The sequence below is a fragment of the Metarhizium acridum genome, assembly GCF_019434415.1.
Source record: "Metarhizium acridum strain ARSEF 324 chromosome Unknown scaffold_141, whole genome shotgun sequence".
Taxonomy (NCBI): Eukaryota; Fungi; Ascomycota; class Sordariomycetes; order Hypocreales; family Clavicipitaceae; genus Metarhizium; species Metarhizium acridum.
In genome coordinates, this window is record NW_027094020.1 from 33758 (window position 1) to 160915 (window position 127158).

Below are 127158 nucleotides of genomic sequence, written 5' to 3' on the forward strand. Positions count from 1 at the left end.
GAAAGAGAGCTACTATTAAATGCTAGCCTTATTAAATAAAATTTACTATAAGCTTTAAATCCTTACCTTTAAGGTTATTATAATTAGAGCATTAACAAAAAAACTACACTACATATAGTTTTTAGTGTAATTTATAGTATAGTGTAGTTTTTATAGTTTTAATATAGTTTAATTACACTATAACTACATTTATAGTGTAATATATAATTATAAAGGGAAATTTTAATTATACATATAACGTTAATTATAAGACTTATAAGGTTATAACTAATATCTTTAAATAGAGCTAATTTAGCTCTTAATAATGCACTAGCTTTATATATATAGCTTATAAATTAAGTGAGTTATAATAGGTTAAATCTTAGCTAAAAATAAAGATTTACTTTTTTAAAATAAGAGATTTAAAGCTTAATAACTTACTTATTAATAGCGCTATAAAGCTAATTTTATAAGATTTAAAATCACGTGATTTTTAGCTTTATTTTAATATATAATATACTTATATAAGCTTTTTTTTAGTAAAACTTTTTTTCATAATAAAGTTTAAAAATAAAAAAGTTAAGTAAGAAATATAAAATCTATTATAATATAAGAAATAATATATATAAAAAGAAAGTATAAAATATTATTCTATATGAAAAATTTTAAGGTATTTAAATATATTATTTATAACTTTAATATATTTCTTATAACTTAAATATTTAATATTTTATACTTAAGTTATAGGGAAATATTATAAATATTATTATTTTATAAGATATTTATATGTAAATAATAGAAATTTTTAATTTTATTATATTTCATATATTTTACTTATAATAATAATATAAAAATAATATTAATTTACTTAATATAATTCCCTTATAATTCCCTTTTATTTTATTTTTATTAGTTTTTTAATCCCTATTTTTAGCTTATTTAAGCTAGCTAATCCCTGCTTACTAATATTAATATTAGTAAGCAAATTTAGCTCTATTTTAGCTTACTAATTATATTAGCTAATAATAGCTTATAAATTAATTAATATTATATATTACATTAATTTTTAAAATGTAATATAGTGTAATAAAACTATACTATACTACACTATATTAAAATTCACTAAAAACTATAAAACTACACTACTTTCAATGCTCTAATTATAATAGACTTTAAAAAAGCATTAAAAAACGCTTTTAAGGTTATTTAACCGGAAATATAATAGTAGCTTTATACGTAGTATATTCGTTAAAATATTAAGGCTAACTTCTTAGAGAAGTGAGTTAAAGCTATTAATAATAATAATAATAATAATAATAATAACGAAGTTAAGGCCTTTAATAATAGCTTACTAGGCGCTTTCCTAGCTTTTATAAAGCTTTTTAATCTAAATATAAGAGATGATTTTAAGAATAATTAGATTTAAATTATTAATACATATAATTTATAGTAACTTACGATCTCAGAATACCTTTATAATATATACCTTAATATTAAATAATAATAGGCTTATTATTTTATAAAGAAATATTATAATTTTAGTAAGATTATAAATAGTTTTATAAAGGTAGTATATTAAACCTTAAAACTCTACTTATTTATAAGAACTAGTAATTTTTTATCGCTTATAAACGTAATTAATAAAATACTTAAAACCTAAGAGCGTAATTATCGCGCTTATATAGCTGAAAATAAAGTTAAGTAATAATATTTAATTAATTATAAGAAATAGCTTAATAAGCTACTTATATAAATTTCCTATAAAGCTATTAACCTTTTAATTAAGTAATATAAGCTTATTTAAGCTTATAAATTTAAAAAGTAAGCTCTTAAATATTATATAAGCTATTTTATTAAGTAATTTAATCTACCTTATACTTATTATATTTTAAGAAAGAAAACTATAAAGAAGCTATTAAAAAAGCATGAAATTAAGCGCTATTAATAGCTATAAAAGCCTGTAATATATCTCTAATATAATTCTTTACTTATTATAATAGAAATTATAATTAACTTTAACCTTTAGAATTTATAATGCTAATATCTTTATATTTATAATTTTACCTCTATTTTAACTCGCTAATAGCAAGCTATAATAAATAGTAAAGATACTTAATACTAATCTTTAAGCTAAAATAGTAGTTAATAGCTAATTAAAAGACCTTAATTAAGCTAATAAGGTTAAAGGCTACTTATCTTAAGTATTTAAAGAGACTATATATAAGTGGAAATTAATATTATTACTAGAAATTAACGTTACGTAAGATAAGTAGCTTAATTATTATAATAATTAAATAATAATAGAAATAATAGGTAAGAAGAATTAATTAAAGAATAAAGCCCTTTTAAGATTAAGGAAATTATTCCTTAAACGCAGCTATTATTATAGCTAACCTTATAGCTTTAATAAATAACCTCTTAAAAGCTTAAGTAGCACTTAAAGAGAGCTTAAAAAAATTAATAGCCTAGAAATATATATATATTTATTAAAAATACTAGAAATCGCGTTTTTAAGCGATTTAAAGCTCGCTTAATATAACGTTATTAAGAAATTCGTGTATTTAATTAATTACTTTAGCATTTAATTAAGAGCTATTATAACTATATATTTATACTATAAATATATTATAGGGTATAATAGCGGGTTAGCTAGCTAAATTTAGTTGGTAGTGGGGTAAAACGCACCCCAAGCAAAATTTAAACGCACCCCGAGCAATTCACATTAAAACAATTCGTTACCTCTAGTAGTTAGACAGTAATCTGCCATCAACTGTCGGCCCCATATTAATGCTGAGTGTGATTGGATAAGAGCACGTGATAGTTACTACTTGTTTCTCTGCACATCCACGTTTACGATTTGTTATTTTAAAGTTAGACAAACACCATTCTCCTTCATCCCGCACTTATCCCTAAAGATGAGGGACTTAATTGTTGAGGCAAAAATCCAAGCGGTAATGCAACGCTTTATTACTTCAATAGACGAGCGCGAGATTCTCAAGCTTGCTTCATCGTATCATAATAATGAACCCTGCCAAATATTCCAACCTGTCAAACATGGAAGCTTCAATGTCTGCTTCTTTGTGCAATTCTCGACGCCGGCTTCTGATGGAGTGCCTGAACGATGGGTTGTGAGACTTCCTATTCCTGAATCGATTCCTTGGATAGATGAGAAGATTGACGTGGAGGTCGCCACGATGAAGTGAGTTTTTTGACGGTGGTATGGAAAGGATCTCTCTGACGACAGTGTAGATACGTGGCCGCTAATACCACGATACCTGTCCCTATAATACGGGCGCATTCTTCCGCCAAAAACAGTCCTATTAAAATGGCGTTTATCATTATGGACTATATAGAAGGGAAAAATCTCAGAGAACTCGGCTTTGTGAAGGACTTTGATGTCTGGTGCTCAGTGACCCCACGGCCTACCAGAGCCAGAGAGATAATGTACGAGAAGTTGGCCCAGGTCTATATACAACTGCGACAGCTGGAATTCCCTGAGATCGGCGCTCTTGGCCTTCCAAAAGGGGATGACCAAAGCATGCGGGTTCGCCATCGGCCACTGTGTATCGAAATTCTTCTCCAGGAACACGAGGGTTTAGCGCCTGCTCTAAATTTCCCCGAGCATACAACATTCAAGACCTCGAAGGAGTATGTGGATGCACTTCTATGGCTGGGAGATAATCTGCTCCACAAGGGCAAGAATACCATGATTGACATCCGTGGTGAGCGAGTTTTATATGCCTCGCACCACTTTAGAAGATTCGTAATGGAGTCATGGCTCGATCCAGCTCAAGATTGCGGTCCATTTGTCTTAGTTCATGGTGACCTAGGCATTCAGAACCTTTTATGGGACGATGACCTCAATCTAGTGGCGGTACTCGACTGGGAATGGAGCAGCGTTATGCCACTGCAGTTCCTCGTCCCCCCTCCCTGGTTGAACGGTCAAACCATCGGTGCTCTGTGCCACGGCCAGCTACTCTATAACAGCCAAGTTGGCATCTTCTGTGATATAGTGCGGCATCAGGAGAAAGTTTTAGGATGTTCTCCTTTACTTTCTGACGAGTGGGATAGACGGAAAGACTGGTGTCATACATTAGTAGTATGTGCCCTACTCCGCCCGGAGTATGTATTTGATGTCTACTGGTCCTTTATTAGCTACACTGTCGTTGGATTCCAACCGCTTACATCGGAACAAATAAAGAAGTACAAGAAAATCACTTCACAACAACTCGCGCTATTCATGGAGAATGATGATAGAAAAGCATTCTTTTTGAGGAAGAAGGAGGAGCAGAAGGTATATTACGAGGAAGAAGAGTGTCATTTTGGGCCTTTGCTCGACTGTTAAGATACGAGGCCCCGTCATTTGTCGAAATACATTCATATCGGGGATCCTTTCTCCCAAACTCTGCAATGTGATGCCGCGTCTCTTAGCGGTCGCTTTCCCATGCGTAACAACCGGGTCGAACGGGTGAGAACAAGCATCTATAGCGCCCTGCTTCCCTAATCCACTTAATGGCCTCAACCACAAACTCTCAAACCACATCTTGTTCGTTTCAAACATACTAGCCAGCGCTGGTAGACCTCCGTACTCTATACGGTATGTCTGACAGCATATCCATGTGCTTCTGAGCACCAGGCAAATGAGGAGGTTCTTGTCCACCTGCAGCGTTGTATACTTCATTTTTATATGCACTTAGGGGTTGCCGTACTGAGACTGAGACCTCCGACGTCGCAAGTACTGGCAGAGTCGGTTTCGTTGCCATGCCCGTGAGCGCTGTGGCTCCCATCGTCACTAGCATCGCCAACACTGCCACCTAGTGTCTTCCCTTGTTCTTCTGCTGCATGATGTTCCAATGTTGCCTTACACCGTTCTCTGTGCGATTCAATGTCCTTGCGATCTCCAAGTCCAATGGGCTGCCGATCCTCTTCTGTAATCTCTTGAATTGCTGAAGGCGCTCCTCTTCTACTTTTATCCACCTGCGACGTTGCGTACTTTTGTGCTGGAGATCTCGCGACTGTGAGTTGGTAAGCTCGGCTTTGCTCTCAGTATCGTCAGTGCTGGAACGGGTGCTTGAGCTATTAATCGCTACTGTCATCACCTACACCGTCCACGGCCACCTCACTAGTTTCAGACCCAGATTAGACGCCGATGTCTGGTATCAGGCCCATGTAATTGGCTAAGCGTGTCTACCGTGCTTGACATTGACTTCAGGGCGTTGCGTAGTGAGGAAATAGTTTCTTCACATGCATTTCAATGCAAGTTTGGGTCGCTTCACTGACTGGTAGGCTTCTAACTGAGATGGCTTTGAGGGCGTCTCTTTCAGAAAACGATCGTTTAGTCGATGAGGATATGAGCGCGTGCGAGCTAGGCTCCGTCGTGATGCTAGGCTGTAGGGCCTACACAGTCACGTCTGAGGCACCATATCACTATTGCTACGCTAGCACCTTCTAGCTAGCTCTTTTCTTTACACACATGACCAAGCTTTCAACTTCTTTTAGCTATGCCTCTTGCAATACAACTTATCAGTTGCATCACGAGCTCTTGTGACCTCGCTGTAGCTCTCTTTCACGGTCCCTCACATAGGCTCTGTCGTGCTAGGTTAGAGCTCTTATAAATATAGTAAATACAATTGTATTTTGTATTGTATTTTATATTATATTACATTTAAATATATTATATTATGAGATTAAAATACTTGTAAATGTATTATTAATAAATAAACCCCTTAATTTTTTTACTTATAATTATAAGGCTAATTATAAGGCTTATAATAGATATTTATTTTAATTTAGTAAAGTTAATTTAAACTTAATAAAAACTTTTAGCTTAATCCCCTAAAAAATTAATTAACTTATAATTTTAATTACGTGATTTTAAGGGTAAAATTAAGCTAAATTTACTTAATAAATTAGCTAATAACTTTAAAGCTTAAAAAAAAGAAAAATAAAGTTAATACGTATTATAATTATAGTATAATATAAGCTAATTTTATAAGATAATTAATAGTTAATTATAAAATAATATTAATATAAATAAAGGTTAAAAGATATTAATTAAAACAATTTATATATTATAAAAGAAAATTTAAGAAAAATTTAAGAAAATATATTTAGGCTTTTTATTTTATTAGGTGATTAATTAATTATTTAAAGGTAACTAGTAATTTAATAATATTTTTTCCTTTAATAATAAGTGTAAAATTACTAATTATTAGCATAAAATACTATTAAGTATAATATAAATAAGTAAGATATTATTTTTAAAATTAAAAAAAAATTTAATACTAGTACTTATAAAGCCTCTAATTTATAATATAACAGGAACTTTTATATGCCATGTGACTTGTCCCTTAGTCTGTGTTCAGAGCTAACATTATTCACTTTGAACAGGCCCGCTGACTTAGCGGTGCTTGGTGTCTACCATTTAGCGTCACCCAGCAACAACGGTATCATACCTGCACACAACAGAATCCTGTGGTAACAACATCACCGAATATGGCTCAACCAAAGAGTCAGGTAACGGTCCGTAGCCGTTACGCCGAGCCGGCGCATCCCGAATCTCTACCTGGTAGCCAGACCGACGATATACCCAAGATTCGCTTTCGCCACCCCGCATATGCGGATAGTGAAAACATCCTCATTTCGCTGGCGGCGCTGGATGGGGGTGGTGTTCATTACGCAACGGCACATCTCGCCTGCGCTGTTCTGGCAGATTTCCGATATGAGGGTTTCTTTTCTTTGTCATCTACCGGCACTGCGATCGAATTCGGGCCGGACGAAATCTTGACAGAGCAAAACTACTACTTCCACGTACCACAAGTTCAAAAATATGACGTTGTCGCCGATTTTGCTAGTTGCATCTTCCCCCATGGAAGAATGCCGCCAACGTGGTCATCTGAAGGCCTTAAAATCCCCAAGGCCATCGGCCTGCCTCGAGAAACAACCTGCAATAGCATAGTTTTGACCCGAGATGTTTCTTGTCGAGTTACCAACAGTACTCTAGGTACAGAGGGAGCCCATCTACTTCCCAAGTCGGAGGAATTGTGGTATACAAAAAATTCCATGTTTCAGTACTCGGCATGGGAAGAGAGGGGGACAACAGATGACCCGAGAAACGCGATTCTTTTGCGATTGGACGCTCATACAATCTTTGATGCGAAACGGTTTATGATCGTGCCAAAGAAGGGCAGGTGGGTAACTCACGTCTTGTACGGAGCAGCACAGGACGAACTTGCTCGAAGCTTTCATAATGTACATATGCAACCCCTTACCGACATTGCGGTAGAATATATTTTTGCGCGGTTTGCGTACACAATCCACGCCCTCAGCACCTTTACCCTCTCCGGCGGCAAACGTGCACTCCTTATCCTGAAAGCAGGGGAAACGAGTCGGCACCGCGTCGAGGTAACCGGCTTGCAGTATAAAACACAACTCGCCCCACGATCAAGGGTTGCCAGCAGGACTCCAAGCCCCAGCAAGCGCCGACGCGACGATACACCCGCAGCCGATGCAGACACATCGAATTTTGACGGGATGGACGATGGCGATCATGAGTTCAGGGGTCGTCCACGAAGAAGACTATCTTACGAGACTACCTGTTCACCCTCATTGTGCCACGAGTTTTGCACGTCAATGTCCAGCTCAATACCAACACTCACCAGGGGCCCCAGCGATTCGGGTAGCGAACTTGCAGAAACCGTCAAGAAGCCACTGCCCAGTGACAGTGCGCTACCGCTGAGCAAAGCCTCACATGATGAGTGCGTCGGCGTAGCTGAAGCTATGCACTCTATGTGCAAGTCCGAAGCTTACGACTGATTTAGTTGGTGAACAAGGTTCGTTCCCACGCGAGTGTCTGAGTTCACTTGGGAGCTATGTCAACCGACCTGGCATAAACCGGAAACTGCTTCTTGCTGCTTGAGATCAGCACAACTAAGGACTCCCATATTGGCGCAAATGGGTCTCCTTATATCGACGACCTCGAACTGTGGTATTTTGTTTTTGTACGTGAACGCTGTTGTTTGCGCGTATCGATGGCGCTGCCTCTTCCACACAGCGACACGCGAAGGCGGCTCGTAAAGTGCATAGGCTTAGCAGATTTGAAGCCTCGCTATCTTCAATTCCGTGTCTGGTGAGATATTTCTTCACAAGTCGTGACAGAGTCCTCCAGAAGCGAGAGCTTAACACAACCGGGCAGAAAAACGCCACGTCAAATCCAACCGGGCGTTTGGTTTATCATCTGCTAGGAGGAAGGGGCGAATGATAAAGGAAAACTTTGCCTATGGTTAAAGTGACCTGGATATAATGTAGTTAGTCTAGAGCATAGCGTTCCTCTTAAAACCAAATACCCATGACATTTTGTGAGACAACTAAGCATGGAGTAACTGCTCATCTAGATTTTAGAACTCAGAGCAGGTAAACGCGACCGGTATCCAAATAGATGCCGCGTATAGGTGACGCCAGAATCTCTGCGGGCTTGAGGGCGGCCGGGCTAGTGGATGTGTCCACGGGATAGTTACCCGGATATCCGGGATTCATCGCCCTGGCCCAATTTGGTGTCAATTGCTCGGGGCGCTCATCCAATTTACTCGGGGCGCTGACGCCCCAATTTTTCTGCGGTCAACCCCGCTGCCAGACCTCATAGTACATTCTCAGTAAAAATGCATGGCAGCTTTACTTAACACTAAAAAGCTCTATTAAAAATTAACGGATTTTTTAATAAAGCTGCAGCCGTATGAATTTTTCAGCGGGCAGCAGCGTTTTTCCTTCTTTAACACCACCTCGGCCTAAAAGTGTACAGCGGCTTAAAAAAATCATGTAAATTACACAAGCACCTTATTATTTAATTAAGGGCATTTACTGCCATGCATTTGAACTAAAAATGTACTATAGGGTCTGGAATCGGGGCCGCTAGACCAAAATTGGGGCGTGGTGGGGTATTGAGCGCCCCGAGTAAAATGGATGAGCGCCCCGAGCAATTGACAATTTGGTGGGAGGCTAATACTTGTAACTTGGAAAAACTTCGTAAAATATAGCCATGGGTACTGTATATATATCATTGTTTTGCATAATAAATTTTTGCAATATTTCGACCAATATAAGATAAGAAGTATTAATACATATAGGGCTAAAGCTTCGTTATAAGATTTAAAGATACGACTAAGCTAGAGCTTTAAAAGTATTATATTTTTATATTTTTTACTATAAAGTATTATGTTATATTATATTATAATATATTATAAATAATAAGATAAAAATACCTAAAAATATAAGATAAAGCTATAAAGTATTTAATATTATAAATAAATACTTATATAAGTATATTATATATTAAAAAAAAGCTTAAAATCACGTGATTTTAAAATTTTAAAAAACGCTTTAAAACGTTAATATTAAGTAAAATATAAAGTTTTAAAGTTATATCTTAAAATAAAAAGTAAGTAAATTAAAGTAAACTTTTTATTACTTATAACCTTTTAATATAATAACTTATAATAATAAAAAGTAGTATATTTTAAAGAGCTAATTTAGCTCTTTTTAACCATGTAAAATATCTCTTATAAGCCTTATAATTAGGCTTATAATTATAAGTTTAAAAATAAGAGTCTTTTTTACTAGAAATATATTTATACGTATTTAAGTTATATATTATAATATATTTATTTATTTATTTATTTGAGTACCCTAAAGCTATTATAAGCTATTTTAGTACTTTTATATATAATTTAAGTAAAAAAACCCTTTATATAAAAAGAAAACCCCTTTTACTTTTATTTTAAGTTAACTTTAATATATTAATTAAGTATTTATTTTAATATTTAAGTATTTAAGGCTATTACGTAATTTTCTTTAAGTATTATATTATATTATATTATTTTAAGCCTAATATTAAGCTATATCTTAAATATTTTTAATATAATTAATATATTATAATGAACTTTACTTTTTCTTTACTTTTAAAGCTACTTAACTAAGCTTAGCTAGTTATTATTAGAGTATTAATTATAATATAATTTTATAGTTTTATAGTTTTTATAGTTTTAAATATAAAAAATTATATTAAATCTAATAAAATACTTATAGAATTATAAGTCTTACGAATAACTAGTATAAATTCTATATTATAAGCTAATATTAAAAAAGTGGGTTCTTATATACTATTATAAGCTTAAAACTTTAAAAACTATATATTATAGTTTTTATAGTATAGTATAATATAATATATTTTTAAAAAATTATATAACCTAATTTTTAAGCTTATAATAAGCTAAAAGAACCCACTTTTTTAAATAAGTTAATTAGTTATAATATTTACCATTTTATGTATTTATTATTATAATTTAAGTATTTTATTAGATTTATTATTAATTATTTAAGCTTTTTAAAAAAATAAAAATATAGTTTTCTTATTAATACTCTAGCTATTACTAGCTATTTAAGGCCTATTATAGCTTTTATAAGAGCTTTAAATTAAGCTATTAATTTTTCTTTCTTTCTTTCTTCTTTAAACCCTTAATTTTCGTACGTATAACCTCTTTTTATAGCCTTTAATATTAGGCTAGCCTCGCAGTAGCTTTTAGCTCTCTCTATAAGCTCGTTAAAGCCGTGCCTATATTAGCTCGTTTTCCAGGCGTTTTTCGGGCGGATATAGCTGACGCGCGTCGTTTTCTAGGCTCTGTTCCCGTTCCCAATATAATGTATTTAAATATAATACACGAAAATATAATACAATATAAAATACAATACACAATACACTTGTATTTACTATATTCGTAAGAGCTCTAGGTATACTAGCTAGAGTAATTAGTAAGTAACTATTAAAGGTAAATTAAAGCTATACTCCTCAAAGATAACGGATGTTAGAGCTACCGTATCTCGCGAATCGAGTAAATTATATTAGATATATCATATAACTCAGGTATTAGAAATCTTAGTAAAGGTTAGGTCTCGTTTTAACGGTTAAGCTCCCTTAAGGCACGCGACGTAAGCTAGACTTTTAATAGGTTATCTTGAAATTCTAGCGAGAAGTTACTTGTAACGGTGGCTTAGGTTCTAAGGCATAGTAGGTCTATTTCTTAGAAAGTAAGTTAGGTTAAATACTACAGAGTAGCTTTTAAGTAGTATTATAATAAGGCCGTTAAGAGTATAACTCTTAATAGTAAAACTATTACTTAAATTAATTAATAAAGAACTAGATTATTTAGCTATAAGAGATACCTTCTTTTTAAGTACCCGTTTACTTCTTTATTATAGATTTAAATTAATTAGCTTAACTATTAATCCTTTTAACTTCTTAGTTAACTAGCTTAACCTTTAATCCTATTAAGTCTTATCTTAAATTATTAACTTAACACTTTAAGTTTTTAATCGCCTTTTAGGTTACGTAGCTAGTTACGTGCCCTTACCTTCCTCTCGTGCCTACAGGTTATGCCTGTCCTAGCCGGTGCGGTCCCGTCTCGTCTCTCATATAGTGTCGTTCGTAATATTATACCCCTCCTTTATTAGTCTTATTCTTAAGGCTATTAAAATAGGCTAGCTTAAGTATTATGCGTTTTCTTCCTTCTATTATTATATACTATTATATTAACTAATCGTGTCTTAAAATAGCGGTTTAAAGCTTTATTTACTTCTTCCCTTCACTAGAATAACCTTCTTTCTACGATAATTAATAATCCGTCTTTATCCTTTATAAAGGCTTACGCTTATTATACCCGTATAGAACTTCCCTAATATAAAGCCTTCGTTTCTAATTTAAGTTATTATATAAAGTGTATAGTAGACAAGTAAGGGAATTATAATATTATAAGGGTAACCCCTTAATAGCTTTATAGTATTATAAATTAATATTATAAGCTTAAAAGGGAGCTTAAAGAAGCTAAGAAGCGTGCCTTAGCTGAGAATTAAAAGGTCTTATATTTACGAAAATAAAAGAAATTATAGTTTAAGAAAATAATACGTGCGGTTACGCGTAATATTAATAACGTTAAAGAGTTAAAACGTGTGAAACGTAAGAAAGCAAAATAGCTTTAAAAGATTATAAAGGTTCTTTTTACTTCTTTTAAGGATTTAAATCCTATTTTAGTTCATTTCTTAAATACTAAATTTAATATTAAGTTATTAAATAATACTTAAAAGATTAATTAAAATACGTTTCTTAGAAATAAAACTATTTAAGTAACGTTAAGTAATTCGTGAGATTTTTAGCTAGTTTCTAGGTGTTTTTAGAGTTTAAATATCCTTTTTATTTAATAAGATAATAATAATTCTTTATATCTCCCTATACTTTAAGTATTCGCTTAACTTTATATTTATTAGTATCTTCTATTATAATATTTATAGCGATTATAGATTTATCTAGTGCTTTCTTTAGTAGTAATATATAAAATATAAAATAGATTCTTATTTTATTTAATAATAATAGTTCGTAGTTAATATTTAAGATTTTTCGTTTAATAAGAAATAGTTTAATCTTCTTTTAGTTAAGTTTATTACTAGGTCGCTTAGTTTTAATGTTTTTATAAATAAGGTATACTTTATATCTCTTCTCTAGGATTAGCGCTAATAATCTCTTTCTATTCGCGTAATATTTTATTTGGTTCTATAAAAATATCTATTTCTATTATAAGTATTTTTATATTTCTATTATAATTACTATATACGTTATAGCTACTAGCGCGTTTATATTCTATATTATATGTGTTTTAATAATAGGGTTAAATCCGTAATTTACCCTAAATAGTAATATCTTTATATTATTAATCTTAGAGCTATTATAAGCCTATTATACTAGTAGTAGCTATTCTACCTAATTATTCTATTAGTAGTTAACATAGCTTCGCAGATATTATTTAAGTATTTAGTTTAAGATTTTTGTTTATCCATTTAATTATAGGTAAAATGCTATTAATAAGCTTTATTTAATCTTTATAGTTTCTATAAGGCATTTCTAAAAGTTTAAGGTAAATAATTTATTATAATTTAATATAAGCTTTATTAGTAATCTATATTATATAATAACTATTTTAAAGAATATATACGTTAAGTCCTTAGTATTACTTGATTTCTTATATGGAATATAGTAGGCGTATTTTATAAGTTTATCTATAATAACTAGAATGCTATTATAAGCTACTCCTATTATAGGTTCTTTTAACTTTAATAGTTTAACGATAAAGTTTATTATAATAGTTTACTATACTCTTTTAAGTGGTAATATCGGTTATAATTCTCCGTATAGTGCGTGTTACGCTAATTTTACTTTATTACACGTGTTATATTTCTTAATAACTTCTTATACTATTTTTCTGCTTTTTAGAAAGTCGTATAATCTTCTTAGCCTACTAATCGTTTTCCCTACACCCTAATATTCGTATAATAGGTGCTTATGTATTTTCTTAATAAGCTATTCTTAAAGTATACTAGGAATATACTACCGTTTATTATATAAGAAGGTCTTACCTTCCTTAAATAAATGCGTTTTCGTTTTTTAATTATCCAGGTAACTATTATTCTTAATATATAATACGATCTATTATATCTATGTTTTATCTAGCTTAACTTACTATATTATATTAATTTCTCGGGTGCCTAACATAAGGTTTTTATCCTTAATAGCGCGTAATAGGGGTGTATTACTCACTTACTTATTCGATTTTAAGTTCTCTCTTTAATTAAGCGCGTTTACTCTTTTATTTTTAGATCCTTTATAGTATATAATCTTAAAGTTATAATTCGTAAGGGTTTTATACTATTTAATCTATCGTTTATTTAAATTCTTTATAGTTAAGAACAATATGAGATTCTTATAGTTAGTATAAACTTTAATTTAATGCTTTACTTTTATAAGATAATATCTTTATTCTTTAAAGCACTTAATAATAGCTATAAGTTCTTTATTATAAATCCTATAATTAAGTTTAGGTTTATAGAGTTTCTTTAAGAAGAATATAATTAGATATAATCTTCCTTAATTATCTCGTTATTTAAGCTATTCGCCTAATATAAAGTCTAAGGCGTTTATTTTAAGCTTATAAGGTTTATCTTAATTAAGTACTTTTAATATAGGTTCTAACGTAATTAAATCTTTTATCTTCTAGAATACTATAGCTTTTAATTCGTTCTATTAAAAGCTAACTTCTTTCTTTATTAGGTTTATAAGAGATTATAAAATATCTTTATATTCGCTTAAAAACTTATAGTAAAAGTTTACGAATATTATAAATTCTTTAACTTCTTTTAAATTCTTTAATATAAGCTATTTCTTAATAGTTTTAATCTTATTTAAGCTTATTTATATTTCTTTATATGTAAGTATATACCCTAAAAAGTGTATAGTATTCTAGTAGAACTAGTATTTTAAGGCTTTAATTAAGAGTTTATTATTCTATAAAGTTTATAATACCTTATATATATATCGTTTATATTCCTTAAGGGTATTTAAGTAAATAAGAATATTATTAAGGTATATAACTATAAATACTTCTAGTTATTTTTATAAGATTATATTAATTATTCTTTAAAAGGTTACTAATACGTTAGTAAGCTTAAAAGGTATTACTAAATATTCGTAGTATTCTCTATTAGTTTAAAATACTATTATCCACTTATAGCCTTCTTTTATTCGTATAAGGTTATAAGCTCCTTTTAAGTCAAGTATAATAAACTATTTAGCTTTTTTAACTTTATCTCTAATTTCCGTTATAAGCGGTAATAGGTATTAATTCTTAATTATAATCTTATTTAAGTGTTAGTAATTAATATATAATTATAGTTTCCCGTTCTTCTTTAATACCTATAAAATTAGGTATTCTATTAGGGACTCTAATAGTTATATATATCCCTTTTATAGTATATCCTTTAAATACTTCTTAAGCGCCTTATCTTACTTAAGGTTCTAAGAATAAATTTTATTAAACGTTAATTTAATATTAAGCTAAAGTTTAATCTTATAATTCTAGCGTAAATACTTTAATAGTCCTATTTCTAGCTCTTTATTAAATAGCTTACTATACTTTAAGTATTTCTTAGGAATCTCCGTTATCTTAGCTTTAAGCTCTCTAGTAATTACGTATATTCCTAGAGGCCTATTATAGTTTAAATAAGGTGCCCTTTATAGGCCGCTCTTTACTTTATAATCGTATTCTAGTAAATTCTATTAAAGTTAATTAGTTCTTTAATTAACTCGTAGATTACTCGCTTATAACTAGGGTATCCCTAATATAATATTATATTTTAAGATTACTATAATATCTAGTATAACTTAGTGTTTTATACCTTATATATTAACTAAAAGCTACGTAACTTTTATATTAATTACTTCTTAGCTATACTTTACCGTAGTTCCTTTTATAATTATAAGTTAATAGGGCTTATCTTTAAGTGTTTAAGGTAATTATAATCTATTAATAAGATTTAATAAGATAAAATTTCCTTATACTTTACTATTAATTATTACCTAGATCTTTCGTTCTATTATAGTTATATTAATTATAAGGTGTGTTATACTATTAATATTTATAGTATATAAAGACCTATTAGATCTCCGTTAAGAAATTAGTTTTAATTATAATAATAGCTATTATTTCCTAATTTATTAATTCTATTCTTATATTATTCTTTAACGCGTTATTCTAGGCGCTATTATTAGTAATTATCCTCTAACGTATTATTAGAGCTTTCTTAGTAATCGCTTAATCTACTATTTATATTAATTAAACTTAAGCTAAGCGAGTTACTCATAGTTATATAGTTCCCTTTCTTCTTATATTATAAGGTTATAGCTTAGGTAGTATATACGTTATTCTTAATATAGTATAACTTCCCGTTTAATATCTTTAAATTAATTTATTATAATTTTAATTATATTATAAGGGTTATTCTTCTTCCCTTTTATTCTTATAGAAACTATTTGCTACCTTACTTACTATTAAGGTGCGTGTAGTAATTATTATTATAATAAAAGGTTTAATTAAGAAGTTTATATTTAATTTTAGGTTTATCTTTCTTAATTAAATAATTCTCTTCTTCTTAGATTTATTCTAGTAAAGGTTCACTTTTTAATAAGGGTATTTAGTATTCCTAAAAGTTATTAGGTACTAGTTAGGTTTTAAATTCCTAATCTTTATCTAAACTAATATTATTTATTAACGTAAGGCTTTCTTTATTACTTATTATACTAAGATTTCGCGTAGGTAAGTCTTCTTAGTTTATAGTATAAAGCTTCTTACCTTTAGGAATTAGCTTTTATAGCTTTTTTAGGGCTTTATATTTATTTATAAAGTGTCTAATCTTACTATAATTATAATAAGTCTTCCCCCTTTTCTTATTTATAACGTTAAGTTTTATAGGTCTAGCGTGGTACCTATATACTATTAATATTTAACGTAGCTTACTACTATTAGATTTATTAAACCTAGCATATAATTTAAATTTCCTATAACTTTTTTCATAACGTTACTTATATAAACGGTTATTTACCTTAATAATTATTTTAATAAAGTCGTTAAATAACTTAGAATAATCTTCTTAATAAATGTTATTCTTTACTTCTTCTTTAAGTCCTTAATAAAAAACTTCTATTTTAGGTTTAATATTCCAATTAAGTTTTACTATAATACGTTTAAACTCCTTAACGTAATAAGCTATAAATTTAGTTTACTTAAGTTAAGTAAGTTATTATATAGCTTCTTTATACTTATTAGGGTTTTTAAATATAATAAGAAGTTATTCTTTAAAGGTTTTATAATTAAAGAAGATATAAATAACTTTTACTTTAACTTTAACGCTATACTTAAGATATACGTAAAGGGTTAGCTCCTATTATTCTATTACTTTTTTAGTTAAGAGGTTACTAATATAAAGAATCTATAACTTAAGTATTATATAGATTTTTTTATTAACTTATAGGTAAGCTTAGGCTTATATAAGAAAGTTTCTTATATTACCCTTATAACTATTATATAATTTAAGCTTAAGGAATTTTAGTATATTATTATTATTAATAAAGAATATAAGTGTAAGATTTTAAACTACTATAAGTTTCTCTTCTTATACCTTAAGTTTTTTATAGAGATTATTCTATTAGTTAAAAAGCTATTAATTCTACTTTTTAAGCTTAGTAATCTTATTATAAAGGTACTTTATTATCTCCTTAGAGTTAATAGTCTTTCCGCTTAAAGTAAATATCTTAAAAGTTATTATTACTTAAAGTTTTAAGGTAACTTATTAAATAGGATTAATTAAAATGTAATAATAGCTTAAATTTTAAGGCATAATAGGTTTATTTCTTAAAAAGTAAGTTAGGTTAAATACTATAAAGTAGCTTTTAAGTAGTATTATAATAAGGCTATTAAGAGTATAACTCTTAATAATAAAACTATTACTTAGATTAATTAATAGAGAACTAGACTATTTAGCTATAAAAGATACCTTCTTCTTAAGTACCCGTTTACTTCTCTATTATAAATTTAAATCAATTAGCTTAACTATTAATTCTTTTAACTTCTTAGTTAACTAGCTTAACCTTTAATCCTATTAAGTCTTGTCCTAGATTATTAACTTAACACTTTAAGTCTTTAATCGCCTTTTAGGTCACATAGCTAGTCACGTGCCCTTACCTTCCTCTCGTGCCTACGGGTCGTGCCTGTCCTAGCCGGTGCGGTCCCGTCCCGTCTCTCGTGCAGTGTCGTTCGTAACATTACTCTCTTTAGAAAGCTTAGCCTTTTTTAAGGGAGGTTTACTCTACGAAGACTCGTTTACGCGCGGTCGCTTTTAATTCTGTGGCCTCGCTATAAGCGGCCTATCGTTATAGCTTAAGAGAATGAAGGAGGGAAATGTTTAAAGGGGAGGCGGGAGGTCACAGTGCAAGGTCAGAATATGCTATTGGCCGTGTTTAAGCCGGAGGGAGCAGGTCCCAGGATGCAGTCGCACATGCATTGTTTGGCGATGCAACGCGTGGTGACAATATACATCCCTAATGGCGTGTGAGTGGTCCCCTTATGCCGGGGCTTATAGCACAAGCAGGACAGCTGTCCCGTTAGGCTGACCAACAAAGAATACTGTATTCGGCGAGAAGAGAGGCAACATAACCATGACCCTAGGCTTTAAACCCCGGGAAAAGCGGTTGCATTGATGCTTCTGCAGTGGCCACCTCCAATACTAAGGCTGAGATTGGCTGCCTTTTTTCCAGTGTCCACCGTCTTCGAAGTAGGGTTTCGTTGAGGTAACTTACCGAACGGTACGGAGGCATCCTGTCCATTTATCAGCGAACCAGGTGTAAGTGTTACTGGGCCGAATCAGTGACTTCACCCCTCTGTTCCACGCCGTGGCGAAGGCCCGAAGAACTTTTACGTGGTTGTCTAGATCTGCGCATAGCTCGTCTACATCTCGTTGTTTGTCAAGAAGAAACAGCAGCAAGAGTGGTGCGCCATCGTAGTCGGTTGTGTCGACGTGACCTTGACAAGACATGATGTTGCAGTTGAGATGCTGGTCGGATACAGCCCACAATAAAAAACAAAGATAAAACAAGGAAAAAGGTTACTAAGGTTGACGGAGGATTGAGATATATTCTTCGCTCCAACTGAAAACTGTGTGTGTCTGTTTATCTGGCCATGGTGGTGTCTGAATCTCATGTCTTATATAGCTCTCTGGGATTCGATAGAGCCCTACGCAAATGCATGTACGACAACCATGTTGGCTCAGAATAAGATGATTTCGTTACCCGTCGACAACTAAGTGGGTCGTTGTGTGGATCAAGTGGGAGAAGAAGCGCCCCTCCACATCCACAGACGTAAGCGCTTGCCTCGAGTTTCATCTGTTACTGCATGTATCAAGTATTGCACCGCAAGATGATGTTGTCAAATTTGTGGGTTGGTAAGCCCAAATATGCTTAAGCGCCGGCCACGTCTTGTTACACACCTAGGCCGTCTACATGTCGAAAACATGGCAGCGATGAACAATGAGGAACAAAAATTGTCCGTTGCAACCGCCGGGTCCCTGCTCATGGTTGCCAGCATTCAATGGCCCGGCCAACAGCAACTTGACCGTCTGCCGCCTACTGGTAGGCATGCCTGGGCTCTTACCGGCAAATCAGTGGCTGTAATAGCATGGCTACTGATACATATGGGTGCGGTACCTTTTTGTTATTGGTAACTGTGGTTTACTTCAATCCAACAAGGCCGCATTGCATGCGAGCGGCTGCTGGTAACGGCCTAGAAAAAGGTTCAATGTTGTTTAGGCGCCAGCACTTGGCGACACCATTTGTAGCCAAAGCCTTCTCAGTCGTGTCGTCGCAGTCCCTGAATAACCACTCTCACAGCCAAGTACGGTGATCCTGAATGTCTTAGTCTGGCCCCTGCGTTACGTTACTTCAAGACAAATAAGGATGGTCAAGGAGTCGAGCTATCTGACTTCTTCTCGAAGGCTCCGTCCTGACCATCTTCCGTATGAAGTCGACAAAGACCACACCATCAGCATTACTTTTGGGTCTGCGACCCTCCCAGATCTCATCCGTATCAAGTACCGGTAACATTGGCACTCTCCAATCCTTTGTACTCTCGCAGAACTTCTCCAAGTTCCAATACTCGGACCAGTCCTCCAATGGCGCCCCACCTATCCGCAATCGTTGGTAAAGCTGATACCGAAGGTCGCCATATACCGACACAAGTTCGCCTTCGACTTTCATCTCGTATGCCTGTCAATCTGTTTACATATATGCACCATGCAGGCTTCAATCAAGTGACTTACTGTACACCCAATTGCCCATATGTCCGCTTCTACGCTCCAGACGGATCCGATCCTTCCGCCGGATAAGTCATGCATGTAGACCTCGGGCGGCCGAACTGTGGGAGGAGCAGCGCCTGGTAGTTTGTCAATTTTATCCGTCCAGCATGCTAATATACACTCGACTTGTTAGTAATTGAGCAGTAAATGGGAATGGGTCAACGGCTTGCCTCTTCCAAAATCGAAAACCTTTAAACAGACCTCCTCGCTTGAGGGAAGGCACTTTTTATCCAGTACAAAAGATCCCAAGGGGACCGTTTCGGCAATATAGCTCGGTACTGAATCTCTTGGAAACGATGCATCACGCGGCACCACTGGGATCAGGGGAGGATCTGCAAAGTAGTCTGCAATAGCCCCTTCATCAAACTGCTGTAACCGTGGTATTGCGATACCAAAGTTGGCATAATGAGGATCTAAAAACCACGCCCGTTGTTAGCCGTAAAAAGCAATTTGCTATTACAATTTCGTCGTTGGATTTTTAGCCCTACCGCCATGTACCACCCCCTCCCCATGCAGAAAATCAAACGCCCTCAGTAATTGTTTGGTCACTTGCGGAGGCGAGTAGTTCTGTAGGACAGACACGCTATGTAGGGGAAGTACAACTTCCGTTACTAGACACTCGTGAAACCCATTCGGGCCACGGATTGTAAAGACATCATGGATCTCAATAATGTTAGTATAACCGGGCTTTCCCAGCCCGTTGCGGTGGATTTGGCGGAGAATTGTCACTTCATTGCTCTGAACGGCATGGTCAGATCCGCGACAGACTTTCACAGCAACATATCTTCTGCAACATCATTTTCTCTTAGCAAACATGCTATGGTATCAATGCCGAAGCTAAACTTACTCCTCATCGAGATCACGTGCTAGCCAGACCGTTGAGAATCCTCCATACCCAAGCTTCTGTGCTATTCGGTATCTTGGCTTTTTTGCCTCATCGTTCACACAAGTACCGGGCTTCGGGAGGACGTCGCCGAGAATGACAGGATGGAGCCCGCATGGCCTGTAATTTGCGAGGTTCTCGCACCCTACGCCGTCCCCATTATAAAAGAAGAGCTCCTGCTCGGTAGTGGGCATAGTAACAGAGAGATGATCAACTTTGTCAATGATGTGGGCATGGGCCTAAAGGGTGAGTCGATGGATTATTCACGTGCTTCTTTCACGGGGAGCGGCATCGGCTGCCAGGAACACGGGCACCAAAAGGTTTGCTCAATTTTGAGGCGGAGAAGTTGCGAATGACACCTGAATTCAAGGCCAACGGGCTGTCCGGGGCTTCGTATTTTTCCGACCCGTCATCACTCGCACGGGACATATTGTGCTCGACTTCGTACCGTTGGCTCATCGTAAATTGCCGAACCACTCTAAGAAAAGGACATAGAGCCGTGGATAAAACATGTATATCTATCACTACAACTACCATCATAATATGGCACAGTATGTAACAGCATTCTACCAGCCTGATGCCGCTTGGATCTACTATTGCCAATCTGCCAGCACAGGAGATCCGACAACTGTAATACATTAGAATGTTGCACGGACGTGTCAACCTGGGCGCGTTCGGCGCAAAGGTTTATCGAAAAAAAGATGAGATTCGATGGCAACAATTCCAGGAAAATGTCTGGCCTTTTCGTATTCATAAGTCCTAGGATAAATGATACTATGGAACCGAGTCTTGAGCATATATAAACAAACAAGCCGTTTCAGACAAAGCCTCCTCGCATTCAATATTCAACATTAGGAACCTCGCAGGTAAAATGTCATGACGTCTTAACAAATCGAAACCATGCCATGTCAACTTTGTCAGACCGGGAGTGGGGGTATCAGAGCTCAAGAACTCGACAATCGGGCATAAAATCTGGCCTGACAACTCGGCATCGCACACACACACACACCTACAACCGACGTCAATGGTGGCGCTCATCGTCAGAGCTAGGTACCATGGCCTGATTAGCAAACGAATCCTTTCCAGCAGTCGTGGCAACCTTCTCAAAATGATACAGGGGCTCCTTGGTGGCATTGCGCCGGAAGAGGATATATCTCTTGAACCACCAGGGCAAGGCGACGGTAAGCTGGTACTTGGCGAATTTGCCAGTGGGAACGGCAAACACCCAGTCCAGCTCCTCGAGCGTACGTTGCATGGTCTCAGGCACCCAGAAGAAAATCATGATAAATGCAAGCACGTTGAAACCTGCGTACAACGAGAATGCACCAATCGTCTGAAGGCGGTTGAGAATAAAGGGAAACGTGATTCCTAATACAGAGGCCTACACAAAGTTAGCGGTGCAACTCTATTCATGCCAAGGGGACTTCCACATACCCAGAAAAGGCAGGTGGCAACGGCAAAACCCATACCGGTCTCACGATGAGACAGAGGGTAAACTTCAGCACTGTATGTGAATGGAACAGGACCTTCACCGGGGGAGTAGAAAGCGCCGAATAGGAAGACGAACAAGCACACCAGTCCAGTGCGAGCTTCCGCCATGGATCCTTCAGCGTCAATAAGGGTGCAAAGACCAGCAGCTAGGAGAGTCCAGAACATTTGGGGGAATGTAAAGAGAAGCAAACTGCGGCGACCGAATGTATCAATGGTAAAAAAGGCAGGGAAAGCAAATAGCCAGTTGACCAAACCGAAGCCAAAAGATCCAATCATGGCCTTGAACTGCGGGTTAGGGTCGTTGTGGAAGGCCTGCTCAAAAATAGAGGTGGAATAAAAGGCGACGATGTTGATTCCACACATTTGTTGAGCAATCATGACGGTAAATGCGGCCAAGTTGGCCCTGCGGACACGAGGGACGGTAAAAAGCTGGGTGAAACGAGTGACATAGGTGGTGTTGCCGATGACCTCCTTCTCAATCTCGAGCTGGGCGCTGATATAGTAGATATCACGAGCGACCTGAATAGGGTTTCGGCGGAGCTTGGACATGGACTCCCAGGCTTCCTGAAATCGACCCTTCTTCATGTACCACCTGGGAGATTCTGGGCAAAGATAAATCAGGGCCATAAGAGGCACGGCGGGAAGAAAGGGAGCACCGAGCATGAGACGCCAGTTCAAAGGACCTGCGACCTTGTAGACGGCCAGGTTGACAGCGGTTCCCAACATGATGCCAAAAGCGGTCCACATTTGCCAAGACATGACCAAAGCACCTCTAATGGAAGCGGGAGAATTTTCGGCGGCGTAGATGGGAACCGTGGATGCTTTTGCGCCCATTCCAATTCCCATGAGAATACGGCACGCTAGCTGTTGCTCCCATGTATGGCACAGAGCAGATCCAATGACGGGCCAGATACAGAAGTTGGCGGAGAAGAAAATAGTGCCTCTTCGTCCAAACCAGTTGTTCAATGGGTCAGACAACCAGCAGCCAATGAGGCTAGATAATTCGTTAGCCAACGAGTCGCATGTGTCAAATAGAGCTTCAGTTGGCATGACTACTTACGCAGAGCCAATATATGGGCCGGCATTAATCAAGCCCACGATGATTGTGTCTCGATCACTGGTCCCCCCAATGCCGTAGTACTTGGGAAAGAAAATGGTTGCGCCATTACTACCTGTCTGATCCCATCCCTGGACAGCAGCACCAATGGAGCAAGTGAAGATGGTTAGGAAGAGTCTCATGGGCATACGCCACTTGTGAGTGACTTCATCACCGAGGATCTCGAGCTCTTCGGAAGAGAGCTTCTCAGGACCATCGATATTGTGAACGTTGGCAGCATCCTGGGCAACCAATGCACCTTTTTTCAAAAGCGCAACGTGCTCTTGTAGGCCTTTTCTTTGCGCAAAATCCTCCACATCCTGCATCAGCTGAGATCGAGGAATGCCCTGCAATGGATTGCGGATTCTTAAATGCGATATTTGGTCAGCCCATCGTGCAATTCTGTGTGCGGTGGTTGCCAGAGTGCTGTTCATTTACCTAGCTTCAAGGTTTTGTTGCATGTCCACTTGCTCAGTGTGGGTGGTACCCTTCTCCTCAAGGTGTTCATTGCGAGCAGCCTTCGAATCTTGGCTAACGACGTGTTAGTGTCTCACACCGAGACAATGAATTAGGAGCTCTGGCTCCCAGCGGGTCTTGAACTGACTATATGTTCGACATGGCGATTGAATGTGCTTCTGCCTGCCGACCTTGAGTGACGCTTTGTCTCCAAAGTTTCCGGATCTTGCAAAGCTCAGTCCGACTACAGCCTCCACACAGTGACGACTTTCAATGCTGGGCCGTTTTCTCCGTTTCTCAAACCCGGAGGCAATGAAGAGGAGATTGGTTAAAGTAGGACCAAGGCAATTGGACGTCGAAGGAACTCAAGGCGGGAGGCGATGGCTATTTGAGTTCTTTGGAATAAGAGCTGTCAAACCTCTGTCCTGTCGTTTGGTCCGGAAACTGAATGGGGCCAAATTATTTTACATTAAGTTGGACAATAACTAACGGTGAAAGGTGAAGACAGATCCTTGGCCTGGGCCCACCCATTCATCGCTTGTGGGCACAAGGAGCTGGACACGACCATCACAACTGGAGGGAGCTGAGGCCCAAGAGTGTCCCAGATGATTGTTAGCTAGATAGACCCTGACATACAATGTAGGATTGTAAACCCGGGGGGGTATTGAAGTCCGGGGCCGTTTGGCTTTCTCCCCACATCCCCGCACCCCGGACCATTCCTCCAAAACGTGACTGTGGATAGTAAGTAAGTGAATTGGAGGTAACAGACCCAAAGCAGGAGAAAATGACCGATAGGAGGACCGTGGTGGCGCATACAGACGCCACCTGACGTCTGTCTGCAGCCAACTCCCGCCAGTTCACACTTTCAAGGGAGATGCATTGGCCAAGGCCCCTGGTTGTCCGTTAAATTAACCCTTATTCCGGTTCATGTCGTCCTCCCCGATGAGAACCTGGCGTTGAAGATATCCGACGCGATCCAGCTTAAGGTGGTGGAACATGCAACGAGTTTCTCTCTCTGAATTAAGAGAACCATCGTGATCCCGGACAAAAGTAGTAGGGTCGATAGTCACTGTCCTCGTAAAAAGTAAGTCACATTGTTCATGGGGCGACTTCACACCCATGGCCAGGTTCGGCCACACCGCACTCTGTTTGCACACAACACACCCCGTCACCATGTCTCAGGCGGTTCTGCACAATCGGTTGCAATTTGCAGGAGCACGGGCAGACAAGGCTGGCAACCCAATAATCTTCAGAACGAAAGCCTTGACAGGGAGGGGCATCAAGGCGCCGTTGCCGGCTTGCGCGCCTCGCAGAATCACACCGCCCTGCGAAAAATCTAGAATGCGTCCGTGCTCTTGACTCCGAAAATGCCAAGCAATTGGTTCTTGTCACGATGATTGCTCTGACTGCGAGCGGCGGCGCCACTGTCGTCTGGACAAGGGCTTGATTCTCCTGCCCAAAATGGAGCCCGGATGCAGCCAGGCAACAGAATTGTCTCACTGATGAGTGGACGCTTTTGTATAACGATGCACCGCCAGATGGGGCTATTCGGCCTCATGTTGTTTTGTATTCTGTGTCACGAATGATAGCGGCGGGCCTGCGGTTGCTTGTTGCGCCCATAGCGTGAGTGATGCTCTTGGGCCTTGGCAAAAGAGGGCAGCGGTTTGCAACACGGCTCGCTGCTTCAATCTGCTTAGGTCACTTTCCTTTTGCTCTTTCCAGGATCCCCTTGACTCACCTTCTTCACCTTCTCAACCACCACAATAGAGATGTGTGCAACTGGACAAAGTTCGAAGGGTAAATTTCTTCTTCGATGCCGAATGTGCAGCGGATGATTCACGGAGATGGAGGCATGGCGCCAGCCTCTTGGAGCTCAAGATCCCTCGAACCGGCTAAGAACCGTCCCTAGCTCCTCCCTTCCGACGTCGTCCAACGACCATGCAGCGATCTTGCGCCCCAATTTTTATTCTGTTGCCTGATCGCCAGGCGCGAGTTAATAGCCACCAGATTAACTCAGCCAGTGAGACGACCCTGCCAGCGTGAGAATCCGGTGGAACAAGCGGCAGCAGTAGCGCCTCTCGGCGATGGCACGGCCGTTTTCGACCAGGGTGGGGTTCATCCAAAAGGCGGCTGAGAGGCTTGGGAAGAATTCGACCTCAAGGCGGATTGGATATTCTGTTGTGCCACAGAGTTGCCGAAGCCAGGCGAGCCGTCATCCTACAGAAGCAAAAATAAATCTTTGTCGTGATACTCTCTGATTCTTCTCGCACCATCTAGGGGACACAGCTGGCGTAAGAGGAGTGAACATGTTTGAGAAAGACGCCAGCCGTAGAAATCGACATGTGAAGTTTTTTGTGGACAATTGAAGGTCAATGGTCATCGATGAGCCAGTGCCGCTTCCGGGTCGCCACGTGACGGTCAGACTGGCCATGGTCGTTTGTTTTGACCGGATATAGATAAGACAGAACACAGCGGTTGACTTCAGCCACGGACTCGCGGCCAGCGAGACATGGACACGCAATAGTGTCTTGCGTCTCGAATACTGCATAAACATCAGCAGCATTGCACTGGCGACGGTGGCAGGAGAGCTGAGGGCGAAATCTGCTCCAAACGTTTCAGACGGACGCCAGTCCACGTTGTGATTTGCTACATTTTACACGATACAAGGTCAGTCTCCCCATCTGCTCCTCCCGGTTCATGTCGACTGTTGCAGATCCGGGGTTTGGTAAGGTTCAGGACAGTTGAGACAGACAGACATGCCTTTGTCCAGTTAGACACCTAACTCTTGTTTTGAGAGATCTCTAGGATCAACTGGTCGCGTTGCCACGGTCCAAGTGCCACACCACCATGACGAAACAAACTCAATTGGAGCCGCCATTTACTTTCACTGCCATCGAATTGACAAGCTTCTCCGGTCCTCGAGCCTGAGCTGAGGGGAGCACCGCATTGCAAGACAAAAATTGTCTTGCCTCGTTGTCTGCTTCCCCGCGCTAGCTGTTCAGACAACTGCATTCATCTTCTCCTGCTGCATTCGGGGGTGTATTACCGGTCACCTGCCAGCGGTCAGCATCATACAAATCAAGCCCAGAAATATCCCAGGCCATACTAACTAAGGTTGTGGTGGCCATGAATGGAATCAGCCGCGTCTCTGCATGGATCCGCAGGCTGTCTGTCTAACAACAATTTGTTATGACAACGGCATTATACTTCATCTCTCCAGGGGATTGACAGGAATGCGCCGTTCCGCTCTCTCCATCAATCGATGTGTCACCAAGAAAAACAATGGGTAGGCGCATACGTTGTGCCCGTATCTCGATCCAAAACCGGCAACAGGACAGCGTTCAATCGCCATATTTTCCCAAGCCATAAATTAGTTTTGGCGTGCCCGAGACGCCACGTCATCCATCGTCGATAAATGCATATCGTCTAAAAAATCCCCGTGGCTTGCCCGCCCTCGGCTTGCAACTCTGTCCAAGAGACTATTCGAGCCACACATTTGGCCAAAGCTTCGGGACGGTCAGCGCCTTCTCATCCAGCCTGATCCATGGTTACCCTTGTTGACTATGGGGCAGGCAATGTCCCCTGAGAAACATCTTGAGCCGTCGTCCCCAATGGAGCTTTCGACAACGAACCGGCTGGCAGAAAATACTGGTGCCTAGCGAGATTACGCTGATGCCTACGACTATGGGCTCATTGCGTGGTTTTATGACACAAAATTCTGCAGCAAGTAGGCATGAAGCCAATTTTCTGCAGCAGACTATGTGAGTACTAATGTACAGCAACACGGAGGGAGTTGGATCACGATAGCAAACATGCCACAATTCTGACCAGTGCATGAGGCTGAGGGAAATTTCCCTGTTTTCCCAACATATCGTATCATGTGAAGACACGCTGGGGTAATCACGGATATCACGATTCAAGATTGCAACGTTAGGGACTGGGCTGGACCAACAAGCATGGCATTCGGATATGATATTGTGTGTAATGCGTCTGCCCAGGTGAGCGAATACCATCCCAGAGGGTTGGCTCATGCAAATAAAGGCCCCTTTTTTCTGACGTGTTGCAGATGAGTTGTTCTTGCTGCGTAATTGCTGTGCTTGTATGATAGCAATACAATACAGCACATGCAGACGGGAATGTACGGAATTGCGCGTCTGGTCCCGTTAGCTCGAAGCCTTCGCATCCCGAAACTGTTCTCTAAGATTCCATCCAACTTCGAAAATACCTTCTTGGGGAGTTTCGTACTAGTCTATCTATTCATCATCAATCTAGGCGTTGTGGCATTTCACAAAGCCCATGGAGTTGTGTTGACTTTGCTGACTTGCAACTTGGAGTATACTTGAGTGCAAGGACTCTTTGACGATACCTCGCGATCCAACCGTCCTTGGTAGCCGTCGTATGATTCGTAACAGCCCTGCTTCTCCATCATTCAGTGCTATATGGAATACCGTCACCGTCATATATATATCGCAATGCAGTCTTATTCAGTAGGAGGCCTCCACTTTTAGCAGATTCGTTCAACATCTAGGAAGCCTGCGTGATACTTGGGCAAGCGCTGTTATTATTGCCGACTATACCAAATTACCTGGGACTGTCAGTGAGATTTTTTTTAGATTGCGTTCCAAGTAGGTGTCTATCGAGGATTGAAGCCAACAGGCCATTTTTGCAGATCAATGCAACTACCAGGATTGCAGAACACTGCAATGAAGGTATCGATAATCCGAGTAATGGCAGCATCTCGGGAATCCTTTCATGGCTCTATGCGGAGAAGAGAACCTGGGACATCACACTGGAAGCGAGCAGCACGAAATGGCCATGCGTTTACGAGTGTAAATAGATACATGGAAGTAATTCTTCCCTTTAGACGTTCCCCCCGCAAAAGTTGCTCCCAAACTAAAATAGGTTCAACTGTGTGGAGATCATTACCATCACACGTAAGTAGGGCACTTTAGCATCAGATTATACAAATGTCTGTGGTATATGCTCCGTACAAAGCATTAATTGACCTGCAAAAGGAGAGAATTGTGTGCGCTCCTGATAAGATGGCCACTCGGCTCCACACACCGCTGCGCGTATTATCTAATGCCCGCCCGTTGTGGGGTAGATACCCAACACATCCCGTGGAATATGTGACCTCGCACGCTGTGAACCCTTAGGCATGCCGTCATTGGTAGCCTCATCTCGCCGCCTGTTCTCGTTTTCGTGGGAGCTCAGGATGGCACCGTGTCCAGTTGTCCGCAGGGACAGCTAGCTCAAACGCTCGTTCGTTCTTACGAAAACTCTCCCGCCGACTCGCCCAATCCCGCAACGGACATGCCGAAGTGGTAGACGTAAGGACCACGGATAATTCCAGCCCCTCATAGAGGAACACCACTCTCCTACTCAACAGAGAGCCGGTACTTGATTGTCTTGACCTTCGTCATCCTTTTACTTGTCACTACGGAAAGAAAAGGGTGTTTCTCATCAGCAGCCATGGGAGACGCATGCCAGTTCAGAAAAGTTGTCCTCTCAAGGACAAGGTCAGAAGACGACTTGGCAATCGTCACACGGGTGCTGAATGCCTCCAAAGGCTCGGATTACTTTGCATACGAGCGCGAAAACAAGTGGCATCTCGGCATTGGCAGTCGAGCTTCGCTTTTCGTCGACGCCACAGGGACTTCAGTGACGACAATTACAAATGAATCCATTTCCAACCCCGTTATAGAGAGCATTGCTACCATCGCAAGGGATTTCGTTGCCAGATATTCGTCGAATGCAAGCCGAGTATTTGGTCAGGTGGGCTTCAACTACGCCGCATTCACACGCGGATTGGCCTTTACGCCGGGAAATTGGCCGCTCCTTAGTCTCATGGTTCCCAGCGTGGAAGTCACTGTTTCGACCGACTGTGTCACCATCTCTGGAGACGATGCTGAGCGAATCGAAAACGTGGTGAAGCTCATTGCGGGGGGACCGGGTACGCCGCAGGCACAGAGGCAGATCGAGGTTGATCTCGACTCTGCTAGAGACGAGTACATTGACCGTGTTGGGCAGGGAATCTCCGAGATCAAGGCCGGCAAGTACAAAAAGGTCATTCTGTCCCGCGCCATCGATCTCGGCGAGGAGGTCGACATGGTTGGAACCCTCCTCAAGGGCCGGCGGCGCAACACCCCCAAGCGCAGCTTCTCGGTCAACCACGGCGGGTTCCAAGCCACTGGGTTCAGCCCCGAGCTCGTCATGGCACTGCAAAACGGCAAAGTCGTCACCGAGCCGCTGGCCGGCACCCGGGCGCACGCGGGCTCCGCCGCTGAACTCAAGGAGCTTAAGAGGGACCTCGAGAGCGACGCCAAGGAAATTGTCGAGCATGTCCTCTCCGTCAAGGAAGCGGTAGAGGAAGTCGGCCGCTTCAGCACCGGGGGTTCGACCGTGGTGGAAGACTTTATGACGACACGTGTGCGCGGGAATGTGCAACACCTGGGCTCACGGGTCGCGGGACGTTTGGAACAGGGCAAAGACGGCTGGGACGCGTTCAATGTGCTCTTCCCGTCCATCACGGCTTCGGGCATTCCCAAGCAGGACTCTCTTGACGCCATTGAGCGGCTGGAAACCCGGCCCAGGGAGCTGTACTCGGGGGCCGTCTTGATGATTGAGGAAACGGGCTTATTTGAGGCGAGCTTGGTCTTGCGGACGGTGTTTCAGAGTGGCGATCGGCGATGGGTGCAGGCCGGCGCGGGTGTGATTGACATGTCGACGCCGGAAAGGGAACTTTTGGAGACGTGCGAGAAACTCTCGACGATCGCGCCGTTTGTGGTTGCGGCCGAGACTGCAACACCCGAGGGTCATTGCAATGGAAAAGAGTGAGCGAGCATTGCTAGTTTTACTCGTACACTGCCCCTTTTCCAGGTTGGATTTTACAGACTCAGATGTCACGTTTGGATGGTTTTCTATGTACTTACTTGTCTTGGCGAATTGCAGAGGAAAGACGCGATACGTGGTCATTTATTGCATCCAGAATAGAATGTTTGTCGTGTTGATGACCTCGGAGTAGAGAATAAATCTCCCCAGGAGACATTGGCCCCAATGGCCCAAGGACTGCGGGACAGAGTGACTGGAAGGCGCACAAGCGGGCGGGGGCAGACATGCACCGACCAACTTTGGCGTGCTGCCAAGTGCACACACCTGAAGGGTGGCGGTACATAAAATGATAGTAGGTCGCACTACTCATCCGCTAATAGCTCCACTTTAGTTCATATCCCATAGGCTAACCCTGACTCCTAACCCTAACCCTAACATTAACCATTAACCCTAACCGCTAAACTCCTGGGGGGGTAGTATCGGGTGAGAAGGGGCTAGTATCGGGTGAGCACCGTCCCTCACCTGAAGGTCACGTAATCCATCCAGCCCCGCCAACTTTGTAGACGGTTTCATTCAACGTTGAATTAATAATCAATCCCCTCAAAAAAAACGGACAGCATACTGTAACCCAAACCATCTTGGTGCCCGCTTGAGAAACCGTCGCGCTCCAGGAGGCTGAGGGAAAAAAACCGTCCTGCACCTCAATTCCAAAATAATCTGCAAAAATGCCGGCCACAGATGCTCTCCGTGAGTGAAGCATCCTCATGTTCCCAATTCCTTCCCCCCTCCACACGACAACAAGGACACCACATAGCTAATGTTGATGCTCAAGAGCCCCCGCTAACCAAGACGGAGCGTGAGATTTGCAAAGCATACGGCGGCTGGGGCAGTTTTATGCAGTCCATGGGCCTCAAGCCGTGGGAGTCCGATGACGCGGAAGAGGGCAAGGCTATCATAGCCGCCTTTGCCAGCGACAAAGAAGAGGAGGATAAAACTGCCAACAAAACAAGCAATGCCAACAGCGGCGCTGGACGCGGATAAGAGGGGAATCGGGATATACGGAGTGGCAGGAATCGCGCGACAAGGAAATATTGTACTTGGTGCCGCAGTTTTTTTGTCCATCAAGTTTGTCTCGGTTGGCATTCTGCAAGTACAATGGGCAGAGCTAAGCTTTGTAGTGGTCACGCTTACTTACAGACTGTATGATATATGGAAACGCAGGGCATTTTAAAGCTTGTCAAACAAGTCATGACCCAACTTCAAATAAGCAAGGCCGTACCACATATCTCATGATCCAAGATCCAGGGCCTACTCGATGCTGACAATTAGCCACAACAGGTGCGAGAACTTCTTGAAAGAGCGAGGCTTGGTTTGAAACGGCCCTGTAACACCTAGCAGCACTAATAGTATCCAAGACAAGTACTTTAAGCCTCGCTCTTGCACTTGTAGCTCTGCCAGCTTATTCCAGGGCCTCGAACGGTAGTCCCGCCACCATGTCGCAGTCCATGCCCAGAACGACGACTTTCAAAGTGGCCAGCCATATCTGCGAGTACAAGGGTAGACGCAACTTTCCAATTCAGCAACATGGAGTTCTACAACGCATCGAGGCACCCCACCAACCGCGTGTCAGTCAGTTCAAAAGCTTCTTTATCAGCAGTATAGGCCAGCATATAGCCGCACTGAAGATGACAACTCCAACCAGCGACACGTATGCCATCGTGACAATCTGCATCAGGAAGCCTTAATGCTGTCGTTGTACAGCGCAGGGCTGGTTGTCCCTTGAATACACAAACCGTCTGACCAACGATGGTTGCGTCGCAAAATAGCACTTTCCAGACCCGGCAGATGCAATATCGTCCAGCCGATCGTTGCATCATTCTTCTTGTCGGCACAATCGGCATTTACCTCATTGATGCGACGAATCAACTGTTTGTCCCCTGCATGTTTCAACGACGAGCATCTGCAGGCAGCATCGTCATCTCCCAGGCCTTTCATACCTTCCCATTACAACGTTTGTGGCGAAGCCATCTCGACCTTTTCTCTCAAGTCCAAGACGAAAGTTCCTGGGAATCCTTGACAATGAGGCGGGTAAACGAGACTAGCTTGTATTCCGGTGGATTGCGTTAGCACAAGACCCTGAAAAGCAAGTTTCGGCAGATGTTGGAAATGCGGTTGGATCAGACAAGTTGTATAGCCTTTGTCATTTCCCACTCTCTGCGAAGCATGTCCGTTCAGATCCGGTTTGTGAAGAATGCCCGAACAGTAGCCGTATCCGGTACCCAAGTCTGGTAGCGAACTTTTATCCAACACCATGGTCAACTCCCTGCTTCTAGCGGGCCTTGCTGTCTTCGCTTCCACCACTCAATCGCATCCCCATATCCTTTCATCTGGCGTGACAGGCCTGGTAGGCCGCAAGGTTGAACATGAACCAGTTGCGCATGGCCGAGACTGGCAATCATGTTTCTGCTCACAAAGTGAAGACTGAAGTGCATGTCACGCAGAGTATCGTGTTGTCGACGATCACTACGTCGGTTCGGACGGCGTTGCCCACGTCTATTTCAAGCACACCTTGCACAGGATTGACAGTGATAATGGCCATCTCAATGTAAACGTATGTATCATTGGTAATCTCGTTCGGTTCCGCCAGTTTGGCCTCACTAACAAACAGGCAGCAGCTTCTTCAAGGCCAACAAGCCAAAGGACAGCCCTTTCACCAAGCACAGCTATTCAGACCCAGCTGCGGCCCTCGACGGGGTGGTCAGGAACATCGGGCTCCCCATCACCTCCATGGACGTCAAGGTTGAAGCCAGGGAGGGCAAGGAGCCTTCGTCCTTGCTTGCACCACCGACGCTGTAAGCCACCCCAAGACCAAGCTTGTCTACCTTTGCAAGAAGGACGGTGAACCGGCCCTCACATGGTTGAGTGACGGCCAGAGCAACACCACCAGTCGCGGCAACAATGCCATAGCCCAGGATAACCCTACAGGCGGCGATGACTATGGGAAACAACCACCGACCGAACAGGCCCAACGACGCTTTTGTGATCCTTACGACCCGTCACAGAGCGGCCCGACAGCTACAACAACGCATCCATCACACAGCTTTTCTTCACGGCCAACAAGTACCACGACCTGCTCTACGTGCTAGGCTTCGACGAAAAAACCAGGCAACTTCCAAAGCAATAATAACGGCAAGGGCGGGCAAGGCAACGATGCCGTAGTCCTATTCTCGCAAGACGGTTCCGGCACGAACAACGCCGACTTTGCAACACTTCCAGACGGCGAGTCCGGAGTTCATGAGAATGTGCCTATGGGACGTCGTCCAGCCCCAGCGAGACAGATAATTCGACGCCAACGTTGTTTTGCACGAGTACACCCACGGCCGTAAAGTAAACAATCCCCATGACTGCCTTCCCTCTCAACCTTTGTATCTAACAAAAGCAAGAGTATCTACTCGCCTGACCGGCGGACCCAGCAACTCCGGCTGTCTCAACGGCCTTGAATCCGGCGGCATAGGCGAGGGATGGCCCGAATTCATGCGCGGCCATCCCGGCTCAAGACGTCAGATAACAGAAACACCGACTACACCATCGGCTCCTAGGTCGGCAACGACAGTACCCGTCCGTACTCGACCAGCATGCCAACCAGCCCCATGACCTACGGCACCGTCAACCGGCAGAACAGTCGAAGCCATCGGAACCGTCTGGTGCACCGCCCTCTACGAAGTCATATGGAGCCTCATCGACAAGCACGGCATCACAGACGGCGACGGCTTTGCCAAAGACGGCCTGTATCTCGCCCATGAAGATCGTCACGGGGGGACCTGGCCCTGCAGCCCTGCAACCCAGACATGGTGTCTGCGCGCGACGCCATGGTCGACGCGGACAAGCCGATTTTACTCTCCCAGTGGTGTTTGCCAGCCTTGAGCCACCAGAGAATTGGGCTTGGTCGACCATCCAGAGTAGCATGGTGAAATCCGACCTCTGCCGAGATGGATTGTTCTACATGAACTGCAAGTTGTATCTAGTTTCCGATTTTCTGCGCAATATTTCAACATGGTATATATTGATAACCATGCTTCGCGTATTTCTTTTTTAAAAAAATGACCAAAAAGACCATGCATTATCAATCCGACATTGCTTTCTGCATCATTGGATGACGACTTTGCCCATGGCCAGAGTCAAGATTCAAACCCCGTGAACCCATCGCCAAAGCCAGGCAGACTCAACAATATGGCAAATCATAAAAATACCAAGTACAAAACAGCGGCTTCGTCTCAAGGGGCACACACAATTACACCCGTCCATCCCATCACGGCCTCTTTTCAAACCACGCCGTCAACCGCCGTGTCCTCCAGCCCAGCAGAAATCACACCACCCGCCATCTCAATCTCATGCTCAATACCCGGCTGCGCCTCCTCATACAACCGGTTCTTCTCCCCCGCGGAATTCATCCAAATCAGCCCGGGATGCCCCGGGTCGCGGACGCCGATGTGGCCCGAGATGCCCTCTGTAAATCCTACGCGCGCCCAGTTCCGAAACACGGCCGCCCTGTGCACGACAATGTGCTCCCGGTGCTCGTGGAACGAGGGCAACTTGGGAATCCCTGACGGGCAGTCAGCCAGCCTAGCACCCTCCCAATCACGTAAATTCAGAAGAGAGAGGGGAAAAGGAAGGAAGAAGAAAAGCTCGCCGTACCCTTGAGCTGGTTCGGTCCCCGGCAAAGACTACCAATCTCAAACTCCGTCTCGGCTTCTTCGTCTGTCCTCGTGTTCCTCATCATGATGCTCGTCTGAGCTAGACTCTCGGTAGTAGTGCCGGTAGTGGTAGGCGGCGCCACTTCAAACCATATTCGTCCTTGAAATTCAAATCATATGTCATGTGCCGGGCAGGATCAAAATAGATATTGCAAGCTCTCTCTGTTTATTCCCACACACTCTCTCTCGACCAGCATTCCTCGCGGCGGCCATGGTGTGAGTGGCGGCGGGAGGGCGCTGAACCTGTAGTGGTTGAATGAGAGACAAACACTGTACGTAACCGGTGGCTGGTGATGGGGTGAGCATGTACGACCTGCTACAAGCAGACAGTACGCGGCGATGTGACCGTGTGTGTACAGAGAGCGAGACCGAGTCGAGAATCGACCCTCATCTTTCTCATAGCCCCTGACGAGGAGCCATGGAGGTTGATAAAATGGCAGAACAAAGCAAGGTATAGCAGAAAAGGCACATATATTACATGTATGGAATCCAACAGGGTTCCTACGGGATCATAATTTGCCTCAAGTCAGGCTAGCGCCTGTAATAATGCCAGGTTGAGAAAAAAAGACTGTCTTTATTGTCTATGCAGGTCCAAACTCTTACAAGAAATCCCCGACAGGCACAAAGACACCAACTGTATACCAAGTCCTCAACTGACCCACGCATACAGCTGTTTTTTCACGTCTACCAGAAACGACGACCGTGTGCGCCGGACAACGCGATACACAGCAGTTGCTTCCTGTAGATCACTCTCCCTCATACTGCTATACTCCTCCCGAGATAGAAATATTAAGAAAAAAAAAAGAAACAAATCCAAGACTAGTTGTCGCAATATCGTAATAATAATAATAAAAATTGGGTCACCAGAATAAGAGCTCGAAGAATAAAACCGCCAAACAGGGCTCTAGATTCCACAAAAAGGTGTCCCAAGCACGCCGGCGAAGAATCGTGGGTTGTCGGGACAAACACAGGCCTGTCCGTCGCATGAATGATGGAGAACGTCAAAGACCCTGTGATGTGCAAACGAGTCACAGGCGTATGTATCAAGAACGTCCGTCGCGGAAACATTCATGATAATATTAGTTTCGTCACGCCCCTCAAAATTGGTATACATCAATAATCCAACATTAGACATGACCACACTGTAGCCCACATAACAATCCAAAAATGATTTCTACCGAGAGGGTATCGAAGTTGAAAAATGGCACCAAATGGCATAGATACGATGGTAATATCAACAAAATCGCGTGCGTATATATCCCATCAGTTCCAGCCCAGAGAGTTCTCAGTGGCGACAGGAGCGGAGATGTTGGCGGTGCGTCCAGAGTTACCACCACTGGCGTGTGAATCGCGACCTCCAGCGCCACCATAAGTTGAACCATCACGGCTCAAGAGAGCACCACCCATGAGAGCAGGGCTACCATTGCCATTGTACCTCATCTCAGGCGAACCTTGCCCGCTAGCGATGGAACTGGCTCGACGGTGGCCCTGTCGCTTGCGCTTGTAACGTCGAGCGACAATGAACATGGCAGCACCGTACAAGGCACTAAGACCTACAGCCGCAACAGCAATCCCGGCAGTGGTAGCCTTTTGTTTGGAAGTTTGATTGCCCTGGTTACCAGAGCCGAAGGCGTCATTGTTGTTGTTGTTGTTGTTGTTGCCGTTGCCGTTGCCATTGTTGCCGTTGTTGCCGGAGCCAGATCCCCCATTACCAGTTGAGGAACCATCATTGAGGTCACCAGTGGGAGAAATTGTGGAATCGATGTAGCTTGCATATTGAGCTAGAACTGGTTCGCGATTTTGGTAGATTAGTGAGGAGGGTGTTTTCAAGTTGACTTCTAGAGCTGGAAGCAGAGTCTTTGGGTAGTTCAGCTTGGCAATGGTCATGACCCAGCCTCTCGTGGCCAGAGTGTTGTAAGGAACCAGCTCCGTGACAGGCAGCTGTTCAGGGGGAATCCCGCTAGCATTAGAGAGAACCTGTGGCAAGTACCTGAAGATCTGAGAGGCGGCATTGGGATCATTAGCAACAAAGAGGTAGTGGAGAGCGAACTTGAAGCCAATATGAATAGGAACGCTCCCCTCGGGTGCAGGCACGTCTTTACCACCATCAGTATCTGGCTTAATGACTTTGGGTACCGTGGTGGGCAGAGGCTGCAATGAGGTTTCAGTCGGGTTCGATGTAGGCGTTGAGAACGAGAAAGTCGTGGGTTCGATAATAACAGTGGTCGGAAGCCAGTTGTCTGTGCTTGGAAATGTGGCAGTAGGTCGAATGCTTGTTACCTCCACTTCGCTGGTCGTCGATGGTACGACAGTAGTTGTGGAATCAGACTTTGTTGTAGGAACAACTGTACCGATATTGGAAGTCGTCGTCGGGCCCACAACCACGGTTGAGTTGCCATTCGGTACCGAAGTTGGCGTTATCGGCAGTGACGTAGCGGTGCCTGTAGGGAGCTCAGAAGTGGTTGCATTGGTAATAGGAACATCAGTCGCAGTGGGAGCATTAGAGACAGTTCCGGCGCTGGTCGAAGTGCTGTTGCCGATGGGAACGTCCGTTGTGGTTGCAGTTGGAAGGTTCGTGATAATGGAACCGGACGATGACGTGCTGGCGGTTACAGGGACCTCAGTCGAAGTCGCGTTGGGGAGCGATCCAGAGCCTGAGGTAGTCGTCGTTGAACTTGGAAGAGGAAGCAAGGAGGTCAAAGAAGGCAGAAGGCCTGTGGAGGGCTCTGTGGTCGGGGCAGCTTGCGTTGTAGAGTTCTGCGGGATAGGCTGCTCAGGAGAGCTCGTGCTTGTGCTCGACTTTGAAGTGCCAGTTGGCTCAGATGAGTTCGTGTTCGTGCTCGCGCTCGCACTCGCGCTCGTGCTTGAGCCAGGCAAAAGGCTGCTAAGCAGTGTACCGACAGGATCCAATATGCCACCGCTTGTGGTCGTCGGGGTCGTGTCCGACACGGTGTTGTTCCCAATAGGCGTATCAACAGAAGTAGACTTGGTGGCAGGCTCGCCCGTCTTTGTGGGCACGTCCACGGTAGTAGGCGTGGTAGGCTTGGTTTCCGGTACAGTGTTGTTGGTGACAGGTGGGTCGACAGTTGTCTTAGGTGGCTCGCCCGTTGGAATAGGCTCCTTCACAGTAGCGGGTGTAGAAGGGTTGGTTTCCGGTACGGTGTTGTTGGTGACAGGTGGGTCGACAGAGGTTGTCTTAGGTGGCTCGCCCGTTGGAATAGGCTCCTTCACAGTAGCGGGTGTAGAAGGGTTGGTTTCCGGTACGGTGTTGTTGCTAACAGGGGCTTCGACAGATGTCGTCTTCGGAGGCTCAACAGTCGTCTTAGGCTCGCTCGTGGACGACACAATCCCCGTGGGACCGATGACAATACCAGGCTCGGTCGAGGATCTTGCACGCGTGCTCGAACTTGTTTTAGACTCATTAATCTTTGAAGTAGGCAAGATGGTCTCCTTGGGCAAACCGGATCCGGATGACGGGCCGCCTGGGGTAACGGTGCTGTCAACAGCGACTGTGGTGCCAGGGGGTTTCTCTGTCGTGCTCGACTTTTGTGGTTGATCTGAACCAAGAATCTCGGAGACAAGGTCGCTCAACAAATCCCGCCTAGTCGAAGACGAAGACGTTGTCGTAGTCGTCGTGACATAAGGCGTGGATGACGAAGCCTTACTCGTGATGGTGGAGTTGTGATACTCTCGCTTAATCTCCCTTGGAAAGTAGATGCGTGGATGTTCTGGCTGGGCAGCGATGACAGAGGCAGCCATAGCAACGGCCGAGGCCAAGGCTAGAGATTTGGCGTACATGATTGCAACGTAGCGGCTTTAATCGATGGTTGCTTCGATCAACCGTGTTGGGACAAATTATTTACGTGGAGCAGAAGTGCTGACCCGAATGTGAGTGACGAGTTCCGTTAGGAGATTTGGTAGAGTCTGTTACACAAAACGCTTACTGTCAGGAACGGATAGAACGAATGTACTTGACAATGGTGTCAACGAGTGTAATCTAAGATTGTCGTCAGCTCTCGTCAGATAATTAACAGTAGGTCATGTCTTGTTTCGGCTCAGGCGTGTTGACATGGCTGGCGGTGGCCATCAATGAGGGCACGTCGTACAGCAGGCCAAGCCAAAGCAGCCATGACATGAAGCTAATTTGCATCAAAATTACGTTGTGCATGGCCCACTTACGTTTATTTTCGGTTGTAGGGATATGTATATAAATTTGGCGATGAAGCAATAACCATGGACAGTAGCGGGGAAATGAGCGACAAGACGATATTAAATTCGTTCAAACATTCAAAATAAGCGAGATCGTTAAATGTGTCCGTGACGGCGTTCGGCGTGAGGGCAAGGGCCTTGGGTGGTGTTGAAGACGACGATCAGTCCTCAACGTGCATTTGTCGCCCTTTGCCGTCCCAGAGACGAACGGATTCTCGTGGAGAGAGGAGGTAAAAGGATTGAACGCGCGGCGGGAGCGCAAGGTTGTCGGAGATCGCAAGGGGACGAAGACGACGTCGCCTGGGGGCGCGAGTGAGGGTTGGGAGGGCGAGGAGTGAGGTGATAAAGAAGGAGGGAAAGGAGGGCAGAAGAGAGTGGGTAGGAGGTGAAGCAAGCAATGGGCAACATTCAATGGAAGGAATGGAAACCGGGGCGGACGGGAAGAGGCGGCCAGGGGGGTGGGCGCTGTGGAATTGTGGACATGTCAAGGTGGAATTGAGACTTGGGACTTGTGAACTGGGACGACGAACCACAGCGAGGACCGATAAGGCCAGCCAGGAAGGCAAGGCAAGGGAGGGCAAGGCAAGGCAGCTGCCAGCAGCCAAACGTAAACGGCCACCGTTCAATGTTTGGACGGTTGAACGGCCAGTCTCTTGCTTAGCATAGCAACACAGACGGTGCTTGGGCGGCAGGGGGGCGCACTTGACCACTAGCAACACGCCGGATCAGTTCGACCTGAGCATTGAGCACTTGGCGTGGCAGAGCATTGATGATTGATTCTCGAGATTGATGAGGGAGCATCTGAACGTCAATGGATCTGGGGCCACCAATTTCAGAGGGACCGGACCTGAGCAGGCGAGGGAGTGGCTGCGCGTACCTGAACCGCTGTGGGCTGGCGGGGCTAGCGCCACATTCACACACTGAGAACATTTGAAGTCAACTGGTGAGTCAGCAAGCCCGCAGCCCATTGTGCGACATGGAGTTGGCCCGCAAAATTTTGCTTCGGTGAAAGTGAAGGAATCCCCTACCCCTAACTCCGTACCCGCGTGGCCATTCACGATATGCAGGGGTCGTGTGGGAAGCTGCCAGAGAGGCCCACATCCTTTCCAGCTCTCTAGCCTATAGGAGAGCAACATGTTGGCATCAGTGGGGCCCAACACTGACCGCACCGTCGGCCTAGCTCGCTTGTCACGGCTTACCAGACTCCAACTCCAGAGACTCTCTACAGTCTCCGGCCACTCGAGCATTAGCCCTCGGAACGATAGGATTCTGTGTCCTCGAGTCGAGAGAGATCAGCACCTCTCATCTAGTTATCAGTGCCGCGGAACGCGACGTTCGATTGACGATCGCGAGCGTGACCGTGACCGTGACCGTGACCGTGACCGCAACCACCATCAAAGGCAACGAAGGCGTCAGCGCCATGGGCCACCCACCGTAAGTCCGTCCACAACAATAATTACCGCGTCCTCCGTCGTCGACTGTGTGTCTCACCATCGGTGCGGTCTCCAGGCCCCGATTGAGTACTCCATGGATGATGTGTCTGTCCGAGTGTATGGAGTACCAGCTAACTACTTAAGTAGGCCAAAGCTCAGTAGCCGTATCACCCGCCCATTGCCAGACAGGCAGGTGCTTACTCCATACTGCAGTCTCGCCTAATTGGACCGGTCATGCTAGTAATTGTTTTCCCACCGAGCTGAGTCCATCCCTGCAGGCCAAATGCAGAGTACTCTGTATGGCGCATTGAGTAATATATTGGACGATGCGTCGCAAAGGCCATGTAAGCTTGTTCAATTGCTTTACGGAGTATGGCGCTGGAATTTGAGGCTTTTCTACGTCGTCAGGTCACGTGGTGGCTGGCTTGCATCCTTGGCCACAAACGACTTGATAAAACATGTTTGTCCATGAGACCAGGAATGTTCAAGACAAGTTTTTTCCGTAGTACGGAGCAAACAACAACACGGCACTCAAATCTTGGGGGTGCCGCCGAGGAATGCCATGTGCTCAGGACGGCACTCGCAATCCATCAGAGTACTAACCCCGTAGGTGTTGATCATCTCACCTTTGCAGGTAACCGAGCCAGTCAAGGGGCTTGTTTCGACCTACACCCGGCGATTTGGAATTCTGGGTCTGGCTGTTGCGTTTGGCACACTCGTCCCAACTCCCACAACCTTGCAGCCAAACCAGTCGAGGGAAACAAAAGAAAGAAGAGGGAAAAAAGAAGCCTGAGCCGTACATATGTACGTGCGCAGAGGTAGGGTTGTCGCATAAAGTGAGCCGTGCGTTGTGAAAACATTGGGTGGGAGAGGAAGAATGTCACTAGCCCATGTTCTTTTGTCTGTTGGTTGCGCCAACCTGCTCCTTCCCTGCTAATTTTCCTAGGTTCAGAGCTATCTACCTCCCTTGGGAAAGGACTTCTTTATTTTTTAAAGACATGTGCCAGGCTTGCGCATCAACAAGAGTGAGCAACCCATCGTTCTCTCACTCCCACCAAACTGACAAGCACCCTGTCTTCAATGGTCGATCCTCTACTACGTAGTGGGGAGGGGGTTCAATGACGCCCAGCAACCTTGCCTTGGCTAATCTTTGTGATTTATGGAGTACTAGTTCTTTGTCAGTAAGTCTGGCAAGATGCATCACGACGAGCTTATTCTAACTGCCTCTAGGTAGGTACTCCTTGCAATACTCCGTGCTTTCTCAGCTGGTGCCAGGTCCTTACTGCCGGGACTGCTGGGCTGTTCAGCCATGTCGAGAGTTCCGAGGCTTCTTCCTTGGTGCGACACATGCCTGTCCTGACGACGAGCTTGACGACATTAGATCTCAACCCCGTCCGCTCATAGTGGTCCCCTGCCAACCAATGTATCCCGAGAATAAGAAACAAGTTCTGTTCCCCGCCCGAAATGGAGTTCATCTCCTTGTTCCTGAAGCTAGGTAGACCTGGGCGCCACGATGGAGCACTCGACCAGGGACTCGGGATCCGCGATTGGCTGATTCCCACCATAGCTGCCACACTGCAGCAAGGATCTGGTTAACACACATTCGAACAGTGATTCCTTTTGCTGTGTTTGTTGCGAGTGACAACACAGACAAGGCAAGTAAGCAACCTGATTCATGATGAGCTGTTTGTTCTAGCTGCGGGACATAACCGGCCAATCTGCTCGCGATTGAGGCTGCACATCAACGGCTTTCTGAAGAAAAGAAGCCCTCTGCGAAGTACAGACACACTAGTAAATAGTACATAATAGTAGCGCAAACGAAGCATCCTCCACCTGTCCAATGCGTCAGACGGAAATAGCGCTCTACTCTACACTACGGAGTAGTAGTAGTAGTAGTACTAGTATTGAGTACGGGTTACCAGGGAAGTGACTTGTCTCACCCAACAGCCACAGCTGGACTGTAGTAGATTCCCGAAAAGGTGAGTGACAGATGCAGGTGCACAGGTAGATGGCAATAAATTACTCAAAAGTATGGCGTAACGTACTCGGTAACCACTCAAACGCTCTATTGGTCTAAATATCGTATATGAAAGAGGACGGCTATTGTCATCATCTTATTTTCCAGAGCTATACTCCGTAATGTACTTGGGATTCGCTAGTCCCGGCAACAAAGAAAGCACTCGTAGCTCGCGACACGACACAACGAACACATCCCGGATAACCGATGCATTCCTCCGTACAACGAACAATAATAGCCGGAGTAGGCTGTGGTACAAAGGATGACCTTCCGCTAATATCCCCTCATGGTTGGGCGATACCAGGGAAGCCTACAAGTTTCCTCATGCGGCGGTGGAAGAGCACACAAACAAAATTGGCTGAGTCAACTGGCTGTTTATTCATCACAACGTCGCAATCCACAGATCCGGCCAGCAGCTCGCATGTCTCACTCGTGTATCTTTGCAGTAATTACCGCTCAGGCCATGACCGTTTTCGTATATTGGTGTTTTGCGGTGAAGGAGATAGTCTATCAATTCCTCAACGCTGCTGGTAAATATTGTAACCTCCGTTCATCACTGGTTCTGGTGGACTAGATGCGATTAAGCTTCAACCCAGAAAGGCATGAATCGATCAATCTCGAAATCACTAGACACCCACCGCACCGTTGGCACCGACGGACATGACTCCATGAATGGAATCCAGTCTTTGGGTTCCTCTAGCCCCAAAGGCCAGCAACCTCTTTCGTGTCTGCTCATCAGTGTTGCCAAGAATATCACCTCCACTACTGTGCTTCGACGTCTGACAGCACGCTTGGGCTCGTCTGGGAGCTTTCTCTTTGTGGGTGACTTTAATTAATTGCTGCCCCTTTTGATGAGCTTGCTCCGTCGATGCGCTGGACTTGAGGAAAGGTGGCTCCGCTGCTTCAGGTCGGAGTCCAAGACACACCACCCACCACTCCTCACCCATGTCAATCCGCCACACCGTTATGGCAGCTGCTGTTTGTTTTATTCTTTTCCGGTCCCGAACCAATGAGATTCAACATGTCCGGAGGAATGTGGTATTATTGGAATACGGTGTGTAGTCTGTGTAGTCCTGATCTCTTGGCTTGCATATTGTTGTCAGACGAAAAATCTACGATCTTGGATGGTTTTCGATTGGGAAGTCTGCAGGACAAGCTGCTTACCCGCTTTGGTTCAGGCCCGGATTATATGATGATATGATTCCTCCAAGGGAGTACGGCGTATCGGGACGGGAGCTTGGGAGAACTCCCATTTCCCTATTAGTACGGAGTAGGGAAAGTGAATAACTATCTCCATCTCTTCATAGATGATGCACATTCCTCGCACACAGTGCCGCCAAAAAGAGCCACGAATAAGCTAGGGAAACGAAGAGTGCGCAACGGCCTTCTTTGTCTCACATTTTAGTAGCTCTGCTCTAAACAAGACCAAACCGCAACCTTTGAACCCTCGGTCCCCCAAAACTCGCCAATGATTCCCCGCACGTCTTGGTTGCAGCGCCTCTGATTCAACATGGGGTCGCGATTACCAAACAATGGTTTCTAGGGGGAGAAGGAAATGCAGTTCGTAAATTCAGTGATGCGACCCCCAATGCGGTTTGTTTCGGTCCTCCCCGTTTAGTGGACTGTGCATTATTACCCCGTTCTTCGTCTGGTCTTTGTCCCTGCCGCTTCAACCAAAGCCGGTCCCGAGACTGTCCAGCCAGGGGAGGGGGCTGTATCAGGTTACTCGACGACAGTGTCGTCTCAACTTCGCATTGAGTCCTAGAGAACTCCTCGTAAAGCTCCTGGTGAAGGCCAACCTGGCTATGCAACAGCGGCGTTGGGCGTTGGTATTAGAGGATTCGACCGACCTAGATATCAAAGTGTCGCTACGCAACGTAAAGTTAAGCGACGCCCGATGACGATGGTGAGAACAAAGCAAAAACTGGCTCTAGGGTAGTCCCGTTTTTGGACTTTGAGAGAGACGCGACCTCGTCTAGCTCTGGGTCAGTATGAACCCTGGTTCCCCTGGGCTCGGTAATTTGGATACGCATTGATATTTTGGGCGTGTCTTCGGGTGGACATTGATGATTTAGTATTTCATGCTGCTTTGGCCATCTGCAGATTAACAGGTCACCGTCGCAGACTCGCCATGGCCCAGACAACAAACGGAGCCATCCTTATTCTGAGCCACTGCAAATTTATGAGAAAGAAATGATGGTAATACCTGCCCATGCAAATGAATGGATGGCTGAGGTGTACGAGTAGACTCCTTGAAAAGAATCCTTGGGTGAACCAATATGGTGAACTCAAAGTATGCGGGTGTAGGGTAGGGGCTGCGAATGTACTCGAAACGTGTCCCAAATCCGCAATCTTCCCATTCTATGCACACAATGGCAATGGCATTGGCTTAAGCGAACGGCAAGCTGGAAGGGGATAAAAAAAGAATCATGTAATCGTAAGTGCTGCACTTGCTGCACTTTGTACGGGGCTGTGGTGAGCAGTTCTCAATCTTACGCCGCGTGACTGTGGCATGATTTCAATGATGTATTCAATGCTGGCCCCAGTATTAATTGATTAGTTGTTCTCTGGCCCAATGGCCAGCGGCAGCGCGCAAGTTTGGCAGGGGCGAAGGCGGTAAAACTCAACGGCTGCGAGCGGTTGAGCGCTCAGTAGCAGAACCCCTAGACGGGTCTGGTGTCAACGGTGCTTGAACGCTGGCGCCACGCTGTCAATTGGCATTTGGCGCCCACATGCTCTAATCAATCTCCCTCGCCCGCAGCCGCCATCATGCGACATCCCAAGACTGCACAAGCACAACACTGAAGCTGGTCCTCAGCAAATTTTCCCTGCCAACCATGGCGCGTAGACAACATCTCACCCTCACGATCCTGCTAGCCGTCGTCGTCTTGCTCAGCATAACTTACGTCTTCTCCGGCAGCTCGGCACTCAGCCCTGCAGGGCTGCTCAAGTCCGGCCGCAACAGCGAAGTTCCTCTCACGGCCGACGGTAAAAAGCCAACTCCCGCCTCGAAGCCCGGCTTCGAAATCGACCTAGAAGCCGTTCCGGATCTCTCAGAAGGAGACTCCATAGCACCCAAATTGGAAAATGCGACACTAAAGTCCGTCTCCCCGTTACACACTGCACCCCTTTCCTTTTGTTTGCCAAACCTAACAGCCCGTCCAGAGCGGAACTCGGCCGCGCAACTTGGAAGTTCCTCCACACTATGGTTGCCCGGTTCCCAGATAAGCCTACCGACAGCGACCGCAAAACCCTCGAGTCCTTCTTCCATCTCTTCGGTCGACTGTACCCCTGCGGCGACTGCGCTCGTCACTTTCGCGGGATGCTGAAGAAGTACCCACCACAGACTAGCAGTCGTAACGCCGCTGCAGGCTGGTTGTGTGCGCTGCATAACATGGTAAATAAGAGGCTCGAGAAACCGGCATTCGATTGTACCAAAATTGGAGACTTTTACGACTGCGGCTGCGGCGATGATAAGAAAGAGGCAGACAAGGGCGAGGAGGAGGACAAGAAGAAAGTGACCAGGGACGAAGGTGGCGATGCCACCATTCCGGGGCTGGGAGGATTGAACAAGCAGTGGAGCAAGGCTATTGAGGGATTATAGAATTCGGAGCATGGGTTTATTGGGATATTGTTATCTGGCGCTGCTGTCTTTTGGAATACTATAGCGTATCAGCGATTGTTTTCATGGTTAGCTATTAGGTCTGCTCTGCATGTTGATACGAACGCCAAGGTTTGCCAGGACCAGGCCTTGAAGCGAAGAATATAGATTGCATTCTCAACGTATTGTTTATTTAGTACTGAAGTTGCTGCATGTGCTGGCGAGGGTACCAAGAAACATGGACCGTTTGACGATTAACTGTAGTCACGTGATATGTCATGTGCGCATAGTCGCTGGCCGTCACGGCTGCGCGTTCCCAGAGCTGCCTGAGCTACGTCTTAGCTCCAGCCCTGCAATGATCAATCGTTGACAACGCTACGCCGAAACCTGTCTTCTTCAATCCCTCACCAGAGCCATTACGAACCGAAAACAAAATCAAACTTGCATTGAAAGAATCGCGAACCATGGAGTTTGGCCACAAAGGTGTATTGAATGAAGGTGAGCCGTCCAGACGGAGCTGCACAGCGTAGCAACCCTGCCAAGGAACAACACCATGATGCTGATACGATGAGGTAGATGGCATCCACGTCGACATGGACCGTCTCAAGAAGGGAGAAGTGAAGTGAGTGTCTCTCGTTAAATACTACAGCTTTATTCCAGAGTCTTATCTAACGCCACTTCAGCTTGGGAACGTCAATGTACGAATACGCATCCGATTCCCATGGTGGAGCAATCTAACGTGTCGTAGCATGGCCGTCACATTTAAAGATGGTGTTATCCTAGGTATATCTAAATGACTCCTCAATCTACTGGCGAACGCATGGACTGACTCTTGCAGGCGCCGATTCTCGAACCACGACGGGAGCCTACATTGCAAACCGAGTCACCGATAAACTGACCAGAGTACACGACACCATCTGGTGCTGCCGATCTGGCTCAGCGGCCGACACGCAGGCTGTCGCCGATATTGTACAGTACCAGCTGGGTTTGTTTGCCATGCACAGCGGCAAGCCTCCCATGACACAAACCGCTGCGTCAATCTTCCAGGAGATTTGCTACGCAAACAAGGACCGTTTATCGTAGGTCGCCACGAAGTCAGATGGTCACTGGGATTCTTGGAACTTGTTAACCATTTTCTGAACAGGGCTGGTCTGATCATCGCCGGTTGGGACGAGCGATTCGGTGGCCAGGTGTACTCGATTCCTTTGGGCGGTTCGCTGCACAAGCAGGCGTATGCGATTGGTGGTTCCGGCTCCACATACATCTATGGCTACTGCGATGCGAACTGGAAAGAAGGCATGGAGAAGGAGGAGGCTGTTAACTTTGTCAAGGGTGCTCTGAGGGAGGCGATCAAATGGGATGGAAGCTCAGGCGGTGTCATTCGCATGGTGGTGTTGACTAAGGAGGGTGCTGACCGACACTTGTATTTGCCTGATACAGACTACAAGGTCCGACATGAGTAGAGGGGAGAGGGAGAAATGAAAGAAGGGTTTTGGGGGGGGGGGGGGGGGGGACTGATATCCGGTAGACGCCATTCCGGAGGGCAAGGACTTTAAGCTTTGAAGCAAGCTCATAAGATGGTGATTTGAGCCTACGATAGACAGATTTGGCGCTTCTGTATAATAAGTAGAATAACGAATACGGGATCAAATGCGAAATGTGCTTGTGCACGGTATCGAAAACAAAGGAGCTCATGTACTTGAGGCAGGGCTTGTATGATTTGGAGGTACGGGAACGGGCCGTGGGTCGGCAGGGACGGGAACAACAACATGCAGCTCGGACAAGATCAACTAGGCCTAGGACTGAGATGCCGAAAAGCGGTGAAGATGGGAAGAGTGAGTTGGTTGATCGTGTCAGAAGGGGTGTGAATATTCGAGATACGAGGTGGAAACGTATATCTTGAGGTAACGGGATTTCGAATTTTGGAAGAAGCAAATAAATAAAAGCTAAAAAGAAAAGTAAAAGTGGAAAAAAAAAGGAAAAAATCACACTGGCATACACTCACTGTACTCATCGAGGAGAAAAGGATCATCTCTACATGTGAGCAATGAGAGTCATTGATGTGCATGCGAACTTGTACACACGGACAGGCGGTGAGCCACCAGACTGACAGAAATACCGTTAAATTATTATCAATCCTTTGGACCCCGTGGAAAGGAAACGGATTGGTGGTAACACGTGGTCGGCTGGCTGTGACCACGGGGCTGGGTCGCATCCGCATGCATTCCACATGGTACACTAATTTATGTAAAACACACACATTCCATCCAGGGCAAGGTGGGTTGAAGAGAATCGAGCGCACGGGTTCGAGGAGGTGGGTTGAGATGGCCACTTGTCCTGGTCCGGGGAATGCAAGGGGGGCTATCGACTAGCAACGATTACTGCCATGGAAGGCAACGTGGAAAGCTGGCATTGTACTGTTGACCGACACAACTTTAGTTGCCCTAGCTGTCAAGGGGGCTTCTTTGATTTCAAACTGGGGCAAATTGAGCTGAACTGCCATGGCGGGTAGCTCAGCAGGGCTGAAGATGGACGGCGTCGCGGCTACGGAGCCAAGGACAAAGGAAAATGGGGTACTTGGAGAGGAGAAGGTGGAGGAAAGGAGGAGTCTGACGCAAATCTTTGACGGGAGTGGAGGCGGGCAATCTGGACAGACGGCTTTTTTTTTTTTCGAATACTATGTGGTTGGAAACGAAAAGACAGACCGACATGCCACAACAATGACGCGGTCAATATTATATACCGAAACGGCTGGATGAGGCATGGACATGGAGTGGAAGCCCTTGTGTCCCCGTACCACAGGAGCGTTCATTGCGTTTCTCGAACAATCTGAAACAAAAGGACAAGGAGAAAGCCGGCGGATGATTGCAGCCGACTCAGAGGAAACTTGACATCCGAACTTGCGTCGAGCGTTCCTTGCCTCGGCGCGCCACGGGCGACGGGTAGGCCACCCCACGTGCGGCAAGCCTTGGCTGCGATTGTGCTACTTGCCCAGGTGGTGCGGCACTCACCCAACCGCCGTGTACCTGCTACTCGTCCCTGCCCTTGCCGGCCACGCCGTCGACGAATCAACGACGGCCGGATGCGCACCCCGTTCACAACCAGAACTCGTCTGGCAGATTTTGGCCGTCTTGTTGCACTCACGGTCCTTTATTCCCGCCGTCCTCTGCCCGCCGGTCTCTTTTTCCCCTGCCCTTTGCCATTCCTCATTTCTCCTATTCAATATAGTGTCCGTCGTGACTTTGTTGTGAGGTCTGATTGTGCGTTGCGCAACAACGCCGCCAGGGGGGGTGAACAAGACTCCCCGTTTCCGTCCTCGCTCGCCAACAAGCCTAAAAACCTTATCACCACCTACCGAGTACCTGCATCTGTCTTTGCACCGCAGCCCTCCTACATTGAACATACTTTTCTTCTTCTCTTCTTTTAAACTTTTCTATTCTTTGTTTTTCTTTTCACCCAGGTACGGTGTTGCTTATAGCTCGATAAGAACACACTTTGTATCATAGCGGCGCGTGGTTGGGCTTTGAGCAAGAGGATCCCTCGCTCCTTCCCTACTGTGGCAACGACTCGCGGTGACCCTTTTCGCCACTTAACTGCGTCATTTGGGGCCGTCTCGTGGAGCACCAGGCATTATCTCTCCTCTCGCGACGACACTTGGTCTTGTTTATTTCGCTATACCGCGCCCCCGGCTTAAATAGACACTTGTTTTATTTGATTCACCGAGCGATTATTTGATTTTTTTTCCCCGCCCGCCTCCACCCGGCACCAAGGTTAACGAGCGTGGGGTTGTCTTTTTCGACTCTGGGTCGGCTACGGACGTTTATCCGCCCTTTTTCTTCGGAGAAATTCAGTTGACCTCGAATATACCCTGTCGAAGGAATTCGGCGACTTGCGGTTTTGCTACGGATGCAAACACTTGTTGCAGAGGTGAGTTTCATATTTGGTGTTTGAGTTTGTTTATTTTTGCTAGTTGGTTGACTCTTTTTCCTTGATGCATTCATTGATGGAACGCTTCTCGCTTATCGACTTGGAGTTGGTAGCGGCAAAGTTGCGGCTGTTTACTACTACCAAGAGAGTCGTGTTCAAACTGCCCTTTACTTGTTTTGCGGGCGTGTCGTTTCTTAGCTGGAGAGGCGCCTTTTTTATACCTTGTTCTCTCGTCATGGACGCTGCAGGTGTGACGTCGCTGCGAGAGGCGGCCTCATGGGGTTGAGTGCTCCGTGCAAGGCTGCGCTGGGCCGACGTGCAACGGAAACCAAGGGCTCGCTGCCATGCCGATGCACGGCCGGTTGATGCGACTTTATACGTGGGTGTTGGACGGGGCTGGATGATCAAGTGGTCAAGCGCCGGTACATGTTGAAGTTGCGAGTCGCGGGCGAGCGAGTCCCGGAGTTGGGGTTTAGTTCACCCAGGTGCCATTAGCCCGTCCCCCAGCGCCGCGTCTCCTTACGCCCGCGTCATTCGCCACGGCCACCAGATGACAAGACGACGACCTGACGTGCTCCAGCGGCTGCTCCAGCGGCTCGTGGCGGCGCTCACCCACATCCCTGGGCCTGGAACAAAGCAGCCAAGCAACGTGCCGGCTTGTGTCGTCTCGCCTGGTGCCAGATGGAATTTCTCCTCTTGTTTTGGCGTCATCCTATTACGACCCTGATCCATCTCGTCTTCCGTCTTCGTCTTCGCCACGGCCTTTTGCCCATACCTTCGCTCGCTGCACTTGACGACCGTTTATGACTTTTCTTTTGCCCTTGCGTGTTTTATTGCCCTTGCTCGATGCATTCTTAGGCTGATGCATTGTTCTCCTCCTTGCAGCCCATCCATTGCCCAACGCCTACGTCGTAATAATTATTCGTGCCGCCGCACGCACACACACGCTCTCGGACGCTCGCCCTCTCGCGCCGCCCAGCCCGGCATCCCCTCGCCATCGCCTCAGCTGTCGTTATGATGCAATGGCCGCTCTAATCGGTGACTTGGTACCTGATCTGTCTCGCTTTCATGACATGATTGTCAACCCGTCTTCGCGGCACAGCCAACGCCAACAACATCAATCCCCACCTCAGCGCCAACGCTCCCACTCCCGATCGCAGGCTCAAGACTCGCTGCCCCGCCGCTCCTCGAGCCGACCACGCGCTTCCGTCTCGACACCACGGTCCCAGCGACGTGACGACATTGAGCACACGGCTACCGACAGACGCAACTCGCCCGGCGCTGCGACGCGGTCCCCCACGACGCAGCAGAGGGCGCGAAAGTCTGCCGCAGCCGCAGCCGACGGCACAGTGCCGGCAGGCGGCGCCTCTTGCAGGTTCCCCTCTCCGCCGCCGTCCTCGTCACCCCCCGTCGCCAGTGGTGCCACGCCGGTCGACGATGCAAAGGAAGCCTCAATGGCATCACATACCGGAGACATCGTCTCTGCAGCGCACCAATCTCTGCACAATGCCCCGGGCCTCACGACCTCGGTTGGACGGCACCAGCAACCGTCACCACCGCCCAGCCAAAGCTTCCACATACCCGACTCGTCCTTGGCATCCTCGTCGTTCAGCCAGGTCGAGCCGAGCTCTACCCAACAGACCTCCCGGGAGAGCCGGCAAACGGTTATCCACCTCCGGGATTTGGCGCACATGCAAAGCCTCGCAGACGCCAAGATGCTTGGGGGGAGCAGCTGCGCATCCTTGGACCCAAACGTCCAGATCAAGTATGAAATCAGCGGAATGCCCATTGCCGACATAATCGAAATGGTGGCTGCCCTGCTCACCAAGATCACCACTACCAACGACTTGCAGCACGATGCCATGCAGCGAAACGTGGCCCATCAGCAGCAAGCCAGTCAGTCCAACGACTCTGGGTCTCACATGAGCCCTCTGAGCCATTCCGTCCTGGCTTTCCACGGCAAAAACGTGCCCGCAATTACCATCTTGAGCTACCTCTCGCGCATACACAAGTACTGTCCCACAACCTACGAAGTGTTTCTCAGCCTGCTAGTCTACTTTGACCGCATGACGGAGCGAGTCAACGAAATTGTCATGCATAGCGAGCAATCCCAAAGCCGGGCTGCTTCGCACTCGCACCCTGCATCGTCGGGGGCATCGCGGGGAGACACCACCATGCACGAAGATGCCCACGAGTCGGACGAGAGCGATTCAGACTTGGCAGACGACGACGACAACGATGACGAAATGGTAGACTCTCCTACAGCGGCAGGTGGACGCAACGAATCCGGGCAGGCTGCCACAGAATCCGATGACCGAGTCGCAGTTAGCCCGGCAACATACTTTGTAGTGGACAGTTTTAATATCCACAGATTGATTATTTCCGGGGTGACTTGCGCCAGCAAGTTCTTTTCTGACGTCTTTTACACCAACTCTCGATACGCCAAGGTACATTGGTCTCTCTGCATAGGGCGCCTTGTCCCCCAAAGAACATGGACATTTTACTGACACTATTCTCCCAGGTCGGAGGCCTCCCGCTTGCCGAGCTGAACCATCTGGAAATCCAGTTCCTCGTCCTCAACGACTTTCGGCTCGCTGTCCCTGTTGAAGATTTGGAAGCCTACGCCACCATGCTCGTCGAGTTTTATGCTCGTGAAGTCATGGCACAAAAGTCGGCGCCAGGAGCATAGAAGCTCCGGAAGGTCTCAAGACTACGAGACGCAAGACGGGGAGAGAGAAGCGAGCTGCTGTAGCTTGGTCATGGTATGCACCGGGCTCAAGCTGCAGTGCCGCGCGCCACGAGGGCCACTCTAGGGATCCTCGATGCTAGGTGGCGAGGGCAGGACGGGCGAATCTCAGCCCGCGCACATGGATACGATGAGCGCCAGACTAAGTAGGTGGGAAAACAAAATCAAGAGCATAGGAAACCTTGGAACGTAGCTACACAGCATGCCAGGTTTCTTTTTTGGGTTGAACTCGGGGTTGCCAGCGCACTTGCATGTTTCTTAACGCAACGAGGCATGTGCGAGATGATGATGAAAGGCGAAGGAGACGGCCGAGAAGTCATGGATCAAGGGCTGTAGATTTTGCGCTATATGCCTGGTTAGATATGGGGCGGGGCACAGGACACGGCATGGTGGCATGGGTCAAGGGCGGGCGGAGGGACGGGATGCATTCACATAGGACAGGCGTATGGTGTTGTTCTTTTTGGTCGTGGTCATGGTGGGGGAGGAAAGTAGGGAAATTCTTTTTGTATCATTGCGCTTTTGTCGCATCTCGTTGGGGGGAATGCCAACCGAATAAAACGATAGATGTGACGAGGCGCTTGTCAAGGGGGGTGCAAATACACGATGTGAGTAGATGAACGTTTTGGAGTGCGCTGACGGTTGTGGGCTTGCGAACATTGAAGCATCATTCTCCGGGGCGGATGTAGTCGACGTGTACGGAGTAGGGATCAAATGAACGGTGGTTACGAGGTGCCTGGTAGTTGCAAGGTGAATGTTGCCGCCGTTTGCAAGGTCTCTTGAGAAGTGGCGTGGGTAACATGCTAGCTCCCAAGTGGTCCAAGTGGCTTGCGTCCATGTCTCCGCTAAATGTTTCTCTAAAACTGCGAATAAAAACCATGCTGGCTTCTCAAATGTCCACGGCTTGTATCCTGCACAAGACCAGGTTATCAGAACTAGAACGACAAGCTCGTTTATCAAGCCGCAAAGCCAAACGCTCATTTTGTAGAGGACTGTGTAAATACCGAGCAAGTAGCACTTGAGTGTACAGCCCTTACAACCGGATTCACGCCCCCAAGTAATGTAGCAATGGCATCTAGAAACTCGGAAAGAGACTTGTGTATAGTCCTGAAATAACTTGGCCTGTGTAGATGTATAAGCAGGAACAAATCGCATTTTGTCCCTACGGTCAAACTACAACCTCATCTACAGTTGCTGGAGAGGCAAGAATATAACAGTAAATGGAGGCAAGAATATAATAGTAGATGGAGGCAAGAATATAACAGTAGATGGAGGCAAGAAGATAATAGTAGATAGAGGCAAGAATATAACAGTAAATGGAGGCAAGAATATAATAGTAGATGGAGGCAAGAATATAATAGTAAATAAAGGCAAGAATATAATAGTAGATAGAGGCAAGAATATAATAGTAGATAGAGGCAAGAATACAACAGTAGATACAGAAGCAATATAAACACTCTTTATAAGTCAACCTCTACAGACGTAGCTGAGATGCGGGGACCAAGAATAATAATGGCCACGTCATCTCCCGGGATAATGGGCACCAAGTGCGTCCCCGCACGTCCTTAGTGATGAGCAGACAGGAACGACAGTCTGCACAATATATATTCAGTATAAACGAAAAGACGTGCCCTCCGCGCTAATGTGGCATGTACAAAAAAAAAAAAAAAAGAAACGGCGAAACGCACAACAAAACAGTCGCAACTAGTAAAGACAAGGTAAGGCGTACCTGATTCAAGCACACGTACGGAGTACACCAAGGGTGAATATAAAAGATAAAAAAAAGAGCCAAGTCGGTGCAAGTCGTGGACCATCGTGATAATCATAGGCAACGGCAGTAAAAAAAAAAAAAAAATCTACAGCTTCGCCCTCGGCGGCCGCCACACGTCAATGGGCAGGTCGAAGCGCAGGTCCGCATTCTCCATCTTCAGGCCGAGCTGCCAGCGGCGCAGGCCGGGCCAAAAGTTGCGGTGCTCGCCGCGCGGGTTGCCGGCGCGGTCGCGCTGGGCAATGTCGAACCAGCCGAGGCGGGTGCGGCGGCTGTACTGGTCCGGGGCGAGGGAGCACCAGGCGTCGGTGCCGGGGAGCTCGCCGCGGCTGCCGGCGCCCCGGGGCAGCGGCGGCATGACCAGCGTGGTGTCGAGGCCGAGGTAGTTGACCCAGCTGGTGGCGAAGGGAAAGGCCGGCACGAAGCGGATGGGCGCGTAGCTGGCCTGGAAGAAGGGGACGGCGCTGGGCCGCGCCTCGGAGGCGTCGCCGTGCGTGTCGTGGGGGTACACCTTGACGGTGACGGAGTCGTTGGGGCCAAAGGACCAGTCGAAGCGGGCGAGGTGTTTGGGGGTGTTCCAGTCTGTGGTTGTTTTGGGACGAGTGAGTAGGTGAATGAATGAATGGATGGATTGCGTTGTGTGAGAGTGAGTGAGCGAGTGAGTTGAGTGCGAGTGAGAGTGAGTGGCGAGGGTCAGGTCAATACTCACTCAGCCGGCCGTTGTAGCACGAGCGCTCCTGCGACACGTAGATGCGCGAGATGCGCGGGTTGCGCCCCACCTCGGCCGGCCGCCCAGCCGACGTGTCTCGGGACCAGTCGAACGAGCCCGGCACCACCAACATCTCGTCGTACGGGCCGACGGGCGAGTCGCGATAGCGCAGGATCTGGATCATGGCCAGCCCGCCCGCCGGCCGCCCCGACGCCGGCGCCGCAAACTCGGACCCGGCCTCGAGCGGCGAGTAGGCGTGCGCCGGCAGCTGCTGCGACGCCGACGACCACCACGAGAAGAAGTAGACGTCGCCCGTGAGCTGCCACGGCGGCGCGACGGCGGGGATCGAGGGGGGCGGCGACGACGACGCGGGCTCGTCCTCCGGCGGCAAAGAGTCCGTCGTGCCGCCGTCTCCCGGCTTCTCGACAACCGCCGTGGTCGTTGCCATTGCGCGGGCCGTGTTTTATCCCCTTTCCCTGCAGTCTCGCCCTCTATCGACCCGTATAAAACCACTCGGGTCGCCTTGTCCCGTCCCCTCTTTTCCTTTCCCGCGTCAAGGCCACGTCGACTCCGACTAGAATCAAAATGGCACCTGTAACAACACGCCGCTTAATCTTGAAAAGACGAGTAAAGGGGCACGACGCATATGCAACGGGACCGCCGAGAAACAGGCAGCCCATGTCAGGCGAACAGGAACCAAGAAAAAGGAAGGGGGGGGGGAATTCGATCCATCTAATAAGTAGTTTTTTCTCTTCCCCCTTGGCCGGAGGCTGCGGCATATGGAGACGGGATAAACGGTCCTCGTCTCGCCCTTTCTCTCTGCATTAACCGCGGGACACGTTGGGGAGCCGCGGATTCGCACGGCATGCCGCTGTATAATAAACATGTGTCGCGTTATAAGGCCCGCCGGGTTTGGCAGTCTCCTCTTCTGCCCACTCAACCCCCCCTCTCTCCCCTTGTGCCAAGCAAATTGATTAAAATTAAAAAGCCATGGCTGGCCCATGTGCTTCGGCGGAGCTAGAAGCCAGCCGGCGCAGCGATCCGCTGGGTTTTTGTTTCGTGGCCACCGACGCCCGTCTGCTTGTTTGTTGATGTGTCGACTTTGGCAGGAGGGACCCGGGGTGCCGCTGATGGAGCGACGTCGTCATGGAAGGTGTTGCTTGGTGCGGTTCTGGAGCCGTCATGACGAGGGAGGACGAGGGAGGACTCACGTACCGGGTTCTCTCTGGCCGGCAGTGTGGCAGTGGCAGCCAACCGCGCCCATGCCGTTGCATCATGACGGCTGAGTCGCCCGGTACACGTAGGTTTCTGGTGACGTGCATGACGGGGGCGTGCTGCCGTCTGGTCCTTTTGCAGCCCTCCAAGGACAGGCAGTGTGCGTGCTGCATCGCCCATTGCCGGCGCGGTGTGCGCCCGGCTCCTGGCCGATTGGGCGCCGGGCTGCGCTGCAAACAGATGTCATGCGCGAAAATGGTGCGTGGTCCCATGAGGTAAATGTATAGTCTATACATACTACCGCTGGCAGCCCATAGCATTGATGTTTGTAGCAACATGGCCGTTCCAACCAGTTGAGAAACACACCCTCTCAACCACCCTCCCATTGCCGTCGACTCCGCATTACATCTCCGTCTTGTACTCGGCACACTTTACTCCATCAACGAGGCATGGCATGAACAGAGGCGCCAAGGCGACGAAACAGGCAGATACTACTCCGTACATGACCGCAAATACGCCCCGGTCCACAAGTATGGCGTGATACTGGCCGGGGCCAAGGCGCAGGGAACCACGGTGGCACAAAAAGTCCACCTAGGGACGCAGGCTCGGACCAAACTAGTCTAAATGGACGACATTCACTCACCTGCCAACTCCCGTCGGCGCAAAGACGTCACCCGGCGGGCATCTAGGGCCGGCAGTTTCCAGCATCAGCATGGTCGGGAATACGGCCGCTCCCTGGCGCTCGTCAGTTAGGAATACGGCCACCTCGGGCTTCCCCCCCCAAATGCCCAGACAACCACCGCCCCGCGGGGAAACGAAGCGCAATGCCACGCAGGCACGGCACCAGGAGTGACTCGAGAACCGGGTATAGAGTCCGGGGCCGACGCTAACCAACTGCTACGGAGCAGTATGGCGTAAAAGACACTTCGACGGCCACCCTGCATGGCTTCTCGGCCGAGTCGTCGTGGTCTTTTGTGCACCTAGCAGTCGACCACATGTAGCTTGTTTCTGGCCAACAACGCGAGGCAAACGCCGCATCGTGAGCGGTTGCAGAGTCGCCAATGCACGTACCAGACCACCAGCAAGCCACACCTGCCCTTCCGGCGCTCGACGCCAAGCTGCATGTCCGTCGTGTCCGTCATTGCTGTCTTGTAGGGCTCATGGGGCCATCACTTGTGTTCTGTTGCACTCCGTGCCGCCGCATGCCGCGTGTGCCCTTGACCACCAACTTCAGGGGGGCCGTAGTTTCTTCGGCAGGCCCGGGCTTTCCGTCTCATATCCAGCCAACATAGACAGACAAACCGCTTCTGGGCCCATGCATTTGTCTCGGTACGAATCAAGTAGCTATTTTTAGAAACTGTGAATTACATGGTGTAGCCTGTATCCGTCTCAGCACGTATGTAGAGGCCAAATCAAATCCCCTACAAAACTTGGCACACAATCCGCCTTCATTCCTCTCCAGTTGATCGTATTTGCACACCGTTTCATACGAGACTCAAAGACAACTTTGGCATCGACCCGAATCAATCTGTTTGCAATTCATCTGACACGAGTTTGTGGGAACCGAGGGAGCGGCGAAACCTTGGGTTAACATGAAAATTGTGCGTTAAATTAAGCCTATTCTTTTCTTCTAATCTGATGGAAAGTAAAAACATATGCCAATTCTAAAATCGTAATAGTTGAGCGAGACGGTCGGTGCCCTTCCTTTAACAATGACAATGAGTAACTAGGACACTAATCCGGGCTGGTCAAGGGCCAGAGTCTCAGTCTGGTTACAGACGAACCCCATTCTGGTAATTCGGATTGTGTCCTGGGAATCTTGACATTTGAACTTGCCACTGAAATACGGAGCCCATCCACTTGCCTCGGATCGACCTGAGAGTTGTTGCTGGACTGTACGGCAAAGTAGAGAATATCTGCAAGAAATGGTTCAACCTCTTGCGGCGTCAAGTCGTCGACCTCTCCTGCCGCCACCATCTTCATAATTGCCAACGTCAAAGGTATCGCCCCAGATATTTTGGACTCGGACCCCGTCATTCGGTTCATGGCAAAAATGGCCACCGTGCCTGCAAGATTTGGCGCCAGGTGCCAGTTGTCTTTATCCTGTGGTGGTGGACCAAAGAAGAAGTGGACGACGAATGAGCCGTCTAGAGCCTCGACATTGACTTCAACATTTGCGACCCATTCGGTGTAGTGGTTTCCCTTGAAGATGCTTGAGCCATGGGGATCTTCTGCGTCATACTTGATGTTGGGTCTGAAGCTAGATCGCCCATGACCAGCATTCGCTGGCTTCTTTGTTTCAGGACTGCTCCATCTGGAGCCAGCTTCCTTCTCCATTAACCCGACCGGGCTAGAAGACCCGTACCAAATGTTTATCTTTTTGACTAGTGCCTCGCGTACGTCTTCATTATATCCCGTTTTCGCCGTGGTATCAGCATAAGCATACCCGAACGCAATTGTACTTCTGGCCATATCTGAGGTCCAGAATTCTCCCTCATCGGTGGCGAAGAAGGGAGTCAGAGCCGACTCGGCTGATTGCATGGTCCCTTTCAAAGCAGTAAAGCTAGTTTCTCCTGCAGGCATTGGAATAATCCAAGATGACGGGTTTAGTATTTGCCACATGGTTATCAATCGGTCAGTCATGGTGTGATGCAGAAAGAAGAGGGGATCAAATGAAGAAAGAGGGACATAAGTCAAGTGACCTTTGGAGCCTCCATACATATGGATAACGTCGTGAACAGACTCGATCGAGTCCAACGCGGAAAGTCCCTGGGAAACAGCCCAGGCTTTGTTGCTGAATGAGTTGAATTCGTGGTAGCTGGAAAATAGAATATATAGTCTTTGTTGAAGTTCTGGTAGCTTGGACAGCAAAGCCTTGTTTACTTCCTCATTATTTGACGGTGGTGAAGTGAGACTGACTGTGGTATTTGGGGCGCGTTTTGTTTCGTTCCATTGCTTCAACTGTTGCCGAGTTAGTTAAAAAGCCTCAGTTGTCATGGAATTTTACTTGCCGGGTTCCATATCATAGCTTCTTTATCCAGCGGGTGAAATTGGTACGAATACAAAGGGTTCCGAATATTTTGCAAGCCATTGGGACCATATTGTAGTATAACGGGGCTCCAAAAGACATCGGGAAGATGAGTCTCGCCACTTGGTGCTTGCAGAGACCAGTCCCAGTATGGGGTTCTAAAGATGGAAGCTGCTCGCTGGTATAGTCGTCGTTCGGTGGCATTTGCAAACATCACGGCAATTGCATTGACCATCTTATACATTTGTTGCTAGTTGAAAGCGTCAATGTGTGGTGATACCTTGCTGGGTCCCTCGGTTTGGGACACAAGTCTTACCTCGAATAGGGCCAGGTATGGTCGATGCCACATGGGAAATAATACCGAGCTATGGGTGCAATAACCAGACTGGTCAGTCCCAGGGAGAGGCTCGACCCCGTTCCATGTTGTAAATGGAACGCCATGAATGCCTAGAATCATACATCAGCAAGATCCAAGGCATATATGGCATTTTTTTTTCAAAAGACTTGCCAGCAATCTGATACCAGGACAGGGGATCGTCTTGGTCGGCGTACTGAAACATGCTCAGGGCAAGAATATAAAGATCCCATGCGTATTTATTGCCTCTCAATTGACGAATTTCTAATCGTAAAGGAGTTGTGCTATTTGCCGGAGTTGGTAGGCGGCCAATAACAATTGGCCCTTTGGAGTCATCTCGGCGGCTAAGTTTGGATGTGTTTGTGCCAAAATTGTATGATTGCGAAATGACAGCTGAGATAAAAAGGCCGAGTACAAACCACGGCACCATGCCCCGGAAGTAGGGACGTGGCATTTTGTATCAGTCAGAGTGACGCAACGAGTGTCGCTATCGTGCTTGCTGTCGGCGAATTTCTGTTTAGTTCTAGATGTGAAGTGTTGGTCAGATGCCGGGTCTCAGGAGAGTCAGGACGGAAAAAAGTCTAGTGTTTGGGGGAGAGTATAAAAGACCGCAATGCGTTTTTTTTGGAGAGACTTTGCAGAAATAGACTCTCAAATCTATCATCTCTAGAAAAGGTCGGCAGCAAGATGAGAGGATGCGACAAGCAGCGAAACCAAAGGGGAAAACATGACGTGCGTGCGAGAATGAACCGTATTCACACGTAGAGGGGAAGAGGCAAGAGCTCGATTGAATTTCTGTAGCCAAAAGCACGTGTCTGAATGTGAAAGCATGGAAGGCGAACCATAAGTTGTACAGGCGGAAGGAGCAACAAGCGCGGATCGTGGACAGGAATGATGTATCATCACATCATCACATTTGCCTTCACTTCGTCCTCTCGCGACCCGGACTACGCCCACAGTACAAAGAGTACGTCTCGATGAATCGAGGCTGTAAATGTCTTATATTTGCTACGGTGTCATTGATACAAAAATAATAAAAGTAAGCAAGCCCCTCTCTTCAACTATAGAAGAAAAGAAGGCAGATGCTGAAAGGAGAGCTGGGCCACTATGCCTTCTCATACATACTCTTGACTCCTGCCCCTGATGAGACTTCTTCCGGCTCTGCAAACACCTTCTGAAAAACATCACCCAGCCTTCGCAGAATATCATCTCCGTTTTGAGCAATCTGGTAATGTGTTACCAGTCGGCCCCCGGACACGGTGAGGCCAGCAGTCCGGCTCAACTCGATGAAGCGGTCCTCGCTACACTTGGCCGAGTCGAGATCAATCCAGCACATGTTTGTGTGCACCGGATGAACGAGTTTGCCACCCATGCCACTCCACAAGGCCTCAACCTTCTTGGCCATATCGTGTGACGCCTTTAGCCAACCATCACTGCCGTCAGCCTTCTTGCCAAACGTCTCGTCTACAGCAACTCTAGCACAGGCTGTGATGAATCCAGGCTGCCTCATACCACCACCAATAGATTTGCGAACCCACCGAGAGTGCCTCAGAGTCTCCTGGGAACCAACGAGAAGGCTTCCAACCGGTGCTCCCAGGCCCTTGGAGAAACACAAGCTAATTGTGTCAAAGTGAGCACAGAACTCGGGCAACGAGCCAGCACCAGCTGCCACAGCCTCCCACAAGCGAGCGCCGTCGCAATGCATTTTAATGCCATGTCGTCTTGCAAAATCGGAGATTCGCTTGACCTCGGACAGAGGCATAATCATGCCATTGAGAGTATTCTCCAGACTAATCACTCGCGTTGGACAGGCATGCACATCATCGCTGAGCACAACATTTTGCTTGATGTCTTCAAGAGTCAAATGAACACCGTTTTTTGGAACAACTGTCGTCACGGTAGCACCAGTAAGCGTGGACACACTGCGAAGATCGTGGCCAAGATTAGCACGGTGCAACATTGAAACAGAAAGACAAGACGTGTGAGATGTTTACTTACCCACCGGCTTCGTATCGAATAATATGCGAGCGATGATCACATAGAACAGAGTGTGGTGGCTGCGTCAGAAGACTTCTAAGGGCAAGTTGATTACCCATGGTTCCTGATAGGACAAACAGTCCGGCTTCCTTGCCCGACAATGCAGCAACGTGAGCTTCAAGTTCCATTGTAGTCTTGTCTTCTCGAAAGACGTCGTCTTTCAATGTACATGACTGGATGGCAGCAAGCATAGATGGTGTTGGTGTCGTCACTACATCGCCTGAATACACTTGCGTTAGCAATTGCCTCGTCGGAATACCAAGCGCAGTCGCAGTCTTGATATTCCAGGTGCTGTAGCGTCTTACTTCTCAAGTCAAATGCGGCAGGACCCTTAGCACCAATCCATGCATTATGTTCCCCTTCAAATCCTGGCATGGCGTTGCTGTTGCTCAGGCTGGCTGCTGTAGATGATATGGACCTGGTCCGCTGTGGCAGAGTTGGGGATTGTGAAATGATTCGGAGGCTGGTTGATGTCCAATTTCTGGTAGCTTGATGAAGCTGAAGGTAGGATCGATGCCTCATTGCTTAATTCTGTCGACTGACTCCCTTTCCCCCCGGGCCCAGGTGAGCAGAACTACAGGAACCGTTTGTCTGCCTGCCGTTTCCGAACCCCCCACCCGGTGATGGAGTCCGTCAACGACAGGGCGTAGTCTGTGTTGTTTGTCTACTTCGAACCGTCCAGAAAAGTGACGTAGGCGGATATCCCCGATTCAACGTTTGACGGCGGGATTCACGATTGAATGGTGAAACTGTAGCGAAGTGTCTGTTTGCCTCAACCAGAGCTTCGCATTTCCCACGTTAGTTGGCTTGATTGTGGGGGCGAACGAATTAGGACTAGCACGGCTATTTGCTGATAGAGGTGAAAGAGAACGTTTGAAGGTTCTCGTGGGCACACACAGAGCTCTTACGAACATAGTAAATACAAGTGTATTTTATATTGTATTGTATTTTTATGTATTGTCTTTGACTACATTATATTATAAGACTAAATACCTATAAATGTATTATTAGTAAAAAACCCTTACTTTTTTTACTTATAATTATAAAGCTAATTATAAAGCTTATAATCAATATGTTTTTATAATAAAATAAAGTTAAATTAAATTTTTGAAATTCGTTAACTATTATTATTATAAGTTATTAAATTAAATTATTACAAGTAGTTGAAATTCTACTAATTTCTTTTTATTTGAAAACTTAACTTTAAATAAAGCTTAATATCTGGTTTTATATTAACGTTATAAAGTTATTTCTAAAAGTTTAAAATCACGTGATTTTAAGCTTTATTTGAATATATAGTATACTTATAAGAGCATTTATTTATAATATATTATAATAAAAATATAATACTTTTGAAGCTTTAAGTATATAATACGAGTATTACGAGAAAGTGGGAAATCGACTTAATTATTAAAGGCTCACGAATAATTACTATTAAATGAAGGCTATAAATGTTAAAGAAGAGAAAGAGCAGCTAACTATCTTCGAGAAATTTTTCTGGTGGGTTAATATTGACGCCTTTGCCCGTGCTTTAAAGTACCTGGGTGCTGGGCAGTTTAATCGGTTCCTTCCTCTCTGGAGTCTGTACGTACATGAGGCAAGAGCCATATTGATCCCGCCTCGGAGCACTTTCGCGTTTGGTGACCTACGCCTCTGGGCTTGCAGCCTCGCAAAAGATGGCAAAAGTAGGAGACTTGACGATTCACTTTGAAGTCATCCTTTGACAACTTTTCCGTCTTATCCGAAATGAACAATGACATTTTTGGCATTATCACTACCTATCATTACTGTCTTGCAGCATGCCACAGCGAAACACAACCGGCCATTTCTTGAGACCAGCCAATGCTGTCACAACAGGGAACGTACTTGAATATGACGCGGTTCAGATCGTAGGAACATGTCAACTGGTTGGATTCAAGCCATCGAGCCTCTACGATATCCTCGGCAGCATTCTACTCCAAAAAACTGGGTTCAAAAACGGCTTGCACCCTTGCCTCCGCCATCGCAAACCGTTGCACCCACTGCCACCACCCCATCCACCGCCACTCTGTTGGATGGACCAAGTTACCGAAGGCACAGAAGCCATACAAGCATGGATGGATTTGGTGCTAAAGAACCAACGCGGGCCAGACTTTCTCTAGGTGACACAGTTGCGCACTACGAAGCTTCAGCTGAAATGGCATGATGAAAGTGACACAACGGCGTCAGCCGAGCGTCTTGGGGTCAGCCTTGGTCGTCGCGTGGTTTACCTGGCTACGGAGCACACCCCGCATTGACGAGCAAGCTGTGTGCAATCATCATATTTCAACTTCAAGTGGCTTGGATATTCAACGACCATTTCCCCTGCAGAGCTAATCGGCCAGCACACGGAGAGGGCTGCGAGCAACAATTCGGGATGCCAACCGACGAGAGAGAGAAAGAAAGGGAAAGCGATAAAAAGAAAGGAAATTGTGAGCAGGGTGAGCCTGTTGGGATGACAGGGAACACGCAGCTACCTGCCAGGACCAGCGGCGTGCTTGCGGGCGAGCTGCAATGATGAGTTGGCCAACGCATCAAAGTGGCCCGTGTGCAGCGACAACACAGCACCATGCAGCCAGTAATAAGGTGCCGTTGAGTCGTCGTTCGTTGTGTCCTCCCTTTGCGCCGAGCTATATGGGTGTCCTACATCTATCTGGTATTTCTTTCTCTTCATTTCCCCTTCTCTCAAGCCGGCCAGTTTCTTCTCCCCCAAAACCCACTATCGCTTTGTTCGCCGCGAGTCATCAGAGCTTACCTCTTCAGTGCCTGCCGCGCCATGAGAAGGGCTGTTCTCTTTCTCATGAACCACATCGCTGCCATCGAACTCATGGTCGACTCACAATGGTCCTACTTGACGACTCTTCCGAATTTGCCCATGTTCAACCTGGGAAAAGGTTGATTCAGGCCAGGCAGCATTCGTACGCCACCCATCAACACAAGCTACCTCTCCCGTCATCACCCCCGAGGGTCGCTACTTGCCAAATGCACAGCATCTCGCTTCATTTCATCCAAAGGCCTCAAACGTCTTATCTGTGCTATGCATACGATGCCTCACGAAGCAATCAATTTGCTCCAAAGAAATATGCTGGACATATGGACAATGAGAAGTTGAGAGGAATAGAAAGCGAAAATCCACATATTGGGCAAGTATCTGTATGCCTTGTGGCCCAAGCCCCAGACCCTATTCTACTCCCGCTCGGCAATAGTCGCTATGCCCCCAATTCAATGGAAAAGCAGGCATCAAAGAACAAGAAAACGTAAACCAAGCAGCAACCGGACCACCAATAATTAAATACTACCCGGCAACCTGTGTTCGTGAATTCGTGAGAGAAGAAGAAATTTATATCGCCAAATCGTTTGAAAGAAAAGTGGTTGATTAGCCTCGGAAGCAATGGGCGGCGTGAATACCCACGCTTCCCCTTCCACCAGCGGAACACAACAAATGGCATTACTTGGAAAAGCCTAAGGGCACAATGCTGTACTGCAATCTGTCATCGTCGTTAATCGTCGTCAGAGGATCATTTCAGCGCCGGACGTTCGTACGCAGAATGGTACGGGAAAATTATCGGCTGGCCCATTTCACAAGAAACTGAACCACAGCATCGAGGTTAGTTTCTTCTTTGGCACTGATACCATAGCAACAGACTTCTCGGCCTTGAATCTGCTTCAAATCCAATTCGTCAATGAGTTCATCGACGGAAAGTTTCTGAGGCAAATCAGACTTGTTGCCAAGCACCAGAAGGGGAATTCCAGCTAATGTTGGATAGCTCATGAGGGAATGCAGCTCATCCTTAGCCTGCGGAATGAGATCTACGTCTGCGATGTCTACGATAAAGACGATAGCATTGACGCCGCGACAATATCTCTCCCACATAGTTCGAAACCTTGGCTGACCGCCAATATCCCAACATTTCAGAGTCACATGGCCCTGTTGTACGCGTTTCATATTAAAGCCGACGGTCGGTATAGAACTAAATAAGATGATGCAGTCAGTTAATGTTTCGTCTCGTCGAGTTCCCGAGATGGAAACCTTGGTGTTCGATTCAAGGCAAAGTTCGAATTTCGAGGGACCATGGGGAAAGAAAAGAATTGCCTACTCGAGAGTAAATTCACCACCCTGCCACGCATTCTGTCAGCTACTGCTCCAGGGAATTGCCGGTCCGTCAACTTACGGCGAGAACTCTTAACAATGACGTTTTGCCGGCATTCTGCAAACCAACGAGCGTAACTTCCATCTCCATCGCCCTAGAGCACCCTTATTAGCACCCTTATCGAGCAGTTTCTGGCATGGTTTCGCAGGTTACAAGTGGGTCAAGATGGCCGAGTCTTGGCTTAGGTCGTGGGAGACTGCGTGCGATTTCTGGGTAGCTTTGACTCACCAAAATGTCCGCAGAAGCCAGTCGTAAACCTTTTTGAATATTCCGGCCATTTTCATCTAGGGTTTTCTTGGCCGGTGTAAATATGGTGGACGAATGTTCGCAGAGGGGCGGAATGTGAGAGATCATGCGTGACCCGCTCAGCTTGGTGGTGGCGACGGCTTTGATCAGAGCAAGGGGAAGCGCTTCGTTTGGAGAGAGCCAATGTATATCTCGTCGTGGGTGACAAGCCGTGAGCAAACAACGCAGACACAAGCAGCCGATGCAGGAAGCAAAATGAGGTCGGTCGGTGGTGGGAAGGTGGGGCTATGAACCAGTGCTCAGTGCAGAGTGATGTGTCTCTGATGAGCAGTCTACGGCGTACGACTGAGGTTGACGACAGTTCGGCTCAGAGCCAAGGTGGCAACTGGTCCAGCAGCGCGTGCGCTGGAGACAACAGGCGAAAAACACAACAAGAAAGAAAAGAGAGAAGAGGGCAAAGGAGATCAGCAACTCGTAAATTTACAGCCAGCGGGGCTATGGCAAAACAATGAATTGTGCGGGACAGGACATTCGAAGCAGTACGGACCGAGTATGTCTGGACGAAACACAGGACAAGACAACTAGAGACCCCCCACCCGAGGCGGGATGGCAGGCTCAGAGAAGCCAGGCCGCCAGGGTAGCGAAGTAACAAGTTGACAAGGTAGCAAGCAGAGCGCAAGCCCGTTGTTCATTGTATGTACACACGTAGAGCCTGAATTGTGGACATCTGGACTTGGGACTGGAGCGGGGACGACCCGTGCCTTGATGGTGTAGTGTCGGCGGCTCCAGTGTTGGATGGCGGTCCGGAAGCTGTGGGGGAGAGAGGTCTCGGTCGGGTCAAGGTAAGATGTACAAGACAATGGGAGAACAGCGAGCACAACCAACAGCACTTGTGGCAGAGGTGCGACGGGGTACTCTGTGCTCGGCTTGACGGGCAGATGATGTTGTGTGGTAGCGAATATTGCTGCCCTGCCGCCGGTACAACTACACTACTACTGCGACGGTGCTGGTGCTGGCCGTGTATCTTCACGACGGGGCGAGACGACGACAACGACAACGACAATGACAAAGCGGGCGGTGGCCATGGCGGCGGCCCAGACTCCGAGCTTGGGCAAATGCGGCGTATGTGCTGTATTCTGTATTTTGTATGCCTGCTTGGTTGGAGTGCAGCCGAGGGTGTGGGTGTGTGCGTGGTGTGTCCATCGACAAGGAGTCACCAGACGTCCTGCCAATGACGATTACTAGGTTCCTCTGCGGCCATTAGTTATTAGCGTTTCATCAGTCTACCGAACCAGGGTAGCAACGGCCAAAAGCCCAACAAGGGTTGCCTCGACTTCAACTCAGACGACGTGCTGCGCTTCGGCATGCAAGCCATGTCCAGCGCCATGTTGTTAGAGCACGCCAAGTGAAGTGCTTTCTCGCACGCCTTGCAGGGCTTGCGCTCTAGCTCGCGGAAGACAGGGCGGCCTCGACGGCTACAACTACTACATCGGAAAGATCATGGATCATGATGATCATGATAGTATTTGCGCTCAAGTGCGGACAGGGGTTGTCTGTAGATGCGGCAGATGATGATGTTGTGACCGGACAGACCGACATGGGTAGTGACAGGTATTGTTCCTGAACGAGGTCAACGAGACCAACGGGGTGCATATTGTGCATATTGTGCTCTCGAAACCGGAAAGCCTGCTCCAGCGGCCCGTCGGATACCCCAGTTGGACACTTCCTCTGCCTCGGTAGAATTCTTTCGAGGAGCCGGCTGAGATGGCGGAGGTGGTTTAGATAACTCTGGGAAATATGACTGCGCCGCGACATTGGATCAACATCGTGTCACTACCACCACGCTGGCCTGGCTTTCCAATCTGCTCAACCTCATCTGAGCACTTTGCGAAATACACTTCTGAGTTGCGTGGAGGGACCTCGCTTTTGCAGCAGCAAGCGCCAAAGGCATCAAATCCAGGCGTCGTCTGTTGTCAGTGGCGCAACGATGAATGGCCTGCAGCCTCGGCGGCAAGCAAGGCGCCTCAGGCGCAACAAGGCCTGGGTCCATACATATCAGCAACCTACTTAAGTACCTTGGGTACTAGGCAGCCAGGTCAACGGCTGCTCAAACATGGGCATTTGCAGCAAAAATAATGGCGCGCGGGAACAGACGGGAGCTAATCGGCGGCCCCGCAGCGCCAATCCCCAGCCTGACATCTCTGTCCTGGTTCTGCGGTTCTGGGTACGGACACACTTGGCCCAGGCGACATCAACAAGACCTGGTAGTGCTTGGAGCACAGCGATTATCAATACCAGACCAATACGTTTATTTTTCACCGCCACAAAGTGCCTACCGCCGAATATTACATACTAGAAAATGCACACCCCTCGCTATGATACGCTCCAAATCAGATCGCCATGCAATGAATACATATCCAGAAATACCCCTTATTATACAAGATGATGGACCAGAATGGGCAACATTAGAAACTAAACAGGCCGCTTCGTCTCTTCCCCAACGGATAGATAACGACCGCACTCATAAACAATCCTACCGCAATGCCAATCGCAATCTGAATCATCGAGGCAGCAACATTAAACACCACTGTGTTTATTGACTCGCCTTGGATGAGTCTCACCGTGCTCGTACCGTTGATCACGGTTGACGAGTTGGTGAGCTGATTGGCTGTACTCAAACCACTCAGCAAACCTCCAGTCGATGCCAGACCACCCGGTACTTGCACGAAGATTGCGGGAATGAGAGTGGCAGCGGCTACGCCGTGGCGCAAGCGAGAGTATAGATTGGCAAGAATGCCCACAGACAAGGCACCCAATGTATTGGCGATTTGAGGACTAGCCACAAACTTGACGCTGCTGAAGAAGTTGACAATGTAACCCGTAAATGCAATCAAGACCATGACTGGCATTTGCCGCCATTTAGCTTGATACAGAATGCTGATACACAGAATAAAGAACGGTACGAAAATGAAGGTGTAGAGCGACGGCATGGGACTCTGACACGTGGTTGCCGATGTCGCATTGTTATCAAAGAGGCCATACAGAACAGCACCAACCGTTATGCCAAAACCAAGGAGGAGGGAGTAGATGATGGCATACACTATGCGAATCGACCCGGGAACAATAGCGCGGGATTGAAGCTCCAGAGCAGAGCACACTGCGGAAAGATTAGCGGAGCTCAACATCCAAAAAAAAAAAAAAAAAAAAACTCATTATATATGTACGACCACATCCACCATCCTCGGGAGATGGATCGATGCGAGGTAGTAAGGAGGCGAGGGTGAACTTTGGGCCAACTTACAGACCGAGTATCCGGGGAGAAGCATAACAATTCCGCTCTGTGCCAAGGCCGAGAAGCAGAACAAATTCCCCTCGTTGATACTTCCAAATGCCCGAGCCAGAAAACTAACCACAATGGTGGCCGTCACCTCAAACACATTATTGTACATGTTTGATTTGGGTGTCACAATCAACTGCAACAACCCAACCAAACAGCCAAAGCAAAAGGCCAAAGGCAAGTCAATAAGTCGAGCGGAAAATGAAAACGGGGCACACGTTGCACTCGTCAATCCAAACACGAGGACCCGGATCCACGCTCGAAACTTGTCCCTGGCTTTCAAGAGCTCATCCAGTCGACGGGTACCCTCTTCCACACCAATGACATCGTGCATGACCTCCTTGTAGATGTGATGTACGTCTTTTAATTTTCCCAAGTCAATGCCTTGGGTGATGCGTACGATCCGGACCTCTGTCGTGTGGGTTGATCTATCATCAAATGAGATAAGCATACAGCCCGGCAGATATAAGAACTGGCCGTCGATTTCGAGAACGCGTGCCGTCATGGTAAGGTATTCTTCCAGACGGTGAGTGGGTGCACCAAAAAGCATGAGTGCTCGACATAGCTTGATGATGTATCCTTGGCGGGAGAGCGTTTCAGCAATATGCACAGTAATCCGAGCCTCTTCCTTCTGCCAGAAACCGCTTAGTCGATTACTGCTGGTTCTTCGTTTGGCACCAGGACGTTTTTTCCCCGGACTTTTTGGTTCCGGGGCTTGTTTGTTTGGATTGGCGAGACGTGTGGAAGCTTCCACAAGGTTTGCCAACGTGTCCTGGGACCGATTCACCTCGTACCATTTCTTGCGGGAGCTGGTGGGTGTAGCTGTGCCCGATTCCAGACTCGGGGGCGTAACGGCACCTGGGGAGGAGGAGCTCCAATTTCGGGAGTGATGCGCTCCGTGCAAGCTGGGCTCGGCTGGCTTGTACAGCTTCAAGAGCTGTGAGAGCACGCTTCCTCGATATTGCTTCGGTGGAGGGACATTGTACACACCGTCATAGAGTCCCCCGTTCACGTGGCTAGGTTGGACGTTTGCTGAGCTGACGATGACCTCTTCATCTGCTGAGAGAGCGTTTGCTGTAGCCGAAGCAAAACGGTGAGTGTGGGACCTGACAAGGTCGTATGCCTCTTCCTTCAACGCAGCCTCGTTGGTTTCGTGTTCGGGAGTTTGAGGCAGACTGTCCACAGCTGTGCCATCAGCCGCCAAGTTACGCAGAGGAATATGAGAATCACTGGGAAGAAGACCGCCATCGCTGGCAGCTGTCGTGGCTAGAGAGTCCATGGAAGCTCTGGATCCAGGCGGAGAGTCGCGCAAAACCTTGGCAGCAACTTGCTGAGCTCGTGCTTGAGCGACGGCCGCCGAAATAGCCTTTTCCGAAGTAGCATCCAAATCGATTCCCAGCTCCTTAGCTGTTGCTACGGATCCCGACGAATTTGCGCGAAGGATTGATGGCCTTAGTTTAGGAGAAGGCGTAGCCGTGCGCTCGGGTACTCGTGGAGGAGGTTCAAAGTTGATGACGGGCGGTTTTGAAGTCGTTGCATTACTGTTGAATCTAACACGACCCTTCTCTCGCCTTGCCGCGGCAACAGCAGCAGCTTCGGCCGTATCAGCAGAGGCCGAAGGAGGATAATAAGGAGCTGACATGGTTACTTGGGCAGCAGGCGGAGGACTGGGAGAGGTGGCAAATGGGTTTTGGGCAACATTGTGACTCTTGTCAGCATCATCGGCTGGAACTTGTTGATAAGTGTGGTGGTGTATTGCCGGATCGGGTCCGTACCCAGCATCAGACGCAGGAACTTCCTGAGCAGACTCCGACGGCAAGGCCATTGGCCCTCAAAAACCGAGTCGGTCCTCTCAAAAATGGCAAAAGGGTAGGAGATGGGAACAAAGTGTGGAGGCCGAGACAAAATGCCTTGGTGGGAGGACGAAAAGATGGCGGACGGGCAGAATAAGAGGATTTGTCTCGCGGCAGTCGTGGTGATCAAGCGAACGTGGCCAAAGACTAATACCCTTTGCGGCAAAGCTTCGCCCAGACTTTGCGCAAGTTACTACACAGCAGGCTTTACAGAAAGGGTAGAAGCTGTCGGAAATCTGAGGATAGCTGGTCAAAGGCATGTGGAAACAGACAATTTTGTCTCTGGAACGACACGGATGAGAGCCGAATGTGATGCGTCCCCATGCCCATCATGTCTTGCCCAAGCCCCTCTTGCCGTTTTTACACTCCTGGTCTTGCTTGCTTCCCTCCATCCTTCGCTTCCTTGCGTCTCCTCTTTCTCCTCCTTGACCGGACCTCACGATACCCAACACGTAACACGTTGGCTAGAGCAGGGCCATGGCGAAGCCAGAGCAGGGCCAAAGCATGGCACCCTTGGTGTAAAGTTGGAACTCACATAGTAGAATCCGCACATATATGCACCGTATACCCGGGAGTGCCGTTGGAGGTATGTATGGGCGGCGGCTCGAGATGGCCACGCCGCCGCCATGCCGTCCATGTTCTAATATTAAATTAACGGCAGCCTGCACGCACCGAGCCGCCGAGCAGGAGGCGAGTCATTGGTCCACAGCGCGCAATCCATCCTGGTTCTTTTGGTTTGCTAGCTCATGCAACTCCATGTCGGAGCTTGGCACGAGATCTGACTACCTGTCATCGAGTCTCTACTTCTTTGCTTCTTCCTTACCTGGCGATCAAGGTAGCAAAAGGTAGCCCGACGGGAGGGGGAGGAGTCACGAGAGGATTCGAAATTGTACATTGTCGGCGTCCATGTCCCCCGATACTAGGGCTCGTACTGTGAGTAGACCTTCCAAGCCAGAGTGAACAGGCCACCGACGTCAAACTGTGCGGAGGTCGGACCAGGCGGCTTCGTTCCAGACCACACGGGACAAAAAGGATGGCAAGCTTTTGCTAGCCCCTTTTGATTTCTCCTCGGGGAATTACAGACGGCGTGTGTTCTGTTTCCGAGCGGACGACGGCGAGGAGCCAGGAGTCGACGGCCGTGCCTGGATAGGGCAACAGGGCTTGCGTTGAAGATTTAGCCACCAGACGGTTTCGTAAAATTTCCCGCGCCTCGTTGGGCTCGCTGGCCATGTCGACTTTCTTTGGTCGAGTCACCTTGGCTCCGGAAGCCCCACTTTTATCTTCTAGCTTTTTCTTCCTCCTCTTTTTTTGCCTGCCTCTGCAGCCATCACGAGCCCGTGGACATTTGGCATCCTCTCTGGGTCCCCGCCGTCATGTGCTTGGGTTCGTCGGGCTTCCATACTTCTCTAGCCCTTGCGCCAAGCTATGTTATCCTGTGATACTTGACTATATATTGTACGTGGCTGCTTTCGTCCCCAGCTGTTGATTGGGGCTGGGGCTTGATCAAGGCTCGCTTGAGGCGTCTGCAGGTCCTGGTCCGGAGATCTGGGATCAATGATGCATCACCTCGATGTGTTTCCGGTAGAGCACTGTCCGGTGCTTCTTCTTCTCGTCGACATGGCCTTGGAATGCCAAAAAGAGGCCTGTGCCGCTACCAAAGCCGTGTTCATCACCTGGTGCCGTTTCTCTTCCCTGCGGGACCGTCATTCGCACCGGAGCTTGTTCATGAGTCTTCAGTCACGCAAACCAAGAAAATCCATCTGATGCGCTAGCCAGCCACTTCTTTCTTTTCTCGGCAGCAACCGCATTGTCCTTTATTGCCTCCGTGCTCTGCCAGAACGCATTGATATTCCTTTCGCTTCACCTGGCACGTTGGGTGGTTTCCGGGGTTTCAAGTTTGCATGCGCCGCAGGTCCATGTTTTTAATATTGCTAATCCAATGTTGGGCTTTCATCACGACCTTAATGCCACTTCGTACACGGCGCGAACCACAAAAACCGGCACTGTGTATTGCTAGTTCCTGGCAAAGCCCCCGCTTGAATCCCAGAGGGGAAACCATCATGCAAACATTACATCCGACAACCGGCGAGTGGTCCAGTTCGCCCAGCTCTATCCAGCTTGCCTAGCTCAGAGGCAAAGAGGGAGGCCGCGGCTCGATCGTGATGGTTGAATGTGGCACCAAGGGGGCAAACAAGGACAAGGGCGTGCCATCAATCCAAGCTTGCTCGTGTCCGGGACGAACGGGAAAAGGGAGACGGCGACTCAGCCACCTGTTGACGAGTTGCCTGAGCCTGTGCTGGTGACCCAGGTTGCCAAGCCTGCCAGCACGTCAAGGAGAGTGAAATAGAAGTGAAAGTGACATCCGCACTTCCTCTGGCAGGAAACAAAGTTGAGCTCGTCATGGCAGTCGATTGGGTGGATTAGTCGCGTGCCCAATGTATTGGCTACCTCATCCATCATAAGCTTGCAGCCATGGTTGATAGAACATTGCGACGACTTTGAGATTGGCCACATGAAACAAGAAAGTTTATCCATAGCGTGACGCTAACTTGCCCGGCCTGGTAATCCATACCTGAGATCTATGGCCGTTGTCTCACTCGTGATGACTCGATAGCAGCTACGGCCTTCTGCCAGTACCATCCGGACACCCTGAGACAAAACCGTCTTGCAGCAGATTACTTGACTGTATTACACAGCGCTGGCAATGGCATGGGACGCCGTCCAACACGTCGCCATTGGATGTTCACGTCACGGGGGCCAGGGGCCAGCATAGCACAGAGAAGCTCTGCATAGCATGGCAGTGCCCAGAAAGGAAGAAACAACATGAACGATGCAAACATAGGTAGTTTCACGTCAGTCGTCCAGAGCGGTTCCTGTGATATCAAAGTGACGAGGCATGGCACACATCTCTTTGTGGCTTTTTGCAAGGCATGGATGGGGCTGCATGTCTCCCGCGATCGTCCCCTTTCGTCCAGATGACCTCTGGTTGGCGCCTATCCCGCGCTGTCTTCGCCAGATCTCTCCAGAGCCCCCGAGTCCCTGATATCCCGAGGCTGCTCAGACCAATCTAAATTCTGCACATCTCCAAACTTGGCCACGGTCACAGGGGGTTGCTGCGGGTCGCTTCCCATCCACTGGGAGGAACTTGAGACCCCAAGTTTTCTATGCTCCACTGCTTCTGCATCTCACATGTACGTCCCGCGTAGCGAGAATTTCTCCACAAATCTGTGCTCTATCGATAAACCCACGTGACCGTTTCTTATCGCGCAGCGGTTTTTTTTTTTTTTTTTTTTTTTTTTTTCCCTGCCTTGCGATAAGCTCGACGTTTGAGCGGGCTGGAGTGGAAATTTTGTATGGCTTCAACTTTTAACCGGAGCTTGCCTGCCATACAAAACCGCTCATTTCCACCGTGTATGGTGTCGGGAAATTGCCGGTGGCCATCAGTCACAGCTTTCTAGGTCCCTTCTAACAGAGACCTCTTCGCCGACGACCCAATTATACCGCGAACAATTCTGAAATCGTGAACGTAGTGCAGTCCTGTTGCTGCACATTTAACAAGCCGCCGCAATGGCTCCATCGGCGACGAGTACAAAATGGGATCACCAATATAACACCCTGCGGCGTCAAGACCTCTTCCAGAACCCACCAAAAGACCACTCTGCGTATCCCGCTCTTCAGTTAGCCGTGAACCCGCACATCGAGTCTTTCAATCGCATTTTCGGAGATGATGGCAAGAAAGGGCTTCTTGACTACGGATTGACGGATATTGGTACCAAGACATTTCTCGACGGTGATGAAAGATCCGGCCCCGAGGGAAAGAATCGTCTTCATATCCGAATCAAGAATGTGAGCCTGCAAAAGCCCCAGATTCCTCCGTCTAACAAGATGGCACGAAACCGAGAAATTCTACCCGCCGAGTGCAGAGAACGGCATGTCTCGTATAGAGGAAGACTTTCGGCCACATTCGAATACTCCATTAATGGTGGAGATCCTATTGAGTTTGTACGAGAACTAGGACAGGTCCCCATCATGATCAAGGTATGGCGATTCAATGTCACGACGCAAAGCTTTAATATCTAACGTCTTTTATGTTGCAGTCCAATCGATGCCATCTAGAAAACAATTCTCCTGCTCAACTCGTTGAGCGAAAGGAGGAATCTGAGGAACTTGGAGGTTATTTCATTGTCAACGGCATTGAGAAAATTATTAGATTACTACAAGTCAACAAGCGAAACTTTCCAATGGCCATCAATCGACCTAGTTTTCAAAACCGAGGCGCGGGTTATACCTCGTACGGTATTATTGTTCGATCCGTCCGACCCGACGAGACTTCTCAGACCAATGTCCTTCATTACCTCAATGACGGTAACATTACGTTTCGATTCTCATGGCGCAAGAACGAGTACTTGATTCCCGTCATCATGATCCTTAAAGCATTGGTGGAGACAAATGACCGAGAAATTTTTGAGGGATTGATTGGACCCATGGGATCAAAAGCAACCGAGAATACTTTCTTGACGGATCGAGTGGAATTGCTGCTACGAACGTACAAGAGATATGGACTCTACAGCAAATCGCAGACCAGAGCGTATCTAGGAGAAAAGTTTAGGGTTGTGCTTGGCGTTCCAGAAACAATGTCCGACTATGAAGTTGGTACAGAGTTTTTGAGAAGGATTGTTCTGGTACACCTGGGCAATGTGAACGTGGCTGAGGAACAGGATCTTGACAAGTTTCGAATGCTGCTGTTCATGGTCCGCAAGCTGTATGCCCTGGCAGCTGGCGAGTGCGCCGTTGACAACCCCGACGCTCTTCAAAACCAGGAAATCCTGCTGGGTGGCTTCTTATACAGCCAGATTCTCAAGGAACGCCTCGACGAATTCGTGAGCGTTGGCGTTCGCTCATCTCTGCGTGATTTCCTCCGGCGACACCCCCAAGTTTCTTTCACGTCCGAGGATTTCAGAAAGGAGTTCCCAGGCACGATTTTCAGAAAGGCGAATGAAAACTTGGGCAATGCGCTTGAATATTTCTTATCCACCGGAAACCTGCAAAGTCCTTCAGGATTGGACCTGCAGCAAACAGCTGGTTTTACTGTTGTGGCCGAAAAACTCAACTTCCTCCGATTCATCAGTCATTTCCGCATGGTTCATCGTGGCGCCTTCTTTGCTCAGCTGAAGACCACTGCTGTGCGAAAGCTGCTCCCCGAGTCGTGGGGTTTCATGTGCCCCGTCCACACGCCTGACGGTTCACCTTGTGGTTTGCTGAACCATTTGGCCCACAAGTGCAAGATCGTGACGGACCACGTCGACGTATCCAAACTTCCTGCGCTTGCTAGAGAACTTGGTGTTGTCGACACATCATCCGCCCTCACAAGTGAAAATGTCGTCGTCATGATGGATGGCAAGATTCTCGGCTGGTGCTCACCAAAGGAGTCTCTTAGGATAGCCGACTGTCTGCGATACTGGAAAGTCGAGGGTACGCACGGCGTGCCACTGCAATTGGAGATTGGATACGTCCCTGCGTCCAACGGGGGTTCATACCCCGGTGTCTACATTACGTCGACCCCGGCACGGATGGTACGGCCGGTGAAATATCTCCCTCTCCAAAAGGAAGATTTTGTCGGACCCTATGAGCAGCCATACATGTCCATCGCCGTTGTGCCGCAAGAAACTGAATCCGGCGTGTCTACTCATGTCGAGTTCGACCCCACAAATATGCTGTCCATCTTGGCCAACATGACGCCCTTTTCTGATTTCAACCAGTCTCCCCGAAACATGTACCAGTGTCAGATGGGTAAGCAGACGATGGGTACCCCCGGCACCGCCATCAGATACCGGACAGACAACAAGTCGTACAGGATTCAGACTGGACAGACGCCCATTGTCCGCGCGCCCTTGCACAACGATTATGGTTTTGACAACTTTCCCAACGGTATGAATGCTGTTGTTGCTGTCATCTCGTACACCGGCTACGACATGGACGACGCCATGATATTGAACAAGTCGGCGCACGAGAGAGGTTTTGGACACGGAACCATTTACAAGACCAAGAAGATTACCCTCAAGGATGATTCGAGAACCCGCGCGGCAAAGAGTGTCACCAAGGCTTTCGGATTCGCGCCTCACAGCTATGTCAGCGCCTCGTACCAAGGCATGCTGGACGACGACGGCCTCCCTCACGTCGGGCGTCTTGTCCAAGAAGGCGACGTCATTTGTGCGTGGCACACTGTGACCCCCGACTACAACGGCAACCTCGTCAACCTGGACGGCATCACCCACTACGAAAAGTACAAGGACGGCGAGACGGGCTTCGTCGAGGAGGTTCGTCTCATCGGCGCGGAGACGGGCAGCGAAACCCTGCAAACAGTCTCCATCAAGTTCCGCATCCCGCGATCACCCATCATCGGCGACAAGTTCTCCTCCCGCCACGGTCAAAAGGGTGTCGCTTCCCAGAAATGGCCCGCCATTGACATGCCCTTCTCCGAATCCGGCATCCAGCCCGACGTCATCATCAACCCGCACGCCTTCCCGTCCCGAATGACCATTGGCATGTTTGTCGAGTCTCTGGCCGGCAAAGCCGGCGCGCTCCACGGCCTGGCCCAGGACTCGACGCCATTCAAGTTTGACGAAGAAGACACGGCGGTCGACTACTTTGGCCACCAGCTCATGAAAGCCGGGTACAGCTACCACGGCAACGAACCCATGTACTCGGGCATCACGGGCGAGGAGCTGGGCGCCGACATCTACATCGGCGTCGTCTACTACCAGCGCCTGCGTCACATGGTCAACGACAAGTTCCAGGTGCGAACAACTGGCCCCGTCGTGCCCACGACGGGCCAGCCCATCAAGGGCAGAAAACGCGGCGGCGGCATCCGTGTCGGCGAAATGGAGCGCGACGCCCTGCTTGCCCACGGCACGGCCTTCCTGCTCCAGGACCGACTGCTCAACTGCTCCGACTACACCAAGTCGTGGATCTGCCGCCGCTGCGGCTCGTTCCTGTCCGTGCAGCCGACGGTCTCGCAGTTTGCGCCGGGCAAGAAGCGGGCCCCGACCACGGTGCGCTGCCGCAACTGCGCCACCAGGCTTGACGAGACGGACGGCGTCGACCTCACCGAGATTCAGGGCGAGATCTGGGAAGACGGCCAGGGCAACCGCTGGGTGGGCGGCGACCACACGACGCAGGTCGTGGTCCCCGGGGCGCTCAAGTACCTGGATGTCGAGCTGGCAGCCATGGGCGTCAAGCTCAAGTACAGGGTCAACAGGGGGGATGAACCAAGAAAGGGGCCTCTGCGGCCGATGGCCATGCCCAAGGCCATCAAGGCGTGAGGCAGGCAGGGGTCAAGACGCGGTGAGGAATTAAAAAGAGCAAGTACACGGTTCGGATTGTTGATCTTTGGCATAGCTGCATACCCCCTGTACTGTACATATATACTAGGATTCAATGCCATTTACAAGAAATTTTTCCCCGTCGGCGACGCGGTTCCGTCTCTGGGAACCCCCAACACCAGCCATGTCCTGTCGCCGGCAAGAGTTGCCAAAAAGAAAAGAAGAAAAAGGGCACGTATATACTGTCGAACAATGTCCAAATGCACCGCCAGCCAACACGACACCTCACGTCCTCGCAAACCTCTTGATCCTCCTCGCATCAGCGACGGGCAGCTCGACCGCGCTCCTCGCCCTCTTCCTCTTGCCGCCCCCGTGCCTGGCGGCCTCGAGGTCCCCGCAGTCGGGCCTCTTCAGCTCGCCGCGGAAGAAGTCGACGGCCCAGATCAGCACGCCGTTGGTCCAGCCGAAACCCTCGACGACCTCGTACTCGCCGCCGCCGCCGGCGACGTTGGTCGACTCGTCGCTGTACTTTTCAAACATGACGCCCGTGTCCTGGTCCCCGAGCCCGTCCAGCTTGGGCGTCTCGGTGGTGCTCCCGCCGGTGGCGTACCACGTGCAAAACGCCGAGTCGAGGTACCTCTGGGCGAGGGCGAGGGCCAGGGCGCGGACGCCGCGGTAGGCCGGGTCGTCGGGGCCAAAGGTGGCGGGCGTGTTGGCCAGCCCCTTGATGAGGATGTGCATCAGGGGCGGCCACACGTTGGGCCGGTCCCACTGCTGCCCGGCCCTGAGGTTGGTCGCGGGGATGCCGCCCTTGCGGCTGCCCAGGTACGCCTCGACGCGCGCGTAGGCGGCCCGGACGGCGTGCGGGTTGTTCTTGAGGTGCGCCGGCGCCGCGCCCTGCCAGAAGGGGTAGAACTGGCCGGCGTGGAAGAGGACCTTGTGGCCCGGGGGCGCGCCGCCGCGCGTGTGGGCCTCGACGGCGTCGTCGGCGTCGTCGGCGTCGTCGGCGTCGTCGTCAAGGGCGTACAGGTCCTGGCCGGACGAGGTGAGGTTCAAGTCAAAGTAGCCGGCGAGGGTGTCGTTCCACATGAGGGCGTGCATGGCGGCGCTGCGGTCGGCGGCGCGACGCTCCCAGGCGGGCGCGGCCGAGGCGTTGCCGGCGCGACGGAGGAAGCCCGCGATGGCGAGCTCGTTGCCGTACAGGATCGAGTTGAGGCACACGGGCACGATGCTCCTCGCGTTCATGCTCCGCAGCGGAAAGTACACCTGGCGCGCCGAGTCGCGCGGGTTCGCGATCCAGCGCGAGCTAAAGTCCCAGCCCGTCTCGGCGCCGGTCGCCAGGTTGGCGTACAGGGCCTCGTACTCGGAGGCGTTGAGCCGCCTCGTCTCCGGGTAGATGATGCCCGACTCGGCGTGGTACGACGAGTTGCGCGCCGTCTCGTGGTCCTCGCGGTACGACTCTGGCCGCGGCTCCGTGTTGTCCACGGCGTACCGGTTCAGCCGGTACGTCTGGCCGCCCGACGAGACCTCGACGGTGCGGTTGGCCATCCAGAAGTCGTGCTCCCTGACGAGGAGGGGCAGCGCGCGCGCCAGGATGGTGGTGTCGTTTGTGTGGTCGATGTAGAGCTTGACCATCTGCGACAGCATGGGCGGCTGCGAGCGGTTGAGGTAGTAGACGCGCGCGCCGTTGGGCACGATGCCGTACTGCTCGACGAGGTCGAGGAAGTTTTCGATGGTGTTCTTGGCGATCTCGGTAAAGGACCCGCGCGTGCGCAGGAGGCCCTCGAGGATCCAGTACGAGTCCCAGTAGTACGGCTCGCGGAAGCGGCCGCCGGCAATGACAAACGGCCGCTTGATGGGGATGAAGCTGCTGGGGCAGTCGGCGCAGGTGCTGGCCGCCGAGGCGTTGTAGGAGCGCGTGAGGCTGGGCCAGATGTCAATGACCTTTTGGGTGAACTCCCTGATGACGGTGTCGTCGATGGACGCGAGGAACTGGGGGTCCGTCTTGAGCTGCGACTTGGGCACCTCTTGCAGCTCGTGGCCCGCGTCGGCAAAGTAGCTCGCCAGGAACGTGTTGAGCTCCGAGTTGTTGGCGATGGGCCGTTGGAGCTTGGAGAAGGCGCTTTGGATTTCTTCCAGAGGTTTGAGGGCCGGCCTGTTGGGGGGGGGGGAGGGGCTTGAGAACTGGCACATGCGATATCAAGGCATGGATGGGGAGGTGGCTTACATGTCTACAAAGGTCTTGGAGTCGGCGAATGGCCGCGCGAGCTCAATCTCCTTGAGGAGATCGCCGTAGCAGTAGATTGGCGAGTCGCATGGAGCAATGACGGACCCGTTGATGTAGATTGCCGTGACGGCCGGCGCTGCTGCCAGGACGGCGGCGAGACGCCCCAGGTTTGTCATGATGCCCGGGTATGTTTTCCTATGCCAAGGTCAAGAAGCGGAAAGCTTTGGTCCTTTCAAGCGGGTTTCACGTCTTGAGCAATGGGCCGGCTTGTTCTGAGGTGGTAGAGAAGATCCCAAGGCACCGGGTCCTCGAATCGAGTTCGGGAAACACCAGCACGCCATTTTATATCCCGAACCCCTCCAGTTAGCCCTCGACATGGCCCATGCAAAGATGGGAGGGCAATGAGAACCGACGACAACTTGAGACACGTGATTATCTCTGCCATGCTGCTCGCCAAACGAAACGCTGCGAGTTCAGTTCGTCTGGGGTGACGAAGGCCAAGAGACATGGAGGCAGTCAAAGTGTGGAGTTAGCCCAATGGCCATCCATGGATGGACATGCGGCTCATTCATATGGACATTCTCCGTACATCCATGCTTGGCTAATGCTTGTCGGGGCCTGCTGGGCGGCGCTATTAGGAGGTTAATTGCGAGGGTAGCTTGCCGACGAACGTTGGCCCAGTGATGTGGGTATCTCGGAGCCCGCCCGCCGTCCTTTGGGTTCGCTCACATGCAGAGCGAATGACTCGTCGGCGTTGTTTGTCGCGGGAGAGGAGGAGCTTCAGCTGCCTTGTTGGGCTGAAGGTTGATGGTTGAACGGGACAGGCATGTTTCGTGCCATGGACGCGTGTTCCTTGCCGCAGCCACAGGTGGCGGAAGCATTGATAACATCGAACACGCTGTGCATATTGAGGAACAACTTAATCTAACTGTCAATCTAAACTAGATCAGGTGGGCTACCAATAAACTTCTCTCCGGCTCCCTCCCCTTGGGTATTCTGCTACGTGGCTACCGACTCCAGGCCATCCCTGGTTTGTTCTAGATGCATGATGGGCTTTTCTTTTTCTCCTAGGGCCCGTGGTAGAGCCGTTGTTGACACGTCCATCTCGAAAGTTGTCGATACGTTATGTTGTATCATCGACCGTTGCTTAAAGCCATCATCCCCTGATTAAGCAGTGGTCATCAACACAGTGATGATGACCCTTTTCCCAAGTCTCTATATGCAACGGTCCTAATTCAGCCAGACCTTTTCACCTCGTGAGTTTCTAGAAAAAAAAGAACACGGGAGCACCGTGTCCACCACTCCGTCCCCTCCTCCCCTCCTCCCCTCCCCCAGCAACCGGATTCATGTTACCAATTCCAAACCCCAACTGTCAACAAGACACAAACAGTGCGGTAATAAAGGAGAGAGGGGGGGAAGCACCAAAAAGCCCCGGCCGCATAAATCCACAAAAGACGCCAAACCCACAGTATGGCCGTGAGCCAAGAGCCCGAGCGGCGCGGTTTGCCCAAGTCTGCTTAGTCCTTCAACAGCGGCCACGAGGCCATCGAAATCTTCAAGGCAGATCCACACGCTACATGGAGCAGAGGCCGAGCGGAAAAGCTGGGGTGCCCCCAGACCCGATAATGCGCGGCATTGGCTGCCAAGCGGGCGTCCGGGGTAGGGTGCGTACCGGAATGTCCACTGCCGGGCCGATTGGCTTTCTGCATTGATGACGATACTGAGGTCTCTTTGCGCCGTCGATTGCTGTTTGGGGCGAGGCCTTCTTGTTGGTCGAGTATGACCGCCGGGGGAGAGGTTCCGTCGAGTCTGGCGGTTTTCAACGCGCCGTTTTTCTTTTCAAGACGGACTTTGGTGGCTGAAGGAGCCGGTGACGAAACTACGCCGCCGCTGCGACCTTCTTGGCAGAATGGGCTGGATACTGACGGGCGACGGGCAGCAGCTGAGCCAGAGAAGGCTGCTGGATATAGTTGCCGTAGTATAACAGGGTGGCGGGAAGAAGAGCATCGCCCCCGTGGTAGCAAACCCGGTTCACCAAAAGGGCTGAACCCAGCGCGCTCCAAATCTCTCATCTCGAAATCGGGCAGGACTCTCATTTCATCTCGCTTGGTACAGGGCACGAGATCAAGGCCCAATCACCGGCAAGCGCGATTGCACATTGTGGTCGCCTTGCCGGGGAATTTGGGTGACGAGATTCAGATCCCCACTGATAACGGCAGATTCTTTTTGCTTTGATGAGCGTGGCATACGCTCGCCGTGTATGAAACGTTGCCAGCATCCCGCCGGCCCCTTGCAATATTGCAGCAGGCCCTTTTGGTCGTGAGCGGGAAAAAGGTTCAGACAATCGGGCGCGGGCGTCTTTCTACTCGTCCATGATTGTAGCACTGATGACCTCGTCAATTTTGTCATGGGCGACAGGCGGGAGTAGCGCATCTTGTATCGCCGTCCGGATGTAGATGTTGCACGTGGCGAGCATGCCACGGGTGCCTCGTGAGACGTGGACGACAAACGGCACCAACCGATCATCTGTAGCCAACGGCACAGAGGGACTTACTCGCAAGACTAGAAGCGAGAAGCAAAGGCAAACGCCATGGCCACGGCCTCGCGGTTCCGCCGACGTCCCGCGACTCTGGGCCCCGATATCAACGCCCCCTCTCACAAGGAAAACACAAGCGGTACGAGTGAAGGTCTGCAGAACCATTTCGGCAATCACCGGCTGTTGTTATTGGGCGCCACGCCAATTCGAGCAGACAGAGGCACTGAATCAGGCCACGAACAAGCGCGATTGTCGATCCTACACGGTTGTAGCTCGCAGTCGACCTCAACACTCCATTTAACCGCCCCGACTCGTTGCCACAAACGGCTCTGGCGGCTAAAAACCTCTGCCGATCGGTAGTCGTGGTATTATTGTCGCTACTGTATGATTTCTCCCCGCCATTGTTGCCGTGATGACGACCTGCTCGGTGGCATTCGCCGCCGTCTATTCGCACGGGCAAAATTGGCGTACATGTACTCCGTACAGCGGGCGATATCCCCCATGCTGCGATGCTACTTCCCTCCGGTGCAAAAATCATGACCTGAGTCTTCAGAGAGAGGAGAAAACTACCCGACGCCTTGACGAGGGTTCCGTTGAGGCCGGGGCACGGCGAGTCAGAGCCGTCGCGTTTGGGCCCCGTCAAAGCTGGCCGTCTATGTGACCCTCGCCGATGGCTTGCCGCCACGCAACTGATTGGCAGCGGACAATGGGGGGAAGCATGTGGTGATGGAGATGTGGCGCCGCATCTGGCGGCCAGTCTCGTGCCTGCCCTGGCCCAAGGTGCCGGTCTCCCCTGAGTCCTGTCGAAACAGGCAGTGACTATTCTCTTTTTTCGAAACCACGAGTCAGGTTGTTAACCTTGGGACGGCGTAGAAAAAAAGGCGTGTATTGCCCGGTTGTAGAGCCAAGGCCAAGTTGACTATATCGTCTCGATATAAGCCGCGTTTCGCATAGTAAATAGTGTATAGAGACGGATGCTTCCGTAAATCGGGGACCATCCAAGCGAAAGAGAATCAAAATTTTGTCTGAATCGTCTCAACTACATGCCCTAGTTTTTCTCATTGTCTCTTTTTTTTTCTCGCGCAAACACATTTACGGGGCACATCTCCTGTATTGTGTTATTCATGTGCTGCCACACGACCCAATTTGCTCAACACCAACTCACACGAGGCGCCGCCATTCTGGCCCACTCCCGAGGAGCCTTCGTTCCTGTGCCTGAGTGTGAACTCTCGGTGAACCTATCAAGTCGTCCCAGATACATTTCGAGGAACTCATCCAGGTGTATATTCCACAAGTCTTCAGAAATGCCGCACTTGTACTTGGCCGGCGTCAGCCACGGCTTGCCCCCCCTTTTATCGGCAAGAAGCATCGAGGAGGACTTTATGCAAAGTCTGGTTCCTCGAAAAGAAGTCTTTTCGTGTATATAAATGAACGCTCACCTCCGCTGTTTTACTCTTCTCTTGTTTCCTTTTCCTGTAACTTGGTTAAACAAGCTGGACTACTTTCCTTCAACTTCTAAACTCTTTATTTTCCCTTCCTTTTATACTTTAGTGTATATATTTATTCTTCTTACCTTCTCACACATACTTTTATATTCCCTTTAAAAACCAAAATGTTTGGAAACATTGCTCTCGCATCCGCTTGCCTTGCGGCCGTCGTAGCAGGTCTACCGGCCACCAAGCGCGGCATCCAAGACACATACACCTACCACCAGGGCGACGGGTCCGTCGGCGCCGGATGGCCGTCGATGGACTCGTGGGGCTCCTGGGACGACCTCTGGAAGGCCAACTCGGCGCTCATGGACAAGACCTGCAGCTGGAACGGCTGGGGCAACGACGACTCGAGCGACGAGATCGCCGCCGTGGGCAGCGCCATCCAGGACGTCGCCCAGCAGACTGGCGTCGACGACCGCTTCATCCTGGCCGTCTTGATGCAGGAGAGCAAGGGCTGCGTCCGCGCCCCTACCACCAACAACGGCGTCGTGAACCCGGGCCTCATGCAGTCTCACAACGGCGCCGGCTCCTGTGCCGGCGTCGACCCCTGCCCCAGCAGCCAGATCACCCAGATGGTCCACGACGGCGTGGCCGGCACCGACTCTGGCGATGGTCTCCAGCAGCTGCTTGAAAAGGCTCGCGGGGCTGTCAGCGGCGGCAGCGACAGCCAAGTCTACTACGCCGCTGCCCGTCTGTATAACAGCGGCTCGGCCAACTATGCCAACCTCGACCTTGGCATGGGAAGCACGGCTTGCTATGCTTCCGACATTGCTAACCGCCTGACAGGCTGGACTCTGGCTACTACTGGCTGCCACTGAGGAACTGGTATGACAAAAAGGCGCTTGACGCTGTCTTGATGGATATGGCGGTGTACTGAGTCTCGGGGGTATTTCAATCTTTTTCATGTATTTAAAACTTACATATTTTCACAACCCCCATGTACATGTCAAGCAATATACCAAGTCTTTCGTTGACAAATCATCTTGACCTTGTTGTTTCCTCGTCCATGGTACATGAGGTACAGTATCCTTTTGCATGACTAGTACCCTTATAAACCGTAAAGTGGGCATATAAAACTGTTGTAATCCACATTTAAATCTGTTCGTGACCAATGCCTAGCCTGTTGGTGCGCCTGGGTGGGGGATTTTCGGAGGGTTCGTTTGTAAACCCGGTAAGAGGGCCAGATTGTTGACGTGATGAATAAATCTCTTCCAGGTACCAGCTTAATGTTTACTGAGGGTGTGATTCCCGGAATTGGGGTCAAATAATTGAGGTCAACTTTTCGACCCTGGTTAGTACATGCTCCACTAATTTAAAGTGGGAATATTACTTTGTACCGTTTCACAGTGATTTTTTTAGGCTTTTCCACTTTTATATACGAGGGGGTTAAATTTTCACTGCCTTTTTAAGCTAAGAAAGGCTTTTTAGTAATATTAAAGGTTATAAATAATTAAACCACTTAAATTACGCTATATTTAACCTATTATTTAAGATTAGCTTTTTATAATACCTTCTTATAATACCTAAGAGGGTTTAAGCTTATAAATAACCTATAATAAGTGGACTAATAATTAATAACTATAATTTTTATAACTTTTATATAAGGCTTAAATTAACGGTTAATTAAAAAGCTTAAAGAAAGGCGTTTAAAAGGTTATATTTATTAGCTTTCTTTTAAATCTTTAAGAATAATTTCTTAAATGTAATTAGAATTATATTATATTAAATAAGAAGGAAAATAACTTTTAAAACTTTTAATAAGTGTTTCTTAAAGTAATAAATTAATCTAGTATTAAATATAATAAATAAACGGGAATACTTTTAATAAGCTTTAATAATATTAAGCTCATTAAGGTAAAAGAGCCCTTATAAATTATAAATTAAGTTATTTAAAAGCTATTATTGATTAATAATAATATTATATTTAATACCTAATTAAAAATATTTATAAAAGACCTTTTTATTAGCTAGAATATAATTAAAGCTAGTAATTAAGCTGCTTTTATAAAGGTAATAGAGAGAAATCGTAAGTTATAACGGTTAAAAAGCCTTAAGCTTATATTTAATAAGTCTAATAATAACTTTAATAACGCTTTTACTATTATTACTAGTAATTTAAAATATAATTAGCTTAATAAACGGGATAATTAAGACGCCTTTATAGCACTTATAGCGTTAACCTTAAACTTAATTAGAATATTAATGTTACGAACCAAGGGTACCTGAAGCAGTTGGCCGGCGTCATGGGCCGCCAGCATGCAGACAAGAATGGGGCCCGACGGGATCGCAGGTCACGTGAGGGGATCAGATGGGATCAGTCTGATCCAACTCAATGGATCAGAGGGGATCAACCTGATCCAGCACGGGGGATCAGATGGGATCTATCTGATCCAGGACTACAATAGAGAGATAGACGAGTACTTAAGGAGGAGGTATTCCCATAGTCAGATAGTCTAGATCTCTATTGATCAATCTAAGCAATAGTTTTACTATTGAGAGTTATACTCTTAACGGCCTTATTGTGATACTGCTCAAAAGCTACTCTGTAGCATTCAACCTGACTTACTTCCTAAGAAACAGACCTACTGTGCCTTAGAACCTAAGCCACCGTTACATTTTGATCAATACTGTTCAGTAAGTTACCTTGAAACTTTGAGCAGTAACGACTTCCAAGATGTCTACTTCAAGCGGAAAGACCACCAACCCCGGGGAGATGATGAAGTACCTTCATGACAAGATCACCGAGCTCGAGAAGCAGAATCGACAGCTTCTCGACCGACAGAATGATCTCTACGAAAAACTTGAGGCACGAGAAGAGGAACTTGCAGCAGTTCAAAATCTCACACCTGCATCCTCTATCAACAACAACAACATGCCAAAATTCCCCAAGCCTGAATCATACGATGGCTACAAGGGTGATGTGAGGAACTTTCTCACACAAGCCCAAGCTTACCTACGAGTCAACGAAAAAATCTACACGACACCTGAGTCACAGATTCTTTGCATTGGCAACCTCTTGACTGGGAAAGCAATGGAATGGTGGGAGCCAACCCTCCGCGCACATCTTAAGCACGGTGCCGAAGCCGGAGCGGAAGTTGTCCACATCTTCTCTGATTACGAAACCTTCGAAGAACGACTTCTCGCTGCATTTGGAAATCCCGATGAGCATAAGGAAGCTACACGACAACTTACTCGACTCAAGCAGACCGGATCTGCAGCTCATTACGCTAGGGAATTCAAACGCATCGCAGCAAAACTCAACTGGAATACCGAACCCAAAATGGAAGTCTTCTATCAAGGACTCAAAGAAGAAGTGAAGGATGACATTTATCGAGAAGATCGTCCTGAGTTATTTGACGACTTCGTCGAAATGGTCATCAAGGCAGACAACCGTCTATACGAGCGACGTCACGAAAAAAGTCACAGGAAATTCGGAACATATGCTAGGTTCAATAAACCTAATAGTAGCAAGCCACGCCGAACATCGACAGCATACGGGTACCACGCCGGACCTATGGAACTTGACGCCGCGAATAAGGAAAAGGGGAAGACTTGTTACAATTGTGGCAAGACTGGACACTTTGCGAATAAATGCAGAGCCCCGAAAAAGCCATGGAAGCCAATCCCTGAAGGCAAGAAGCTCCATGCCGCAAATCGAGAAGACTTGCCCACGCGAAATCTTAGTATGGCAAGCAATGAAGGAAGCCCCACGTTAGCAAACAACATCAGTTCGGATGAAGATTGGGAGTTCGGAACCCAACCAGTACCCGACGACTTTTGGGAACACTGGACACCCTCACCAAAAAGTGAACCTTCACTGGAACAGATCCAAGAAGAAGAGAATCATCCAACTGAGAAAGACGAACCTGAAATCGAACACAGACTCCTTAATTGGACCTTCTGTTACGATGACAATTGCTACACGCACCTTAGCAGCAAGCAAGGTAGCGGATGGTTTCCACGAGAACGAAAGGGAAGGAGAACAACCCTTACGATACAACCGAAATTACGACGAACCGATTCAAAGATATTGAACGGAAAGTTATACTGTGCTAAGGATAACGCACACACTACCCAAGCCATAACCCCACAATGCAAGGAGGAAGGGAACTGTGTGACTGTGAGCAACTCGCTTAGCCCGAGTTCGATTAACACAGATGGTAGATCAAGCGATCACCAAGGAAGCTCCAACAATGCGTCGGAAGACAACCGCCGACGACAGCGCCTAGAACAACGCGCTAGAGAACGACATGAGGACAGGATCAACAAATCGGGAAACGACAGCCGTCGTCGCAATTAAGACCGATTCCTCGACGGAGATCTGACAGGTCTCTATGTACTGCAAACATCGACAGCACAGCACACCTCATGATCGACATGACTATAATGGGACAAAGGATCCAGGCAATGATTGATAGCGGAGCACAAGGAAATTTTATCTCGCCGAATCTCGTCAACAGATTACGATTGCCTTGGACACCCAAAGACGAGCCCTACCGACTCACGACTGTGGAAGGAACTGCGGTGAAGTATAGCCAAGGAGTAGTTGACATGGAAGTTGCGCAGCTTCTAGTCGACATACAAGGCACGAAACACCGAGTTACACTAGATATCACAGTGATCTCAAAACACGATGTTATATTAGGGATACCCTGGTTGCGGGCGAGCAATCCACGAGTCAATTGGAGAACCGGCCAACTTCAATGGGATTTACCAGGATGCGGTTACGAAGCAGAGAGCGGCCTACGAAGGGCACCTCATTCGAACTACGACAGGCCTCTAGGAATATATGTGATCGCCAGAGAGCCAAAAGCTGAGACAACGGAGATTCCCGAGGAATACTCACAGTACAGCAAGCTGTTCAGCGGAGAGCTAGAAACAGGACTACCGGAGCATTCACGCTGGGACCACGAGATCAGACTCCAGCCCGGTACTGAACCAACGTTCAACAAAATTTATCCTCAGAACCCTGAGCAGGACAAGGCGCTCAAGGAGTATCTGGAGGACATGCTACAAAAAGGATACATACGACCATCAGAGTCCCCAGCAGGATACCCAATCCTGTGGGTACCAAAGAAGAACGGGAAACTACGACCATGCATCGATTACCGACACTTGAATAAGATCACAATCAAGAATCGATACCCGTTACCGCTTATGACGGAAATCAGAGACAAAGTTGGAAAAGCCAAATGGTTCACCACACTCGACTTAAAAGGAGCCTATAACCTTATACGGATGAAAGAAGGCCACGAGTGGATGACAGCATTTCGAACCAGCAGAGGACACTACGAATATCTAGTGATGCCTTTCGGGCTTACCAACGCACCAGCAACCTTTCAAAGAATGATCGATACAATCTTACGGAAACAACTAGGAGTGTTTGTGGTTGTATACCTCGACGATATCCTCATTTATTCAGATACCCTTGAGGAACACAAACGACATGTACATGAGGTACTACAAACTCTACAGGACAACAAACTCTTAGTCGAAGCCTCGAAATGCCAGTTCCACCAGAACACTGTGCACTTTCTAGGGTACGTGCTCACATACGGAGAAATACGAATGAGCCCGGATAAGATCAAAACCATCAAGGAATGGCCTACACCAAAGAATCTGAAGGAAGTTAGAGGATTCACAGCATTCGTGAACTTCTACCGCAAGTTCTTGAGCGGATATGGAGACATCTCACGACCTCTTACAAACCTAACAAAGAAAGAAGTCGGCTTCCAATGGAACGAACCAGAAGCCACGGCATTCCAGAAAATGAAAGATTTAGTTACGTCAGAACCTGTGTTGAAAGCACCTGATCAGGACAAACCTTATGAGCTTGAAACGGACGCCTCAGACTTTGCACTAGGCGGACAGCTTGGACAACGAGATGATCAAGGAAGATTGCACCCAGTTGCATTCTTCTCGAAGAAACTCCACGGACCCGAACTCAACTATGGGATCCACGACAAAGAACTCATGGCTATCATTGAGTGCTTCAAAGAATGGAGACACTATCTCATAGGAGCAAAGCATCAAATCAAGGTCTATACCGATCACAAGAATCTCACATCGTTCTTGACCACAAAGGATCTGAACAAACGACAGATCAGATGGTATGAAACCCTCACGGATTATGACTTCGAAATCATATACCGTAAAGGATCCGAAAACGGAAGAGCAGACGCGCTCAGCCGAAGAGAGGATTTGAAATCGGATGAGCAAGTGAGTAATGCACCCTTGCTACGCGCCACCAAGGATGGGAACCTTGTGCTAGGCACCCGAGAAATCAACATGACATGGCAAGTCAAGCCAGATGAAACATGGATGCATCGGATCGCATCATGCATTAAGAATGACAGCTATCTGGACAATTGGGAAACGAAAACGCATCTGTCCAAGGAAGGCAAGACCTTCTTGTACAATGAACGGCAGTATGTTCCCAGTACACTTCAAGAACAGCTTGTCAAGGAAATACACGAGCACCCACTACACGGACATCAGGGTGTAGGGAAAACGATCAGCAGGCTAAGAAGATCGTACGACTTCCCAGAAAGCAGAAAAATGGTACAAGAAGTCATCAAGAAATGCGACACGTGCAACAAAGCAAAATCAGCGCGACACGCACCATACGGAGAATTACAACCGATATCGCCACCTGAGAGAGCATGGCAAACTGTTACAATGGACTTCATCGTCAAACTACCGAAGTCAAAAGAACCCATGACAGGAGTAGCTTACGACAGCATCCTAGTTATTGTGGACAAACTCACAAAATACGCCTACTACATTCCATACAAGGAATCGAGCAACACCAAGGACTTAGCGTATATGTTCTTCAAAACAGTCATTGCACAACATGGATTACCAACAAAGCTTATATCGGATCGCGACAAATTGTTCACCTCAAACTTTTGGAAATGCCTCATGGAAACCATGAAGATCAAACAAAGCTTATCAACGGCATTCCACCCACAATCAGATGGACAAACAGAAATCTTGAACCAAATACTCGAACAATATCTGCGAAGCTATGTCAACTACCAACAGAATGATTGGGTAGAATGGCTACCACTAGCACAATGGGCTTACAATAGCTCCGAAATTGACAACATGAAGATGTCACCGTTCAGGGCAAATTACGGATTTGACCCTATCATCGAGACACATGCGACACAGAATGTGAACGCGCCAGCAGCTACAACGCATGCAGCAACCATGACAGAAATACAGAAACACTTGCAACAGGAATGGATATTTTTGCAGAACCGAATGAAACACTACGCGGACAGAAAGAGATTGCCAGCGCCAATCCTAGAGGAGGGACATAAAGTATACCTCATTCGCAAAAACATCAAAACTAAGCGACCCAGCGACAAACTCGACTGGAAGAAGATCGGACCATTCCTTATCAAACGGAAAATCTCGAATACCAACTACGAACTATCATTACCAGATGGAATGAAAATCCATCCCATATTTCATATATCGCTACTAGAGAAAGCACCAGATGAATCTACAATCGCTACCAACATCACAACGGAAGATACCAACGAATACGAAGTCGAACGGATACTCAAAGCACGGGGAGATACAAAGAATCGTCATTATCTCGTTAAATGGAAGGGATATCCAAACTCCGAAAACACCTGGGAACCAGCCAAGAATCTCACGAACTGCTCGACGTCGCTTGAACAGTTCCACCAGAGAATAAAAACTCATCAGGAATAGGGAAACCCAAGTCTGCTAGAAACTCGGGTGTCTGATTAAGCATGTTGGACTCCAACTCCAGACGCTCCTGGGCCTCTAACTCGTCCAGACTCTCCACACCACGAGCAATCATCTCCGCAGCCTTTTGTCGCAAAAATTTCTCCTGACGACGAATCCTTTGCAAACGAGCCATCGCCCGCTCCAAATCCTCCTCGGCCGAAGCACGTTCTCTGTCGAGACGATCCTTTTCGCGAAGGACACGATTATAAGCATCCGAAGACGTTCCGCCCGGATTGCAGCTGGTGTAACCACGCAAAGCACATTCGCTGCACCTGTCTTTCCCTTCAGCGACAATGCACTCTCGATTGTTTTTTCGACACGAATCGCAGGAAGGCATGACGAAGCCAAAGGCAGATATGAACTCGGAAAGACGTTTGCGATCAATCTTCTGGTTAGGGCGAGATCGCTGTTTCGAAACACGGTCAGAAGACATTGTGAAAAGAATGACGAAGAAAGAAAAAAGGGAAAGAGGGGAAGGAAGAGAATACTTACCGGACGAAACGAAATGGCCTTGAGGACAAGACCAATGGGGGAGGAGTATTATGTTACGAACCAAGGGTACCTGAAGCAGTTGGCCGGCGTCATGGGCCGCCAGCATGCAGACAAGAATGGGGCCCGACGGGATCGCAGGTCACGTGAGGGGATCAGATGGGATCAGTCTGATCCAACTCAATGGATCAGAGGGGATCAACCTGATCCAGCACGGGGGATCAGATGGGATCTATCTGATCCAGGACTACAATAGAGAGATAGACGAGTACTTAAGGAGGAGGTATTCCCATAGTCAGATAGTCTAGATCTCTATTGATCAATCTAAGCAATAGTTTTACTATTGAGAGTTATACTCTTAACGGCCTTATTGTGATACTGCTCAAAAGCTACTCTGTAGCATTCAACCTGACTTACTTCCTAAGAAACAGACCTACTGTGCCTTAGAACCTAAGCCACCGTTACAATTAACGCTAATAAGATTTATAGTAAATTTAGTTTAAAGCGGTATAATAAAGAGAAAAAGTAATAAATTAATATTATAATTTATCGTAATAATAAATTTAGCTTTTACTGCCTTATAAACTAAAAATCATGTGATAACTATAATAATAATAAAGGTATTAAGCTAAAAAGAAGTTAAAAAGGCTCTTTTAAATTACAGGGAGTCTATAGGGCCGGGTTAGTTAATTAATATATTAAAAACGATAAAATAAATAAAGAAGAATCTAATAAATACCGTAATATAAAATTTACTTGATTCTAGCCTAGTAAAGAATACGTGAATTAATTTAAACTTTAACGATAATTTAAGGTAATTTTAAAGCTATAAGGTTATTTATAATTATTAAAAATTAATAGGCTAGCTAGTAATTTTATTATCTATTAACGCCTTTTTATTCTTTTAATAATAATAATACTATTATAACTATTAATTTTATTATTTTTTACTTATTTATATTATTAGAAGAAGTTAAATTTTACTATTAAAGCTATTTTATAATATTTTCACGTAAATCCTTTACTAAAAATACCTTAATTACTTTATTTACTCGCTTATAAGCTTTTAAAAGTACTAAACGCTTATTATCTTTAAGAGCTATAATTTTTATCTTCTTAAATACTATAGGTTTAACGCTATTTAGCGTAATAAAGTTAAATAAACCTATTATAGTATAAATTAATTAAATTTGATTTAAGTACTTATACTTTACCGCGTTATATTAGATTACCTTTTATTTACGTTTTACTTTTTTAAATTATTATTTAACTTATATATAAAGCTACGAGTAATAATAATTATATAGCTCTTTTTTTATTATTAGCTAATAGTGTTTCTCTTTAAAATCCTAAAAATAATACTACTTACCTTTAAAAGGCGTTAATATACCTTTTTTAAGGTTAAAGCTAGTATTACTAAGGTAAAACCTTTTCTTTAATACTTAAAAAGACCTTATTAATATAAGATAAAGTAACTTAATATCATTAATTAATCTCTTAGTATTAATAAGTATATATATAAATAATCCCTTAAAAGTCACAGCTATAAATACATTTTATAATATTTAATACTTTTAAGATTAAAATTACTATTATTATCTTATTAAAATAAACGCCTTAATATATATACTATTAATCGCTTTAATAGTACTATTAAATTATAGGAATTTCTTATTAAGTTTTATAAAACGAGAGATATATATTTAATTTAATTAAGAAATAAACTTAATATATAAATTCTATATTAATTTAATTATATTATAGAATATTTAAGATATTAATATTTATAAGACTTTAAATTAAGCTATAATAAGCCTTTAAGAGGTATTAAACGCATAAATTTATAAGAAAATAAGAACTTTTTATTTAAGAGATATATCTTTATTAGCTTTAACTTATATATTACTTAGTAACTACTTATATAATAGAAAAAACACACTCTTTAATATTTTATAAAGATTAAAAAAGATACTATTTAAAGTATAAAGAAGCCCTTAAGTATATACTAATAAGTCTTTTTAAGATAAGTTATTTAATGTTTCGTCTCTTATTTTAATTATTAACGATTTCTTAGGTGTAAAAAACACCTTATAAAACGCTATAATATATATTATAAGCCTTAAATTATTATTGCTATTATTATTAATTAAAAAAGTTAATATTAAAAGGTTATTTAAGCTAATTAATAAGCTTATTTTAGTTAAAGAAGAATATTAATTACCTTAATTAATAGAAATTAGCGTAAAGTTACTATTAATATTTTTAATAAAGAATTTTTAAAAGATTTCACGTAAATCTTAATAATTAAGCCTTTTATAGGTATTAAAGTTACCTCTACTAGCTTAATATATTATAAGTAGAGATAAATGAAGGTTTATGTAAAATATTAGGTCTTTACTTAAATTTATGTGTTACATTCAGCTAATTTAAGTCTAGCGCCTATATTATGCTTAATTATGCGTCGAAATTGAGGTCAAAAGATTGACCCCAATTCCGGGAATCACACCCTGAGATGCGCACCGTAGCAAAGCCAGCCAAAGTATTCTGCCAATTAAAAGTGTGGGTACTTCGGTGCTCGCTCGCCCAAGCCAATATAGTGTTGGTAGATGCTGCTCGCATCAAGTCGGCTCACGAGTTGATCCATGGATCTTGGGCAAGTTGCTTCGCCGTCTTTCTATCCTCGGGGCGCCACTGCAGCATCCCTCTCACCAAGCTGAGAAATCCTTCCTTGTTCTCGCCTTCGAGGAACACCTCACAGCTTTCGAGGCTTAGGCCCGATGGAATCTGGACATCCGCAATCCATTTTCCTAGTCAAAGACAGAATTTTAGCATGCCAACATGGAGAATGCATCCGGCTCACACACTCAGCTTACCATCTTCTGTAAAGAACTCACGGCTTCGCTTGCCTCTGTTTAGCAAATCTAGGGGCGGCGGGCCAAGCACCCCAATCACTTCAGCCAAGTGAGCGCGTGTTGAATAGCTTTGGCTTTCGGGATCCCTCCCGTGAAAGAGGTGTCTGCCTTCGAATAGATCCCATATCTAATGCCGCGACGTAAGCCACAGTTGTACATGTTCCACGGCCGGACAGAGAAACGCTTAGCTACGTACCATAACACCAACGTTCCAGATATCGACGGGATAGCTCCACTCAGCCATGAGCATTACCTCGGGAGACCGATATACTGCAGGCTGTGCGTCGTGATTACGCTTCATGTCTCCCCGAACGGCCTCGCCAAAGTCACTCAATACCGGTCCGCCGAATCGCCGCGGTAGGTCGAACGACCGAGATGCATAAATTGTCAATTCACCAAGGGATTTTCGGGGTGAAGGGTGAGTAAGCTCGGCATTTGTGAAGGCTTCCAATATGGCCTGGTCTTGAATGTCTTGGAGAATATTGTCTGCTTTTATATCTGCAATGGCTTGATATGTCAGGGCTCTGTTCATTTGCCAAGGGTGGGTTACTGGGAAGACTTGCCTGTATGTACAAGCTTGCACTCGGAATGAAGGTAGTCCAAAGCCGAGAAGAGGTGCCTCAGCCCGGCCTTTAGGAGAGGTTCGGTGAAGCGCCCCGTGGGATTGCGGCGAAGTAGATGCTTCCAACTTTCCCACATTGGACGTTGGACAAGGCAGTAATGGTCACCTCCTGGGCGGTGAAGCTGGAATATGTCAAGCGCGGCTCGGACATGGCGGTAGCCCGGATGTGATGGATTTGCCTTGCCAAGGGTCTCTAGGACTTGAAACTCTTCTTGATTCCCCCTATCCCTGGTGTAGACTTTCAAAGCAACATGCCCATGGGTTCTGTTTGCGGACTGTTAGATTTGAGATTAGAAGAGAGCCTCGAGGCCTGAGGACGTACATGAGGTTCCGGGCTAACCATACAGTCGACGTGGTACCAAAGCCCAGTTTCCCAATGACTTGATACCTGGAGGCAAGGACATCGCCTATATTGATGGGATAATACTGGTTGGCTGCGAATCCATCAAGCTGCTCCTCCTCCAACAAGACTGGGTCTTGGACAAGGTCAAAACCAGAAGTGGGAAAACGCAAAGGGACCAGCGGCGCTCTGCGTGTCCAGGCCCTGGCCCATTTCAAGAGGGATGCCATGTGCGACGTTACTGACGATGGATGAGGTTGATCCGAAGCAGGCACACTGTTACTTGTGATGAATGTGTTTTCACGCCTAAGCTTGAACAATGGCCACGTACCCCGTTGATATTGATGATATTTGACACTGGCTCAAGTTCCCTGTGTCCTGTGTGGATGGGGTCGTGTCAAGGCGCCCGAGAGCTGTGGTGCAAAAGGACCAGTTGACCCACTGAGATGCCCCTACCCAATTATATCCCGCCCCGAACCCGTACCCGCGCGCCACATCAAATGGAAACCGACTTTTTTTCCTCCTCCCACGGCATTGGATCCCCTCAGAGCAGTTAAGGCTCCAACGAGGTCACGGGACCCACAATACCTGGTTACCTCAAGTGACTTTGGTGACAGACCAAATCCGGCCACACTAAAACCCCCTACAACCCGTATTAGAGGTCTTTAACGGCGAATTTTTAATAAATGACGAAAATAGCACACGTGAGCAGGTAGCTGATAACACCTGCCGGCCTAATTACCCACTTATTAAGGCTCGTAGGCCGAGATTTTAACCTTTTTAACCTTCATATCGCGATGCCCTCAATCGCCGCCGGGCAGCTCGTTAATCGCGTTAAGGCTGCGAGACTTCCAATGTAGCCCTTTATAACTCGAAGGAATGTTAGTACTTTTTTCATAGTGTAAATTATTAGGAGATCTATGTACCACTAAAATGTGGGCTTTTAATTGGCTATAATCCTTGTCCGTGACCTCGTTGGAGCCTTAACTGCTCTGAGGGGCTATCATAGAAGGTCGCTGTGCTCTTGCCGCCGAGGTGGTTGGTCCTCGAATCTGCCCAAGGAGTCCACGACCAACACAATCAGGCAACAATGTTCTTAGATCAGTCCAATGGGCTCCGTATAATCATACATAAATACCTGATCATCTAATCTCGTCGTGTTCATCATGTCAGTTACGTCTCCTAGCTCCTCGCTACCTCAAAACGCCCGCCTCTCTCTGTATCCTGCATCATGTCTCGATTCTTTAGCACCACCGCTAGGGCGTTGGTACGTTTTATCGGCTTCAAAGTCGAGGACCTGCCGCAGCCATACAACAACGCCGTCAAGAAGTTTACTTCAAGAGGTGGGAGTGCCGAACAGGTAAGCCCGTTCATCGACACGTCGGAAGCTCTGAACACTGAACACCTGGCGCAATATCTCATGGCCAATTCCAGAAACTCGGCACTCTGCACGAGGTTTACATCAAGAGGGCTCTGTATTGATAAACATGGCTAGCTCCAACTTTCCACCCCGCTGACTACCAGTAGGTCTAGGAACGGAAACCCAGTTCATCAGTCTAGCTACAACCCGGAAGACAAAGAATTCATCATCAGTGCCAAAATTACGGGGTCCAAGGACACAAAGACCTGCCACATCTACCAAGACGGCACTGGTACCATTAAGAAAGGCGACGATAGGTGTTAAGGTCAGATACATATTTCACGGACTGTTTATCCCACGGCTGAGCTAGGTGGACCGGGATTCGAAGCAACGAGCGAAAGCCAGGGGTTGGGAGCGTTCATTTGTAGGACTGAAGATATACTCCGGCAAGCCTCTCATATGAGGAAGGGGAAACCATACTTTGTATCTCTATTCGAACGGCGTAAATATGTGTGAATGGTGCACTATGGTAAGGAGAAACATCATTGTAGGCATTTTTCTGCCTTTCGATATAGATTTCCGCTCATACAGCCGCCAATTCTAACCGACTACCACAGCCACGAGAGCCATGCTCGCACGCCAAACTCGTGGATATGCACCTTTAGTTTTTCTTCACGCTCAACCAAACAGCTTGTACAGTGTACCGCCGGGCTCAAATAAACGAGAGGAATGACCACCACACTGAGTATTCCACAAGCTACACATTTTCGCATGTTCGTTGCCTGGGCCCGGGGTTGATAAGCCCCTACGCACGATGCTGCATATTGAATATCGAGGAAGCTACCCAAACGTGGATACGTTTACAGGTCATACCCGCGGTGTTTAATCAACTTCAATGACATCCCCCGGCACTGTAATCAAATTAAACTTGTCATCAACGTAATACCACCTGTCATACGGCGCGGGCCTGGCTGCTGGCGGCAAAACGTTGGACTTTGCCGGAATCTCGAACTTCTTGGTCGCATCCTCGGGCTTGACATAGGTCTTGCAAGCACGAGGGTTCGTAGTCTGCCAGATGTTGATCTTGCCGCGGTCCTCCTTGCCGAGAACAAGATCGCTCCAATGCTGGTGACTTTCGGCAAGTTTGGCGTTCATGGTGCCGGCATCGACGTATTTGTTACCGACGATGGGGTTGAGACCCTTACCACGAGCGACTTTGTAATACTTTTAGGTGTTAGTTAAACAGTGTCCGGGGGGAGCGGAGAAGGATGTGACTTGCAATAAACCAGTCACGGAAGGAGTTGCTGAGGCCGGGTCGGTACTTGTCCAGTTCTTCAACGGCTATAACCACTTAGATGTGCGCTTTTGGATAGTTTGATAGCGACGGCGGGCGACTTACAGCTGACGAGGCTGGCGAGAGGATCTTTGATGTCAATAGCAATGACCTTCCAGTCCGTCGTGTTATCCTGTTTTTTTGGTCCTCCTTAGCTGACGGCTGTCTTTCGAATATTTCCACATACCCCGGACGACATACGTCAATCATGGCAAGCCCCCCCAGAACTTTGACCTGCTTGACCTCACCCGTGTATCCTGGCCTGGCCGCTGTCAGCAACAGAGTCGCAAAACGGTTTGCAAATACGCTCAACCTACGAAATGGAGCTGACGTCAAAAAGATCGATTGGGTCATTGTCTCCCACAAGGCCGGTATAGTTGTCCTTGACATTCTTGTTCTCCCACGTCTGTGGAATCGACCCATACAAGAAGGGGTACGTCTTGTGCGGCCAGAAACTAGCCACAAACCGGGGCTTCTTCTTTGAGGTATCGTGGAAGAGAGGGTCTGTCGACGTTTAGCAAAAGTCTTTCCAACCCCAGAACTACATTGACTACAACGCACTCAGAGGCTCGTTGCGCTGCGTTTCAATCTTGCCGTCGGTCCATCGGGGAATCTCAACCACGAAGTTAATGACCGGCCCGGGCTTGTTATCCGGGTACAAAGGCACATCGTGCCAGGGCGAGACGGGATTCCCGTTCTCCTCCAGCCAGACTCGCCAGTCCTTTTTCCAACAGCGTCAACTCATTGCCTCAATAATGCACGTGAAGACGTGAATTCTGCGCGAAGCGACTCACAATTGTGTTCCTAGCGCCAACCTCCCGGAGTGTATACGAGCCGTTATTCTGGGCAACAGCACCGACTGCGCTCAGAGGCACGAGGACCGCTTGAACCAGTTTCAAGACATACATTCTGGGCAGTGCTACAACAAAGGCAGGCAGAGCAATAGTGTGCTCGCTCACCCACACGCCATGCAACAGGGGAATGCTTCTTTAATACCATCGCATCTGCACCTCCACAAGTGGACGCCGGATCACACGGTTTGAGCGCATGAAACTACAGGCAAAATATTTCCAGGTCAGCTCAATGCGCTGCGATATAAACTTTTATGCGAGTTATCAATCTAGAGCCGCAAGCTAATGCAATGACTTGCTGCGCCCCCTGTCAATGATCTGCCTTGGTGCCAGTGAGCTCAAGGGTCGTGGCCCACGTGGGTCTTGGCAGTTTGAAGAAGAAACAGGTTTGAGGGCATAGTAGGACCGGGGCCCTCCGCCGAGGCACGCTGTGAAGTGATTTGAGGGAGTCGTAAGGCTATTTCTGAGCCTCCCGGTTGCGGATATTCAGTCGACTCTGAGTCCAGAATACACAACAATAGCAGAAGCGGTCTGAGGAGTTGTGGCAAACGCAAAATAAATAAGTTGAGGCAAATGAACGGGGCGGATTTCATTGGTACTATAGACCCGGCGGACGTGGCTTAAGCGAAGATGGTGTGGATGAGAAAGGAAATAAAGGTGGAGGCGTTGATGAGTCCGATGATGAAAGGGTGCGTCTAGGTGACATCTGATTACGACCATCACCTCTTCACACGGCAATATTGTCCATAGTACTAAGGAGAAAAAATAATAAGAGTGACAGGGGTATCCGATTCGACTCGATCATGTACATACACATACGGAGTACATACGGAGTACATGCATATAAACCCACCCTTCTCCTCGGCTCTCCCATCTACGTCGCCTTCGCACCACTCAGCTGAGGCGGCGATCTGACCTGGTCATCAATCTTCTCCACAATACAGGCCGTTCCGTATGCCGCCGTCTGCGCGAACCCGCCCATGTCACCAGCATCGAATCGCAAGCAAATAATAGCATTTCCGCCTCGGCGCTTGCATTCGTCCACCACACGGCTTATAGAGTCATTTCGACACGAGTACAGCATCGAGGTGAACCATTGAAGTTCGCCACCAGCAAAGCTCTTGAAGACCATGCCGAGACTGGCGGCGATATTCCGACTGCGGACAGTGATTCCATAGACGGCGCCAAGAACTTGAACAATTCGGTATCCAGGGAGATCCATCATAGCTATACAGGTACGTCAGTCACATTGTGGTCGATTTGTCGTGTGCCCCCTCAGAGGGAGACCTACTTGTCGTAATGACGCCTTCCGTTTCGGTGAAGCAGTGAAGGTCGGAGATCTGAGGGGGGATGTTGGCAACCTCCTCGGCCTGCTTTTCTTTGTGTCCAGCCATTTCAAAGTTTGCTAAATTATAATATACGCGTGGCTGTGATGGATTTGGATGAGTGGCCGAGAAGATTCGTTGTCCCAGTGGTTGGTCGTGTATTGTGAGTAGAGAGATTATAGGAAAATGTGCCACGCTAGGAAGGATATGAATTTGAAAAAGAAAAATCCAAAAAGCTGAGCAGCGAACAGCTCTCTTATTTATATACTGAAAGATAAATTGGCAAGTGCAGTCGTCATAAGGGTTGTCATCCTCGTAGCATCTTGCCGTTTCAGTCAAGTCGTGGCTGACAGCGAGCATCTTGTTAAAGCGTCGAGACCAATGGGCAATTACTCCGTAATGGACGACAAATCAGTCAACTACAGTCCAGCTGTGGCGGCGGTGGCCATCTGGCTGTTGATACCGTTTGCAACAGGCGTTGAGATGGCTCTGTGAGGCTCTTTTGACATGTTTCGTTGAGGCTGAGCTCACGTATTCGTCGTATCAAGGCGACACGGCACCTGTGAGCCACACGAGTGGGGTCGGCGCTGGCTCTCAACCAAGTCAGCCAACCGAAAACCGAGGAATGGACTCAATGGAGTGTAACTAAGTTATTTGATAACTTACTTGCCTGTTTTGACGCCGAGCCCGTTCGGCAACCCATGCAGTGGCTCGGTCAATACTGCTCGGCACATAGAAACAGAACCGAGTAATTTAAAGCAGACGTCGGCTGTGCAATCCACTGTACCCCCCGACGAGTTGATCCGTAGACTAGTGTTTGAACCGCACAGCCTTGGCCCAAGTTCACCGGTTTCAGTTGCAATCCCTTCCTGGTCAGGACGACTAGGCGCTCTTTGCTGTGTCTTCTATGATGACCCTGTATCGAGGCGAGGCGACATCAATTGGGTTGGTTGCTTACCAACTGGGCTTGTCAACTCTAGTCCTTGCTTATTCGCCAGGTGGCTGGTGATCTAAGACATCATGAGCGCCTCTGGATGAAGCTTGCTTGAACCATGTAATATTGGTTGGTCGTCGTTGTTCCAACAGAGTCAATTAGCATCTATAGGCACTGAGACTTCGAAATGTGAATCGCGCCCATACTGAGGGTTCGGTAACAATGCCCAGTCCGATATTCCCACGCACAAACTAGGCCATGGAGCCATGGACCGATTCTTGACTGCTCAAACGCCAAGTGTCGTGCCGACTCCCTCAGTCTACCACCGCTAGTTCTCCGAACGCATTCTCAAGGACATGTCATTAACCTGCAGACAAATGATTAGACACGCACAACCAGCGTCCAAGGTCCGATCAAGTAGCGGGCCATACAGCGTTGCCAGCAACCCTGTAACCTGACATCTTCAGACCCTGGTTGGGTTGGTGGTATCCTGGGCAAAAGTGTCACCATCCCTACCAATCAATCGCCAACAGCCTCAGTTTTTTCAGCACCATCTAACGGATGTATCAGCCAAAGACTCACCGCCTATGGTGTATTTCACATACAATATTACCCTCATTCGTCATAGTCCTCGGGATGAATTTTTCAAGGCGACCAGATAACACACATGCGTTGTTTGCCTTGTTCCCAACCCGATATGTCCGGACCTGAAAATATTGATGGATTTCTTATCATGGGGTTGAAGATGGGCACAGATGATATGGACCAAATGTACGGAAGAGACAGGCTTGATGTCGCTGACACCCGCGGCATTCCGTGCGTCACATATTGTGCCTATGCCAACTTCACCTCCCCCGTGTCCAGTCGCCAAGGCAGTTTCTGGATATCGACATATTTATTGCCTTTCTTTGTCATTGCGGGCTGCTTGCCTTTTCATTTTTTTTTTGCGCGGCAAGGGAATTTTCGGTAATAGTGGCTACCTTGTTGCAGGGCTTCGTTGCCCGCATGACAGAATTGGCGTCAATGTCTATCAAGAGAACGGGCAACGACGAGGTACCGGGCCGTGGCGCTGGAGCTGGAGCTGGAGCTGGTCTGCGGGATGGAACTGTGTGGTCGGAATTCCCAACCGTACGGAGGAGTACGTGCACGCAAAGTGTCTGGTCAACTGGTGTTTGCCGCATGCAAGAGACCAAAATGGGGAGGGCTACTCCGTACCCTCGCTCATGTTCCTGTCAGTGCCCAACCCACCACTTTCGCCCGAAGTGAGGGCACCACCTTGATGCCAGCGGGGTGCTCCTTCCTTCCCGCATGGTGGCGTCGCCCGTTTGTACCGTACATCGCGTACATCTACTCCTTACTCCATACTTCAGATGTCTTCATGGGCTGGCCCCAACCAGAGCAACTCGATGGCCTCCTTTGCGTCCACGCATGCCCATGTTTTGCCTCTTTACATGTCCCAATCTCACACAGTCTTCATTTCATGTAAATTGATTTGCTCTGCGCGTCCGCAACGATAAAACGACTGCAACTTCTATGCCGACCACGATGGACAGGATACACTCGGAAATCAACCAGACCTGTGGGTAGCTCGTCTTCCACAGCCCAGGTAGCAAGCTCCATGGTGCTGCTGCTGCTTCTTCTTCGTCTGCTTCTGCTTGTCCATGCCGTCCCCCAATGTTTCTTCCCCCGGAGGCAGAGGGTAGTGGCGTCATTCGTCACTCTCGTCACGGCAATGCAAGAGGTCGTGGAAAGGAGGCTACGCGGCACCGACGATTTGGCGGCTCCACTTGTACCGAGAGGCTCTTTCTCCATGTGTGCTGGCTGGGTCCTTTAGCAGCTCAAAGCAGCACTTGAGGTGCTTAACCAGCAGTGTGGTAGTTGGGGGGTGCCTGATGGAGGTCGAGGGTGGGCAAAGAAGGCTTTGGACCAGCATATTAAAGGGACAACATTTTCTGTGGCCCCGCGGGCGCCCCTCTCCCACTCGTGACAGCTTCTCAAAAGCTTGGATCGACAGGTCTTTTTTTTGGCTTTTTTTTTATTCTTCTATCGTTTCCGAATGGACCATCGTTTCCAGCATTGCTAGCCGACGGCCACAAGCAACTTAATATACCACCAGCCCTACTGTCACCACTGCCTCCACTTGGCCCCGTCCCATCTTGCCACACCAGTGACGATGACCAACCAAGACCATGGATCCCTCTTGAACAACCAAGAAGACATACTTGCCGGTCTCGAGATCAATCCGGCTTCTGCTACATATCACGCTGAGGACCATTGCAACTGCTTCGACTACTATACTCCACATAAGTGAGTAGTCCGTCAACGGCAAGGCTATGAGCGCCACTCCCGCCTATCTCCTAACACTTGTATTAGTGTTTCCCAAACACAATTTTCCTCAAATTATGCCTTGAGCTTGCCACAACACGACCAAATCAGGGCACGCCTGGCACAAACCCAGCAGTTAACCAACAACCTTACTCAAGTATTCCCCAATGACGTTCACACCACATCCTACGAACACCAAGACACCCAATCGGCACTGTCTGCCAATCAACCTTCGCGTCTTGAACAAGTCTATAATGAAAACAATATTGACCTGCCAATTCAAGCTGCGCAGGAAGGGCCGGCTGTTGGAGAGGCAGTAATTGGTAACATTGGGGCACCATTTGATGCCAACTTATTGCAGTACAATCCGGCTTTCGGTGTCCCACCCAACAATGGACACGAAAGTTCAAACTCGCATCTGAACGTGCTCGCAACTCCCTTTTATCCCCCTTCCTATGCAGCAAATGGGCCCACTGACTCAGCTGAACAGGATAAGACATCCGAAGCGACGGATGGGCCTCTGCAGAACATAGAAAGAGATGTAGAGTATCGCCCTTCATCGGGTGACTTTTCCTGGCAATGGGCCCCATACCCGCATAGTAATAATAATGACGGAAGTATAGATGAGATTATAATTGCCTCCCCCTACAACAATCATTTTGCACTGTCAGGATTTACCTCTACATCACAATACCCTCAACTTTACAGAGATAAGCTAGCACCTATGTCCAGCTCTCCACAGACTTACAATGCTCCATATACTCAATATATTGACAACGGCACGGCATTTACAGGCGGAATGCTCTATAGCCCGCAACCAACTACCGCGCCATCTCAAGTGTCTACATCCATCAGTGGCGCTGGGTCTCAACATGAATATTCCTCGTCCAGCCTCACTCCTTCATCATCCGTTTGGCAGTCGCGCAGCATTCCTTCGAGAACAACAGGGTGGGGTCGCAGACGAGCACCATCACTATCTCGCTCAATTTCCGCCCAAACCAGTTTCAGTCACGAATCAAATGGCTCAGGACCATCCAGGAGGGGTAAGCGAAACGGCCCAATGGACCCAAAGAGAAACCGGCAAGCACAGGAAACCAGGACTCAGAAGTCCGTCTGTGCGGACTGTAAATTGCGCAAAGTAGCTGTTTGTCTCTCTTCTCTTTTCATTGTCGAAATAATCCCTACAACGAACTAACAGCCTATGGGCAGTGCAGCAAAACCGAAGCTCTTGAGATATGCGAAGTATGCAAGAAGAGGGGGTTGCCATGCGTTAAACATTTCTTCTTCCACGATCTGAATACACTGCCAGAATATCAATTTGGTACGTCATTTCGATACAGATTTTTGAAAAGTACCTATCAACATGTTACTCACAACAATGTAGGACTGTTTCTGATCAATTCGGCATTGGTGCCAGACATCATCAAACCCTTGTTGACTCAGAAGATAGACTTCGCAAGAAGTCTTGACTACCTGGATCACTTCAGCCAATTTTGTAAGATTCGCTTGCAATCAGACGAAGTATGGTGTGACCTCGATCTAGTCGCCTGTCGGCAACATTGGCAGCAAGCAAGACTGGACTACAACGATCCAGAAGACCATTGTACGGTGGAAGACTTTGTTACCAATAAACAAAGATGGCAGGACACTATGAATTGTCGTGCCCTTCTGTTGTTGCCACCCTCAGAAAACAACTGGGATGACCCGTTGAAAGCTTTTTCGAGGCTGGATAAAATGTCAGGCCGACTATCATACAATTTGATTGGCAAGTCTGGAAGTGCATCCGGAGCACGACCACTCAATCTTCAAGACGACCTTGAGAAGAGCTTATATTTCATCGCGATGCTCTCCTTTGAACGGATTCGGCATTACATGGAACTGGAAGCATATCATTGCTTGGAGCAGGAACTAGTTCCAGGCAGAGTGAATGAAAACATCAGAGTCGTCGCGTGTCTAGGCGTGATGTTACGTTCACTCCGCCGTCGTATTGCAATCTGTAAAGCCACTCGAATATGGATTTATTTTCAAAACGGTCCGCTCGCAAAGTATCTAGGTTCAGGCTCAGAAGCAAGCATTGACCCCCCAGTCATCAGGCAAATGAAAGAATTTTGCTTCCAGTTATATACCCACTTTTTCTGTCGCTTCTCCAAGATGAATCCAGTCTCCAGGGGCAGGGTATCGGATGGGCAAAAACCCATACATCCCTTTACAGGAATGAGAATCATGGAATACCTGCCTACAGACGCAAGTAGACAGGGTTTCACCAACTGGATGGCAGAGGGCGAAGTACCATTCAGGTCACCAGGGTGGTTGTAGGGTGTGTTTACCGAGCAGGCTTTGTAGGCTTCTGGCGGCTATATTTTGACCTTGTCATTGGGTTTGGATTATAAAGCTATTGCATCTGCCGGCTGGCAGTAACAAGGAAGAAAAGGGAAAGACAAATACGGCTCACGCCACGATATCTGGAATGACATGATAGCTTTATAGATCTAGTGTAACAGTGATGAATTGTGAAGCAGAGATGGGGAATGTTGTACACAAATATTGGAAGCGGATGTAAGGAACAAGACACAGTGTCATAACAGAGTGTTTATTTGGAGAGGGTTCTCGTCCCCTGTTGCAGTGGCAAACGTACCTCACATTGACAATATCCATACAGAATCAATTCACCCCCATTAAGCATCGTAGGCAAAGAGAGAAGAAGAGCAACTTGATGCACCCAAACAAAACCATTTTTGGATGCCAGACCGAGAAACATGTGGTGTTGTGTCTCCATTCTCCATGCTAGTAGACTTCAAATCCACCGCTTCCACAAACGTACATTAAAACAAAACTCGAGGGTCTCCCTCTGCGAAATATGCAGTTGCCCTGCCCCTAATCACATCCCTTGGCAGTTCCCATCTCTGCCTGCATCACCTTCGGACTCCCTTACTCCTTCATGCATTTTGTCATGACCGGTAACGAGGTGTTTCGCCAAAAGCTGATTGTTGGCGGTATTGTGTAGGTTTATAATAAATTGAGTTCCTTTCTTTTCTTCGTCCACTGTTTCGCCACTCCTAAATGTTCTTCGCCGTGTTGTTACAAATTACGCAGCTTGCTGCATGGTCTCTCTGATCGTCTTGGCGGTGCCGGCGAGATCGGTAATCTTGGCCTTGGGGTTCTTGCCGTGATAGTCGGCGATGGCAGCCTTGATGGCGTCTTCTGCGAGCATGGAGCAGTGAACTGAGAGAGGGTTAGATTTGTGGATTTCTTTTACCAGGACTTTGATACAGCTGCGCTGGAGGTACGTACGCTTGACGGGTGGCAGGCAGAGCTCCTTTGATATGTCGACATTACGAATCTTGGATGCATCCTCCACTGAATCATCGGTTTGTTAGCAATCTGCAGCTTCGGCCAATTTGAGATTACCGAGCGAGGGAGGGTCATAGACTAGTGCATTGCAAAATTGGATATAACTCACATCGCATCCCCTTGACCAACTCGGTCAGATAACTCGAGCTTGCGATTGCGGAACCGCATCCAAACGTCTTGAATTTGGCATCAGTAATGGTGCCCGTGGCCTCATCAACTCGAATCTGCAGCTTCATAACGTCGCCGCATGCCGGGGCGCCAACGAGCCCAGTGCCGACAGCGGGATCCTTCTTGTCCATGGAGCCCGGGTTCCGGGGTCGGCTGTAGTGGTCCAGCAGTGAAACCGAGCATGTTAGCTGAATGTGCGCGAAAAGGGGCGAGAGAGACTGCGAAGAAGAACAAAGTCCCTCGATGCGATGCTGCATTCAGGGATGACCACTTATCTTTATCGTGGTAGAATCGGCGCCCGGCCAGCTGAGGCGTTGCCGCAACGGCGGCGGTGGGAGAGGGCAGAGCCCGGATTGTACGGAAGGGCGCTCTTAATGAAAACATTTTGATTGCGATGTGTATGTGCGATGCGTCCGACTGCGATGAGCGATGGCGCAACAGGTGGGTTGTCGTGGTTGTGAGGTCGAGGTCGAAAATGTGAGGACAAGAGATTAAATGGAGATTTGGAAGGTGGCGACGGCGGACGGAGCAGAGAGATGCTGGGGGTGTATGCTTGGCTGTGGCAGAGTAGCACTGAGAGCACTCAGCGAGATTGATAAAAAACGCCGAACATGTCCGGACACCGGCGCTCGTCATACACCACGGACCAATCAGGGCGCAAGGAAAACTAAAGAGCCGACGCTGCGTAAAGCGCAGGTCAAAAATGGTTTGTGTCATACGGTAGATCCAGCACTGTGTGACTACGGTGCAACCGCTGTGGCAAAACACAGTATGGATATGACGAAGATTTGCGGAACAAGAAAGCGCTGGAGATTATCTTGTCCGGGGGTGGCAAGGAGCCAACGTCCAGAACCAATAGCAAGGTCGAGTGTGAGGGCGAGGGCCCAGCAAGTATTTGCAAGGCAGTAAGTTGCTCCGTGCGTAACGGAGGAAGGAGCCCCCTTCCGCAGCTTCCTACGTCTCGTATGTACGAACCAGTGTCCGATTCGGCCAAACAACGGGCTGTCGATTTGCCCGCCCCACCTGGTCAAATGCTTGTGCAGTTGATGGATCAGCACTAGGGATTGAAGCCTTGGAGCCTTGCGGCCGTTATTTGCACGCTCAAACAAGTGAGCTGTATACGGAGTAGGCTGGTGCAAGACCTGAACGGTGTTAATCGGCTCCAAGTAGGGTGTAAAAGGTCCACGGGTACCCGTGTGGGTTGCTTACCCGTGGGCTTTAGGTAAGTATAAGTAAGAAAAAAAGACTTAAATAGATTTATAAGAGAAAATAAAGTACTTATAATTATTTATTAAAAATATTAAGTGTTTTTAAGTACTTAAATAAAACCTATATAACTTACTTTCTTTATATTAAATTATAATAATTATTATTATTAATTAAGTATTAAAGTATTATACTTTACTTTATATAATACTTATATAAGTATAACTTAAAACCTTTATTATTATTAATTAATACCTTATAAAAGTTTATTAAGTTATACCTTATTTTCTTATTTAAATATATTAATTCTTATATTATTTATATTAAGTATATTATTATTTAATATAAAAATATTTAACTTACTTATTACTTTAATCTTTTAAGATAAATATAATTAATTTAAGAGTATATTTAAGTATATTTATTAAGTTTTATCTTATCTTCTTATTTTAAGATATTAATCTTTATATTATTTATATTAAGTATATTATTATTTAATTTAAGAATACTTAAATTACTTATTACCTTTAAGGTAAATATAATTACTTTAAGAGTATATTTATTAAGTTATATAATAATTAATTATAATAATTATTTTATTATATTTCTCTTTATTATAATAACTTTCTTTTAATTAATTAAATATTTCTTTTAACTTATATACGTAATTGTTACGAACGACACTACATAAGACACGGGACGGGACTGCACTGGCTAGGACAGGCACGACCCGTAGGTATAAGAAGAAGGTAAGGGCACGTGACTAGCCACGTAACCTAAGAGGTAATTAAAGAGGTTAATGTTTAAACATATTAATTAAAGAGGATTAAACCAACTAAACCTTAAGCTAATTAATTAAGGTTTAAAGGGATTAATAGTTAAGTTAATTAATTTAGAATTATAATAGAGAGATAAACGAGTACTTAAGGAGAAGATATTCTTATAGCTAAATAATTTAAATCTTTATTAATTAATTTAAGTAATAGTTTTACTATTAAGAGTTATACTTTTAATAGCCTTATTATAATATTACTTAAAAGCTACTTTATAGTATTTAACCTAATTTACTTTCTAAGAAATAAACCTATTATACCTTAAAACCTAAGCTATTATTACATTTTAATTAATTTTATTTAGTAAGTTACCTTAAAACTTTAAGTAGTAATAACTTCTAAGATATTTACTTTAAGCGAAAAGACTATTAACCTTAAAGAGATAATAAAGTACCTTTATAATAAGATTATTAAGCTTAAGAAGTAGAATTAATAGCTTCTTAATTAATAAAATAATCTTTATAAAAAACTTAAGGTATAAGAAGAGAAACTTATAATAGTTTAAAATCTTACACTTATATTCTCTATTAATAATAATAATATACTAAAATTCTTTAAGCTTAAATTATATAATAGTTATAAGGGTAATATAAGGAACTTTCTTATATAAGCTTAAGCTTACTTATAAGTTAACGAAAAAATCTATATAATACTTAAGTTATAAATTCTTTATATTAATAACCTCTTAACTAAGAAAGTAATAAAATAGTAAGAGCTAACCCTTTACATATATTTTAAGTATAATATTAAAGCTAAAGTAAAAGTTATTTATATTTTCTTTAATTATAAAACCTTTAAAGAATAACTTCTCGTTATATTTAAAAACCCTAATAAGTATAAAGAAGCTATATAATAGCTTACTTAACTTAAGTAGATTGAATTTATAGCTTATTACGCTAAGAAGTTTAAACGTATTATAGTAAAACTTAATTAGAATATTAAACCTAAAATAAAAGTCTTTTATTAAGAACTTAAAGAAGAAGTAAAGAATAATATTTATTAAGAAGATTATCTTAAGCTATTTAATAACTTTATTAAAATAATTATTAAGGTAAATAATCGTTTATATAAGTAACGTTATAAAAAAAGTTACAGGAAATTTAAATTATATACTAGGTTTAATAAACCTAATAATAGTAAGCTATATTAAATATTAATAGTATATAGGTATTACGCTAAACCTATAGAACTTAACGCTATAAATAAGAAAAGGGGGAAGACTTATTATAATTATAGTAAAACTAGACACTTTATAAATAAATGTAAAGCCTTAAAGAAGCTATAAAAGCTAATTTCTAAAGGTAAAAAGCTTTATACTATAAACTAAGAAGACTTACCCACGTGAAATCTTAGTGTAATAAGTAATAAAGAAAGCCTTATATTAATAAATAATATTAGTTTAAATAAAGATTAGAAATTTAAAACCTAACTAATACCTAATAACTTTTAAGAATATTAAATACCCTTACTAAAAAGTAAACCTTTACTAGAATAAATTTAAGAAGAAGAGAATTATTTAACTAAGAAAAACAAACCTAAAATTAAATATAAACTTCTTAATTAAACCTTTTATTATAATAATAATTACTATACGTACCTTAATAGTAAGTAGAGTAGTAAATAGTTTCTACGAGAATAAAAGAGAAGAAGAATAACCCTTATAATACAACTAAAATTATAATAAATTAATTTAAAGATATTAAACGAGAAGTTATATTATATTAAGAATAACGTATATACTACCTAAGCTATAACCTTATAATATAAGAAGAAAGGGAATTATATAACTATAAGTAACTCGCTTAGCTTAAGTTTAATTAATATAAATAGTAGATTAAGTAATTACTAAGAAAGCTCTAATAATACGTTAAAAGATAACCATTAATAATAGCACTTAAAATAACGCGTTAAAGAATAATATAAGAATAGAATTAATAAATTAAGAAATAATAACTATTATTATAATTAAAACTAATTTCTTAACGGAGATCTAATAGGTCTTTATATACTATAAATATTAATAGTATAGTATACCTTATAATTAATGTAATTATAATAAGATAAAGGATTTAGGTAATAATTAATAGTAAAGTATAAGAAAATTTTATCTTATTAAATCTTATTAATAGATTATAATTACCTTAAATACCTAAAGATAAGCCTTACTAACTTATAATTATAAAAGAAACTACGATAAAGTATAGCTAAGAAGTAGTTAATATAAAAGTTACGTAGCTTTTAGTTAATATATAAGGTATAAAATACTAAGTTACACTAAATATTATAGTAATCTTAAAACATAATATTATATTAAGAATACTTTAGTTATAAGCGAGTAATCTACGAGTTAATTAAAGAATCAGCTAACTTTAATAGAATTTACTAGAATACGATTATAAAGTAAAGAATAGCCTATAAAGAGCACCTTATTTAAACTATAATAGGCCTCTAGAAATATATGTAATAGCTAAAGAGCTAAAAGCTAAGATAATAGAGATTCCTAAGAAATACTTATAATATAGTAAGCTATTTAACGGAGAGCTAAAAATAGGACTATTAAAGTATTTACGCTAAAACTACGAGATTAAACTCTAGCCTAGTATTAAACTAACGTTTAATAAAATTTATTCTTAGAACTTTAAGTAAAATAAGGCGCTTAAGGAGTATTTAAAGGATATGTTATAAAAGAGATATATATAATTATTAAAGTCCCTAATAGAATACTTAATTCTATAGGTATTAAAGAAGAATAGGAAATTATAATTATATATTAATTACTAATACTTTAATAAGATTATAATTAAGAATTAATACCTATTACCGCTTATAATAGAAATTAAAGATAAAGTTAAAAAAGCTAAATAGTTTATTATACTTAACTTAAAAGAAGCTTATAACCTTATACGAATAAAAGAAAGCTATAAGTAAATAATAGTATTCTAAACTAGTAGAGAATACTATAAATATCTAGTAATACCTTTTAAGCTTACTAACGTACTAGTAACCTTTTAAAGAATAATTAATATAATCTTACGAAAATAACTAGAAGTATTTATAATTATATACCTTAATAATATTCTTATTTACTTAAATACCCTTAAGAAATATAAACGATATATATATAAGGTATTATAAACTCTATAAAATAATAAACTCTTAGTTAAAGCCTTAAAATACTAGTTCTATTAGAATACTATACACTTTTTAGGGTACGTACTTATATATAAAGAAATATAAATAAGCTTAAATAAGATTAAAACTATTAAGAAATAGCTAATATTAAAGAATTTAAAAGAAGTTAAAGAATTTATAATATTCGTTAACTTTTACTATAAGTTTTTAAGCGAATATAAAGACATTTTATAACCTCTTATAAATCTAATAAAGAAAGAAGTTAGCTTTTAATAGAATAAACTAAAAGCTATAGTATTCTAGAAAATAAAAGATTTAGTTACGTTAAAATCTATATTAAAAGCACCTAATTAAAATAAATCTTATAAGCTTAAAATAAACGCCTTAAACTTTATACTAGGCAAATAGCTTAAATAATAAGATAATTAAGGAAAATTACACCTAGTTATATTCTTCTTAAAGAAACTCTATAAACTTAAACTTAATTATAGGATTTATAATAAAGAACTTATAGCTATTATTAAGTGCTTTAAAGAATAAAGATATTATCTTATAAGAGTAAAGTATTAAATTAAGGTTTATACTAATTATAAGAATCTTATATTATTCTTAACTATAAAGAATTTAAATAAACGATAGATTAAATAGTATAAAACCCTTACGAATTATAACTTTAAAATTATATACTATAAAGAATTTAAAAATAAAAGAGTAAATGCGCTTAATTAAAGAGAGAACTTAAAATTAAATAAGTAAGTGAGTAATACACCTTTACTACGCGCTATTAAAGACGGGAACCTTATATTAGATACCTAAGAAATTAATATAATATAATAAGTTAAGCTAAATAAAACATAAATATAATAAATTACATTATATATTAAGAATAATAGCTACCTAAATAATTAAGAAACGAAAACGTATTTATTTAAGAAAGGTAAGACCTTCTTATATAATAAACGGTAGTATATTTCTAATATACTTTAAGAATAGCTTATTAAGAAAATATACGAGCACTTATTACACGAATATTAGGGTATAAGGAAAATAATTAATAGGTTAAGAAGATTATATAACTTCCTAAAAAGTAAAAAAATAGTATAAGAAGTTATTAAGAAATGTAACACGTATAATAAAGTAAAATTAACGCAATACGTATTATACGAAGAATTATAACTAATATTACCACTTAAAAGAGTATAGTAAGCTATTATAATAGACTTTATCGTTAAACTATTAAAGTTAAAAGAACCTATAATAGGAGTAGCTTATAATAGTATTTTAATTATTATAAATAAACTTATAAAATACGCCTATTATATTCTATATAAGGAATTAAGTAATACTAAGAACTTAGCGTATATATTCTTTAAAATAGTTATTATATAACATAGATTACTAATAATGCTTATATTAGATTACGATAAATTATTTACCTTAAACTTTTAGAAATGCCTTATAAAAACTATAAAGATTAAATAAAGCTTATTAATAGTATTCCACCTATAATTAAATAGGCAAATAAAAATCTTAAACTAAATACTCGAATAATATCTATAAAGCTATATTAACTACTAATAGAATAATTAGGTAAAATAACTACTACTAGTATAATAGGCTTATAATAGCTCTAAGATTAATAATATAAAGATATTACTATTTAAGGTAAATTACGGATTTAACCCTATTATTAAGACATATATAATATAAAATATAAACGCGCTAGTAGTTATAACGTATATAATAACTATAATAGAAATATAAAAACACTTATAATAGAAATAGATATTTTTATAGAATCGAATAAAATACTACGCGAATAAAAAGAGATTATTAGCGCTAATCTTAAAGAAGAGATATAAAGTATACCTTATTTACAAAAATATTAAAACTAAACGACCTAATAATAAACTTAACTAAAAGAAAATTAAATTATTTCTTATTAAACGAAAAATCTTAAATACTAATTATAGAATATTATTATTAAATAAAATGAGAATTTATCCTATATTTTATATATTATTACTAGAGAAAGTACTAGATAAATCTATAATTACTATAAATATTATAATAAAAGATACTAATAAATATAAAGTTAAGCGGATACTTAAAGCATAAGAAAATATAAAGAATTATTATTATCTTATTAAATAAAAGAGATATTTAAACTCTAAAAACACCTAAGAACTAGCTAAAAATCTTACGAATTACTTAACGTTACTTAAATAGTTTTATTTTTAAGAAACGCATTTTAATTAATCTTTTAAGTATTATTTAATAACTTAATACTAAATTTAATATCTAAGAAATAAATTAAAATAGAATTTAAATTCTTAAAAGGAGTAAAAAGAACCCTTATAATCTTTTAAAGCTATTTTGCTTTCTTATATTTCATACGTTTTAACTCTTTAATATTATTAATACTACGCGTAACCGCACGTATTATTTTCTTAAACTATAATTTCTTTTATTTTTATAAACGTAAGACCTTTTAATTCTTAGCTAAGGCACGCTTTTTAGCTTCTTTAAGCTCCCTTTTAAGCTTATAATATTAATTCGTAATGTTATAAAGCTATTAAGGGGTTACCCTTATAATATTATAATTCCCTTACTTATTTATTATACACTTTATATAATAACTTAAATTAAAAACGAAAGCTTTATATTAAGAAAGTCCTATATAAGCGTAATAAGCGTAAGCTTTTATAAAGAATAAAGATAGATTATTAATTATCGTAGAAAGAAGGTTATTCTAGTAAAGAGAAGAAGTAAATAAAGCTTTAAACCGCTATTTTAAGACACGATTAATTAATATAATAGTATATAATAATAAAAGAAAGAAAACGTATAACACTTAAGCCGGCCTATTTTAATAGCCTTAAGAATAAGACTAATAAAGAAGAGGTATAATATTACGAATAACACTATATAAGATACGGGACGAGACTATACTAGCTAAAATAGGTATAACTTATAGGTATAAGAAGAAGGTAAGAGCACGTGACTAACTACGTAACCTAAGAGGTAATTAAAGAGGTTAATATTTAAATATATTAATTAAGAAGAATTAAACTAACTAAACCTTAAGCTAATTAATTAAGGTTTAAAGGGATTAATAGTTAAGCTAATTAATTTAAAACTATAATAGAGAGATAAATAAGTACTTAAGAAGAAGGTATTCTTATAGCTAGATAATTTAAATCTCTATTAATTAATCTAAGTAATAATTTTACTATTAAGAGTTATACTCTTAACGGCCTTATTATAATACTACTTAAAAGCTACTTTATAGCATTTAACCTAACTTACTTTCTAAGAAATAGACCTATTATGTCTTAGAACCTAAGCTACCATTATAGTAATATAATAAATATTAAATACTTTATATATTATCTCTTTTATATATAAGTATTTTAAGTTAATATTAAATTAATTAAGTAAGGTCTTTTTAACGTAAAACTTATTAAAATTAAACTTAAACTTAATAATTAAGCTTTAATTTAATCTCTTAAGTATATAATAATAATTAATTTATTAAGTGTATTAAAAGAAGTATTATTTTTATCTTATACTTTAAGGTTTATACTTTAATTAATTTCTTAATACTTAATTATAATTATTAAGTTAAAAAGCTTTAAGATATCTTTAAAAGGTAATAATATCTTATTATATATAATTAATAAAGAAGAGAAGCTATATAATATTTAACTTAAAATATTAAAGCTTTTTATTTATTATATATATAACTTATTCTCTTTAAGTTAATTTACGTGTTAAGTAAGTAATTTCTTATTTATATTATAATTAACTTAATTTAAGTAATAAATATAAGATAAATACTTATATTAATATTATACTTATTTAATAAAAAATAGCTTATATTATTAAGCTTATTTAATATATTTAAGTATTTAAGCGCCTTTTATAGCTTATATAAGTATTATTATTATATTATTATTAGAATATTAGTATTTAAAAAGTAATCTTTTAATAATAATAGCTATTAATTACTCTTATAATTATAAATTAATATAAAAAAATAATTTATTAATACCTTAATTAATAAATAATATTAATTATAATAATTAATATTATAATAAATACTTTAAGAGCGCTTTAATAATATAATACTTAATTAAATAATAAGGTAATTTTAAGCTATTCTTAAGATATTTTAATATAAAAGTTACTTTAAGATTTATTATTAAAAGCTATAAATATCTTTTAATATATTTTAACGTTTATAAAAAAAAGCCTAATAAATAATATAAGAATACTTAAAGTTTATTACTTTTATTTATAAAATATAATATTATTAATAAAAATAATTATTAAAAATAATTTATAAAATAGTTATATCTTTTAAGAGTTAAAGTTAAAGACCTTAATAAATAACTCGCTTATAATGTATAATTATTAATAAGTTTTATTATAGCTTTAATAATATATTTTTATATACTTTTACGTAAATACCTTTTAATAATATAACTTAATTATATTACTTAATTATCTAAGAAATAATAAGCTTAAATACGCTTAATAATATTAATTTATATACTTAATATTAATTAAGATAAGTAAAGCTATAATAGTATATATATCTTTATCTTTATATAAAAGAGTATTATACTTATTAGCTTTCTTCTTTATATTATTAATTATTTATTATAAAATTATATATAAGGCTTTAAATAAGCTAGAATTTTATATATTAGCTTAACTTTATATAGCCTTTTAAGTAATATTAAGATATTAATATATAAATTACATTATATTTTAAGAGTTTAAAAGTATTAAGCTATTATTATAACTTATAAAATTTATAAGCTATAAAAAAATCACGTTAATATTAATAAGATAATTAACTTATTTTTAGTTCTTATTATTAAATTTACTCTCTTAAAAAGTTATATTAATATTAAAAAAGATATTAATTAATTAATAAAGCTTATAAGCTTATAATAATATTAAAGTAATTAAATTTTATTAAGTAATAACGTTATATATTAATTATAATAAAACGCGTTTTAAGTGTAAGTTATCTTATATATTTATAAAAGCTACTTACACCTTATTACTTTAAGAAAAATATAAGGTAAAATTTTAAATCTATAAAAGTATTAATAAAAATAATTAATAAAAATACTAGATTTATAATAATAAGATATATAAGAGTATAAATAAATATCTTATACCTTAAGAATAATAATTAATATTAAATTTATATGTATTTTATTTACGCTTTTAATAATATCTTAAAAATAACTCTTAAGGTTATTATTAAGCTTAATAATTTCCTTTATTTTAAGCTTATAAGTATTATTCTAATAATTTATACTCTTTTTAATTATTATTATCTTAATAATATAAATAACCTTTTTAATAATAAGATTTAAAATATACGTAATATAATAAATAAAGTAAATCTTAGGTTATTATTATTTAAAAGAAATATACTATAAAATAGCTTTATAAAAATACTTTAACTTAAGGTAAAAGCTATTATTATTAATAATAAATTTAACTTTCTTTAATAAATAATATAATTATAAATTATTTTATTAAAGGTAATAAATAATCTCTTAATCTTACCTTTCTTTAAATATATTCTTAAATATATTAATTAAATTAAAAGTAATTATTTAAAGATTTTACTTTATATTAATAAAGTAATATAATATATTAAGTATTATTTAAGTTTAAATATTTTTAGTTTAATTATTAATTATTAATAATATTTATAATCCTTTTATAATATATTATAAAAGGGATTATTATATTAATATAATATAATTATAAATATATTTTATTATTAATAAAGTATTAGGGATTATAATACTTAAGTAAAGAAATTTAAGGATATTATTAAAAGTAAGGTTTATAATAATATTTATAGTTAAGTGTATTTAAGTAATAAAAATTAATAACTTCTTTTATATTTACTAGTATTATTCTAGTATTTTAACCTATAAATTAATTAATAAAATTAATATATATAAATAATATATTACTTACCTTAAATTCTTATTTTATATCTTTAAAAGAGTTTAATAAGCTGTTAATTTTATAAAATTTAACTTTAATAAGATATTTTAATATAATAAATATATTATTATTAATTTAAGAAGTAAATAAATAAGTAAGTATAATATAATAATAATTATATATAACTTTTAATATATTATTTAACTATTATACGCCTTATATAAAGGACTCTTATATATAAGATTAATAAGAGAATTAAAATATTTTTCTTATAATTAAACTTAATAATAAACTTATTAAATAAGTAATTATTTATTATTAATAGAATTTAATTATTAACTATTAAGTTATAAAGTTTAATTATTAAGTAAAGTCTCTTATATTATATAAAAGATAATTAATATTTATAATTCTCTTTAAATTAATATTTAATAGGTAAATTATTAATAATAAAGAAGAGAAGAATAAATACTCTTAAATATTATTATTAAAATTAAAATTTATAATAAAAAGAAATAATAAAAAAGGTTTAACCTTAAAGCTTTAATAAAAAGATAATAAGTAAAAATAATATATAAAATTTCTATTAAGTAAAAATAAGCGCGTAACTTATAATAAAGTAATTAATAAATAGTTTTATATAAAATTTTCTTATTATAAAACTACGCGTTTTTATTTTTTATCTCTTTTTACTTTTAAGTTTTTATTTATTAAATATAAGATAATAATTTTACTTATATAAGTATTAGCTAGCTTAAGTAACGTATAAGTAAGTATTATATACTATATTTCTTATTCTTTTAATTATTTAAAATAAGTTTAATTATAAAGTAAAAGATTAAAATATATTATTATATAATAAAATTTAAGTTAATATTAAATTATAAAACCTATTAATAGCGCTTAAAAGGTAAGTAAAATATTATATATAAGTTTACTTTATATATTTATTTAATAAATAAATATTAATATTTCTCTTTTTAATAAAACCTATAATAAATCTCCTTAAAAAGGCGTATTAAAAGACTAATATTATAATTAAGTTTATTTTAGTATATTATTAAGAGAATTATATACTTAATTAATTCTATAATAAAGTTTTTTATAATAATAATATATATAATTTATAATATATTAAAATTCCCGGCGCCGGGCCGGCGCCGGGTAAGAACTCACCTTGGATTGAAAAAAGCTTGTGGGAGCCACAGGAGACGAGAAAAAGCCTAGAAAAACGACGCGCGTCAGCCAAATCCGCCCGGGAAAAGCCTGGAAAACGAGCCGACGCAGGCACGGCTCTAACGAGCTCGTGAAGAGAGCTGGGAGCCGTTGCGAGGCTGGCCCGATATCGAGGGCTGTGAAAAGAGGCTGTACGTACGAAAATTAAGGGTTTGAAGAAGGAAGAAAGGAAGGAAAATCGGCAGCTTAATTCAAAGCTCTTATAAAGGCTATGGCAGGCCTTAAACAGCCGGCGGCAGCTGGCCGAGCCCAGACCTCTAAATGTATTGTATTTTTTGTAGTTTTTACTATACTATATTGTATTGTATTGTATTGTAATATATTACAATACATTACAGGATACGAATACCTATAAATGTATTATAAGGCTATAAAATATCTAATATTATAAGTAAATGCTTATATAAGCATATTATATATTAAAATAAAGCTAAAAATCACGTGATTTTAGATCTTTAAAAATTAACCTTAAAATGTGGATATTAAGCGAGATATTAAGCTTTAAAGTTATGTCTTAAAATAAAAAGTAAGTAAAGTGGGGCGAATTTTCAATTGCTTATAACTTTTTAAGATAATAATTTATAGTAATAAAAAGTGGAGCATTTTAAAGAGCTAATTTAGCTCTTTTTAATGATATAAAATTTTCCCTTATAACCCTTATAATTAGCCTTATAATCTTTAGTTTAAGAAAACAGGGGTTTTTTTTACTTATAATACATTTATAGGTATTTTAGTTATGTAATGTAATGTATTTAAATACAATACACGAAAATACAATACAATACAAAATACAATACACAATACACTTGTATTTACTATATTTGTAAGAGCTCTGGCCGAGCCCGGCTAGGCAGCCCTGGAAGTGAGGACAAAGTGAAGTTCACTATAACACACTAACTACACCAGGAATATCCGGGACACGGCGTTACGCCGGGCCTGGGACGGTGCGGCATAACATAAGACCTAGAGAAAACTACGTGATAGCCTTAAACACCTGGATACTAGAACAGCCACCTAACCAGCGTACCAGGGCTAACCCGGACTCAGCCTGAACCTTTATCACATACGCTTTAACGAACCACTACTAGGATAGCTAGCCTAGTAGGCACCTTTAACCTATACGATCTGGAATACGCTTTATATACTTATAGGTTATAGCAGGGCGGGGATAACTTAAAATAAAAGCGAGGGGGTTTTTCTTCCTATATAAAGGGTTTTCCTACTCGAACTACATGTAGAAGTACTAGAATAGCTATAATAGCTCTAGGGTACTTAAATAAATAAATAAATAATATATTAAAATTATATAATATAATAATTATTACTTATATAATTAAGTTAAATCTTTAATAATAGGTAGCTTAAAAAGGGAAAAGGGTTATTTATATTACGTATAATATTTTATATTACCTATAAGTTATAGCCTTATAAGATAATATAAGCTAAGAGTTATTAGATTTATACTATTAAAAAGCTAAGCTAATAATTAATTACTAAAATTAATTAATAAAAATATACTTATAATTTATTTATTATCTTTAATATTTTTATTTTATAATATTATTAAGAATTTTTTAAACTTTTAGCTTTAAATTAATATTTAAAATAACTTTTTTATTCTATTTTTTAAGTATTTAATACTTTATATTCTTTAATTCTTTTAAGAGTTATTTAAAGCTTTTAATTACTTTAATAATTTAATTATTAAATATAATAAATTAAAAATAAGCTAAATTAAATAGGTTCTTTTACTTTAAGAACGTAAAAAGCTAAGTTATATTAAGGTTACGTATATAACCTTAATTATAAATATTACGAATTATATTAATTTTACTTAACTATTAATATAAATAATATAAGCAGTTAATTTATACGTATTATTTAATTAAAGACTTTTAATAGATTCTATAATATTACCTAAAAATAATTAATAAAAATAATTATAATAATTAATTATTAAAAGTAAATATCTTATTACACTTAATATTATTAACTTAACTTACGTAATATTTTTTTATAATATAAGTAAGTAATAAAGTATTAAATTAATAACTTTATTAAATTAAATACCTTTAAAGTATTAAGTTATAAGAGATATATAAAACTAATAATATTAAATATTTATTATAATATTTAATATAAAGAAAAACTTACGTAATATTAAATTATTTATACTTTAAAATAATAATCTCTCTCTTATAATTAAGTAAGTATATATAAAATTATTAAATTTTAAATTAAATTATCTTTAATATCTTAATAGCTATATTATATATAAGCTTAAATATAATATAATTATTATTTTAAATTAATATTAATAATATAAATAAAATAATATAAATAAAACTTACCTTAATTTTTTTAATTTAAATATCTTAAAAGCTTATTTTTATCTCTTAAATATTTACTTTTAAAATACCTTTATTAGAATTTCTTATTATATTTATATAATTTATAATATTATTATTAATATTCTTTTAATTTAAATTCTTATTATCTTTATTTTATATTAATTTAATAAGTATTATATTATAACTTTAATTTAAATATAACTACTTCTTTATATTAGATTAATTAATATAAATAATTATTATAATTAAATAATACTTATTATTTTACTTAAACGTATTACTTAACTTCTTCTTTAAGAGTATTACGCGCAGAGCTCTTACAAATATAGTAAATACAAGTGTATTGTGTATTGTATTTTGTATTGTATTGTATTTTCGTGTATTGTATTTAAATACATTACATTACATAACTAAAATACCTATAAATGTATTATAAGTAAAAAAAACCCCTGTTTTCTTAAACTAAAGATTATAAGGCTCATTATAAGGGTTATAAGGGAAAATTTTATATCATTAAAAAGAGCTAAATTAGCTCTTTAAAATGCTTTACTTTTTATTACTATAAGTTATTATCTTAAAAAGTTATAAGCAATTGAAAATTCGCCCCGCTTTACTTACTTTTTATTTTAAGACATAACTTTAAAGCTTAATATCTCGCTTAATATCCACATTTTAAGGTTAATTTTTAAAGATCTAAAATCACGTGATTTTTAGCTTTATTTTAATATATAATATGCTTATATAAGCATTTATTTATAATATTAGATATTTTATAGCCTTATAATACATTTATAGGTATTCGTATCCTATAATGTATTGTAATATATTACAATATAATACAATACAATACAGTATAGTAAAAACTACAAAAAATACAATACATTTAAAGGTCTAATTACGCGTTACTTTTAATACTTTCTTATACTTTATAATATTACGTAATTTTTTTAATTTATAATATTACTTAATAAGTATAATATTTCGCTTATTTTCTTATTTATACTTAATAAAGATTAATTATAATTAACGTTTTTTTACTTACTTTATATATACGTTTTATAAAAGCTTAAACTTAACTTTATACTTTTTATTACTTAAACGAAAAGATTAATTTAATAAGTAAAAATAATTAATATAATTACATATATATTATTATAAAAAACACTAGAATTAATTATAGTTATAACGTTAAACTAATATAATATTATATTAAAATAAAACCCTAAAAAAAAGAATTTATATAATTATAAGTATAACTATTAAAAATAATTAATAAAATCTATATTTTATAATAAAAATAATATAAAAAGATATATTAAAAGTAATAAAATAATATATAAAAAGTTAAAATATATAAAATCTAATAATAAAGTAAATATAAGAGTAAGGTAAATTATATACTTAAAGACTTTACTTTTAATATAGCTTTTATTAGCTATTAAAATTATATATTTATAGGCCTTATTTTTAGTATAACTTTTATTAACTATTAAAATTTCTTTATTACTCTCTTTTTTTTACTTTATTACTCTTTATTATTAATTTTTCTTACTTATAGCTACTTTAATAAGTGTTTTTATTAATTATTTTTATTAATTATTTTTAATAATAATATTATAAAGTATTTTAAGTAAAAATATAACGATTACACGTAATTAATTTAAAAAGATAATAAATAAAAGGCTATTTAATTAAGTAATTTTAATTAAAAGATTATATTACTTTAAACTTAATAATAAGTATATATAATTATTATAAATAATTATTATAACTTTAACTTTAAATTAATTATAATACTTTAAAAAATCTAATGCTATTAAAAAGATATCTTACTTATTATTTTAAGGGTATTATTTTAACGCTTAATAAAAGAGATTATTAATAATATAAGTATTTTTATTTCTCGTTAAGATCTTAACGTAATTTAAGCTTTATAAGAGTTAATTAAAATAATATTAATTTAAATATTAATTAATATATAAATTATATATATTTTTAATTACTTATTTATTTATTATACTTAATTATAAATATTTTAAGTTAATATATAAAGTATATTATAATTATACTTAAGAACTTTTACACTTTATATAATATATTAAATATCTTTTAAAAGTAAAATATTACCTTTTTATAAGGTTATATAAGAGATTTATATAATTATATTTATTTATAATAATTATTTATATTAATTATCTTATAAGTAATTATAATAGTTTATAATAAGATAAAAAATTTAAAAATAAAGCTTATATAAAACGTTTATTAATAAATAAAAAATAAAGATATAAAGAAAAATTAAATAATATTAAAAGAGAAAAAATACTTAAACTTATACGTGTAAGAGAAAATAAAAAGATAATAATTAAGTGTAAGAAACGTTAAGAATAAGAGAAAAAGAGAAAAGAAAAAAAAGAGAGAAAAGAAAAGAAAGTAATAATTAATTTTATTAACTCTTTAATTAACTCTTTAAAATTTAATAATTAAAGTTATATTAAGTATTAAGAGATAATACTTTAAACTTAAAACTTATTATAAATATAATTAAATATTAAAAAGTTAACGTTAATTATTATAATTAATTATTATAATTAATTTAAGAAAATTAATTTATATTATTATATTATATTATTATATATTTTATAAGTATTTATAAGGTACTTATCTTTTTCTTAGGTTACTTATAGTATACTTAAATTACCTATATAATAAAATAGGTAACCCACGAATAACCTAAGAAAAACTTAAATACCTACGAGTGCCCACGGGTACCCGTTTTTACACTCTAGCTCCAAGTACCACGATTATCTGCGGGCTAGGTTACCGGCCTACCCTTAACTTTGGTTGGGAACGGGTTTGCGGCTGGCTCGGAGCCATGGCAAATGCGAGACGGCATACGGAGTAGCGATTTTACAATTGCCTTTGCCATTTATCTGTTGCGATTTGTCTTCTTTATGCAAGTGTTCGGGTCCTGTTTTGCAACGGATGGCATTTTTATTAGAGCAGAGTTTAATATCAGTGATATAAGCGGCGGGACCAGGAGGGGACAAAAACAGGAACTTGATGGCACAGCGTTAATAGAGAATGTGCCACCATGCACGAACGCTGAACATCAATGTTAAACAAGCCGTGCATGGAAGGGGAGGTTTT

General features: G+C 43.7%; 34 protein-coding genes across 36 annotated transcripts; 15 read left to right on the top strand and 19 right to left on the bottom strand.

The window, feature by feature from the left end:
- The first annotated feature begins 2869 nt into the window (after positions 1–2869).
- J3458_008677 (uncharacterized protein) lies at positions 2870–5308 on the top strand. Its single transcript, XM_066119328.1, has 2 exons — positions 2870–3178; positions 3229–5308. Exons 1-2 carry the CDS (start codon positions 2895–2897, stop codon positions 4322–4324), a joined length of 1380 nt encoding a protein of 459 aa, XP_065975119.1. The 5' UTR covers positions 2870–2894; the 3' UTR covers positions 4325–5308.
- A 1145-nt stretch (positions 5309–6453) lies between these two features.
- J3458_008678 (uncharacterized protein) lies at positions 6454–8402 on the top strand. The gene has a single exon (XM_007815943.2). The coding sequence runs from the start codon at positions 6475–6477 to the stop codon at positions 7792–7794; it is 1320 nt and encodes a 439-aa protein (XP_007814134.2). The 5' UTR covers positions 6454–6474; the 3' UTR covers positions 7795–8402.
- A 10577-nt stretch (positions 8403–18979) lies between these two features.
- Positions 18980–20958, bottom strand: J3458_008679 (uncharacterized protein). Its single transcript, XM_066119329.1, has 6 exons — positions 20603–20958; positions 20244–20542; positions 19926–20168; positions 19720–19865; positions 19109–19666; positions 18980–19050 (listed from the first exon to the last, which is right to left on the bottom strand). Exons 1-5 carry the CDS (start codon positions 20830–20832, stop codon positions 19343–19345), a joined length of 1242 nt encoding a protein of 413 aa, XP_065975120.1. The 5' UTR covers positions 20833–20958; the 3' UTR covers positions 18980–19050; positions 19109–19342.
- Positions 20959–21353: 395 nt separating this feature from the next.
- J3458_008680 (uncharacterized protein) lies at positions 21354–25960 on the bottom strand. Of its 2 annotated transcripts, XM_007815945.2 has the most exons (6): positions 25420–25960; positions 23830–25363; positions 23664–23756; positions 23190–23591; positions 22073–23123; positions 21354–22019 (listed from the first exon to the last, which is right to left on the bottom strand). In XM_007815945.2, the coding sequence occupies exons 2-6, from the start codon at positions 23841–23843 to the stop codon at positions 21660–21662; spliced, it is 1920 nt and encodes a 639-aa protein (XP_007814136.1). In that variant the 5' UTR covers positions 23844–25363; positions 25420–25960; the 3' UTR covers positions 21354–21659. The 2 variants fall into 2 exon arrangements, with proteins under 2 accessions (XP_007814136.1, XP_065975121.1); XM_066119330.1 differs by lacking the exon at positions 25420–25960 and having other exon boundaries at positions 23190–23756; positions 23830–23961.
- A 3193-nt stretch (positions 25961–29153) lies between these two features.
- J3458_008681 (uncharacterized protein) lies at positions 29154–30518 on the top strand (the record flags this gene model as incomplete). Its single annotated transcript, XM_007815946.1, has 1 exon — positions 29154–30518. The coding sequence occupies one exon, from the start codon at positions 29154–29156 to the stop codon at positions 30516–30518; it is 1365 nt and encodes a 454-aa protein (XP_007814137.1).
- A 732-nt stretch (positions 30519–31250) lies between these two features.
- On the top strand, positions 31251–31553 carry J3458_008682 (uncharacterized protein; the record flags this gene model as incomplete). The annotated part of the gene is made up of 1 exon (XM_066119331.1): positions 31251–31553. The coding sequence occupies one exon, from the start codon at positions 31251–31253 to the stop codon at positions 31551–31553; it is 303 nt and encodes a 100-aa protein (XP_065975122.1).
- A 1550-nt stretch (positions 31554–33103) lies between these two features.
- Positions 33104–33368, top strand: J3458_008683 (uncharacterized protein; the record flags this gene model as incomplete). Its single annotated transcript, XM_066119332.1, has 2 exons — positions 33104–33117; positions 33188–33368. 2 exons carry the CDS (start codon positions 33104–33106, stop codon positions 33366–33368), a joined length of 195 nt encoding a protein of 64 aa, XP_065975123.1.
- Positions 33369–34834: 1466 nt separating this feature from the next.
- On the bottom strand, positions 34835–35292 carry J3458_008684 (uncharacterized protein; the record flags this gene model as incomplete). Its single annotated transcript, XM_007815949.1, has 2 exons — positions 34835–35115; positions 35208–35292. 2 exons carry the CDS (start codon positions 35290–35292, stop codon positions 34835–34837), a joined length of 366 nt encoding a protein of 121 aa, XP_007814140.1.
- Positions 35293–35366: 74 nt separating this feature from the next.
- On the bottom strand, positions 35367–39849 carry MSB2_1 (multicopy suppressor of a budding defect). Its single transcript, XM_066119333.1, has 3 exons — positions 39446–39849; positions 39211–39263; positions 35367–39143 (listed from the first exon to the last, which is right to left on the bottom strand). The coding sequence occupies exon 3, from the start codon at positions 39062–39064 to the stop codon at positions 36530–36532; it is 2535 nt and encodes an 844-aa protein (XP_065975124.1). The 5' UTR covers positions 39065–39143; positions 39211–39263; positions 39446–39849; the 3' UTR covers positions 35367–36529.
- A 608-nt stretch (positions 39850–40457) lies between these two features.
- On the top strand, positions 40458–42686 carry J3458_008686 (uncharacterized protein). Its single transcript, XM_066119334.1, has 3 exons — positions 40458–40909; positions 41056–42089; positions 42143–42686. Exon 2 carries the CDS (start codon positions 41281–41283, stop codon positions 41728–41730), a length of 450 nt encoding a protein of 149 aa, XP_065975125.1. The 5' UTR covers positions 40458–40909; positions 41056–41280; the 3' UTR covers positions 41731–42089; positions 42143–42686.
- A 152-nt stretch (positions 42687–42838) lies between these two features.
- J3458_008687 (uncharacterized protein) lies at positions 42839–45357 on the bottom strand. Its single transcript, XM_066119335.1, has one exon. The coding sequence runs from the start codon at positions 43870–43872 to the stop codon at positions 43552–43554; it is 321 nt and encodes a 106-aa protein (XP_065975126.1). The 5' UTR covers positions 43873–45357; the 3' UTR covers positions 42839–43551.
- Positions 45358–45464: 107 nt separating this feature from the next.
- Positions 45465–46675, top strand: J3458_008688 (uncharacterized protein). The gene is made up of 2 exons (XM_066119336.1): positions 45465–46025; positions 46091–46675. The coding sequence occupies exons 1-2, from the start codon at positions 45763–45765 to the stop codon at positions 46527–46529; spliced, it is 702 nt and encodes a 233-aa protein (XP_065975127.1). The 5' UTR covers positions 45465–45762; the 3' UTR covers positions 46530–46675.
- Positions 46676–46884: 209 nt separating this feature from the next.
- PRE3_1 (Proteasome subunit beta type-1) lies at positions 46885–48199 on the top strand. Its single transcript, XM_066119337.1, has 6 exons — positions 46885–47024; positions 47103–47148; positions 47210–47224; positions 47275–47309; positions 47365–47605; positions 47671–48199. The coding sequence occupies exons 1-6, from the start codon at positions 46991–46993 to the stop codon at positions 47987–47989; spliced, it is 690 nt and encodes a 229-aa protein (XP_065975128.1). The 5' UTR covers positions 46885–46990; the 3' UTR covers positions 47990–48199.
- A 3276-nt stretch (positions 48200–51475) lies between these two features.
- Positions 51476–53142, top strand: PCL7_1 (cyclin-like protein interacting with PHO85; the record flags this gene model as incomplete). Its single annotated transcript, XM_066119338.1, has 2 exons — positions 51476–52900; positions 52975–53142. The coding sequence occupies 2 exons, from the start codon at positions 51476–51478 to the stop codon at positions 53140–53142; spliced, it is 1593 nt and encodes a 530-aa protein (XP_065975129.1).
- A 1151-nt stretch (positions 53143–54293) lies between these two features.
- On the bottom strand, positions 54294–56121 carry J3458_008691 (uncharacterized protein; the record flags this gene model as incomplete). The annotated part of the gene is made up of 3 exons (XM_007815956.2): positions 54294–54789; positions 54926–55546; positions 55674–56121. The coding sequence occupies 2 exons, from the start codon at positions 56119–56121 to the stop codon at positions 55053–55055; spliced, it is 942 nt and encodes a 313-aa protein (XP_007814147.2). The 3' UTR covers positions 54294–54789; positions 54926–55052.
- A 1427-nt stretch (positions 56122–57548) lies between these two features.
- On the bottom strand, positions 57549–59820 carry J3458_008693 (uncharacterized protein). Its single transcript, XM_066119339.1, has one exon. The coding sequence runs from the start codon at positions 59607–59609 to the stop codon at positions 58623–58625; it is 987 nt and encodes a 328-aa protein (XP_065975130.1). The 5' UTR covers positions 59610–59820; the 3' UTR covers positions 57549–58622.
- A 1419-nt stretch (positions 59821–61239) lies between these two features.
- Positions 61240–63078, bottom strand: J3458_008694 (uncharacterized protein). Its single transcript, XM_007815957.2, has 3 exons — positions 62614–63078; positions 62270–62528; positions 61240–62193 (listed from the first exon to the last, which is right to left on the bottom strand). The coding sequence occupies exons 1-3, from the start codon at positions 62828–62830 to the stop codon at positions 61377–61379; spliced, it is 1293 nt and encodes a 430-aa protein (XP_007814148.2). The 5' UTR covers positions 62831–63078; the 3' UTR covers positions 61240–61376.
- Positions 63079–64107: 1029 nt separating this feature from the next.
- Positions 64108–64449, top strand: J3458_008695 (uncharacterized protein; the record flags this gene model as incomplete). The annotated part of the gene is made up of 1 exon (XM_066119340.1): positions 64108–64449. One exon carries the CDS (start codon positions 64108–64110, stop codon positions 64447–64449), a length of 342 nt encoding a protein of 113 aa, XP_065975131.1.
- Positions 64450–65888: 1439 nt separating this feature from the next.
- Positions 65889–66755, bottom strand: J3458_008696 (uncharacterized protein; the record flags this gene model as incomplete). The annotated part of the gene is made up of 4 exons (XM_007815958.1): positions 65889–66297; positions 66424–66443; positions 66499–66571; positions 66706–66755. 4 exons carry the CDS (start codon positions 66753–66755, stop codon positions 65889–65891), a joined length of 552 nt encoding a protein of 183 aa, XP_007814149.1.
- A 1765-nt stretch (positions 66756–68520) lies between these two features.
- Positions 68521–68859, top strand: J3458_008697 (uncharacterized protein; the record flags this gene model as incomplete). Its single annotated transcript, XM_066119341.1, has 1 exon — positions 68521–68859. The coding sequence occupies one exon, from the start codon at positions 68521–68523 to the stop codon at positions 68857–68859; it is 339 nt and encodes a 112-aa protein (XP_065975132.1).
- A 329-nt stretch (positions 68860–69188) lies between these two features.
- Positions 69189–71885, bottom strand: J3458_008698 (uncharacterized protein; the record flags this gene model as incomplete). The annotated part of the gene is made up of 2 exons (XM_066119342.1): positions 69189–69880; positions 70025–71885. 2 exons carry the CDS (start codon positions 71883–71885, stop codon positions 69189–69191), a joined length of 2553 nt encoding a protein of 850 aa, XP_065975133.1.
- A 1024-nt stretch (positions 71886–72909) lies between these two features.
- On the top strand, positions 72910–79859 carry ACR2_1 (DNA-directed RNA polymerase I subunit RPA2). The gene is made up of 2 exons (XM_007815960.2): positions 72910–75951; positions 76011–79859. The coding sequence occupies exons 1-2, from the start codon at positions 75481–75483 to the stop codon at positions 79233–79235; spliced, it is 3696 nt and encodes a 1231-aa protein (XP_007814151.1). The 5' UTR covers positions 72910–75480; the 3' UTR covers positions 79236–79859.
- J3458_008700 (uncharacterized protein) lies at positions 79521–81638 on the bottom strand (the record flags this gene model as incomplete). Its single annotated transcript, XM_066119343.1, has 2 exons — positions 79521–81390; positions 81463–81638. 2 exons carry the CDS (start codon positions 81636–81638, stop codon positions 79521–79523), a joined length of 2046 nt encoding a protein of 681 aa, XP_065975134.1.
- A 2186-nt stretch (positions 81639–83824) lies between these two features.
- Positions 83825–84163, bottom strand: J3458_008701 (uncharacterized protein; the record flags this gene model as incomplete). The annotated part of the gene is made up of 1 exon (XM_066119344.1): positions 83825–84163. One exon carries the CDS (start codon positions 84161–84163, stop codon positions 83825–83827), a length of 339 nt encoding a protein of 112 aa, XP_065975135.1.
- A 1447-nt stretch (positions 84164–85610) lies between these two features.
- On the top strand, positions 85611–86362 carry J3458_008702 (uncharacterized protein; the record flags this gene model as incomplete). The annotated part of the gene is made up of 1 exon (XM_007815962.2): positions 85611–86362. The coding sequence occupies one exon, from the start codon at positions 85611–85613 to the stop codon at positions 86307–86309; it is 699 nt and encodes a 232-aa protein (XP_007814153.2). The 3' UTR covers positions 86310–86362.
- A 6361-nt stretch (positions 86363–92723) lies between these two features.
- Positions 92724–93771, bottom strand: J3458_022453 (uncharacterized protein). The gene has a single exon (XM_066123035.1). The coding sequence runs from the start codon at positions 93686–93688 to the stop codon at positions 93155–93157; it is 534 nt and encodes a 177-aa protein (XP_065975136.1). The 5' UTR covers positions 93689–93771; the 3' UTR covers positions 92724–93154.
- A 2364-nt stretch (positions 93772–96135) lies between these two features.
- On the bottom strand, positions 96136–98012 carry J3458_008703 (uncharacterized protein). Its single transcript, XM_066119345.1, has 5 exons — positions 97601–98012; positions 97220–97542; positions 96853–97154; positions 96618–96783; positions 96136–96551 (listed from the first exon to the last, which is right to left on the bottom strand). The coding sequence occupies exons 1-5, from the start codon at positions 97846–97848 to the stop codon at positions 96373–96375; spliced, it is 1218 nt and encodes a 405-aa protein (XP_065975137.1). The 5' UTR covers positions 97849–98012; the 3' UTR covers positions 96136–96372.
- An 837-nt stretch (positions 98013–98849) lies between these two features.
- J3458_008704 (uncharacterized protein) lies at positions 98850–99302 on the top strand (the record flags this gene model as incomplete). The annotated part of the gene is made up of 2 exons (XM_066119346.1): positions 98850–98978; positions 99174–99302. 2 exons carry the CDS (start codon positions 98850–98852, stop codon positions 99300–99302), a joined length of 258 nt encoding a protein of 85 aa, XP_065975138.1.
- A 558-nt stretch (positions 99303–99860) lies between these two features.
- On the bottom strand, positions 99861–100133 carry J3458_008705 (uncharacterized protein; the record flags this gene model as incomplete). Its single annotated transcript, XM_066119347.1, has 1 exon — positions 99861–100133. One exon carries the CDS (start codon positions 100131–100133, stop codon positions 99861–99863), a length of 273 nt encoding a protein of 90 aa, XP_065975139.1.
- A 491-nt stretch (positions 100134–100624) lies between these two features.
- J3458_008706 (uncharacterized protein) lies at positions 100625–101219 on the bottom strand (the record flags this gene model as incomplete). Its single annotated transcript, XM_007815965.2, has 3 exons — positions 100625–100815; positions 100873–101032; positions 101106–101219. The coding sequence occupies 3 exons, from the start codon at positions 101217–101219 to the stop codon at positions 100625–100627; spliced, it is 465 nt and encodes a 154-aa protein (XP_007814156.2).
- A 721-nt stretch (positions 101220–101940) lies between these two features.
- J3458_008707 (uncharacterized protein) lies at positions 101941–102814 on the bottom strand. The gene has a single exon (XM_066119348.1). The coding sequence runs from the start codon at positions 102385–102387 to the stop codon at positions 102037–102039; it is 351 nt and encodes a 116-aa protein (XP_065975140.1). The 5' UTR covers positions 102388–102814; the 3' UTR covers positions 101941–102036.
- Positions 102815–104814: 2000 nt separating this feature from the next.
- On the top strand, positions 104815–108272 carry J3458_008709 (uncharacterized protein). The gene is made up of 4 exons (XM_066119350.1): positions 104815–105728; positions 105795–106890; positions 106956–107067; positions 107131–108272. The coding sequence occupies exons 1-4, from the start codon at positions 105595–105597 to the stop codon at positions 108060–108062; spliced, it is 2274 nt and encodes a 757-aa protein (XP_065975141.1). The 5' UTR covers positions 104815–105594; the 3' UTR covers positions 108063–108272.
- On the bottom strand, positions 104895–105233 carry J3458_008708 (uncharacterized protein; the record flags this gene model as incomplete). The annotated part of the gene is made up of 1 exon (XM_066119349.1): positions 104895–105233. The coding sequence occupies one exon, from the start codon at positions 105231–105233 to the stop codon at positions 104895–104897; it is 339 nt and encodes a 112-aa protein (XP_065975142.1).
- A 35-nt stretch (positions 108273–108307) lies between the features above and the next one.
- Positions 108308–109881, bottom strand: ISU1_1 (iron-binding protein). Of its 2 annotated transcripts, none has more exons than XM_066119352.1 (3): positions 109541–109881; positions 109207–109434; positions 108308–109103 (listed from the first exon to the last, which is right to left on the bottom strand). In XM_066119352.1, the coding sequence occupies exons 1-3, from the start codon at positions 109647–109649 to the stop codon at positions 108832–108834; spliced, it is 609 nt and encodes a 202-aa protein (XP_065975144.1). In that variant the 5' UTR covers positions 109650–109881; the 3' UTR covers positions 108308–108831. The 2 variants fall into 2 exon arrangements, with proteins under 2 accessions (XP_065975144.1, XP_065975143.1); XM_066119351.1 differs by having other exon boundaries at positions 108308–108968; positions 109038–109103; positions 109207–109881.
- Positions 109882–127158: the final 17277 nt, after the last annotated feature.

Bases quoted from the DNA above. Each gene is read 5' to 3' on its own strand.
- J3458_008677 (XM_066119328.1), top strand. From the start codon at position 2,895: ATGAGGGACTTAATTGTTGAGGCAAAAATCCAAGCGGTAATGCAACGC. The intron at 3,179-3,228 runs GTGAGTTTTTTG...ACGACAGTGTAG, and splicing joins GTGGAGGTCGCCACGATGAA to ATACGTGGCCGCTAATACCA.
- J3458_008678 (XM_007815943.2), top strand. From the start codon at position 6,475: ATGGCTCAACCAAAGAGTCAGGTAACGGTCCGTAGCCGTTACGCCGAG.
- J3458_008679 (XM_066119329.1), bottom strand. From the start codon at position 20,832: ATGCCCACTACCGAGCAGGAGCTCTTCTTTTATAATGGGGACGGCGTA. The intron at 20,169-20,243 runs GTAGGGCTAAAA...CGTGGTTTTTAG, and splicing joins GGAGGGGGTGGTACATGGCG to ATCCTCATTATGCCAACTTT. The intron at 19,866-19,925 runs GCAAGCCGTTGA...AGTGTATATTAG, and splicing joins GGTTTTCGATTTTGGAAGAG to CATGCTGGACGGATAAAATT.
- J3458_008680 (XM_007815945.2), bottom strand. The intron at 23,124-23,189 runs GTAAGTAGTCAT...CGAATTATCTAG, and splicing joins GGCCCATATATTGGCTCTGC to CCTCATTGGCTGCTGGTTGT. The intron at 22,020-22,072 runs GTATGTGGAAGT...AACTTTGTGTAG, and splicing joins TTGCCACCTGCCTTTTCTGG to GCCTCTGTATTAGGAATCAC.
- MSB2_1 (XM_066119333.1), bottom strand. From the start codon at position 39,064: ATGTACGCCAAATCTCTAGCCTTGGCCTCGGCCGTTGCTATGGCTGCC.
- J3458_008686 (XM_066119334.1), top strand. From the start codon at position 41,281: ATGGCGCTGGAATTTGAGGCTTTTCTACGTCGTCAGGTCACGTGGTGG.
- J3458_008687 (XM_066119335.1), bottom strand. From the start codon at position 43,872: ATGGGTGAGGAGTGGTGGGTGGTGTGTCTTGGACTCCGACCTGAAGCA.
- J3458_008688 (XM_066119336.1), top strand. From the start codon at position 45,763: ATGGCGCGTAGACAACATCTCACCCTCACGATCCTGCTAGCCGTCGTC. The intron at 46,026-46,090 runs GTCCGTCTCCCC...CAGCCCGTCCAG, and splicing joins TTGGAAAATGCGACACTAAA to AGCGGAACTCGGCCGCGCAA.
- PRE3_1 (XM_066119337.1), top strand. From the start codon at position 46,991: ATGGAGTTTGGCCACAAAGGTGTATTGAATGAAG. The intron at 47,025-47,102 runs GTGAGCCGTCCA...ACGATGAGGTAG, and splicing joins CAAAGGTGTATTGAATGAAG to ATGGCATCCACGTCGACATG. The intron at 47,606-47,670 runs GTAGGTCGCCAC...TTTTCTGAACAG, and splicing joins GCAAACAAGGACCGTTTATC to GGCTGGTCTGATCATCGCCG.
- J3458_008693 (XM_066119339.1), bottom strand. From the start codon at position 59,609: ATGTATGGAGGCTCCAAAGGTCACTTGACTTATGTCCCTCTTTCTTCA.
- J3458_008694 (XM_007815957.2), bottom strand. From the start codon at position 62,830: ATGAGGCATCGATCCTACCTTCAGCTTCATCAAGCTACCAGAAATTGG. The intron at 62,529-62,613 runs GTAAGACGCTAC...AAGTGTATTCAG, and splicing joins TGCCGCATTTGACTTGAGAA to GCGATGTAGTGACGACACCA. The intron at 62,194-62,269 runs GTAAGTAAACAT...CGATCTTCGCAG, and splicing joins ATTCGATACGAAGCCGGTGG to TGTGTCCACGCTTACTGGTG.
- ACR2_1 (XM_007815960.2), top strand. From the start codon at position 75,481: ATGGCTCCATCGGCGACGAGTACAAAATGGGATCACCAATATAACACC. The intron at 75,952-76,010 runs GTATGGCGATTC...TTTATGTTGCAG, and splicing joins AGGTCCCCATCATGATCAAG to TCCAATCGATGCCATCTAGA.
- J3458_022453 (XM_066123035.1), bottom strand. From the start codon at position 93,688: ATGTCTTCTGACCGTGTTTCGAAACAGCGATCTCGCCCTAACCAGAAG.
- J3458_008703 (XM_066119345.1), bottom strand. From the start codon at position 97,848: ATGGCATCCCTCTTGAAATGGGCCAGGGCCTGGACACGCAGAGCGCCG. The intron at 97,543-97,600 runs GTACGTCCTCAG...GTCCGCAAACAG, and splicing joins TGGTTAGCCCGGAACCTCAT to AACCCATGGGCATGTTGCTT. The intron at 96,552-96,617 runs GTAAGCTGAGTG...GTCTTTGACTAG, and splicing joins TGAGTTCTTTACAGAAGATG to GAAAATGGATTGCGGATGTC.
- J3458_008707 (XM_066119348.1), bottom strand. From the start codon at position 102,387: ATGATGGATCTCCCTGGATACCGAATTGTTCAAGTTCTTGGCGCCGTC.
- J3458_008709 (XM_066119350.1), top strand. From the start codon at position 105,595: ATGACCAACCAAGACCATGGATCCCTCTTGAACAACCAAGAAGACATA. The intron at 105,729-105,794 runs GTGAGTAGTCCG...CACTTGTATTAG, and splicing joins GACTACTATACTCCACATAA to TGTTTCCCAAACACAATTTT. The intron at 106,891-106,955 runs GTTTGTCTCTCT...GCCTATGGGCAG, and splicing joins GTAAATTGCGCAAAGTAGCT to TGCAGCAAAACCGAAGCTCT.
- ISU1_1 (XM_066119352.1), bottom strand. From the start codon at position 109,649: ATGTTTTCATTAAGAGCGCCCTTCCGTACAATCCGGGCTCTGCCCTCT. The intron at 109,435-109,540 runs ATAAGTGGTCAT...GCTCGGTTTCAC, and splicing joins CCGATTCTACCACGATAAAG to TGCTGGACCACTACAGCCGA. The intron at 109,104-109,206 runs GTGAGTTATATC...CCGATGATTCAG, and splicing joins GTTGGTCAAGGGGATGCGAT to TGGAGGATGCATCCAAGATT.